Source organism: Megascapheus bottae, chromosome 25, assembly GCF_031878675.1.
Source record: "Megascapheus bottae isolate mThoBot1 chromosome 25, mThoBot2.hap1, whole genome shotgun sequence".
NCBI classification, from domain to species: Eukaryota; Metazoa; Chordata; class Mammalia; order Rodentia; family Geomyidae; genus Megascapheus; species Megascapheus bottae.
In genome coordinates, this window is record NC_143533.1 from 23,811,914 (window position 1) to 23,951,556 (window position 139,643).

Genomic DNA, 139,643 nt, shown 5'->3' on the forward strand with positions numbered 1-139,643 from the left:
AAGTGTTGGAGCCCTACCCTTGAGAAAGCCCAAGGACAGTGCTCAGGCCCCGAGTTCAAGCCTCGGGGCTGCCGAAAAAACAAACAAACAAAAAAAAAGAAAACCAAAGCAAAACAATTCACACCACAGAAACAGAAAGGTTCATGTGGAGGTTGTTATGAACTATTGCACTCTTAATGAAATTGATAACGTAGAAAAATTAAATTCCTGGGTAAATCTTGAAGAAACAGAATACCTAAGCACACCAGTTATGAGTATTCAGGGGAAATCAGTCTCCACAAAATCACCTACTACAGGACAGGACAGACTTATCTGCTTCTTATGGGCTTCCTGTCAGCTCCTCAGAGCCCTCTGTCTGTACTGGTAACTCTGTTTAGCCCAGGAATTATGAATATCCAAATATCCCTTGGCAGGAAAAAAAAATGTTCCCCTATCCTCTCTAGGTAAGGATAATATGATGCTTTTAACAAATGATACACGAAAGGATTCTGAATCCTTTCTCAAGATAAAAAATGATAAAATTTGAGTATTATACAAGGGATACTTGTCTCAAAACGTCGCATTGCACCCCACATACATGGACAGCTTTCACACTGAAACACTTTTTGAATGTCTGTAGAAGTTGGCAAACGGACCTCCACAAGCTGAGCCCCGGCCCACGGCTCTAAATGAGCCTCGTGCAGATAGGATTGTGTCATCTGTAAGTTGCGGTATTCACTGACCTTCAGCTACAACTCCAGTTTGGTGCACAGCCCCGGACCTCTGTGCCAGGCAGGCCCGTCTGCAGGGTTTATTCCTCTTGGACAATTCTCTGTAAGGGAGACACTAACCACCCACGGCACCATCAGAACAAGTATCTGGAAGCCATTTAAGACTGAGGGACTTCACGGAACACGCAGGCCTAGGAGACAGACTTGGATGGGAGAGAAGGGAGATAAGGAGAGGGTGCAAGAAAATGGTTGTACCATATTGGAAAGGCTGACATTTCGAGAGGAAATAGATTTTTCTGTATGTTCTTCCAGAATTAGAAGTCGTGGGTGGAAATTACTGGGAGGCATTTCCAGCTGTCTTTGAAGAAAAAAAAAAAGGGAACATCTTTCAGCAGCGGGTTCTGGGGTACCTTCAATGAGAGCTTAACACAGGGGCTGAGCAGAACAGTTTCTAGCTGTTTGCTGTGGAGCCCATCATCCTCCAGGACACAGTAACTTTCAACTGAGACAAAACCAGGGGGCCTCTCCACATTACAGGAGTGTCAAGGTGGGTTTCGTTGTTTTGGATTTGTGCCAGAACCAGGACTTGAACTCAGGGTTTCACACTCTCACTTGGAGTTTTTGCTCATGGCTGACATCCTACCACTGGAGCCAATCTCCACTTCTGGCTTTTTTTTTTTTTGGCATTTAACTGGAGATAAGAGTTTCACAGGCTTTCCTGCCCATCGTGGCTTTGAACCAGGGGCCTCAGATCTCAGCCTCCTGAACACCTATGATTAAAAGTGTGAGCCTCCAGGGCTGCGCTCCATGCGGATTTTCAATCGTGTATTTCTGCAAGGAAGTCTTGTCATTTTCACTCCACACAGCTTACAACCAGTCACGCCCACGGACACTTCCTCAGCCCCCACAGTTGAGGTTTGGGAAGGGTTCATCATTCTTACTTTAAGCACTTCCTACAGGAAGCTATCTTTCCCGGCTCTCGTTTCTGAGGTCCCCGCGTGCCGTCCAGAATGGCACAAACGCCAACAGTACATCCACCAAAGCAGACCCCACTGGGCCTCTTCCGGACCCAGGCTCCACTCAGAGCCACCGTCTTCAGAAGAAAATGTAGAAGAGGGGAGTTGGCCTCTAGGGAGAAGGCTGTGAGCTTCCCATCCTCACTGCGGCCCCAGGTTGTCGGGTGAGAAACCACACCTGCCGGGCTGGTGGGAGGGGAGATGGTGTCTCCACAAGCAAGGAGGACAACGAGGGTCTCGCTCCTGCCCACTGCATCTGGCACCAGGCTCTGCCAAGCCAGGCCTCCCTGGAGAACTAAGGGCACGAGTACCCAGTGGGCAAGAAAAACAGCTAATGAGGGGCCAGGAGTTTGGCCTAGTAGTAGAATGCTTGCCTAGCATGCACAAAGTACCTCATACATAGAAAAAGCCAGAAATGGTGCTGTGGCTCAAGTGGTAGAACTCCAGCCTTGAGGAAAAAAGCCCAAGGACAGTGCTCAGGCCCTGAGTTCAAGGCGCAGGACTGGCCAAAAAAAATAAAGAAAATAAAGAAAGGTCTTCTCCTATACGTGGAAGCTAAATCTAAATTATGGATTTGGAAACATATGCAAGAGTCATAGAATGAGCCCTCACCTACTGTGGGAGTTATATTCCAGAGATGCCTGGCACAAGGGAAAATCCACCAAGTAGCAGTGTTCTTTTATTATTTATGTATTGTTAAGGCTTTATAAACCCTTCGCATTCGCCTATACACCTTTCTCGCTTCTTATTAACTTTTCCCACACTCATATCCACACTTCCCATGCTCCACGTTTCTAGAACGCAAGATCCTGCCATAATAGTGAAAACTTCAGGGCGCAGGATTAGAATTGCGTTAGAATTTGGTTATGGAATTTTTAAATACAGTGAAGTCACAGTAAGTGCATCACAATCTAGAGAAGGATGGCTGTATGCATTCACACACACACACACATCAAGTACAGTCGACGCAGCGGAGGGCTCCATGGTGTAACGCCTTCAAACAGCTGACTTACAGAATGAACACCAACAAGCTGGACCATGGGTGGCTGGGAGGAGGAGGGCGAGGTCAAGAAGGGGAAACAGCGACAGAATGCTCAGCACACACTCGTGACAAAGGAACCAGAGAGCTTGGAGGGGTGGCTGGGGGGAAAGACGGAGGAAGGACGATGAAGGGATAACGCTGATCAAGATGCATCCCGCTCATCAACTGACATGGTGAATTTTTCAGTGCAACTCAACTTTTCAACACAACTAAAGACAATATAGTGACTGGACCATGGGAAGCAAGCGTTCACACACACATACACTTGCACGTAGATACACCCTAGAATTCCCCAAGTCTCCATTTTCTTGCTTATGGATTTGGATACTAATAACTGAAAGGTTTCCAAAACTTAAAGGATAGTAGCAATAACGTAAAGGGATATTCATAAGTAAAAGGTTTCCGAAAGGAAAGACCTCGGGAATGGAGCTGGCTTGTCACAGAGTGTCCTACACCATGACTTCCTTCTCGAGTCTCACAATTCCGTCAACCGCTGGCATTCACGTCCGTGCTAAATGAAATAAAGCTTGTCTCAAGCATCGCACACATCACCTTAGGTGTATCTACATGCACCATGAAAGCCCTACGCTTTCCGAATGAACTTCTTCAAAGTTACTTTTCTAGATTGTGTGGGCTCGAGTCAGAGGGAGGGGAAGTTTTTAGAAGAAAACATTTTGGAGAACATATTGCCTTTTAAATTTACTTCCAAAGCCTCAAGTACATGCACACATTGGCTACGATCATAAAAATGACAATAAATCCCCCTGGAACCATCTTTTCTCTGAGAATCTCTTGCTTTAATTTCAAATATTCTGGCAGAATGTAAAGGCCACGCCAGCATTGGCAAGGGGGTGCAGAGAGGAGGCGGGGGGGGGGGGGGGGGGCCTTGGCTCTTTGTGGGAGGTGGAACTGGTGGGAGTGGCCTGTGGGCTGGGTGATGGGCCCAGAGCCTTGCCCAAGCTCTGGGACATTCCCGCTGGTGACTCAGAAGAGCAGGAGGCAGGAGGAGGAGCCGAGGCCCTCAGCTCAAGGCCTACTGAGCCAGCAGGCAAGACAAGTAGGTGGGCCTGCTGTTCCTCAATGAGCAAGCAGCACACACGCACGCCCCAAGCCTCGCCTGTCCTCCCAGGGGCCCTCTCCCTGAGCCCCAACCTTCTCTTCAGGTTGCAGAGAAAGAAACATATCAAAGCCTCTGCCTGCCTGGCTCTCCCACACCACCTGTCACGTGGTTCCAGCTAAACCTGCGACTGTCAGGCCTCCCCCCTCTCCCACCACACCTGTGGAAACGCCCAGGCTTCCCCCACCCTCCAGGAGCTGGATGGAGAGCCCGGCGGGGCTCTAATCACTAGAAAACCAGAAGTGGCACCGTGGCTCCAGGGACAGAGCTGAAGAGCTCAGGGACAATGCCCAGACCCAGAATTCAAGTCCCATGACTAATCAAAAAAAAAAGAACGAACGAACCAGGGCCTGGCTTAGTGGTGGAGCGCTTGCCTAGCATGCATGAAGCCCTGGGTTCCATTCCTCAGTACCATATGCACAGAAAAAGCCAGAAGTGGCACTGTGGTTCAAGTGGTAGCGCTCTAGCCTTGAGTAAAAGAAGCTCAGGGACCGTGCTCAGGCCCCGAGTTCAAGCCCCAGGACTGGCAAAAAAAAAAAAAAAAAAAAAAAAAGGAAAGAAAGAACCAAAGCAGGGGATTGGGCCAACAAGGAAGATGAAGGTGGCTGAACATCGTCAAAATAGGTTGTTTGCAACCATGAAATAAGAGAACAATGAGACTTGATGGAAGTGTTTTGGGAAGGGAAAAAGGAGGCAGAGAAAGAGATAAGTACAAACATGTGGAAATGTAACAATGAGATCCCCTGTGTAACTAACGTAAGATGTAGGCAAAGAAAGGAGGAGGAGGCAGGGAGAGAGAACAGAAGACAGAAGGATCCAGTGAATGGAAGGAGGAAAGGGGAGAGAGAGAAGAGGCTGAAGGAGAGGAAAGAGGGTGGACCTAGCACAGACCTGGTTCTTCCTCTCACGAACATGCTCTTCCTATGTACATGCGTGCACGCGCACACACGCGCGCACACACAGAGTCACAGGCATCTCCTAACTACCTTGTCTCGCTGTGTCTGGCCTGGCAGGACTGCAACATTTGTTCAAACATTTGACTCATAAAAAGCCAAATAGGAATTAACCACACTAGTTTCTTCTAAGCTGAAATGGACATTTTGAACTAAATTTATTTTAACTAGGGATTTATGGCAGGAAAGGAATCGTTCTAATTAAATAAGTATTAGTCTCAAACTGTGTGAATAATGAGCCCTTGAAGGCGTCCAAGTCCCTTAATAGCTAATTAACAACACATAACTGGGCTCCCTTTGTGTCCCAAGGCAAGTGTGAAAAGGAGCCTGGACTGATTAACGAGCTGGACCAACAGGATTAAACATGAAAATTGGCTTTGCAGAGTGCAGACACACACCCCCCACCCCTTCAGCTTGGACAATTACTGTAGGTGCAGATTGCTGGCAGCTGGAGGCATTGATTTGTGACACTTCTCAGCAGCGAGGACACAGGAAGGGACAGCCAGCAGTGAGGGAAATGGACTCCTACCGGGCTCAAGGCAAAGGGCTTTCATTATGTCTAGCTCTTACGACTTCTTCACGTCTGGATATAGAGACAGACACGAATGTATCTCGGGATGTCTCCTCTCCCCTAGCCAAGGCAGGCCTGGCGTGTCACTCCTGAAAAGACTGTACCATACCAACTCCAGTACATACTTTCTTGGCACAGAAAGCAGAAGCGATTTTGAACAAGCAACACAGACAGGGAAAATGGCCTTCTCGGCTGAAGACCAGCACATCTCTTTTAAGTAGCTCCTAGCTGTGGCCTCATCTTTTTTTTCTTTCCCCCAGTACTGGGAACTCGGGGCCTGAGCACTGTCCTTACCACAGGAACCACAGCACCACTTCTGGCTTTTTCTATGTATATGGTACCAAGGGATCGAACCCAGGTCTTCATTCATGCTAGGCAAGCACTCTACCACTAGGCTAATCTCCCAGCCATGGTCTCACTCTTTTCATCTGTCCCCTGCCCTGCAGGGGACACTCTGAGTACTACATAGAACTCATGTTTATTTGCCCAAAATTTCACCCTGTGTCTTAGAATTGCTTTCGCTCCTGGTGGAGAAGGAAGGGAAAAAGAGAAGCAGAGCTGTGGTTCAAGTGGTAGAGCACTACCTTTAATCAAAAAAGCCAGGCAAGAACACCAGGCCTTGAATTCAAGCCCAAGTACTAACATGTGCACACAAATACATAGAGAGAAGAGACAGAGGGCTAGATCATCCTTGAAGAGATCTACGGCATCATATAGGTGAAAGAAAAAAAAAACTGTTTTCACTTACAAACTAACCAAGAGAAAAGTGAAAAACAAAATCAATATGTGACTAATCTTAATCTTCACCTGACACAGGCTGGGCTACAGCAAAGAAACACACAGCGAAACACCAGCCTAGGGTTGGTTCGAGAGGGGGTCACTGAGCAGCTCCCATCCAACAGAGAGCAGAAGGAAGGAGTCAAGTACAAACGGTTGTCTACTCATCTGAATTTTTTTCTCCTGACTCCTACTGTATTATATTGACATTTTATCTTGATGTTCTGCTAGACGGTGATTGCCTGGTGTTCCCAGAGTCTTTAAAACATCTGCTTAACGCATTTCAGTGCTGACCTGGTAGGCAGATTTCATATAGCTGGAAAAAATAATCCTTCAAAATCCAGAACCTAACAAGCGTGGAGAGGTGTTCTCTGCCTGTTGTGTATGGCAAGTCGCATAAGGCCAGTCTCGTCACAGCCAGCACGTTCTGGTTTTGTGTCTGTGCCAGTACTGTGGCACAAACTCTGGCTTCAAGTCAAGGCCTGGGCAGTGTCCCTTAGCTTTTTTTGCTCAAGGCTGATACTCTACCACTTGAACCACAGCTCCACTTCTAGCTTTTTAATGGTTAATTAGACATCAAAGTCGCATGAATTTTTCCTCCTCAGGCTGGCTTTGAACCCCGATCCTCAGATTTTTGCCTCCTGAGAAGCGAGGATTACAGGTGTAAACCACCAGTACCCGGTAGCTGACTGACCTTGAATTCTAGATCCTCCTCCGTCTGCCTCCTGAGTTTCTGTGCCATTTTAAAGGACCACTAATGGTAGCCAGATAGTTAAACAGGGCACTTTCAGTTTGGGGAGGGGAAAAAAAGCAGTATTTCCGAGGAATTTGAAAGTATTGCCTTTCTGAGTATTAAAATCACAGGGTTTTTTTTTCATATAAAGGTACACAAACAATAAACACTTCAATATTTGGTCTCAAATCATTTCCTTAACATTGTATTCTATTTTAGGTAATCAGGTTCTAACACTTCAACTTGGGATTTTGAAAATTCAGTAATGTACCTTCTTCACGGGGTTTCTGATACCTGCAGTTCTCTCCCTGTGACTTCCCCCAGCCCTGTGAAAGCCACAGCAGAAAGTTCTTCAGAACTGTTCAAAAAAAATAATTACCTTTTACCACAACGAAGAGATGAGTCACGCAGGAAAATTTTATTCCTACCCATCACTTCTTAAGCCCTTCTTATAAAAGCATCATTTCTATTCTCTGAAGGAAAAACAGCCCAAAGGGTTGAATATTCTTAATTCAGTCACTGTGGGAAGGGGGAGGCAAAGAGGAGAATTGCGAAGAGAACAAAGGCTTCTCCAAATTATGCAACACATTATAATTATGCTATAAAATTGCTCTTCAGCTGGAGTGTCAGCGGAGGGGAGCATTTTCAGTGCAGTGTCTGTAGGGACTCCACGAACGGACATGTGAGATGTTTATGGATTTGTACATGTATTTGTGCAAACTATGGAGCCATAGGCATTTGTCTCGAATTCTAGGACTTGCCCCACAACTGAAAAATCTCAGGGAAAACGAAATGAACAATCTCCCTTTTATGTAGGAAGATTCTGGCGTGGTCTTTATCACACAATCCTTGAGGAAAAGATCTGTAGCTTATGAACCAACACATGTGAGATGCCCTGGCCTTCTCCAAGTTGTGTGTTGAGAGTTCTCTACACTCTCGGTCCACCTGCAGAGGAAGCTGCGAGCAGCAGGTGGCAGAGGGTGTTCTAGAAGTACATACAAAAGAAGAAACTGCACTGGTCATCACGCCTCTACTCCCAGGGACACCCACGGCTGAGATCTGAAGACCATGGTTCCAAGCCACCCTGGGAAGGCAAGTCTACGAGACTCGTCTCCAGTTCACCACAGAACAGCCAGAAGAAGAGCTGTGGTGAAGTAGAAGGGCAGTAGCCTTGAACACAGCAGCTCAGTAACTGTGCCAAGCCCTGAGTTCAAGCCCGTCTGGCCTCACATCAGAATCAACTGAAAATACAAGACTCACTCGTAAGGTCTTGACGTCTGGACCTGACATTGACAAAGGCAGCTTAGATATTTCTAATACACGGTTGCCGGCTGATGTATGAACCCAACAGTACCATTTTTAAGAGTGAATAGTAAAAGTTCTGTGAACAGGTCCCATAAGAGACGTGAAACCAACAATGCCAAGGCCTGCAGATGACCGCGTACGACTTAGAACGTCTGCAGAATGTTCTAGAATTTAATTGCTTAGAGGTGCTGTTTTATTGTTGTTTTATTTTGTTTCATCCAACTTAACACAACGCCATCTATAGCAAGTACTAGATTTCCACCACTTTCTGTGGCTTCTCCCAGAGAGTGATAGGGAGGAGAGTTCAGACAAACTCCATTCCTCCTGTATGCTCTTCTCAATTCACCGGACACAGGATACTTCTGTGGTCCCAATGTCCAGAGACTTCTGCCCACCAGCAAGCTCTGCAGCAGGGAGCAACCATGTGTCCTAGAATCCAGTTCGATTCTCTCAGTACAAGTCTAGGGCTCAGCGGTACAACCTCTGCCCCCTCAGTCACCAGCCCCCCACTCTAGGACTCGGGACCTACCAGTTCGTGGAGGCTGCAGGGCAGAACTCTGGCACTCACCAGCTCTTGTAAGTACATCCCTCCTTTATGTTCAATTAGGTTAAATCCAATTACCAACAAGCAAAAATGGCAGAGCCAATATTTCTACCTGCCATCCGCTTCAATCAACACAAGGTAACCTTTTCAGATTTGGTGGGACGCTAACAAGTTTCTGAAAATTTCAAATCTAACTTTATACCTTCCAATATTAACAACAAACTAGTAAAACTTCCTCCTTGAAAAATAAGCTAAGGCTACCACATGGACATTAGAATTAGCATGACATTAAAATATACATTTCCCTTTCAAAATTTCTCATTCCTACATGTCTGAGAGCAGTTGTAGAGGTGTATTTTAAAGAATCCATGGATCAGCCTGATCTTGCTACTGATAGGAAACAAGGCCATGAGAAACAAGGCAGCAAAATTTCAGGCCCGCCTCGGGCTTTCTTAGTGGTTAACTGGAGATAAGAGTCTCAAGGACTTTCCTGCCTGGGCTTCAAACCAGAATCCAGATCTCAGCCTCTTGAGTAGCCAGGATTACAGGCGTGAGCGAGCAGCTTCGGACGCCCTAGCTTTGTTTTTATCTCCAGAGGCATATGTTAGGGGCTGCTTCAGGCTTGCTCTAACGATGATCACGTCTCTCTCCATCTAACAAGACTTTAAATCAGACAATCAGGAAAGAAAAGAACAACAGACACAGAGACCACAGGGCTGAGAGGTTGGCCTAGTGGAAGAGCGCCTGTCTAGCATGCATGAAGCCCTGGGTTCGATTCCTTGGTACCACATACACAGAAAAAGCTGAAAGTGGTGCTGTGGCTCAAGTGGTAGAGCTCTAGCCTTGAGAAAGCTCAAGGACAACGCCAATGCCCAGAGTTCAAGACCCAGGACTTGGCAAAAACAAAACAAGACAGGAAACAGTGAAGAGCCCATTTCAACTAGCATGGAAATGAATTTATCAGAGCTCAGCAAACAGCAGCGTGAAAACTGCAATGCTCACCGCCACCCGGGACACTCACTGACAATGTGCTGTCTCAGGCAAGCATCTAAGGTCTCTTGCTAAGTGTTCTATTCTGTAAAATGAGGTGAAGACTTCCTGCTACCAAAAAAAAAAAATGCTTTGATTCAAAAATAAACATGGCAACATTTTCCATCCTCATCTCCTTTTCGGTTATTAATCTTCTCGCACTGAGTTTCCTGAAGACCTGTTTGTCTTGGTTATTTTCTACATAGTGGCAAGCTTAGGGTGAGTTTCTCTCTCAAACGCAGCAGACAAGTCCTTCGCTTTCTTTCTCTTCACAGAGCCCAGAGTCTGGGGGAAATTTCCTGTCCCCAGACCACTGAGAAACTGCACCCCGACTCTTGCCAGAACAAGAAATAACACGTGGTTCCCATGTCATTTTCTTGCTTTGCCCTTAATTATCTGGAAAATTTGTCTTTCTTCTCCTTCCCTGGCCCCTCCCCAACAACAACATAAATCCACCATGTCCTAGAGCCAGACATAATGGTTCATGCCTGCAGCCCCAGATAGTCAAGAGCAGAGGTCAGGAGGGTCACCGCTGAAGGATGGCCCAGGCAAAAAATTCATAGACCCCCCCCACGTCAACCGTAAAAACTGGATGTGGGGGCCCACGCCTGTTATCCTGCCTACACATGAAGCCTAAAATAGGAGGACCGCTGTCCAGGCCAGCAAGAGTATTCAATCAATCCCAATAACCGCCACAACATAAAGGGCTGGAGGCGTGGCTGGAGTGGTACAGCACCTCTGAGCAAGCGTGAAGCTCTGAGTTCAAATTCCAGTGCCACCAAAAAAAAAAAAACCCACCAACCATCCCAAACAGACAGGGCCCAGCTGTGCTCTCAGCTGTCGGGAAGCAGGCATGCCAGACCTTCCAGAGCCTGGGAAAGCAGGTGCAAGCCTCCTCTGCTCGGCGCGGTGGGTGGCCTGTGGCACTGTCCCTCTGAGTGTCAGACAGGTACCTGGTCCCACATTCTCAAAAGGCAGGTAAAGCGTTTTTCCCCCACTGCGGCCTCTGCCCTATCAAGAGCACTGCCAGAATCATTTCAAAGCCTGCAAAGATCGAACAAGGTATTCAGACAGCCTCAGAAAACTCCACCCCTCCCCAGCTCACTTCCTGACCCCAAAACCCAGAGCTAATCATCACAGGGCCAATGGTTTTCAGTTTGGGGTTTTGACACCTACAGAAAGCTAGGCTTCTTTTGCAGGAAGAAACAAATAGCCACGCCGGGCGCCCGGGCCTCACGCCTGTAATCCTAGCTACGCGGGAGGCTGAGATCTGAGCATCGCAGTTTGAAGCCAGACCAGACAGGTAAGTCCATCAGACTCTTATCTCCAATGAGTCGCCAGAAAACCCAAAGTACTGCTGTAGCTCGAAGTGGTTGAGTGCTGGCAAAAACATGGTTTTAGCATTCAGAACACACATCTACCCACACTCCCTCCATTCCTGAATCACCGCAGCCCGATGCGCCTAAGACCCTCCACACATTGGGCACAGAGTAAGAACTTACCCAGATGAGGTACCCCATTCAAGCTCCTTCCCTAGGTGAATTACTGAAATTCTATAGTGTCTCATACCACGGCACAGATATGTCTTGTCAACCCCTTTTCGGGAGAGCCAGTTTGTGAGAGGGAAAAAAAAAAAAGGAGAAAGGCCTACATACCCCCAAGAGATGTTTGAGAGGAAAAAAAAAATCCCATTCACACTGTGTGCTAAAGAAAGAATCAGAGATGTGGGGTGGGCAAACACACACGGCCGCTGGGTCATTCTTTCCTTCCTGCCTGCTTGTTCCTGGAAGCAGCAGCCAGGTCTGGGTTCTGGTTTTCTGTCACCTGGAGGGAAAGGGGGTGTTATATCACCCAGCTTCCTTCGCTACCTGGGTGCAGCTCTGAGAAGCATTAACTTGCTCTGTTGCTTGGGCTGAGGCGTTGTTATCTGAACCCGTCCTCTTTCGACAGAAAGAAGAAAGCATCTTTTTTGAAGGGGAGGTAGGTGAGAAACAAAGCCACATTAAAAAGGCAGCCGCTGGTAAATTGGGGCTGGTTCCTATCTGTAAGAGGTTTAAAAATACCCTAGGCCATTTCTCGTGTTTTGCATTTGAATTTAGCAACTTGTCCCATTTCCAGCAGTCTTCGACAAGGTGTTGCTCTCTGCCTGCTCCTGTCGGTCCTCTGAGGACGCACGGGTCTCGGATCTCCTGGAACCAGCTGGAGAAGAGGCTCTGAATTCAAGCCTGGCAAACCATACCCCAGCCACCCCCCCCCCAAGCATGCCAACCCACTCCCATGCTTCTGGGCGTGCCTCCCGTGGGCTGCCCGTCTAGTGTTAGGGTGTGCAAGGTTGGGGGGTGAGCGTATTTGGTGCAGGCTGGACCAACCATCACTGGAGGAGAGAGACAGTGCTCAAGAGTGCAAGGTAGTGGAGTGTCGCTGGGTGTGAAAAACTGTATGGTTGCAAAAACAGGAGGAGGAAGAGGAAGCTGTGCAGTGACCCAAAACCATTACCGAGAGAGACTGGGCAACAAAAGCAAGAGCAGGCTGGCTACGAGGTGCAGGCAGAGCTGTTAGTAAAGGGCTCCTGGAGCCTCCTCCATTTCACACACGCATGCGCGCGTGCACACATGCACACACACACACACTCAGGGCATAGTATATTTTACACTGTCTCCCAGTACCCCAGAATGTGTGAGTCTAGATACTACCAGGACCAGCCTTCCCAATGACAAATGACAGTCTTCTGAATGGCTGTCACCTCTGTCCCCACCCCTCTCTCTCCCTTCCCCAGCTCTCTCCTGACTGGCTCTCCTCCCTCCCCCATCTCTCTTCTCATTCCCCCATCACACTGACTGCCTCTCAGGAGAGAAACTGAGGAACAGAAATAAGGATATTTCATTATCTCCATTTTTGTATTCCATGCATTTCAGATATAAGTGTATTGTCTGTTGACAAAATAATAAGGTAGTAAAAAAAATTAAAACAAAGCAATTTTATGCAGGAGCCAGTGGCTCACGCCTGCCTAGATTCCTAGCTACTCAGGAGGCTGAGACCTGAGGATCATGGTTCAAAGCCAGCCCGGGCACAGAAAGTCTGTCAGACTCTTATGCCCAATTAACCACCAGAAAACTGGAAGTGATGCTGTGGCTCAGTGGCAGAGTGCAGCCTTGAGCTGAAGCGCTCAGGGACAGCATCTGGGCTCTGGGTTCAAGTCCCATGCCCCACCCACTGTGGGGCACTGTCCCTACCAGGGGTGCATCATCCAGTTTCCCTGTCTGGAGACAGAGGCCTTCAAGTCTCTTCTGCCCTAGCTGGCCGGGAACCACAACCCTCCCAATCTCAGCCTTCCACAGAGCTTCGGGTGGCACACACAGGCCACCGTGTGCAGGCAGAGCTGGGCTCTCATGACCTATCTGCCAGGCTGTCCTCAGACCACAAGCTTCCTGTTCTCAGCCTGCCAAACAGCTAGGATTCCAGGTGTGAGCCAAGCGGGTCTGGCTGAAAGTCCAACTTGCCTCTCTAGCCTTCTTCAGTCTTACTGCTTTAGGTCAACAACCTTCCTCAAAACTCCTACCGCCCGTCCTCAGGTGAATTCTGCACGGGGCTCGCTCCGTTGCAGTATCCAGCGATCGCCTTTTATGTACAGGCGCGTGGCATTCCACTCTGTGGACCTTCCACAGACTCCAGGACTGTCATCCAGCCTTTGCCAGCACGAACCATGGGATCCCAGAGCTGTGCATGAAGCCTTTCTAGTGCTCTTAGAATATAATGGTGGATGGAGTCTGCCCTGGAGTCTGGGGATTGGATCTGAAGGCAAATGCAACTGGAGTAGACATGACCACCTCCCCACCCCCGTGGCACTGCAGCCGCCCTCGTCTCTGCAGGCATGGCACACCAATGAGGTGCATAAGCCCCTGGCGCCTAGTGTGCTTTAGTCTCTTTTCCGGATGTAAAGCCTCATACTCCGCCCGAGGCTGCCTCCTAAACAGCTGGGCTACGGGCATGTACCACCCTTCCTTGTTGTTCTTTGAGATACAACCTCACTCACGTTTGTGCCCGAGCTGGCTTCTGCGTCTACGAAGGTCACTTATCCCCACCAACGTTTCTAGACCCTCCCCTAGAAGTGCACAGTGTCTCCACGTCACAGAGTGACCACTGGGTGGAATGAGGAGGAGAGAGGAGGTAGAGAAGAGAGGGAAGGGGGTAGGAGGTAGAAGCAGGGTGGTGGGGAGGGGGGTGTTATTTCTGGGCAAAGGGCGCACACCCCATGCTAAGCTCCCACCCCCGAAAGGGAAGCCTGAAGTGTTTCCAGGGCAGGTGACACGGACTGTCCCGGAAGGCTGAGGCCTGGGGTTTTAACTCACTTCTGTCTTGCCTCTGGCTGAGGTGGGTTTTGTATTTGTTGGCTTGTTTCCCTGGTGACTTACTGAACACTGGCTCTGCCCCCCTCCATGCACTGCAGGGATGGGGATCTGAGCCCCTGAGACTTGGGACATGGCTCCTGCTCTCCTGGGATCTGGCAGTTCTCCTTCCTAGAGCAGAAAAGCAGTGGGACTGTTCCACTGCTCACAGCCTCCTCGAGTGCTTTATCTAGGACACTTACACAACAGGCAAGTCATTTTCCACCCAGGCACAGCCTGACACACACACAACTGGCCCAGCCCCGACAGTTACGACGGGTCCATTTGCAAGCTTCTTCTCTTTGTTTTATGTGGATGGGGGTCTCACGATCGCGTGACCCCAGGCTTGGCTCCAGTTCCTGGGGTCACGCCATCTTCCCACCTCAGCAACCCCAGTGGCAGGTGAGAGAAGCTTATCCCCGACACTTCCTAAGTCCCTGGTGGGCAATTACACTTGTCTTTTGCACCCTTCCTAAATTCTTGAAATAACATTACATGACTACTCAATAAAACTGTTCTGAGCTTTGCTATTAGGAGACCTGACTTTAGCTTCTATGGCAGACAGCGGCAACAACCGGAGACATCATCTGTTGAAGAATCAGTGTTTCCTGTGCCTCCCTCGGCCACCCCACCCCTGGGGAGAGTAAAGCGGGGGCTTCCCTGCCTCAGGACCACCTAGGAAAGCAGGACATGCAATGCCAGTCGCACAGCTCCTGAGGGCAGAGGAAGTGTCAGGATTGCAGGCACTGTTTCATGGGACGCTCAGCCCTTGAGATACAGCCCAATATTCTGGTTTTCTGGGCTATAAATGATAGTCCTCTTTTTGAGTAACCATTTCATTTTCATTACAAAATGCTTCTTCCTCACGTACAATGGAACTGTACGTTTTTAAAGGAGACCTGAAATTCAGGTGCTCTCCTCGGGTTCCAGTTCATAGTAAATGAATCAGCAATGCTCGGTAGGAATCTGCTATTACCAAGGTCTCATTCCGGGTTCTAGATTCCTGGACCACACAGGTGATTTTTTTTAAAGAGTTCAATGTGAAGTCTGTGCAAGGCAGAAGACGAGGTTTTCGTTTTCTTCATCAGAGAGTTCTACTTTCTGTACCTGTGGACACTGTTTAATTTTTGTTTTCCTTTCATCTCTCTTTCCTTCCCTTTCCTCTGTCAGTGAGGGCACAGCCTCTGCCTCTGAACACCTTGGCCTCTGCAGACTGTACACACATCCACGGCACACGTGCTCCACTCCTTATTTTACACACCACAGCCCTTGAAAGCCCACGCCCTAGAGAGACCGGACCCCATCACCCCCGCCCTGCTTCAGCCACAGGCGCCATCTGCCTTCCAGTTCCCTCTTCGTGTCTGGATCTAGGCATTTCTCTCTTTTTTTTTCTTGTAGGCTCAGCTACTTATTTCACAGAATTCAGACTCTCATAGCTGGCTTTTCTCCAAAGGGGAGTGAAACAAGTTTAAGTTATCTGAGTTTTCTCTTTTATCAGAAACTACCTAGTTTCTTTACATAGGAGTTGTGTGTATATGCATATAGTGTTCTAGGTCTACATGAAATACACATACAATGTAAGCATGTGTACAAGTGCCAGTACGCATGCCAGGACTGACAAGCCCCCCACACCAGTCCAAGACACCACAACCACTAACTCCTCAGAGAAATTCTTTATCATAAGATGACATTACATCTCATTCTCTGACTGAACCCCAACGAGTCCAAAAATCAATCCTGGAAGTCACTTGTTAGCTATGTAGAATGTGCCTGAGAACTTGGAGAACACAAGTGATAAGCTCGGAGCTTTGAATTTCCTGCCCCAGGTCTTCAGAAGCAGCTGAAAATATATGAAGACCTTACAGAAATGTTCATCTCCTAAAACCCGAGGACCACTTGTCGAGCCACACCCAAACCTAAGCACGATGGAGGATAGGTGACAACGCAAGTTGCCTTACTTGCCTCCTTGGTCTGGTGAATCAAAGTCAGGCATGGTGGAGGGGGATAGGATCTCCAGGTAACCTGGCGACGGGGAGCTCAACCTCTCCTTGTCTAAAGAGCCTACCACAGCCTCTGCCCCTGGTAAAAAACCTGCTGATCTTCTCCTGGAATCAGGTGCCCAAAGACTCTAGCGGCCAAAACACAAAGTGGGATTCTAAGAGGAAGCCAGCAAACACCAAATATACTCAATGCCAGTCTACAAAGACAGAAATCTAAGGAACCATCAGGTCACAGACGTCAGCCAGCTCACAGATCGAGACTAGGTCCCCTGAGAAAGGACGACAACAATGAAGAACAATGAAGAAGAAGAAGAGGAGGAAGAGGAGGAGGAGGAAGAAGAGGAAGAGGAGGAAGAGGAAGAGGAGGAAGAGGAGGAGGAGGAAGAGGAGGAGGAGGAGGAGGAGGGGGAGGAGGAGGAGGGGGAGGAGGAGGAGGGGGAAGGAGGGGGAGGAGGGGGAGGAGGAGGAAGAGGAGGAGGAAGAGGAGGGGGAAGAGGAGGAGGAGGGGGAAGAGGAGGAGGAGGAGGAAGAGGAGGAGGAGGAGGAGGAAGAGGAAGAGGAGGAGGAGAAGGAAGAGGAGGAGGAGAAGGAAGAGGAGGAGGAGAAGGAAGAGGATCATTGTCAATTTTCCTCTTAGCTTTCCCTGAGGGAAGTGTGACCACTTATTCGGGTGCTTAGGAATTGGGGACAGAAAACGCAATCAAACTTTTCAAAACCTACTAGACCTTTGTTCATTTCCGCAGCACCACCGTGGCTCACCATGGGCTGAGGTAAACCAAGGGGTGGGTATCCTCTCCCCCAAGTCAGCGCGTACGTCACCGAGGCTTGCAGCTGGCTGCTAGGCAATGTTATTATGGAAGCTGTTGATGGATATAGTCAAGCACCATTTTAACGGCTATTGCCGAGGAGAAAACAAGTGTTGGTGAGGATGTGGAGACAAGGGGACCTTGGCTGTTGGTGACAACGCGGGTTAGTGCAGCCGTTACGGAAAACTGTGTGGAGCCTCCTCATAAATGCGCAAACACAACTAATGCGTGATCCAGCAATCCTGCTGCGGGGCATATAGCTAAGGGAAATGAAATTCCAAGTATCAGAGACATAGACGAACTTACTTCCCTGTTTACCGTTGCACTGTTCACAAGAACCAAAGTACAAAAAAAAAATCAACCAAGGAAATCCCCAAGTGGATGGAGAAAACATGGCACATTTGCCCAATGGAATAACACTCCTACACAAAAAGATGCAGCTCTGCCGTGTGCAATGGCATGGTTGAAATCAGAGGGCATCATGTTAAGTGACACAGATAGCACAGAAAAACCAGCTTGTGAAAGCTACATGTTATCAGGTGAAGATAACGGATCTCATACCAATCAAAAGTAGAACAGTGCCCGCAAAAGGCTGGAGACTATTGGGGGAATATGTTTAAACGTTAGAAAATTTCAAGCGGATAGCAGGAATAAATCAAAAGACAACCTAAGTGCTATATAGTTAGCAGTTATTACACTCTTGAAAAATACTCAGGGATTAGATGTAAACTGTTCTCTCCAGAAAATGATAACTACACAAAGTCTTGTCTGTGTTAATAAGATGTAGTCATTCAATGACATACAGGTATAAAATACATATGCCACAAACGCATACAATTTTGCTTGTAAATTTTTAAAAGAATTTAAAGGAATACTCAGTGGGTTTCATGTGAAGGTTTTGATTTGTAGAAGTGATTTGGGACGTGACCCTGTTTATAGACAGTGCCACACAGTGGGTCACCAAACACAGTGCATTCATCCAAGGCCACAAAGGAGGGTGTCAAAAACACCCAGAGAGTCTCTGTCACGACTACCTACGAAGGAAGGGGTGCTTGCGTGGCAGAGAAGATATTTTCCCTATTCAACTCGTGGAAATTTGCCAAATAGGAGACCAAATATTACAACTCACGGCTCACACATGTTTTGCTGGAGGCTCACAACCACTTTGCCATGCATTCTCTCTCCAGTTCTCCAGAACGGCCACGAATGGTCCTTCTAGGGTATATTATTCAGCTCATACCCAAAACTGGGCCACCAAGACAAGCTGGGCAGACAAGGCAGCAGCCAGCTGCAAGGTGTGATTTCTCAGGAGTCTAAGAAAAAAACTGCCTGCTCCAACTGCCACCCGAAGCACCTGCTGCTTTAAAAACAGCGTGCATAGTTGGGGAGCTGGTTGGCTCACTCACTCACTCAGGAGGCCGAGACCTGAGGATCGCAGTTTGAAGCCAGCTGGAGCAGTGAAATCCGTGTTGCTCTTATCTCCAGTTTTCCACCGAGCAGCTACAAGTAGAGCTGTGGCTCAAGCAGAGCCATAGTCTTGAGCAAAAAAGTACCCAGGCCCCAACTAGCATGTACACGTGCCCATGCACGCACACACGCACGTGCGTGTGAAGACACACACACACAGTACTTTTTTGCAGCTGGGTGCTAGTGGCTCACACCTGAAATCCTCACTTCTCAGGAGGTTCAGATCTGAGGATCACAATTTGACACCAACCTGAGCGGTCAAGTGGGTGGGTGGGGGACAGGCAGATGGGTGGATGGCCAAGCAGAGGGACGGCTGTGTGCCTTGAATCAGGGCAAGGACAGGAAGTGAGCAGGAGGAGGCGCGTCTGCTTCCTTGCAGGAGACAGTGTGAAGGCTCCGGAATTATTCACAGGAATAACTCACAGGCTGGCTTTGGGAAGACATCAAGTGGCTGGATGACAGGAGAGCCGCTTCTCCTCCTGGCTCTGAATCCAGACAAGAAACACAGCAGAGAAAAGGTCTAAGTGCCAACAAATCCCACCACTTATGTGTGGTCGGAGTCTCAATGACCCCAGCCCTCCGTAACAGACTCTGACCTCTTATCACAAAGGCTATGGAGGTGTGGGGGTGTCGTCCACCCCTGGCTGGCAGCCCCTGTTCACTTAACGGCTCTGTTTCCAAGGCAAGAGCCTGCAGCAGCGCCATCTCCCCTGCCAAGTTCAAGGTCGCAGGTGGCTGTGGTTTCACGGTGGGCCTCTAGATTTAAACTCTTGTTTACTCAGCTTACTGAAGTCATATCAGATGACAGAAGCCCGAATCTCACCACCAGTTGTTAAGATCTGCCATATCACTGCAACTCGCACGCATGTGTGTGGGGAGGGTACATGAACACACAAATATTCTTCTGAACCTGTTTGGTCTCAGGCTTCAAAACTCATTCACCCAAGACCCTAACTATGCCACATGCCGGAAGTTGGAAGAAATAGCTCTAACTGTGCCTTTTAGCTGGTCTGCAGCTTTCAGAGACTGCAGTGGGTGCTCATATAAGGCGAATGCTCTTAACAGAGCATAGGGTTTTCCTACAGGGAAGTTCACAGGGGACAGACCGGAGACACCCTTTCACAGCCTGCCATCCAGCACACCTAGGCCCCGTGCCGAGACTACAAGAAATCATCTGACATGACACTCTCCCCCACTCTAAGTCTCTCCATGTGGAACTCTCTGATCCCGCCGCCGATTTCCCAGATGCCATCTTCACAGCTGAGTATGTGTCCCTACAGTTCTGCCAGACAGATACAGGCTAACCAAACAGTGACAATACTCTATCACTCAATGGCACCTCCCATTCTTAAGACACATCTCAAAATTCTTTCTTGCTAAAAAAAAGTTCATGTGCAGAAATACTACATGGAGCCGAACACTTGATAGCAGAATAGGAGAATCCCAGCCCTGTCCAGCCTGGAACATGAATCCGAATTCACTGATCCCTATAGACAGCTTTCCAAGAATCACCGGGAAATTCCCAATTTACTTCCCAGAGAAGCCCTGGGCTTCTCAAAACTCCTCGCCGTGCAGGAAATGGGGTCAGTGGCCGAGGAGAGTCGGGCAAATCCTTTGCAGATATGCCGGGTACACTCTGGCACACTCTGGGCGCCTGATTTGCTCAGCACCCTGGGCTAAGTTGCAGTTGCTGTACAGGTCCCAGGAGAGGGAATGACGTCTGCCGACAGTTCAATGTCACAGCCCAGCTCTTCCAGCCTGTACTTCCAGGCTTGATGCAGATGGAAGTCTGGAAGTTTTCTTAGTGTGTTTGCTACTAGTGGGACCTGAACTCAGAGTCCTGTCCTCTCCGTTCTCTATTTCACGCAACATTTGTGCTCTACCACCTACATTTGGCTTATTGCTGGTTAAGTGAAGATAAGAACAAATCCCACAGAGTTTCCTGCCCCGGCTGGCTTCAAGCTGCCATCCTCAGATCTCAGCCCCATTGGGTAGCTAGGACTGCAGGCGTGAGCCACCGCGCCCAACCAGAGGAAGTCATTATTTCTCATGCTGCCTCCAGACAGTCTGAAAATGGCTCCCCTCTCCTTGTCCCCTCCTATGCTCCCCACTCAGTGATTCGAAACCAACACTCGTCTAGTCTCAGTCTGGCACAGTGGCTCTGTTAGATCGTTAACACATGAACGATCAGGGAAGCTGCTGCCAGTTCTTCCTCATTGCAGGCAGAAACTTCCAGAAAGCTCCACAGGACCAACTTTTGCCGACAGTGACTCAACAACTGAAACAACAACAACAAAAAAATCAGAGGGTACCCGGAAAAAATGGAGAGAGCAAAGCCAAACCCCAGGCCTGCACCTTAGCCCTCCTCTGTACGTGCTGCTTCACCTCCTTCCCCGGCGCCAAGCACACACGAGCTGTATGTAGAGCTGGCATTTTGTTCATTCCCACAATGCTCTGGGGGGAAATAAAGAATTATCTGGAGAGGATTCAGTTCGCATGTTTGGAGATATTAAATGACACCAAAGTCACATCCTGAAGGCTCATATTCCAAAGCCTTGACCTTTCTGTCAGTGCAGACAATTTCCGTACCATTAGCATGGCGATTGGAGCAATGTCACCCGCTTATCAGAACGAATCCTCTCTGCATGCTCTCCCCGTGTCCTAAAGCCGGTCCCCAGCGTTTTCCAGGACCAATGGCTCCTTTCCCTTGTGTTTTATCAGGGTTCCAGAACGTGTAGCCAGGCACCTCATCCTTAATTTGAGTACGCTGTGAGTTCATCCTAATCTTCTCTCTACCCTGGAAAGCCAGGGCTGTGGCCTCAGCTGTCTGTGACGTGGACCTGGTTTCTACCCTGAGACTGTTCCCTGGTCTTTTCCACTGTTCTCATTTTTTTTTTTTTGCTCTGCTTCTATGACAATGCCATGCTGTCAGTAAATCGAAGAATCAACCTTTCTCTCCCCATGGGGAGAGGAGAGCACAGGCCACAGGGCTGACAGAAACATCAGCATCCTTAGAACCACGTGACACCCAACAGCCACGTCCTTCTCTCTCCCAGTCACAATCGTTCCAAACCCAGTACCCCATTCCATGCTCAAGGGTGTGGAAAGCACAGCCTTACTACAGGCTTTCTGTCACCCTCGAGAACTGAGGAGCCCACAAGCGAGACCAACCTCAACATGCCAGCTCTGGGTATTGACCACAGCAAGTTCCTGCAGTGCTCAAGTTACTCTAACCCTCTTGGCAACATCCCTGAACACTCAATAGTGCTGGGGGGTCCGCCACCTTCCCTGCACACTCAGATCGTCAGGGGCAGTTCTGGGACTTCTGCACTGCAGAAGGGGAAGGTGTTCTGCGCATGGTAGACATTTTAGTAGCAACCTCGGCTTCCCCGCATCCGATGTCAACAGCATCCCCCCTTCCCAGCTGTGACACGCAGGAGCATCTACAAACATACAAACATCGCCACATGGCTCCTAGCTGGGGGTGGGGGGCGTTCCAACCCCCTGTAGACAACCACTGCCCGAGGCTCTGCCTGGAACACACCGCTGACGACCGCCTCTGCAGCAAGCCACGCATCTCCAAGTCACTGCCTAGACATGGAAGCATCTGCCTCTTGTCATTTTCCCTTTGGAACTTATCTGGAACGGCTTCTTTCCTCTGTTCCAAGATGTCCCTTAATCCATATGGCTGGCTTTTCAGGGTTGGCAGCCACCCAGGCCTCTTGGGAAGAGATCCTGACAGTGAATTCTGCGCACACCGCCGGGGAGGTCAGTCGCACCACATGATTTATGTTCGGCTAAAAGGGTGGGCTCATTCCTTATCCTCCCTGCTGGTCTATCCCTCAGCATGGAGCGACAGGTCCTTGGGCTCCTATTGATGATGGGGATAAAATAGGTGCTGTTTTCAGAATTACAATTTTCAAAAGGAAATGAGATTTCCCCAGAGCAGTCTTGACGTTGCCGTCTGGCTGATGACATCCCAGCAAACAACCTACAAACAAGCTCTCTCGAAAGAAAGAACTATGTATAGATAAGCAATGATTTTTCAGTGGGTAGGTCAAGGGGAAAAAACCAACCAAAAAGTCAGTCAGGAAATTCCCACTTGGCCAGGAGGCACCTTGATGGAGGACCGTTTGCCAGAATGGAAAGTCTGTGTCACTAGGACAGATGGAGGAATGAGCTTTTGATGAGTTTTTCACTTGGGGCAGATGCCAGTCCGTTTTCTATGACGCAAACACAGACTCAATTTAAGACAGAAAACTAAGAGACACATCCTTAGGACTAAGAAACGACCAGATTTCAATAGAGATCCTGGAAATGCCCCTCAAAGCACGTGTATCTTAGCAACAGGGACGGAGCTAAAAGGCTATCTGCTGACACTGGAAGGGCGTCCCCGAGGCTGTGCCACACAGTTGTACGTGGCGAGGTCATCTCACTATTCGGAAAGGCTGTCATGGCACTGCTATTCCCATTTTTGCACTAAGGAAAATGTATAAGAAGTGAATCGTCTTTAGATGTGAGCCCGTCCTGAAAGGCTCCAGAAGAGGCTGGGCTAAGCAGGCCTTGGCTAGAAACCCGAGGCTGTCTCCAGGCTTCCTTCCATGACTGCTGAGGGCCAGGACTCCCACAGGGTCCTAACTGAACTGGCGATGGGAAAAGCCCCAGAGTCCGTGGAGGGGGGCCACGCTCTACTGTCTCTGACCTATAGGCGTGACACCTAGGTAGCACTCATCTTGATTGGAGATGAGCAAATGGTTTTCCAGTAATGATCGAGGCAGGAGATAGAGCTGCTGTGGCCTCCAGAGCCTACGCTATCACACGTATTTAACTCTACCAAGGCAGCCATAAACAATACATGAAAGAGTGAAGGTGCATTTTTCCCAATCAATTTGAATTGACAAAGAAACAATGGGCCACACTTGGTCCAGGGGTCCACTGTCCACCAGTGCCTGATCCTGACGGGTGACATCAGACACGACCCCACCCCACGCTCTCTGGCTCCTGCTCGGTGTCTGTTCCTGTGCCTCTTCCCAATCCGTCTTTCCTTCCAACAAATACCTTCTACGTGTGACCTCTTAGACACATTATGAACCCACCAGGCTCCCCACTGGTTTGAGTAAAACACTCCAAATCTCTTGATCCACCATTCAAACCCCTCCCTGGCCCTCTATGCCTTGCTCAGACTCAACCCAGTATGCACAAAGCAACCGACTCTCTCCAGACTCTGGCTGGACTTGTGTACCTACCTGTCAGTCCTTCTAAGGCTTACACTGTCTCACTTTAAAATCACCGTGCAATGAAGACTTTCACTCTTGTGATTTTTTTTTTAATAAAAGCCAGAGACCATGGCTCATGACTGTAATCCCAGCTATTCACAAGGCTGAGATCTGAGGACTGGAATTCAAAATCAGTCCAGGCAAGAATGTCTATGAGACAATTAATCGCCTCCAATTAATCAGAAAAAAAAAAAACAACAGTGGGAAGTAGAGCTGTGACTTAAGTGGCAGAGTGTTAGATTTGAGGGGAGAAAAAAAAAGCTGGGGCCGAGAGTGTAACCTACTGGTAGAGTGCTTGCCTAACATGCACGAAGACCCGGGTTCCATACATAGAAAAAGTTGGAAGTGGTGCTATGGATGAAGTGGTAGAGCTGTAGCCTTGAGAAAGCCAAGGACAGTGCCCAGGCCCTGAGTTCAAGCCCCAGAACTGGCAAAAAAAAAATGTTCAGAGGCAGCACCCATGCTCTGAGTTCAAGGCCCAGTAACTGCACACAAAAACAAACATACATTTACTTCCTTCAATGACCTCCTGTAGAACTGATGTCATTGTTCTCCTTAAGCAGAGCCTGCCTTGAAGTCACCTGATGTCCACTGAACAAAGCACAGGCTGCCTTGCCAACTCTGGATTCCCTGTGTACAGGCCACAAGCTTATGACATATGTCTAATTCAATCATTCGGTCATTGGTCCATAAGCAATATATGTTTGCAATGTTTTTCTGGGGGTAGAGAGAGAGACTCATGAAGTAGATAGGCTCCCTTCCCTTAGCCAGAAAAGAATCACAAATATTAACAAATAAAGCAAATCAACATGTAAGCATCTCAGGTAGAAATGAAAATGAGGTAGGAAACCTAAAAAAAAAACAAACATATCTAAGTGAAAGCAAAAGCAGCTTGCAGACGCATAGAAAATACGTTTTCAGCTTTGAAATGTAAAACACACATCTTTAGATGGGTACCACTGGCTCGTGCCCGACATCCTCGCTCCTCAGGAGGCTAAGATTTAAGGATCCAGATTCAAAGCCAGTCTGGGACAACAAAGTCTGTGAGACTCTTATCTCTGGTTAAGCACCACAAAGCCAGAAGTAGAGCTGTTGTTCAAGTGATAGAGTGCTAGCTTTGAGCCAAAACGCTCAGGGACAAAACTCAGTAGTGGCACTAAATAAATACTCATCTCTTGGTAAAGTTGCCCCTGCATGTGAAAGCTGCAGAAGCAGACCCACGTTAGGGGTGCAGCTGGGACTGGGGTATAGCATAGCTCAGTGGCAGAGCACATGCCAGTGTGCTCAAGACCCTGTGTTCAACCCCAGCAACAAGAAAAAGGAAGAAAAATACAATTAAGGACAGCTTCCAGAGGCGACAACGTGGGGTTGTGACACTTTTGCCATTTTGCCCTTTTCTTTACATCGGTACATTATCTTTTCGTATCATCTCACCACCCTAAAATCCAATTCATTATGGAAAATAAAATTTCCCCTGACACACAGTAAGTAGAATCACCTAGGAAACGTTTCAGACACACTGACACGCAGACTCTCAGCCCCTGGTAACCTAACCCGGAAGCTGAGCAGTGGGGCCTCGCGGTCGTGTGCCCCTCTCCAGGTGATCAGAGGGGGCAGCCAGCATGGTTCATGTGAGATTCACACCAGGATTCCCCGCACAAGGCCCACCTCTCCCAAGATGCGCTTGCGAGCTCGCTCGCTCGCTCTCTCTCTCTCTCTCTCTCTCACACACACACACACACACACACACACACCTGAGCTACAGGTGGGGAACACTGACTCCACAGGCCTTGATGGACCTGCAAGTCTAACCACCTCCCGTGACGTGAATCAGCAGCGGCAAGCCATTTGAAAAAGAGGGAGAGAGTGCAGACGACCCTAAAGCCAAAGTTCTTGCCACTTTTTAGCTGTGTCATGTATACAACAGGGAAAATAAACCTCATGAAGAGATTGCTCGTTCAACACATTTTTTTTTGGCCAGTCCTGGGGCTTGAACTCAGGGTCTGAGCACCGTCCTTGGACTTTCTCAAGGCTAGAGCTCTACCACTTGAGCAACAGCACCACTTCCAGTTTTCTGGTGGTTAATTGGAACTAAAAGTCTCACGGACTTTAGTGCCCCAGATGGCTTTTTTTTTTTTTTTTTTTTGCCAGTTCCAGGGCTTGAACTCAGACACTGGGCACTGTCCTTGGGCTTTCTCAAGGTTAGAGCTCTACCACTTGAGCCTCAGCACCACTTCCGACTTTTTCTACGTATGTGGTACCGAGCAATCGAACCCAGGTTCTCACGCATGCTACACTCCTGGGTGCTAATCCAAAACTTTGACTCCACTGGTTCTAAGACGAGCACCATCTGTACCTGCCCGCTTCAGGAGGCAATTTCTCTGGATCTGTTTCCTACCCGTGGGAAGCTTAACAGAACATAACAGGGCCTTGTGTTTCAGCAGACAGATTTTTTTTGTTGTTTTTCAGATGAGAACAGAAAGAAAACTAAAAGCTGAGATTTCCTGCCTCAGGGTCATAAAATCCCACCAAGATTTGCCAGACTTGGCTTGTAGAAGAAGTTATTCAAAATAGAAACAGGAAGAGTGTCTTAGTGGACAGCCTACAAAGGGCAGCCATAAAGACAGGGAAAGACTTCACCCGGCCCTGCACCCGCTGGGCCTGTGACTGAGCACTGCCACCTAGAATGACATGAGCTGCCTTCCTAAGCAACATCTCTATGTCACCGGCAGAAGCTCCCTGGTTCAGCTTTCCACCTCTCCTCTCCCATCATGCAGCAGCTCTGTGACCTCACACAACTTCTGTCACGTTTTTCTAACCCTTCAACCCCTCGGTCCCATCTGCAGAAAAAATCGTGGCTCCCTGCGTGGAGGATTTAGAACCTTACATTTCAGTCACACCAAGTCTCAGCTGCTCTCTTTAGCAGCTCTCCAACATCATTAAGCAAAACAGGAACAGCAATCTCTTATCACTTACCAAGAAAAGCTGAAGAATCAGCCCGGCCCCAGAGGCCCCGCCTACTCGGGAGGCTGAGATCTGAGGATCTCCCTTCAAAGCCAGCCTGGCAGGAAACTCAGAGAGTCTTCTCTCCGATTCATCACTAAAAAGCCCAAAGTGGAGATGTGTCTCAAGTAGTAAAAGGCCATCTTTGAGCTAAAAAATCTCAGGTCTTGAGTTCAAGTCCTAGTACTGGCATACCGGCACATACACGTGCATGTGTACACACGTACACACACACACACGCACACAAACACCAAGTCCTGCTCCCTCCAGCTGCCTTTTAACTCTAGTCTGGTGAAAAGAGCAATAGGGGTGCACTAAGAATTGCAATAAGAACCAGGCAAGCTCAGCCCAGGGGAAGAAAAAAATGGTCAGGCTTGAAGTCCAGCAAAGAACAGCAGATTTTCTTCCAAGCCCTGGAGAGGGAAGTTTGTCTTGTGACCACAACTCCTTCTTTCCGAGGCCAGGGAAACGAGAACTAAGGACAGGCTGAGTTCCCCGTGACCCCTCTGGGTCCAGGACCCTTGGTGAGATGCATGAAGACTAGGAAAGCAGAGCTGGTGAGGGAAAAGGTCTTGTTAAGTTTTCAAGATAGAGAAGCCGCTGCCTGCTTTCTCCCAGGCAAATGTGGAATGAGAGACACAGTGAGCTCAAGATGGTTTGCAGGTGGTCTGCAGCTCGAGGAGTAGGCAGCTGAGGAGACTTGAGAGGGTTCTGCACCATGCTCTCCTGCCTAAGGTACCAGGATTGTCTGCCTTCTGTAACACGAGGCGGTCAAGATGTAAAGAAATAGCAGGTAACCCCTTGAATTACCAGTGTCAGCCCCCAAGAACTGCTTCCAAAGATGAAGAGTGGGTGGACTCCCAGAAACACAGATTCGGGTTGCTAACTTTAGCTTGAACTTTCTGAAGCTTCTCCGCAGTGCCAGGAAAGCGATTGGGTGTGAAGTAGTCTAAGAATAGCACCCCGCTCACACTGTGGAATCAGATGAGTTTCTATCAGCGATACATCCTCCCCCCGCCCACCCCACCACCCTGCTGGCCCCTCACTGGAGCCAGAGCAGCCTCAGAGCAACGTCAAACAACTGACATATGGAGAGTGATCGAGAGACTCGCTGTCTGACACGGAGCTCTTTTCCCAGTTGGATTCATCTAATCTTTTATTCCAATACCAGGAGTGCCTCTATTTCACAAGCAGATGATAGAAATCATACCTGGAGACTCCGGCGGAGATCAGTGCAGGAGCTACCAGGGCAAGGAGATGTTGGTAAATAGGAAGAAAACAGACCTAGAATGCTAAGGACCCTGACAAAGAGGGGAGCTCTTCAAGCACAGGCAGGTCTGCGGGGAGAAGGGGGTGGCACTCCACCCCTGCTAGAAACGAGCAGAGATTTGTCCCATGGTAAGTGGAAAAGAATGACGTAGGAATAACAAAGAAAAGCTTCGGAATGGCAAAACTGCAGGCTAGGGGCCTAACGTGCACGAAACCCTGGGTTCGAATCCTCGGTACCACATACACAGAAAAAGCCAAAAGTGGTGCTGTGGCTCACGCGGTAGAGCGCTAGCCTTGAGAAAGGCTAGTGCCCAAAGGACAGTGCCCAGGTCCTGAGTTTAAGACCCAGGACTGTCATTAAAAAAAAAAACTGCATGCCAGAAGTAGTCATTATTAAGAGATGACAAGAACTTGCAAAGTTAATTTAAAAGATAGAATGTGAGTTTTGAACGATAGCAGAAATGGTTTTAACCAAATACGTTTGGCAAAAACTGCTAAACAGATCTACACAGACACAGGTTTCTTTACTTGAGGAGCTCTAAGAACTCGTGCGTGCGTGCGTGTGTGCGTGCGTGCGTGTGTGCGTGCGTGCGTGCGTGCGTGCGTGTGTGTGTGTGTGTGTGTGCATGCACAGAGTTAGAAATGGAACCCATTTACACACTGGGGATATAGTCCAGTGCTCTATTTGTCAAATCCTGTCTCCAATTTTGTTTTTCTAAAACATACTCTCTATATCATCTCTGTATCTGAGAAAGTTTGAGTAGGAGTAAATTTGCACAGCTCTGACTGAAGCATACCAAACACACAAGAGGTCCACAATTGTGTAGTTATATATTAAAAAAAAAATCACACAATTACCATCTTGATCATGATACTACAATCAACTGAGAGCATGAGAAATTACCTTTGTTCGTTATAATAATAAGAAATCCAGATAAACTATAGGACAAAGAGAGGGGCCAGGAGGACAGAAAATCCAACAACAAAACTTAACTTCCCTTTGCTCATTTCCTCAGTTCTCCACCCGCCCTGCTGTAGAGTCCACAGTGTCTATAGCTCAGTGAGTTTGAGGTTTCAGCACTAAGCCAACATCTTCATGCCCCTGGCATGAAAAATGAACTCAAGCTATTTTTTCCATCTATCAAGGGAAATCAAGGACTCACCAATCAAAGAAAAGAACATGTTTTCCTTATTCCTGAGATGTTTGTCTAGCAGTCATATGGGGGGGGGGGCACTGTGCTTCACAGCTCTTACCCGTGAGCAAAGACAGCAGGGTCTGTGGAAAGCGGGGCTAAGAGAGAGAAAGAAGAGAGAAAAAAGGAGAGTAGGAAAGGTCAGGGAGAGAAAATGACCCACAAAAATGGAGAGACGCCTCCGAAATTTCAAGAAAGAAAGCCAGGACAGTCAAAGAATCCCTGTAGGAATAGGAAGTATCTCTTCAAACCAAACGAGACAGAGGTAATGTGGCCGAGGTGAGACCATCCCTGGCTCTTTGATTCCCAGAGCCATTCCCTTACATTGTCATTTACGTGCTAAGCGAGGATAGTACAGTCCCCTCCCCCGTGAGCACTGGTAAGTGTCCAGTCGATCTAGCAGGACTGGGGACAGAATGTCCCATCAGTGCAGACACTCCCTCAGGCCCCTGGTAAGTTCTTAATAGGCCAGCGTCAGACCCGGGGTAGCGCTCTCACCTGTAATCCTGGTTCGCTCAGGAGACTGAAATCTGAAGATCAAGGTTGTGAAAGCCAGGCTGGGCAAAAAATAAAAAGTCCGTGAGCGTCTCATCGCCAACCAAAAAAGCCAGAAGTGGACAAGTGGACCTGGTGGTAGAGCTCTGGCCCTGAGCACACCCAGGTTCTGAGCTCCAGCTCTGGCAACAACACGCAAACGCGCACGTGTCTGCACGTGGGCTGCCTGTAATTGAGGCTCACCTGGGAAGTAGTTAAGCACTCAGGCAGGTGAAAAGTGAGACCCAAGGCAAGCCAAAGACAAGGCGCCTCTGTGTCTCCAAGTGGCCTCTAGGTGGTCACACCTGAAGACTGCTGAGAAGGGATGGCACTTTGATTGCACTTCTGGGTGAAGAAAGGAAAAGAATAAACACGGGACCAGTCCCACCCAAACACCCAGGAATTGTGAGTTGACCGTGTCAGTGCCGCAGACTGTAATAAATAACCTGGCAGGCTTAGCTGCCAAACTGTTTTTTTATAATAAAAAAAAAAAATGACTTAACCTGGGCCGGAAGCGTGGCCTAGTGCTTGCCTAGCATGCATAAAGACCCCGGTTCGATTCCTTGGGACCACATACATAGAAAAAGCCAGAAATGGTTCTATGGCTCACGTGGTAACACGCTAGCCTTGAGAAAGCCCAAGGACGCTGCCCAGGCACTGAGTTCATGCCCCAGGGCTAGCACAAAACCAAAACAAAAAACAACCTGCTCCACCACCTGCATGTGGTTTCATACTTATGGTTACCGGCGATGGGCATGGTAAGGTGATGTCCTACGGTGATACCACCTGCCTCTGAAGGTCGGGGCTGCTATCAGCCCAAAGGTGGAGAGTAGCCACTGCACTGCTTTTAAACTGACTTCCAGCTCCGTTCACTGAATTTTGGTGACTCTATTGCAGGGGAGTTCGGGGGCCCCCAAAATGGCTGGGATAGGACACCGACAAGTTCACGGGGCTGAAAAAGAGCCATTCTCCTCCGAGTATGGTCCTAGAAAACCCCTTCTACCCCAAGGGCGTGTCTTCTCTTCCTCTGTCCCTCACAAAGCAAGACAGTCTCTGGTGGGACCCCTCCCGAGGTAAGGGGGGAATAGTTTGTGTCAGCCCTGGGCCCTGAAAGTTTCAGGGAACAACCAGAGCCCTGAAAACTATAGGGTTTGCTACACCTTGCTTTTGCTCTCAGGGCTGTCGTCCGTCAAAGGTCTGTGGCTGACCACAGAGGCTGGCCCTGGGGGAGGTCTGACAAAGGGAAAGCTGAGGGCCAGGCCTACATCTGGAGCTGTCACTGAGAAACACAGACCTCAGAGGGGAGCGGCTGGGACAGGAAGCCAGCCCCAGGGGTCTATGCAGTGCCTCCAACAAGGAGATCAATCCAGAGGCTGCAGGTGGCTGCGAGGAGAAAGCCAACATCCTTGTTTAGCATGGAGGAGGCGAAGCTGCAAGGTTTTCTGTTCAACTGTTCAGAGTTTCCGGGAAGCCGTCCTAGCCTGAGACCCCTTCCTCTCTCCTCAGCCGACCTAGCCTGTAAAAAGCAGGGTGTCAGTACCACAATGGGAGCTGTGACTGGCTGCCCCGATGACTTCCGGAGGCAGCACCCGGGGGGGGGGGGGCAGAGTGGCCTACTTCTCTGGGCAGCCTGTGGGCATGGAGACATCGGTCCCTGCCCCCGCCCCCCTCTTTCCCTTCTTCCCTCTCCTTTTTTATAACTCCATTTTACCTTCAGGCCCTGACAGTGGAGTCTAGCAATGGAAAATGGATATTGGGCTTTTTTTTTCCCTCCCCTGTCAAGTGTGGGATTGGGGGGTGGCAGGGAAGGACAGGAGAGTGGGAGGGGAAAGGCAGGGGGATGTAAGAGGTGATTCGGAGGGAGTGAAGGTGATCTCAGGGGTAAGGTGTGTGGTTAAGGAGGTGACGATCCCAGATTCTTGGCTTCTCCAACAATAGGACTGAACAAAGACACACACATTCGAAAAGTGGCCAAGCAAGAAGCTTCATGGAGAGAAAGGCAGCATGCCATTAGGCAACACGTGGCTAAGGATTTCCGCTTTCTAGGGTTTGGAGCGTGCGACTGGGCGTTGAGGCTCCTGAGCTGACAGATGTTGACAGATGTTGGGAAGGGAGCTGCGGTGCTATGGCTTTACGCATTTGTGTGAGATACTATCATGTGCCCGAAGCCTTGAGACAGGAAAAGGTCAGGCTAAGAGCACGCACCCTCCAGGAGCCCCTGCTCGGGTGGAAGTGTCGGAAATGACAGACACCGTATTCCCAAGGCAGGCCGGTCACCCCGCACACATCATCCCTTCCGTGGGGTCCCAGGGGCTTTCTTGCCACTGCCTCCCTCACCCACCCCAGGGCTTCCTCGTCCGCTTGCCCCAGTCCACAATGGCGGCTGGAGAATCTGCGTGGTATCAGGTGCCCCCCCCCCCCCCCGTGCCAGGCCCCCCTTACAGGCTGCGAAGCAGGCAGCGGAGGCTTGCTCTCCTCCGCACGTGTGGATCGGGGATAACAACCACACCCCCCACAGCGCTATTTTGGAATTGTAAGGGAGGTAATGTGTCTGGTGAGCCTCCACAGACACCCACGGAAGTACCCTGCGTGGCTTCACACCACCCGCAGACAGGCAGGGAGGCGTGACCCCAGGGTGACATGGGGCAGTCCTTTTAAAGCCACCCGAACTTGGGCTCTTCCTCTGTCTTTGGGGAAGTAGTTACAAGACCCACATCTTGGGCAAGAAAGTTAGGTCTGGGGCCAAGAGTTTGGCCTAGTGGTCGAGTGCTTGCCTAACCTGCACGAAGACCCGGGTTCAATTCCTCGGTACCACATACGTAGAAAAAAGAAAGTTAGGTCTGCAGGAGTGCTGGGAAGAAGCCCGTGCCCCACAGACACGGCTCATGAAGACGAGGGCAGTGGCCCACCAGGCCAAGCTCACGCCACGAGCCCACACGCCCCACGCAAAGCCACCACAAGCAATCTCTGAAGGTGGTTCATCTTTCCAGAGGATTGTTCTGAGTCTCGGCATCATTCTTCCAGAATCAACCAGTGTCTTGTCCCAAAAAATCAAAGAACTGCTGTGACTGAAAGTCACTATTGTACTGTGGCCCCCGGAGAGAAATCTCAGAAACTTCTCGGATGCCTGAAAGGCGCTCAGGAAAGGTGTGCAACTCATACTAACTCTTCACACGTATTTGACCATCAACCTTTTGCATAGGCATTCATGTGGCACGTAGGAATATTCTTGAACATATTTTAGACTGCATCGAAAATACACAGCGACATAAACGAAGTAAAAAATAGATGTACCTGTCCTGCGTCATCTCCAGTTTCTTAGACCCAAAGCAATTTCTAGAAAGTCCTAGAGATGTAGTATGCCAGTGGGAAAGTTGCAAGGAGAGGCGAGCTTTTAACAAATGGAGGCAGGCTTCCCCTGGTGGCCTCCAGACGTCGGGAAATTCTCTCCCTCCGCCTACGAGGCTCTGTCAGTGGCTTGAGGAGTAAGATCATTGTGTGTCCGGTGGCTTTCCTCACAGGACATCTCCTTAAGTTCTCCTGTGCCCATGGAGAAAGAAGGTCACCCTGAGGCTGAGCAATCGGCCTTCAGGGACTCTATACCTTCCAGGAGCCTTTATCAAACCTCAGTTGACTCACTGATTACAAACCACTGTGCCAACAGAGTGAGCCTTTCTTGAGCAAATGACCTTTTAAAGCTCTCCTTCCTATCCCTCCTAGGAAAACAGCTGCCCGAGCGCTGGGTCATGGTGCACTGTGCGCATCTACTCTTCTCCCCGTCTTGCTCAGACACAGACAGACAAACTTTACTCGGGGAAGGAGTCTTTGTGGAGGACTTTAACCAGGCAGGGAAGAAGAGGCGCACTCCGCCGAACTTATCCTTGACAGAGGGGGTCTCGTACAAGCTGAGGAGGAGGAGGAACAGGTCAAGTCTATCTAGATTCTCTGTGTCCTTGTGTCCTCCAGGATAAGGGAGAATCTTTCTTTTGGCCTCAGGAGATCCCTCTGGCTTGCTCTGGGGAGAAAAGCTTAGGGTTTTTTGGTCCACCTCGGGGAAGAAGTTCCGATAAATATCAAAGCTACGGTGTAATGGTTTAGGATAGTGTGCTCTGAATTTGCACAATTTCATCCTTTCTTAAAAAAAAAAACAAAACCAACCAAAACAGAAGTATTCTCCAGATGTAGGGATGTCACAATTTGATAGCTAAAATTAAAATCCTTTCTCATTCCTGGACTCCTAGCTGTGGCCCTAAAAGGAGCCCACATCCCAGATTCTATTTGCTCTCAAAGAGACATCATTTAAAAATAAACTTGTGAAGTTATAACACTTCCTTGCAGGGGCCAAAGGCTCGGCTAAACTGTCTCTGAAGAGTAGGAAGGGATTTTCTAGGGCGCCCGAACCTGGGAAGGCTAAAGGAAAAGCTCCAGTGGAGATACTGAAAGAAGAGGAGGGGCTTCCTACACGCGAGATGTGAGCTGGCTGTTGGATGACCAGGGGGAGATAGCTTAAGAATTCTGAACTCGCTGGGTGCCTGTGGCGCACACTGTAATCCTAGCTACTCAGGAAGCTGAGATCTGAGCACATGGGTTCAGGCAGACGCGTCTATGAGACTCTTATTTCCAGTTAACCAGAAATGGTGTGGCTCAAGTGGTAGAGCGCCGGGCTTGAGCTAAAATAAAAGCCAAGCTCTCACCGCCCTCAGCAAAACCAGGCAGGGCACAAGGCCGGGTGACTTCTAGGAGGTGCAAATGTTCCACAAGTCATTTTTAATGAAATTTTGTGGCTTTCTGACCTTTTTTTTAATGAAGTGAAATAATTCAGCACAGAGACAAGGTGTGAAAACTCCAATTATAATGGTGGCTCAATTAGAGAAGGTGACTGAGACTTGGCAGATAGTACCTGTTGGGAGGCAGGAAGGAGGTAAGGAAAGGCAGCGATGACTGCATCCCTATGGTGACATGGTCTCCTCAGGTGCTGCTCCACCCCCTCCTGCTCAGAAAGCAGACAACGTGGCTCTGAATGCGTTGCCACTGCTCTGCACGGCGCTCGTCTGTCGCAGGGAAGACGCTGGCGAGTAAATGAAGGAAAGAGAGGGATGAGAAGTCCATCCTCAGGGCCCAAAGAGGAAGCTGGCTACTCAGATCTCCAGAGGAAGTTAGGAAAGGCTTGGGGTTCCCCATCCCTGGACCCCGAAAGTCCCCAGAGGACCTAGTCCCTGGCCCCCACTTTATCAGGTTCAGTCTGACATAATTCCAGAGGTCTCGACCCCAAATCTCCTCCGATACCCAGGAAACTGCTTTGCCTTACACGGGTTTTTTTCGGGGGGAGGGAGGGTCTGTGTAGCTTCAGTTGTGTCCAGTATGTGAGTCACTTTGGGGGCTCCAACCATGAAGCCAGCACCAACAGGTATGTGAGTTTAACCTCACCGAGAAACCCCTGGATCTGTAAAGATTTCTGACAGACTAATAAGACGGCCCTGTCCGCCCCGAGCTCTCTTTCCTGTTGAAACATTACTTCTCTGGGATATGTACATAAGTGGTCCGTGAGAACTACCACAGATAAGAGAGGAAAGGCCAGTTTCTTTCTTCCCCTTCCTGATGGACTCTTTGCCCAACAGGACGAGGCAGGGCTTCAGTCGGGTTGACTGGCCATCAGAAGGCCGTCCTGCCTGGCTTCCAGGAGGTCCAGTTTCAGGGGCGTCCCACCTGCCAAACAGACGACTTCGGTTCACTTTAGGGAAGACATTCAGAAAGATACCCACTAAAAGGGCTTTTTGTTTTGGTTGATCCTTTGAAACCTCAGTTTTCCCTAGCTCCGGTCGAATTTGTGTCAGGAGACAAAAATGAACAGTGTTCAGAGAGAAAGCTACGGCTGCCAAGAACATGGGGCATAAGAGTCTGATTCCAAAGCCACCCCTGTCTCCCAGGAATCTGTCCTAGTTTTCAGATAACCGCACGCTTATCAAAATTACAGCAGACAAGCCCGGGGAGATGTCTCATGCCAGAAATCCTAGCTACTTGGGAGGCAAAGATCAAGAGGACTGAGGTTTGAGGACAGCCTAGAAGGAAAAATATTCTTGACACCTCCTGCTCAGTCAACAGAAAGGGGGTGTAGTGGTAGCATCTGCCATCCCAGCCATCTAAGAAGAATATATAGGTGGATCACAGTCCAGACTGGCGTAGGCAAAAAGCAGGACCCTATTTGGTTTTGCTTTAATGTAGTTTCAGGGCTCTCAGGAGAGAATTATTTGCCAGTACCAGAGGCTGAAATCAGAGCTTTCCACTTGCTGTGTTTGCTTGCTCAGCTGGCACTCTAAACCATTTCAGCTAAAAACCCTTTTGGAAGCATAACTCAATAAATAATACTTCTTAGTTTGCAGTTGGAAAGACCAAAGGAATAATGTTTCAATCGCTAGATCTAATAATTGTCCTATTCTTGAAAGACTCTCAAAAAAAATAATAAGCTAGGCGTGACTGGCTCACACCTGTAATCCTGGCTACTCAAAGGCTGAGATCTGAGAATTGAAATTTGAAGCCCGCTTGGGCAAAAAGCTCTGTGAGAGGCCTCTCTCCAACTAACCATCGAAAAGCAGGAAGCGGTGGTGTGGCTCAAGTGGTAGAGCACTAGCCTTGAGCAAAAAAAAAAGCCAAGTTAGAATGTAAGGCCCTGAGTGTAAGACCCAGGACCTACACACACACCAGATTGTAGGAAGAAACCGTTTTCCATTCACACACACACACATTACACAGTATCCACGCGCCTGTCCTGGGAGACGTGATGCTAAGCTAGAATGGCACGGTGACATGGTGACAGCACACTGGCTGCCTTCTACTTTCACTTTTCAAATCATTTGAAAGTGAAAACTTGGGGCAGGGCCAGAAGAAGTGTTGAGTTCATAACTTCCCCATTTTTTTTTTTTAGGGAGACTTCTAGCTTGAGCCAGGCTAAAGAATAGCGGCTTAGAACTGGGCCTGAGTCCTGGTGGTGGGTGGGGAGCTTGTGGCTGGTACGTCAACTCAGAGGCTGGCATTCCTTTGAGGCCCTCAACCCTGTGGCCCAACCTGGTTCCTCGGCCTCTGTAACCCCCTCAGCCCTTCCGACTGCGAATCCCCCCCAAGCTCAACCCTCTTGGGTGCAAACTCTAATATGATTTGGGGAAGCAGCTCAAGCCCCAGCTTCCCTAGTTAAGATTCCTGAGTGTCTTGGCCCGTTTTAAGCCTTAACTTTCTCATTTACAAAGCAGGGACAATGAGAAATCATGATAAAGTGTTTTGGTGCCGTTGCTGATTTACAGGAGGACACATGACACACCAAGAAAAACTGAGGGGAAACAGAAACTACAGGAAACACAGAGACTACAACACAGTCTAAGAGCCAGGCACTGAGGGCTCAATGCCTGTAATCCTAGCCCCTCAGGAGGCTGAGATCTGAGGATCACAGTTCAAAGCCAGCCTGGGCACTAAAATCCGTGAGACTCTTATCTTCAATTAACCATCAGAAAACCAGAAGTAGTGCTGTGGCTCAAGGGGTAGGCCAGGCCCAGAGCTCAAGTCCCACCGCCGACACGTGTGTGTGTGTGTGTGTGTGTGTGTGTGTGTGTGTGTGTGTGTGCAACTGGAGCCTTAGTTCAAGATATTTCCCAAGCCCTGAATTCAAGCTCCCGTACTAGCAAAAACCAAACAAAGCAATACCTAAGAAAAGCAGGCAAAGAAAAAAAAGAAGAAAAAAAGAAAAGAAAAGCAGGCAAGCCTTCCCTTTCCAGCCCATTTCCTACTATCTCCACGCAGTCATCTTCCTCCTTCCTCCAGGTCCCGAAGGCCAAGGCTCTCCCACACCAAGCTGTGAACTCTCCTGAAATGAGGAGAGCTCTGTCCTTCAGGAGAGAGCGATCTCCACTCCAGGGACAGCTGAGCCAGGACAGACCCTGCTCAGGACCCACAAAAATCTTTCCATTCAAACCCCGACAAAAATGAAAGTAATAGTGATGAATACATAGTAATGCATACAACCCAGCTTCCATTCCTCTCTATGCTAATGTGGTCATAGAATACATTTTTGATATCTGTATGTGGATACCTGTGCCAGTAGTAGAGTTTGAATTCAGGGCCTCACACTTTTTTGCTTGGCTCTCTCTCAAGGGTCGTGTTCTACCACTTGAGCTACGGTTCCACTGCTGGCTTCGGGAGACAGAGTCTCTTGGATTTGTCTGCCCAGGAGTCTGCTTTGAACTACAATCCTCGAGGTCACCTCCTGAGGAGCTGTATTTGTTTAATTCCGTGGAGGAAGAAGCAGGCAAATATCAAAATGTGGCCTCCTGCTGAGTTGAGATAGGTCTTAGGAAGTGGGGTCTCACAAAGTGAATGGAGAGGACACACACACACACACACACACACGCCTGTGTACTTTCTCCTGCTGGCACAGGGCAAGAGTCACAGCAACTCTGATTAGAAGAGGATTTTTTTTTAATGCACCATCAACATCGAATTATATATAACTTGTTTGTTTCTCGCATACATCATAAATCTGATTTCTTCACACCCCCCCCCCCCCCCCCGAATACAAGCTAACAATCTCAAAAACAACTCCTGGCACAGCGGGTTCACACCTGCCTGGGCCAAATTAAGATTGGGCAGGAATCAGTCTCCTTGGGGAGCACTCTGTCACTTCCGGGGCACCTGCATGCCACCCAGGTCACACTGTCACATGTGCCAGCGCCTCTCCCCGACGAACCTGAGACTGCCAAGGCGAGTACGCTAGAGCGGGTGTTTGCCCACTCGGGTATTTTCTGTGTACACGCCAAGTGCAGGAGGAAGCAGAAATGGGACACAACAGTAAATGGGCCTTGCTGGCTTTTACAGAACAGACATGCTAGCAGTCTTGATTCATATTTGCGGCACATTTAAGCTTTGGGTTGTGGGTTTTTGCTTTTTTTTTTTTTTGTCACTCATGGGGCTTGAACTCTGGGCCTGGGCGCTGTCCCTGGGCTCTTCAGCTCTACCACTTGAGCCGCAACACCACGTCTTCTGGTTTTCTAGTGATTAACTGGAGATAAAGACTCTCACAGTCTTTAGTGCCCAGGTTGGCTTTGAACTGTGATCCTCAGATCTCAGCCTCCGGAGTAGCTAGGATTATAGGTGTGAGCCAACAGCACCCAGCTGTGTTATATATACATTATATATATATATATATATATTTAAAATCAATGCATCTCTTATTCTGCACTCTTTTTTTTCTTATGGTTCTGGGGTTTGAACTCAGGGCCGGCTCGCTGTCCTTGGACACTTTTTGCCCAAGGCTAGAGCTCTGCCACTTGAGCCACAACGCCACTTCCAGCTTTTTTCTATGTATGTGGTACTGAGGAATTGAACCCAGGGCTTCGTGCATGCTAGGCAAGCACTCTACCACTAGGCCAAACTCCCAGCCCCACTTCCATGACGATGAGCTCCTGCATGTGACTTTGTGACATGTGAAACTCAAACCCGCTGTGACAGACCTTGGCGCCTTGGTGGAGCCAGGCTGTGTGAAGACTGATTCCCCTGGGCTCTGACTAGACAGCCTGGGCTGGGGCAAAAACGAAGACGAAAAGCATACACCCAACTGCTTGCGCAGTCCACGTGACGGCGGTGAAAGCTCTGTCCTTGGAGCAGGCACACAGTTAAATTGGGGCGGGGGGGGGGGTTGGAGGCGTGGCTCAGGTGTTAGAACACCAGCCAGTGAGTGCAAGCATCAGAGGCTGAGTTTGAGTCCTGGTCCACATGTATACACAGATATCTAGATATGTGTGTATCTAGATACACAGATATCTAGATATCTGTGTAGCTATGAAACAAATGCCTCCTGGAGTGACTTTAACCACCTCTCCAGCTCCCCACGCCTCTCCCTGTCTGCTCACTGCCCATAAACAAGAGAAAAACAGAACAAATGGTAGTGAGACGCTGAGAGACCTCTGTCTCAACCAGCAGGTACCCATTTCCTTTGCCGTTCTCCGGGGAAGTCACACTCAGCCCAGCACGCACGAATGAGAGAGCTGGAGAGGGCACAGACGAAGAGAACACCTTACACTCACGATTCACCCCCAAGTTATACTTTCCCTGGACTACTTTCTGCCCAGGAGAATTGCACCCTCACAGGGTATCAGTCGCTACTCGGGAGGCTGAGATCTGAAGACGGTGGTTTGAAGCCAACTCCAGTGGGAAAGTCCATGAATCTCCTATCTTCAATGGACCACCGGAAAATCGGAAGGGACGCTGTGGCTCAAAGTGGTAGAATGCTAGCCTTGAGCAAAAGAGCTCAGGGACAGCGTCCAGGCCCTGTGTTCAAGCCCCACGACTGATAGAGTGTCAGATATTTACTCTCTAGTCCCAAAATAATGCAGCCATCGTACCAGACCTGCACTCATCACGCTCCTGTCTAAGTGCACATTAAACCAAACAGCTCTTTACCCTCCACCCACCGAAAAACAAACCCACATCCTTCGGCCGATCATCTGGATCTTTCTAAGAACTGTTTCTGGGTTTTTCCAGCTTTTACCTGTGTCCCTTCAGAGGTATTAAATGATGACGCAGGCGGCAGTCGGAGGGAGGACAGGTGTTTGGAAAGCAGGGGCTGTGTGAGAAAAGTGCTTCTTTTTTAAATGACTGCTGCTCAGCTGGCCATGGTGGCCTTCTGCAAAGAGGCCCGGGATGGTTTTCATTCAGTTGGCCCCTCTTGGTCCGAATCCCCTCGTCTCAAGCACTCTTCTCAAGTGGAGTGGTTACTCATTGAATCTCAGCCTGCACGGAGAGGGACGCGAACAGCTCACAGAGGCCTCGTGTCTTGGCAAAGGCAGGAAGACTGTCAGACCCCAGAACCTTGTTTGTCCCGGAGGCAGGGGCTGGGGCCTGGGGACGGGGGCTGATGCTCAGGACTGTGGCAGCACTGGTCCCAATCCAGTGTTTTCTGCCCCCCCCCCCACTTTGCTGTCACCTCTGCATGCCAGCCCAACATCACTTCCTGCAAGCAGCTTGGCTCTTCAACCAAACCAGGAGCCGGGGGGGAGTGAGGGGGACAAATGACGTGGTACCTGCCGGGTGCCTCACAGCCTGGCACAGAGGGCACATCTTCCACACTAGCATGTCCTCTGTGCTTACTGTGGGACACATTCTGCCATGTGACTTCCCCAGAGTGAGTGGACCCGTGTGACACTGGGTTAAGAAGAGCGGCTCACTTGGTAGAGTCACAGTTAGGACGGAATTTCAGATTGGGGAACTCCAGAGCTCACACTTTAAACCGTGCTGTTACCCAAGCATTTGCAAAGAGTGACTTTGCTGGAAAAAAAAAATTAATTTAAATAAATAGAATTATTCAACGTACTTGAGCCCACTGAGGTCTCCAGATGCTTCCCTGTTCTCTAGGCACGGGTTTTGTTTTGTGATCTGGTCCTGGGGCTTGAACTCAGGGCCTGGGTGCTGCCCCTGGGCCTGTCCAGCACCGGCTTGCTTGTTTCACAGGTTCTGAAGGCCTGTGGGCCATCTGAGCTTACTTGAGGGGTGAACACAAGGATGTGGACAGGCAGGGGGGTGGCTGGTGGTCCAGAGGCCTGGGGGGAGGCCTGGGGCTGCGTGGAGGCCTGGGGGGAGACCTGGGGCTGGGGGGGGGCCTAGGGGGAGACCTGGGGTTTGGTGGGGGAGGCCTGGGGGGAGGCCTGGGGCTGGGGGGGGAGGCCTGGGGGGAGACCTGGGGCTGGGGGGGGGCCTAGGGGGAGACCTGGGGTTTGGTGGGGGAGGCCTGGGGGGAGGCCTGGGGCTGGGGGGGGGAGGCCTGGGGGGAGACCTGGGGCTGGGGAGGGGAGGCCTGGGCTGGGGGGAGGCCTGGGCTGGGGGGGAGGCCTGGGGCTGGGGGAGGCCTGGGGGGAGGCCTGGGCTGGGGGGGGGAGGCCTGGGGGGAGACCTGGGGCTGGGGGAGGCCTGGGGGGAGGCCTGGGCTGGGGGGGAGGCCTGGGCTGGGGGAGGCCTGGGGCTGGGGGGAGGGCTGGGGCTGCAGGGAGGCCTGGGGCTGGGGGAGGCCTGGGGCTGGGGGAGGCCTGGGCTGGGGGGGAGGCCTGGGGCTGGGGGGAGGGCTGGGGCTGCGGGGAGGCCTGGGGCTGGGGGAGGCCTGGGCTGGAGCCAGGCTTGGCCCGGGGGTCTGGGGCGGATTCCCGGAGGGAGCCCGGTGGCCCAGCCCCTGGCCCGCAGCCTCCACACCACCCAGGAGGCGGGGCGCGGCCCACGCGACCCCTCGGGGCCGCCCGTCGTGCCCGGCGGCCGGGGCCCCGGTGATCACCGCCCCGCCCGGCCCCGCTCGCGCCCGGCGCCCTCCAGGCCCGGCCCCGCCCGAGGGCGCCTCCCGGCCGGGCGCCGCGGGGAGCGAACCCGTCCCGACGGCGGCGGGCGCTGTTCCGGGGAGGGGAGGGCGGAGCGGGGGGGCGGCGCCGGCGGGGAGGAGCCCGCCCCGCGCTCCCACCCCCCTCCCCCTCCGCCCGTGCGCAGGGCGCCGGCGCGCGCAGGTGCGGGGCGCGCACGAGCCGGGGCCGCGCGCAAACTTTGCGCCTGGCTCCTCGGGGCGCCGCTCGGGTGCGCGGGCGCCGGTGCCCGCGGGGCGCGGGGCGGGGAGGAGGCGGCAGGGCCGGGCGATGCGCGGCGCTCGGTGAGGCGGCGCGGCCATGGGCACCCTGGGCAAGGCGCGCGAGGCTCCGCGGTGAGTGCGGGGCCGGGGCCGGGGCCGGGGTCGGGGTCGGGATTCGGATCCGGGGCCGGGGTCGGGATCCGGGGTCGGGGCCGGGGTCGGGATCCGGGGTCGGGGCCGGGGTCGGGATTCGGGGTCGGGGTCGGGGCCGGGATCCGGGGTCGGGGCCGGGGTCCCCACGCCTGGGAACCGGGCGCGGGGCTCGCGCGGCCGCACGTCGGCGCCGGGGTCCCCGACCCCCGCGGACCCCGCGCCCCCCCCGCGGCTGCGCCGCCTGGCGGCCGCCCCGAACCTCCGGAGAGAAGGGGGACCCGCACCCGTCCTCCCCCTCCGTCCTCCCCCGTCCTCCCCGTCCTCCCTCGTCCTCCCCCGTCCTCCCCTCTCCTCTCTCCTGTTCCTCCCCCTGTCCTCCCCTCTCTCCTCTCCCTCCGTCCTCCCCCGCCCTCTCCTGTCCTCTCTCCTGTTCCTCCCCCTGTCCTCCTCTCTCTCCTCTTCCTCCGTCCTCCCCCGTCCTCCCCATCCTCCCTCGTCCTCCCCCGTCCTCCCCTGTCCTCTCTCCTGTTCCTCCCCCTGTCCTCCCCTCTCTCCTCTCCCTCCGTCCTCCCCCGCCCTCTCCTGTCCTCTCTCCTGTTCCTCCCCCTGTCCTCCTCTCTCTGCCCTCCCCCGTCCTCCCCCCCCCCCGTCCTCCCCTGTCCTCTCTCCTGTTCCTCCCTCTGTCCTCCCCTCTCTCCTCTCCCTCCGTCCTCCCCCGCCCTCCCTGCCCTCCCCCGTCCTCCTCTGTCCTCTCTCCTGTTCCCCCCCCCCCCGTCCTCCCCTCTCTCCTCTCCCCCGTCCTCCCCCATCCTCCCCTCTGCCCTCTCCTCCCCCTGCCCTCCTGGCCCTCCCCCTCTCCACGGGACTCTGGGGAGGGGCACAGGTGGCAGTGAGGAAGCCGCTCCAGGCAGGAGCAGGTGTGGGAGGTGTGGGGCCTGGGGTTCGGCCGGGACCCGCAGAGGAGCCTGGCGCACAGACGGCCGGGCCTCCCGGCATGGCCAGGCCCCTGGGCAGGCAGGCCTAGAGCTGGCTCCCCGCCTGCTCCGAGCATCCCCGCCACCCCTGGCTGGCAGAGGGGGACCCAGGGCGGCAGCCCTCAGCGCCCGTCTCCTGAGCCTGAGGCTGGGGTTACAGACCCCGGGCCTGGCGGCGGAGCTTGGCGTCCCTGCTCTCTTTTTCTATCCTAAATTCTCCTTCTAGATCTTTATTTATTTATTTTTTTCTGAATTTGCCTTCAGTCGTTCTTAATTCTGCTAAAAGCATCTTCCTCTGAGAAATGCCATGTGAACCCCAGCGGGAGCCCAGTGGGGACTGCTGGGACCCAGGCTGGGGTGGGGGAAAGGGTCCTGGGTGGTCGATGCCACCAGCCATCGCTGTCACCTCCCCAGATCCTGCAGGAGAAGCTCTGGCCCCAGACAGACCCCCACCCCAGAGCCTGCTGCCAGCTCCCCTGTGTGGAGAGGCCCGCGTGCTGCCAGGCGGAACTTGTGTCTTGAATCCACCATTGGTGTTAGTCTTAAAGGAGGCGAAAGTGGAAAGCGAATGCCAACGCAGGCGCAGGTTTAGCGTTGTCCTCACTTGTAGGGAGGGAAGGAAGCCAGGCTGGTGAGAGTGGCACGGGGTGTGGGAGGCTGGCTGCCAGCCTGTGGGCACCCCCCCTCCCCGCCAGCCAGCCGGCACCCCCACCTCTACACATGAGTACTTTGCAAAACAATGGCAAACCATGCATCCTGAGCTGGGGGGCCCAAGGACAGCTCCAGGGACTGCTCGCCCCTGCTATTTTGTTGTGGGGCTGTGTTCTCAGGTTCTGATCGGATTCTGAGTCCATCCGAGGGTCTGGGTGGACGTCAGTCAAGGCCAAGCTTGATCACTCAGCCTTGGGCCCCAGAGGCCAGGCAGGTGCAGGTTCCGTTTTATTGGCCTCATGCTGGGTGAGGATGGAGCCAGCGGGCACCTGCAGAGCGGCCCCCAGCCTGCGTCCAGTGGACCCACTGTGGGGCCACGTCCGGTCCAGTACGTGGTCTTGTACCACAGCGCCTGGAGCACTGTGCCAGCCCCCTCTCCGAACCCAGGGCCCCGCCCCAGAGGGAGGACACATACCCAGCTGCCCAGTCCTTGCCTTCTCTTCTCTCAGGCTTACTACCCAAGCAGAAGTTCGGTTTTTTATTTTGTATCAAGGAACTTCTAGACTGCTTTCACGCAAGAACAGCTGAGATCTGAGGATCAGGGTTCAAAGCCAGCCCGGGCACTAAAGAACGTGAGACTCTTCTCTTCAATGAACCAGCACAAAAGCTAAAGAAAAAGAATGGAAATGGGGCTGTGGCTCAAGTGGTGGAGGCAAGCCTTGAGCTGAGAAGGCTGAGGAAAGCAGACACTCAGGCTGTCCGTTCAAGCTTCATTCGGCACTGACACAGCTGACAGCAGGCCGTGTCCTGTGCGAACTTGTCCTCTTCCATCCAGTTCTACATCATGACCTTTTCAGAGTCCAGCTTGGACTCTGAAGACCCAAGTGAGGACTCGAGAGGGTGATGTTCAGAGATGGACGCTGTCTTGGGGACCTCCTCTTGTGTGATTGGTAGCAGCATGGGATCTCTTAAGACCAAGCTAGATTTGTAAGAGAGGCAGGACTAAGGTAAAACCTCCCCGCCGCCCTCTTCTGTCTACGTGGTTCAGTGGCTGCTGACCTTCTGCCTTCTGCTCTTCAGGCCTGTGTCCTTGGCTTAGCAGCTGAAGTAAAAGCGAGGCCAGGGCCTGATGGCGGCAGAGGGACCGCCCCCCCCTTCCAGGGACCTCGTACCTGGTGGTTAAAGGGAAGATGGCCCTTTAACAGCCAACCAGTCGGTTCAGTGCCTTTGCCAGGAGGGAGGGCTGGGCCTTCTTGGCTCTTCCCCACCCCTTTCCCCTCCCCAGCTGCCTTCAGAGCCCTGCTTTCCCAGGGTGGCCTCCTCCAGCTCTTCCTCCTCCCTCACTGCCTCCTCTCCTCCCCCAGGAAACCTCTCCATGGCTCCCGAGCTGCCCCCAAGGCTCGACTAGAGGCGAAGCCGGCCCCCCTGCCTGGGCCCCTCAGCCTGGCCCAGGTTCCCCAGCTGGGGGTGATGCTGCCCCCGGCCCGCGCTGCCAGCCTGGAGGACCTCCTGGACGGCTGCATCCAGGCCTTTGGTAAGCCGACCGTGGAGGAGAGGCCTCCCTGCCTCACTTGGTTCTGTGTTCTAGAAGAGCAGCCTGGCTTGGATTGGAGCGGGGGGGGGGGGGAGGGGGGGGAGGAGTGCTTTAAATATAGCTCTGAGCCCTGGAAATGTTGGCGGGCCTGGTGCAAGGCGTGTGATGGCGTGGGCTTTGCAGGTCGTGAGGAGGGGAGAGGAGAGATGCTGCTTAAAGTGCGAAAAGCGAGAAGAGTGATGGAGCAGGTTCTCCTCCGTGTCTGTCTGGTGGGGAGGGGGGGAGGCAGGGTGCACCTGGCACTCTCTGCCTCTACCATCTGGGGACAGAAAGCCTCTGTGCTGCATGAGCTCTTGTTGGGGGGCAGACAGGGGAGAGAAACCCTTCGGGTGGAAGGAGCCTGCGGCCAGCAGTCCCTGTCTTTCTTGTGATGGTGGCGTGGGAAGCAGTGATTTCTCTGCTCCCAGATGCAGGGGTGGACTTTGAATTTCGGGGTTTCCAGCACCCCGTTCTTCTGTGTTGGATTTTTATTTGTATTTCTTCATTTCCTACTGGGATGTGCATGAGTCTGTGGGGTTCCCCTGAAAAGCACAAGAGTATTAGAGGTTCCCCTCGCCTCACTAGAGGGCAGGGAGTCAGCGGGAGGCCTAACCATCCCCCATGGTGGGGCTTAGTGGTGACCCCAACCTCGTCTGCGCCCTGGATGCAACTGCGAATACCTATGTCATTTCAACACCGCTCTGGAGCCTCGGGCTGGGCCGAAGGACCCGCCACGGAGTCACGTGGAGGTTGTTTTCCAGTCTTGCAGAAGTCTGAGCCCCACCCTCCCTCTCCACTGGAGTAGGCTCGGCCAGGGTGGGGCCCAGAAATTTGCATATCTGACAAGTTCCCAGCCACCTGCTGCCTCGCTCCTCCCTGAACCTCCCTTTGAGAATCACAGCTTCACTGTGTTGTTGGAGTCTTAATTTGGAAAAGAGAGAGAGCCGGGCACAGCTCAAAGGTCTAGGACTTGCCTGGTATGCGCACGCCCTGGGTTCACCCCAAAACACATGCAGACAGACAGACAGACAGACTGAGAGGAAGGAAGGAAGGAAGGTCGGCTGGGGCCAGCGGTGCATCTCTAGGGACAGTCTACCCTGGTGGCTCTCCTTAGCATTCTCAGCCGTGAAGATGACCCACACCATTCGGAGAGGAAGGCTGCATTTGACGGCTGTTGTCTACATCTCTTATTTAAGTAGTTGTGCAAAGGCCTTCACCTCAGCATAGCCACCTGCAAGTTCAAGGCATCGTGAAAAATGTCACCCCTTCTGTGGGTCTCCCGTCTCTCCTGACCGCACCCACCCCTCCCCGAAAGTTCCCGCATGCCCACCTGCTCTGATTTCGGCATTCACCCCGTTTCCTCCCCCACTTTACACCCTGCTGCAGACTGGCTGTCAGCCAGGGCCACCCACCTCCCCCTCCCCCTGCAGGAGGGCAGCTCTGCCACACCCTGCGCAAGGCCCCTTGGTTTCAGGGTCCCTGGATGGAGGGGTTCTCGCACCCAGATAGGAGTCCAAGCCCACCCACTGCCAACCACCTCTCCAAGCATCTCATGAGCCCGGCCCTTGAAGAGACACCGGAAGCCTCAAGCAGTCCTGTCCATAATCGACTGAGACAGCAGTGACTGGGCCCAAGGGCATCTCAAGGGCACTTCCTGCCCCAGGCTCCCATCCTGTCACCTTCTGTCTGCAGTACTGGTTCCCCCAGAGAGGCTCACAGTGTGGGCTTGGTGTGATGTCCTCGCTGTCCTGAAATCCTTAGCCGCTCTGTTGAGCGAGAGGTCCTGTTCTCATTATCACCGGGCTCTCGTCCCCATATAGTCACATGCTTAAGGGTCCCAGGATCAGAGGGAGAAAGAACTGGCCATACGCAGACGACAGAACGATTCTGATTTCTGTCCTCTTTTCTCTTTTCTGGGGGCGATAGCACTGGGATGCCGGGCTGTCCTGAACTGGCTCCAGAGAAATTGCTAGCTCTTCCACAGTTTTGCAAACCAATTGTTAAGCACAGCCATGTTAGAAATTCATTTATAACTGGTGCTAATAGCTCATCCCCTCCCCCCTCTCTCCTCCTCCTCCTCCATTTCTGGCTTTTTGCTGGTTAACTGGAAATGAGGATCTCTTAGCTTTCTCTTCTCAGGCTGGTTTGAATCATAATCCTCAGATCTCAGCTTCCTGAGTAGCTAGGATTACAGGTGTGAGCCACCAGTGCCTCTGTGTGTGTGGGGGGGGGTCTGTATAAAAGCTTGTAAGTCTTTAATGTCATTTGCTCTAGGCATTTCTGCTTTTTTGTTTGGTTGGTTTTTGGTCAGTTGTGTTTGAACCCAGGATTTGGGTACGCTGTTCCTGAGCTCTTGTAACTCAAGGCTAGTGCTCTACCACTGTGAGACAGCCCCATTTCTGGTTTTCTGGTGGTTAATTGGGGAGAAGAGTCTCATGGTCTTTTCTGCCCAAGCAGCCTTCAGATGGCAGCTTCCTGAGTAATTAGGATTACAGGTGTCAGCCAGCGGCCAGCTCTGCCTTTCCCTTTTTGGTCCTGGGGATTAAACTCAGGATACTGCATTTTCTAGACACGCGCTTTGCCACTGAGGTGCATCTCAGTCTGCATTGCTAGTTTCATAACACAGAGAAATGGTGCATTTTAACGACTTCCAGTTGGTCCTTGTTTCTTTCATCTTCATTCTAAACTCAGAAATCCATATTCACAGACGTGGCAAACGTTCCGTTGACACTCTGCCTTCACACCCTTCCAGGCGTGAGTGGGCAGAGTTCCTGTGCTGCTGGAGAAAAGGTAGCTTTGGGTGCCAGTTCTGAGATGGGCTTGCAGCCAGCCTGGTTCGGGCTGAAGCCCAGAGCACTGGGGCCAGGTCAGTCACAGGCTTGGAGCTTCCATTTCTCGCGCTGGGCCTGGGGAAGGGGACTGAGACGTGGACACGTCTAGAAGGAGGTGTGTGGAGCTCCTGCAGGATGGGGACTTGGAGAAAATCCTGCAGAATTCCTGCACTTCGTGTTGTTTGACCCCCTGGAGGGCAGGGCGCTCCCTCCGGTGAAGACTTAGGAACCCCAGCATTTAAATCCATGACTTTTCAATTGCTAGCCCAAGCGAAGTCTGTTTGCTCTTATGTGAGCTTTGTTTTTCATGGTGGCAAGATGTAAATAAGATAAGAGCAACCACTTCCCTAGACATTTTTAAAAGACGTAGAAACTTACCTTAGTAACGGCTCACTTTTGAGCTGCACTGCCCCACACAATGTTTGTCACACATATGCTAAATTCTCCTGATTTTGTAAGTTCTTGCATTTACAAACATCCGTCTAGAATTCAGCTCTCATAAATAACTTCTTTAGATACAGAAAGCACAGGCTAGACAAAAGAGGGAAATTAGATTTAATCCACTGGGAGGGGATGGGGGCAGGAACATTTCCCCCCCGTCTGTGGACAGTTACAGGCTGTAATTAGACACAGGGTTTGATGATGGATTCTGTGTAACTCTTCACCTTTCCTCGGTTCACATCTTTGCCGAGCAGCTTTGGTAGAGGGACGCAAACACCCAAGACCCGCTGTTCCAGTTAACGCTGGTTTTAAAAAACACCGTTCTAGCATAATTCCCATCAAATACAGGACATGAAAGTAAGGGTTGCTTAGCAACGAGAGCAAAGCTAATGAGGAGTGAAGGCCCGACAGCAGAGGAGCGGGCTCGCTCTTTCCAGGGCCCACGGCTGGTTTTAGATGTCATACACAAAGGAGACCACGTACCTCCTCTGTTCTGTGTGGGCAAAAAGATCTTGTTTGTTTGTTTGTTTAAATTTTGCCTTTTTTTTGGGGGGGGGGAGTCAGTCTCTGGTCTTGAACTCAAGGCCCGAGCACTGTTCCTGAGCATTTTTCCTTTACTCAAGGTTGGTGCTTTACCACTTGATCCACACCTCCACTCCACTTTTTCAGTAGTCGCTTGGAGATGAGAGGGTCGTGGATTTTCCTGGATTACAGGCAGGAGCCGCCATGCTTGGCCTGTTTTCATGAACCTTCTACGGGAATCCTCAGAAGCCCACAAGCCACAGGGTAGACTCAGGAAGCAGAGGCAGTGCTGCAGGGAGAGGCTGGGCTGCTTTCGGGAGGAACGGCAGCCTCTGCTTGGTTTGTTGTTTCGTGAAAGGCTCCAGGGAGGGGCCGAGGTTCCTGCTAGAATGTTCTAGCAGGAGGATTTCTAAGCATGGATGCAGGGACTACGAGAGAGGAGAGGCACGCGAGAGACTGACAGTTGTGTGCCAGGGAGAGGAAGAGACTCAGAAATATGGCAGCTGGGATGAAGTCCTTTGAGAAGTTAGGGAGGGAAGAGCCTTTCATCAGAAAGAGAATTTCTGGAGGGAGGAGCCAGGTCTGCCTCCCTTGACAGATCTGAGTCAGTGGAGGACTTCATTTACAACCAGGAATGCTCAGGAGTTACATCAACATCATCATCATCAACATCATCACATCATCATCACATCATCATCATCACCATCATCACCATCATCATCACATCACCATCACCATCATCATCATCATCACCATCATCACCATCATCATCATCACCATCATCATCATCATCATCATCATCAACATCATCATCATCAACATCATCACATCATCATCACATCATCATCATCACCATCATCATCACCATCATCATCATCATCACCATCATCATCATCACCACCATCATCACCATCATCATCATCATCACCATCATCATCATCATCATCACCATCATCATCATCATCATCACATCACCATCATCACCATCATCATCATCACCACCATCATCATCACCACCATCATCATCATCACATCATCATCACATCATCATCACATCACCATCATCACCATCATCACCATCATCATCATCACCATCATCATCATCACCATCATCATCATCACCATCACGTCATCATCATCACGTCATCATCACCATCATCATCATCACATCATCATCATCATGTCATCATCATCATCATCACCATCATCACCATCATCATCACCATCATCACCATCATCATCATCACCATCATCACCATCATCACCATCATCATCACCATCATCATCATCATCATCATCATCATCACCATCATCACCATCATCACCATCATCATCATCACCATCACGTCATCATCATCACATCATCATCATCACGTCATCATCGTCACCATCACCATCATCATCAATTGTTGCTGAATGGACTGAAAAGGTCACCTCCCCTCGTGACCTCTCAGGCCCCTGCTTCGTCAGAGAGGACAGGCCCAGACGGAGGAAGGTGGCAGTGCCTTGGAAAGATGGCTGCCCTGCTCAGAGCCGAGAGCTCTTCCTCACCGCAGGCAGTCCCTGCCCCTGGCTGGGCATTTAGAGATGGCAGTCGCTCACCCAAGAAATCTGGGTCGCCCTTGGCGTACAGCTTCGTGCCCAGGCAGGAAAGCCTGACCAGGGAGGAGCGAGCCCGGCCGGCCTGCCCTCCCTCGTGTCTGTGCATGCTCCCTGCACGAGCCCAGCCACCCGGCCCCTTGTGGCGGCACACCTGTGACTTTCCTGGCCCAGAGATCGCCATGGAAACCAGCGGGCCGAGGAGAAGAGGTTTCTGAGTGGCTCCCTGGCACTGGGCCAGCTCGATGGCACACGCTGTGTTGTTGTCTCTGCACGGAGCATCACCCCACATCCCAGCCGCCAGGCGCCGGCTCTGCAACTCAACCCTGGGCCGGTTTCCCTCCTTCACCGGCCTTCACCTCGCACCAAGGACCTGATCTACAGGGGTTGTGTTCCCTACCTAGACGGGGACAGGGTGGGGGACGGCAGAGCTTCTCCACAGCTTTTCAGGTCCCTCAGAACCCCCAAAACAGAGCTTTCCATGGGGTAGCTTCCCAGATCAAGAAGAGAGTGTTGGGATTGAACCCTTGGCCTCTCCCACGCCGGCGGAGAACTCGACTGCTGCCTTGTACTATGGGACTCTCCCAGAATTTTAAAATTGCGATAGAATGAAGCGCTGCTTCTCCCCTTCCCCGGCGTGGGGGTGATGGCTTTCTGGGCCCCACGGCGTTCTCATCCTGAAAGTGTCTGGAGAAGCAGATGGGAATGACAAATCCTGCCCGCATGCGCCCATGGCCCACGTCTTGCTTAGGATTTTGGCTGCCACCCTGCATTTTGAAAAGCCAGGGGACGACAACAAAGTGGAATTCTTCATCGACATGGTTCAATCCACAGCATTGTGTCAAACTATCAAAATCCAACCGAGCGCCGGCAGCTCACGCCTGCAATCCTAGCGGTTGAGGAGATTGAGAGTTGAACATTGCAGTTCGAAGCCAGCCAGGGCAGAAAATTCCATGAGACTCTTGTCTCCAGTTAACCAGCCATGAGCTGGAAATGGAGTTGTGGCTCACATGGTAGAGCACACACAGAATCAAAATCCAGCAGCTTAGAAGACCCAACCCTCTGTAGGGGAGCGTGCCCGGGGGGGGGGACAGTGGATGCGGCATCTTTCTGCCCAGGGCTGGCGTGTGCCATTGCCTGGGCATGGGAGTGGACACGGCCGTCCCAGCCCGACGTGGTCCCCAGAGGCCAACCACCTCGTCTAAGCTCCCTGGCCAGCGGGGGGCCCAGGGGGCCGTGGCTAATGACACTTGGGGCGGAGACTGGCAGGGGGACCCAGGAAGCCAGGGCGGGATGCACGGGCCCTGCGGGCATCAACGCTGCCTCTAAACGCCCCCCTCCCACCGCAGATGCCGACGGGAACCTGTGCCGGGGTCACCAGCTGGTGCCCGTTCTCCTGGCCATGCATCGGGTCCTCATCTCCTCGGCCGAGCTGCTGCAGAAGGTCATGGTCCTATATCCTCGAGCCCCGCGGGCCTGGGGGCCCCGTCCACGTCGTCCTGGAGGTGGATGTGACGAGGACGGGGTCTCCCGCCATCACTGCAAAGCCCTTCTGCACGGACAGTGCACCCCCCCACCCCCCAGGGGCTGGGCTGAGTCCTGACCTCTGGCCTCACACCCCCCCCCTCCCGTTTTATCCCATGGCACACAGAAAAAAATCCCTCGGCTCCGCTGCGTGCGTCTTGCACCCTGGCCTGCCGGCTTCCCACACCCAAGTGCACGCCCACCGCACCCTGCGCCAACCTCCACAGGACCCCCCTCCATGGAGGACCCCTCTGCAGGACCCTCCCCACCCGCCAGCCCTCCTTCCTTTCCCAGTGCCTCTAGGTTTCCGCCAGGTGCCAGTCACGCCTGTTATCTAGCCACTCTGGAAGCTGAGCTCTGAGGATCATGGTTCAAAGCCAGCCCAGGCAGGAAAGTCCATGAGACTCCTCTCCATTTAACCACCAGACAACCAGAAGCAGAGCTGTGGCTCAAGGGGTAGAGCGCTAGTCTGGCGTGGAAAGGCCACTCAACCCCCCCCCCGTCCCCCCCCCACACACCCACCCACACCCACCCACACACCCACACACACCCACACACACCCCCACCCCCCCCACACACACACTCTCCACAGAGGCTGCTGCTGCGCCCAGGACCTCAGGTGGATGCCACAGAAATGCTGGGAACCCTCACTGCAGCTCTGTGTCCAGACTTAGAAGCCAAGGAGGAGAGGCCTGGCAGGGAGAGTCCTGCAGCCAGGACAGGAGTCTGTCATCAGAGGAACCATGGCCCCGCCTGCCCACGGGCACAGGGCCGGACTTCTCATTTCTCCAGCTGGCACATGAAAACCCCTTTCCTCTGGCCTGCCAGCCCTGCCCACGTGGCCGCCTGTGTCTGTCTGTCTGGTCAGCACTGAGGCTTGAACTCAAAAAGGTGTGAGCATTCTTCCTTAGCTGTTGTTCTGCTCCCTCTGATGCTCCCTCTTGGGCCACGCCCCACGTCTGTCTTCTTGGTTAATTGGAGATGAGTCCCCCAGACCCAGCTGATTGGATGGGATGTGAACCCCGAGCCTCAGGTCTCAAATCCTCCCTTAGTAGCTGCCAGAGCCTGCCTGGTAGAAGCAGTCTTTCTAATGACCGTTTCTTCTTGGAGTTTGCTACAGAAACTGCTGCTGTGTAGCTCGGTTACCAGACACACAGGAAAGGGAAGGAGGCTCTATGGACACAGGCACAGGGCCCTTCCCCGGGTTTGGCTCTGTTGTGGCCAACACACGTGGAGCTGGAGGCTCTTTGGTTTCTTCCATTTCTCCTTAACCACAGCTCTACCTACAAAGAGGCCCTGGCAAAGGGGTCCCCAGAGCTCTGCCTGAAGATCTGCTACTTCGTAAGGTATGTATCGGCACGCACCAGTGTCCCCGTGTGGAGAGAGGGAGGGAGGGAGGGAGGGAGGGAGGGCTGCACCTCTTCTACTTTTCCCTGCCCCCGGCCCCCCATCGCTGCACAGGCAGGAAAGGACAAACCTTAATTCTGGCCATTTCCCAACACAGCCCAGTGGGTTTCTTCTGTGGCCCTGAGCTTACTTTTCATACCACTGGAATTGTGATTGTCTTCAGTTTTATAGCATTTTATGTCCACTGACACAGGAATTTAGAGATCTTTTTGATGCTTGTATCCTTGTAGTCGCTCTTATCCAACTGCCTATTTTTGTTTCCTTTGTTTTTCTCCCGATTGTTTTAATGTAGTTGAGATCAGAATATTCATAATTGCCCATATCCTGTCATTTTCACTTAGATTTGTAGCCATGCATCCTCAGAGTCTTCTGTAAATACTACTTTCCATGTGTGCATACTGTGCCGCTGGGTGGGGAAGTTTGGGTTGTCTACTGTTCTCTCCTACTTAGTTAATGCAGATACATGGCACCTGAAACCATCCTTGTTTTTATTCCTGGTGGGTTGTGGGGCTTGAACTCTGGGCCTGGGCCCTGCCCCCGAGCTCTTCAGCTCAAGGCTATCCTGCTCTACTGCTTTGAACCACAGCACCACTTCCAGTTTTCTGGTGGTTAACTGGAGATCCGTGTTGCCCGGCTTTTGTGCCCGGGCTGGCTTTGAACCTCGATCCTCAGATCTGTCTCCTGAGTAGCTCTGATTACAGGCGTGAGCCATCGGTGCCTGGCTGTCCTTTCGTGTCTTTTCATGTTCTTGTGCCTTGTTCTACCAGAGGCTTGGCCTTTCCTCCTTGGCTTCCTCTGTACAGCTTCAGTGTCCCGTGGGCCCCACCGGGTGTGTCGGGGCCGGACTGTGGGTCTTCAACCCCGCCTTATAGGTACTGGATCACCGAATTCTGGACCATGTTCAAGACGGACGCCAGCCTGACAGACACCATGGAGAAGTTCCAGGAGCTGGCGAAAGCCGCGGGTGAGGAGTCACACTGCCGTCTCATCGACACCACTCAAATGTGAGTGCCACGGCCTCCACCTGCAGAGACCACCCCGCCCCTGCCCGGCCAGCGCTGCCCTCACAGGCGGCCACCCGGAGCCCCCGCCCCCCCAAGCAGGCACCATCTTCTCACAGCCCAGCCAAGCTCGGCCACGGCCAGGCCCGGTCCACATTGCCTAAGTGACCCAGGCTGCGAGAGACCAGTTCAGTGATTCCAAATACACCCTGAGCTTGGATGGGGGACAAGGGCTAAAAACTGTGCCCTGCAGGTGAAGCTTGAAAAGTGGGCAGTGCTGGGAGGAGGGGCAGGGGTGTCACTGGGTCCCCCAGAAAATGTCTTCCCTACTTGAGGGAAGGGAGCCCCAGTTTTCACCACAGAGCTGCTCCTTTTGCGGGAACTTAGCCCCCTGACGATAGGGGATTCTAGAGCGAGAACCTGTGGCTGAGATCAAGCAGAACTCTCGATATCTGCTCCACTGTCGCTCTTCCCTGGGGCCTGGGCTCGAGTCCTGGGCCTGCTCTTCCCTGCGTTGGCGTCGCCCGGCTGGTTGAGCCAGTCCAGGGTGGATTTCAAAATTCCTCCTGGAGCCCGCGGTGTAACCAGCTGAGTTCTCCCTGCGCCTGTGGCTTAAGGCTGGAGCAAGATTTGTGCCAGGCGACAAGCCAGGGCGGCCGCCACCTGGTCTCCCGCCTGGCTTTCCTAGCTGGCCGGGCCCCGCAGACCTTACAGGATAGTCTCCATACCCCTTTACCAAACTGGGAACCCCAGTTTGGGAAACAGCTGTGCCACCCGCTGCTCCTCTCTGCTTCCCCAGTGCTGGAAATCCAGACGGGAGCCACATGGGTTCACTTCGCAGAGACCCTGGGGGGCGGCCGAGGTCACCAGGCCTCCCTGGGCACTTCAGTAGACGGGGGGCCGTGTGTTCTCGTGGGCACGGAGGGTCCAGCCTGTGAACCGCTGCCGTTGTTTACTTCCCTTTCCCTGCCCACGACAGCAACGCGCGGGACTGGTCCAGGAAGCTCACGCAGAGGATCAAGTCCAACACCAGCAAGAAGCGCAAGGTCTCGCTGCTCTTCGACCACCTGGAGCCCGAAGAGCTGTCAGAGCATCTCACCTACCTTGAGTTCAAGTCTTTCCGGAGGATTTCCGTATGTACCCAACCGCACGGGTGTCGACAGCCTGGGCCCCCCCCCCCGACCCCCTCAGCGTGGGCTCCACCAGGGGACTCCCTCCTGGGCCTCCCCACCCACTCACCAAAAGGTTTTGGGTGTACAGGGGGGCGGGGGCTCACGCGCCCTCCCCCCATGCACTAGTTATCCTGTAATGGTTAATTTCCAGAAAGTTCCTGTTGGTCTTTCTCAACCAAAGGAGATGATGGGATATGTGCGCGTAGAGCTTGAACTCACTCTCGGGGAGGCTCTGAATGGCTCTGGGAAGTCCCTAAGTTAAACAGAGGCCAGAGCCCCAGCAAAGCCCCACTCTGGGCTGCCCACATGTAGAGGCCACCAAGCAGAGCAGAATGGCCGGCGGTGGGGAGGAGAGGCAGGCTAGAGTTTACTGTCAGGGTGAGGGAGAGCGCTGAGGACAGACTGTCCTCACTGCACCCCAAAGGGTCTGCTTCCCTACAAGAGACCTTACTGCATCAGGTGCCAGCGTGTCCTCGTACCTTCTCCACAACTGACCCTGGGTTGCTCCCCCGCCCCAGGCCAGCAGGTGCAGTGCGGCCTTGAACCTAGAGTCTGTGTGAGGCTCTGGTAGGGTGCACGGAGGCAGGGAACCAGGGCACTGCAGAAATCTGGCCACCTCCTGAGGGCCCACAGTGCCCTGTCTGCCAGTGGGGAGGACGCCGGACGCTGGCACCTGTGTCCACCCCCCTTCCGGAGATCGGGTCCGGGGGAAACTGTTGGTTTGCTTTCCTTACGCGGTTCTAAGTCGATTTCCTACGCAACATGTGGCATCAGGGAAGTTCAGCTCTGCTGGGCACTGAAGGGCATTTGATGACTTCGGCTCTGTTAGGGGAGGTGGTGAGATGAGGAGGACGGGTTTGCCATTTTCATTTTTGAACTCCGAGGTCTGGTCCGTCCCTGAGCTTTTGTGCTCTGCCACTTGAGCCACGGCTGTACGACCAGCTTTTTTCCTTTTTTTTTTTTTTTTTTGGCACTTTATCGGAGATAAGCGTCACAGACTTTTCTGCCCAGGGCTGACCTTGAAGTGCAATCACCAGGTCCCAGCGCCCTGAGTAGCTCGGGCTGCAGGCGCGAGGCGGCAGCGTCAAGTGAGGACTTATCCCAACGTTCCCTTCTCTTCGTGAATTCCTGTGTCCCCTCCCCAGTTCTCTGATTACCAGAACTACCTTGTAAACAGCTGCGTGAAGGAGAACCCCACCATGGAGCGTTCTGTGGCCCTGTGCAACGGCATCTCCCAGTGGGTGCAGCTGATGGTGCTGAGCCGCCCCACCCCGCAGCTGCGGGCCCAGGTCTTCGTCAAGTTCATCCGGGTGGCGCAGGTGAGCGGCGCCAGCCACGTCCACGCAGGCTCCTCGGGCTGCGGGAGGCCACGGGGTGCAGCTAGGTGGGCCGTCTGTGGGAATCCACAGATCTGCCCCGGGGCCCTGGACTCCACTGAGTTAGGTGAGGGCCGCTCGCTTGCTTTTATAGCCATGGCAGAGACAAGCAGGGCCTCCAGGCAGCGGTGCGGCCCGGCCCGTGCCCTGACGCCGCCGTCTCTCTCCCCATTGCAGAAGCTGCACCAGCTGCAGAACTTTAACACCCTGATGGCCGTGATCGGGGGGCTGTGTCACAGCTCCATCTCCAGGCTCAAGGAGACCAGCTCACACGTCCCCCATGAGATCAATAAGGTCAGCGTCCCCCCCCCCCCCACCTCTCGTCCCCTACCAGCCAGGGAAGGGCAGGGTGAGCAGAGGAGACCCATGATGGGGGGAGAGGGGCTGTGACACGTGGCCTCGCTTCTTCCTGCTGGCTCACCTCAGTCCCCAACGGTCCTGAGAGCAGACAGCACAGCTCTGAGGAACCGAGCACAGCCATTGGGCTCAAGGTTTCCTACAGTGGGGGTTTGCCAGTAGCTGCGTGACCCCGGGAGAACTCGTCAGCCAGGGCAGAGTCGAGTTCCTCTCCTGGGGAGGAGGCCCGGGCGTCATAAGGCCCCATAGCCGAGGCTGTCTGGCAGAGCAGCAGAGCAGGGAAGGGCGAAGGTTCCTTGCTTTTGAAAAGACGTGCAGTGCAAACATGAGAGAAGCCGTGGGAGTTGGGCTGGGTAGTCCGAGTGGCCTCGGCGACCGCTCTGTACCTCTGCCTCGCAGGTCCTGGGTGAGATGACGGAGCTGCTGTCCTCCTGCAGAAACTACGACAACTACCGGCGCGCCTACGGCGAGTGCTCCCGCTTCAAGATCCCCATCCTGGGGGTTCACCTGAAGGACCTCGTCTCCCTGCACGAGGCCATGCCCGACTACCTGGAGGACGGCAAGGTGAACCTGCCTAAGCTGCTGGCTTTGTATAACCACATCAACGAGCTGGTCCAGCTGCAGGAGGCCGCCCCGCCGCTCGAGGCCAACAAGGACCTGGTGCACCTGCTCACGGTGGGCGTCCCCCTCCTAGACGGCCGGGCATGCATGCACACGCACGCACGCACGCACGCACACCGCCAGAGGGTCCCGCACCAGGGGGGCGCACAGCCTAGAAAGCCACGAGGACTCCAGGAGCTTCCTCGTGGCAGGGGTCCGTGCACATGGGGAGGCGTGTACACCTTCACAGTATGTCAGCAGGAATTGCTCGATGGCCACAGCGGCTGTTTTACCAGGCAGACTTGGTGGCTGGGAGCTTAAGGCCCCTGTGCTGTTCCTCTCTGCAGCTGTCCCTGGACCTCTACTACACGGAAGACGAAATCTATGAGCTTTCCTACGCCCGCGAACCAAGGAACCACAGGGCGCCGGTGAGTTTCTCAGCTCCACTGTTCACGTCAAGAGCGAGCATCTTCTTTCCACCGTAGCCAGTCATGTGCTAGAAGAGAAAGACAAGCAAGGTGGCATAGAGTTCCGGAGCCTTTCCAGCCCCGCCCCCCCCCCCCCCCGAAAAGAAACATGGGTGCTCCAGGGAGGAAACCCTGCTCCTGTTCTGGCACCGTGAAAACCACTCACTGCAGGTCAAGGCAGGTTTCATGGCCAAGGTGTTGGCATTTCGATGGAAAGGTTCACTTGCCTGTTTTTGAATTTTAATCTGGCTTTCAAGGATTTGGAAATGGATTTCATCCCAGCCCACACAGGCTTCAGATTCCTCTGTGTCTTAGGTTTGATTTTTAACTCATCATCACCCACCTCTGTACTAGATAGTGACTAGAGAATAAAAAAGGAAATAGAAATGGTCCATTTTATTCTACACTTCAGCCCCAACCCCCCCTTTTTTATACTTTTTTTCCCTTCTTCATAGGATCTCACTTCTTTTGCCCAGGCTGGCTTGTTTGTTGAGACGCGTCTTGCTCTTTGCCTTGAACCTTGGTTCCGATCCTTGCTTCCCAGTACCCGAGATTACAGGCAAGAGCTTCCATGCCCAGCCTTGAGTTCTCACTTCTGGTTAATTTTTCTGGTGGCTGGTTACTGGTTACTTATAAGCTTTGGAGATAAATCTGCTCAGATCATCGACCCACTTCATTTTCAGTTTGTTTTGACAGTGCTTTGGTTTGAACTCGGGGCCTTGAGCTTGCTAGGAAGGAAACACTTAAGGTACCTCCCGTCTCTGTTATTTTTTTTAAGAAAGTATTCATTCTCGTCCAGGGCTTGCCTTGAACCTTGGTCCTACCTAGACCCCCCCAGGTAGCTAGGCTTCTAGGTTTTCACATCAGACTCTTAAGACGGGGTCTTTCTTGACAGCGTTTGACCAGAATGGCCTCAGAATGGTCTCTGATTTGTCTTCCTCGTCTCCTGTGTGCTGTCAAACCTAGCCTTAGATCTTCATCCTGAGCCCCTCTTACGGCACTTTCCCCCGTTCTGAGCAGTCTCTGGTTTGATGTCATTCCGCTGGTCAGTGTTTTTGCTTCCTGTGTGAGCACAGGGCTCCCCATGGGGGAAGTCTGTCTGTCCTGGTTTCTTGGATTGCTTCTTCCCTGTACTTCCTCCTGTGGCTGGTTTGCCCTCCGTGCCCGGAGGTCAGTAGAGGTCGGCGTCCCGGGGCCTACAGCGGCTGGGTGGAGAAGGACCCGGAAGCCGGCACCCTGGGGTCTGCCGCCTGGCGGGACGCACAGGCGGATGTCTGGCCGCGGAAGTGCGGCCTGCTCATGGCGCTTCTCGGCTGCCCGTAGCCTCTGACGCCTTCGAAGCCTCCAGTAGTAGTGGACTGGGCCTCTGGCGTGGCTCCCAAGCCGGACCCCAAGACCATCAGCAAGCACGTGCAGAGGATGGTGGATGTAAGTGTGCTCGGGACGGCACCGGGTGTGCGTGGTCTCCAGGCTCCTGCCTGGGGAGCCCCCCCCCCGCCCCCGTCACTGTGCTCACCGGGCCTCTCCTCTGCAGTCTGTCTTCAAGAACTATGACCACGACCAGGACGGCTACATCTCCCAGGAAGACTTTGAGAAGATTGCCGCCAGCTTCCCCTTCTCCTTCTGTGTGATGGATGGCGACCGGTGAGGAGGGGTGTGGAGGGTGGGGCTGGGGACGGAGAGCAGGGGTGTGGAGGGCGGGTGGGCGCTCACCCCGCCTGCCCCGCAGGGAAGGCCTCATCAGCAGGGCGGAGATCACGGCCTACTTCATGAGGGCCAGCTCCATCTACGCCAAGCTAGGCCTGGGCTTCCCTCACAACTTCCAGGAGACCACCTACCTGAAGCCCACCTTCTGCGACAACTGTGCGGGATTTGTAAGTGGCTCCCCAGGGCACCCCAGCTCAGGGTCCCAGCGAGCCCCGCGCGCGTCGGGGTGGCCTGCCGTGTCTGGTCATATGTCTCCCCTGGTGCACAAGCTACAGGAGGCTGGGTTTGGCATTGTATTTACGTAACATGCCTCAAGCATTAGGGAAAAACACCACAGCCCCCTTTCCCCGAGTGCTCGGGGGTGGGGGCCTGGAGGACTGCATGCGACCCAGTCCAGCCAGCACGGCCGCCCCAGGACGCTTGGGTGGACTGGTCAGCACCCAGGCCCCTTATGCTCGGTGTAAGGCAGAGGGCAGTGAGGCGGGGGGCCGGCGCCCTGCCCTTCCACCAGGGCGGCACGAGGGGCAGGAAGGCATGAGCCCCCAGGGGAGTGACGGGGGTTGTGTTGTCTCTTCCTCCGCAGCTCTGGGGTGTCATCAAGCAGGGGTACCGATGTAAAGGTAAGGCCCAGCCCTCTGGGGGGCTTTCCTCACCCTGTGATCCTCCACCAGGCCCCCTGCCTCCCGGTCCTGAGGAGACTTCCGGGGTCTCAGGACCTGTGTGCCCTGCCTTGTGGCTTGCACACTTCGCTTCAGGCAGAGGGTGCCGCGTCCAGGAAGGGCTCCCACAGGGGCCTTGAAAAGCAGCCGCCAGCTCAAGGCCTGGAAGCCTAGCTGCTCAGGAGACTGAGGTCTGAGGATCATGGTTTGAATCTAGCGCAGGGCAGGAACCCTGAGCCCCTCATCCCCAGTTCACCACCAGAAAACCAGAAGTGGAGCTGTAGCTCCAACTGGCTGAGCTCCGGCCTCCGCAAGAGCTGAGGCCAGAGAAAGACTGGGCGGACGGTGGGCCGTGGGACGGCAGGACGTGACCGCGGGCCTGAGCCACGTGCCTCGCCCACAGACTGCGGAATGAACTGCCACAAGCAATGCAAGGACCTGGTGGTGTTCGAGTGCAAGAAACGAGCCAAGACCCCAGCCGCTCCTGCCGAGAGCAGCACCTGGGCAGGGCCCGTGCCCAGCCTTTACCCGCTCGGAGCCAAACACCTGCTGCAAGGTAGGCAGGCAGGCGGGGCCGCGTCTGGGGGCACAGCAGTGTTCCTCCTCACCTCCACTTCACCTCCGCCCCCGTGCTGGGCCAGGCCTGTCTCTCAGACCTTGGGGGTCTGAAGGACAGATCCCCCCCCCCCCCACAGAACATACTAATGAGCTACTGATCTGACGGTCTGCTTTTAATCCAAATGGACGACTGTCACCGGGACAGATGGCCTGTGACACCGCACCCGCATGTTAAGAGCTAGGCATTCCGTTAGGCTATCACAGGTCTCCGCCTTCCCCGAGGGGAAGCCCTCCCGGGGCTTAGAGCTCCTTGTCTGCTGCTTCCAGAAGCTCGGCTATTTGAGGTACACTAGTGCTTGCATCAGAAGCCATGATTTGGGAGGCTCCAAGAGAACAGAACTGAAGTGGCCCTACAAGCTCATGTGGCGTCCCAGCCGCTTGGGAAGCTGAGATCCAGGAATCTGCTGTCCAGCACAAGCAGACCTTATCCAAAAAATCCAAAGAGCTGGAGGCCTGGCTCAGGTGGTGGAGCCCTGGGCTAGCAGGCCCGTCAGACCCCAGCAGCAGTGAGGCCCCTTTATGAATGAGCATCCTGGGGGCTGCCTGGGCAGGGTCTCCCACTTAGGGCTGCAGGCCCCGCCCTTGGCCTCTGAGGTCACCGCAGTTGAAGGAGGTACAGGAGTCTTGGCCCTGCACCAGCTCCCTGGTCCAGGGAGAGAAGCCCAGCGTAGCCCATCCCCAGACAGACAAGGAGTCCAGGGGCCCTGGGCTTTCCCCGGCACATGCATGTCTGCGGCAACAGCCCTGCTGCCACTGCACCTGTCATGGTCACCACTGGCCTTCTGGGCATGGCCACTGGAGAGGCCACTGCCCATCCACATGAGGCCCTGAGAACACAGGTTCTCAGGGCTTCAAGGCTCCACAGTGCTATGGGGCAGCCAGCACCGGGAGGCCTGGCAGTGGCCCTGCGCTCGAGTGGGGACGGCTCTGTCCTGCACCATGCCACCCCATGCCAGGTGTCCGTGCACCAGTAGGCTTCTGAGACAGGACCCAGAGAAGAGTCCCACGCACGCACTGAGGGTAGACCCGATGAAATACTCCACGGGCCGGAGTGTGGCCTAGTGGTAGAGCGCTTGCCTAGCTTCGTGAAGCCATGGGTTCAGTTCCTTGGTACCACGTACCAGAAGTGGTGCTGAGGCTCAAGTGGTAGAGCTCTAGCCTTGAGAAAGCCCAACGACAGTGCTCAGGCCCTGAGCTCAAGCCCAGGACTGGCAAAAGAAAAAAATAAGGAAGTACTCCACAATGTGCCATGAAGACACTGGGTAGACAAGGCCACCGCAGTGGTGGCCTGCAGAGGTCGTGTCCACTCCGCGGGGAGAGCTGGACATGCCCTGCGCTCCCCTCATGTGCCAGCACCGTTCTTCAAGCAGAAAGGAGGTCAGATGAGCTGTGCTCAGGGCCACCCCTGTTTTCTCCACCCCCTGCGCTCCAGACCTGGTGAGTCTGCAGCACGAGGCAGGGAGGGCAGAAGCCCACGCCACCGTGTCCTCGGGGCTGGCGCAGCCCGACCCCAGGCCGGCCTTGTGCTCCCACAGGTCCCGAGGAAGGCACGCTGACCTTCCACGGCGGTGAGCCCGGGGAAGCCCGCAAGGGCAGGACCATCATGCTGGTGGGCGCGTCCTCCCAGAAGATCTCCGTCCGCCTCCAGAGGGCCGTGGCCCACAAGACCACCCAGACGGAAGCCCTGCCTTGGCCAGGCAGCGAGGGCCCTCCCGGGCACGTGGGGCTCTCACCCCCGAGGAAGGCGGCCCAGGACACCCTCTCCGTGCCTCCCAGCCCCCCATCTCCATGCCCCAGCCCCGTCCTGGTCAGAAAGAGGGCTTTCGTCAAGTGGGAGAATAAGGAGTCCTTCCTGAAGTCAAAGGAGCTCCGTCACCTCCGACTCCCAACGTACCAAGACCTGGAAAAGGTACCTCTCTCCCCACGCCCCTCCTGCACGTGCCCACCCGACAGCTCAGGGGCAGAGCAGGTGACAAGCGGCAAACCGGGTTGAAGGAGAAGGGGGGTGGGGTGGGCAGGGGAGGCAGAAGAGAAGGGCAGTGTTCATTTTAATCGAAGCCTAGCCAGGCATACATCCACGGACACAAAACGATTCATGTTCAGCTGGCCTAAGGGGCGACACTCACTACATACCTTTGATTTTTTTTTTTTAGATTTTTGTGGGTCATGGGGCTTGAACTCTGGGCCTGGGCGCTGTCCCTGAGCTCTGCATCTCAAGGCTAGCACTCTACCACAGCCCCACTTCCGGTTTTCTGGTGGTTAACTGGAGAAAAGGGTCCCACAGATTTTTGTGCCCGGGCTGGCTTTGAACCACGATCCTCAGATCTCAGCCTCCAAGTAGCTAGGATTACAGGCGTGAGCGACCATGCACGGCTACATACATTTTAGAAGAGCAATTCTCTGTCTTCCTAGCACATGAAGTCTTGTCCCTAACTCCACGGTCCTATCCACAGTGAACTAGCCAAATGAAGCCAGTGTTCAAAATCAAGGGCTGTCTTACCAAAGGTTGTGTTATTTTAGCTTCTGTATACCTCTGACTCGGCACACGACAAAAGACAAGTGAAAGACTCAAATCTGAAAGGAGATGGGCAGTGTTTGCTCCCCCACAAAACTGGACCTGTCACCTGCTTCCAGGGGGCGAGGCAGCCGACATGACAACACTGGCCTCGCAACCAGAAGCCTAGAAGTCAGCCACTGCCTCTGTAATTAAGTGCCTACAAATTAGATAACTAATCTTAGTTTAGGGAGTGGGGCAAAATTGTTACCTTTATCCAAAGAGTACTTCAGCGTTCAGTGACTGGTGTGTGTGTGGGGGGGTAATTTAAATGAACTATTCCACCGCATGGTGAGGGCTGGGTTTTCTAGCCCTGCTTCCATGGCTCAGCTCAGTTAATAACTGCCACACAACATGCAGAGGCGGTGCCCCGAGTGGGTCCCTAGGGTAGCGAGGTACCCCAGTGGCACTGTGTCCCGGCAGTGAACGGGAGGGGCCCGTGCTGCAGCACTGACAGCCCCACCCTCCTTTTCCCGTAGGAGATAAATACCCTGAAAGCAGACAACGAGGCCCTCAAGATTCAACTGAAATACGCGCAGAAGAAAATAGAATCCCTCCGGTTGGAAAAGAGCAACCATGTCTTGGCACAAATGGAGCAGGGAGACTGCTCTTAGCCCCTACAACAGCACGGAGGAGCACCCCGACATCCTGGCTCCCGGACTCATCCGCAGACCCAGGCGGTGATTTCTACAGAAGCTGAAGAAGGCAGAGCTTGTGGCACTCACAGTGCAACTCTTTTCTAGAATGGACACCACGTGCTGAGCCATGCCGATGGTTTTCTGGGAAGGGAACATCTCAGGTGGCCTGACTTCCTTAGACCGGCAACCTCTGGCATTGGGTCTGCTTTGTTTCTTGGGTCTTCTGAAAACGGAGGGGTTTACTCTGTTCCAACCACAGGCCTGCTTACATTGAAAAACCACCACCCCTAACCCCCAGAATGACCTCTACAGGCCAGCATTCTTTGTGAATCTGGTTCTGACCTCACTACCTCAGTTCTAACCAGTCCGCCTCTCCTCCCCCACCTCTCCTCCCCCACGCCTCCCTTCTCTCAGGCTCTTACAAGAGCACATGCGGCCAGAAGGGAGCTTCTAGAATTCCGCAGAGCTTAACTAGGTGAGGTGGCTCACGCCTGTAATCCTAGCTACTCAGGAGGCTGGGAACAAGGTTCAGAGCCAGCCAGGCACAAAAGGATGTGAGACTCTTTATCTCCAGTTAACCTCTGGAAGTGGGGTTTGGCTCGAGTAGGACGGTAGCCTTGAGCTGCAGAGCTCAGGGACAGCGCCCAAGCCTAGCTCAAGCCCCACGACCCACAAAAACAAACTGCAGAGCTGTGGCAGAGCTTCTGCAGCATGCTCACGGTGAGGTGGCCCCACTGCAGGTCCACTCATACTTCTGGCCTTAAAGTCCTCCCCAAATAACACGCTCACTGCCACAAACAGCTACCACGTGTCACACGTGATGGCCTAGGCTGGCTAAAACAGACACAGCATAAGCACGCTGTCCTGGGCGTTCTGCACTAGAAATTACAGACATACAGCTTTTTTTTTTTTTTTTAAATAAGTTATTTTAAAGTTTTCTTTGAACTGGAGTTGTGCGAAAACTTTTCACTGTTACTTAGAAATAAGCTAATTGGATCAGTCTTAATAGCTGGCGGCATGTACATATGTGTATGACGTGTATATACGAAAACAGGCATGCATGTGGCTTGTGAACAACTTTTAGTCACCTGCACAAGTTACCTTGGAGTGGAGTTTGTGGTGAGATGGAGATTTACTTACGATGTAGATGATACTCTTCTGCAAAGTAGCAAGTGCCGTGCTGTGACCCTTCTGTTAGGAGAGTGGGTGACAGATGAGTGGATGGGTTCACTTCTCCACCTGGCCTCTTCTCAGTTCTCTCCAGAACCCTCTCTATGACTGTCGGGGGAAGAGGTTTTGCTCTCTGGCTTTCAAGCTCCGGTAGCACACTGACTCACACAAGCTGACTGACTACTAACGTCAGAATCACAACCAAGTCCAGACCTGAAGCCAGCAGCGCAGGCTGGCCTGCGTGAAGGATTCAGGGTACACAGGTGGTTTCTTAGCTCAAACCTCACCCCAAATTTGCGTGTGTGTTCGAGTTGCACACTGGCAACAGAGAGGTAGCCTGTGGCTAATGGTTGAGTTTTCAAAGTCACTTTACACAGACTCATCCTTTTCCCAAACCCACGCTCGGAAGTCCTCCCCCCGAAGCAGGGCTGCTGAGGTCCCCAGCCTGCGACTGCTCAGAGCAGCTCCGTTCCTTCTCATCCATGGAGGAGTATGGAATGACTTGCCTTCAGTTTCTAGCGTGAGCGGTGGGGCCTGGCACAGTGCTTTTAAGCAGTCATGGAGCAAAATTCTTTTTCTTCGCCTGGAATACAGGTGGCAGGTCAGCTGTATTGTAAATAATCTGCACCACACAGGAGGTGGTTGGGTTCTCGTGGCACTGAGAAAAACAGCATGCCTGGGCCACAGAAACGTGAGTGTGAGTGAAGCTCGTTGCCTGCAGCGTCAGGAGCCACAAGAATAGGAACAGCTGGTCGCCCGTGGCTCCTGCCTGTGATCCTGCATGCTCAGGCCGCTGAGACCTAAGGATCATGGTTCAAAGCCAGCCCAAGCAGGAAAAACTTGTAAAGTGGTAGAGTGCTAGCCTTGAACAAGAAATGCTCAGAGACAGCATCTAGGCCCTGAGTTCATCAAGCCTCACAACTGACCCCCCCCCCCAAAAAATCTAAAACATGGTAATGTCTAACTGAGCCTAGGATGTGAATCCAGTTTCCCCCATACCTGAGCCAGGGACAGACTGGGTCTCTCAGTACCAAGGCACCCAGGCTCTCTGCAGACTCCCCCTCTTACAGGCCATTGTTGAATTTGTCTGAAGGTGTGTAATATAAAAGAACTGCAAGGAAAATGCCAATGTATAGATTGTAAAGGGTTTTTTAAACACTCAAATGTAAGCTTTATGTACTATTTATATGATAAAGGATGTTAAGATCCCTGCCATGCAACTGTCCTTTCTTCTACTCTACACTTACACACAAACTTCAGCCCAACTCTTACTACAGCTACGGTGATTCTATATTCCCGTTTCATTAAACTGAGTTACAGTGATAAAGCAAAGTGACCAGCATTCGATTCAAAATTTTCCAAGTCCTTTGTTTATCATGAAGAAATAACAGTACAAAACAGCTCATCATCCCAGCTTATTCACGGCAACTTCCAGTGATCCCCAAGTCTGTAAACGCTTGGCACCAGGGACAAGTCGGAAGTAATGGTGCAGTCTGCAACCCCAGAGCTTAGACATTGGCAGGAGGATGGGTTCTCGTCAGTCTGGGCATTTAGTTAGACACTATCAGAGTCAGAGAAGTCATCAGCCTTTCCACACTGGCAACTGGTGCTGGAAAACACTCAGCAGAGCCTTCTCACCTGTAATTCCAGCTACTCGGGGCTGAGCTCAGAGGGTCACAGTTCAAAGCCAGCCAGGCAAGAAAGCCCACGAAAATGTCTCCAACTTACCACAAAAAAAAAGCCACAAGCGGAGCTGTGGCTGGAGATAAGAGTGTCAGCCTTGGACCAGAAAGCTCAGGGACAGCACCTAAAGCCGTGAGTTCAAACCCCAGGATGAGCACACACACGCACACACACGCGCACACACACACACACACACACAAATGTAAAGCAAGTAAGCAATTCACTGGTTCTAAAATGTTTTACTCAATTGCATTTCTACTTTATAGACTTTCTAATGTTTTTTAAATTTTTTGCAATTCATAGCTACTGATAAAGCTGTTTTCCTAAAACTGTTTCCAATAATCAGAAATGAAATGAAGTCTTCATTAAATTCAACACACACACACAAAGTAAGCTTACAAATAATCATTGTTTTTCTGTCCTTTGCCTAAAAACTGCCCTGTCCAAGACTGGAGCATATGTGCCATGTGGCCTTACTGTAATGTTACTTTAGATCTCACTGCTCACTGTGAAGGTAAAACCACCAGGCCCAGGCACCACTCACCCACCGTGTCAGCCCGTGCACCTGGCCGAGTGGTCAGATGGCACGAAGCTGGCTGGCAGAGGCCCTGGGCCCAGGGCCTCTGCCATCACTCACAACCTTTGACCCCGGAGCCTTCATCTCCAATCACCACCCACACACGGCCACTGACTGACTCAGTGGTGCCCCTTGTTCTGCGAGCCCACGGCCAGGGGAGGCTTCCACCACAGCCTGCCTGCCACACCAGAGTGCCGCCCAGGGGCTGCGGGACGCGGCTCGGCCTGCCTCTTCTCGCAGGCTATCTGCAGGGAGGGTAGCACGGGAGGGGGGCCCGCTCCACACCAGCACCTCTCCGCACCTCTCCACCCCACGCCTGACTGGGACGCACACGGGCCTCCTGTGACAAAAATCACATAGGTTTCAAATCCACGTGAAAAGTAAATCGAACCCTCAGAGCAATAAAGATGACCTGGTGTCAGTCAGCAAGTGGCAATCTTAGAACAGTCAGCCAAGACAAAGCGACCCCAGGAGCACGGAGAGAGGCAATAGACTCTGTTACAGCCACGTCCTTTATGTGTTGGAACCCTGAACAAAATATAGGCCACCCGTCCAAATTCATCCATGACAATAAAATACTTTTTGATGGTAATAAATATTTACATTTTTAAAAATAATTTTTGTGGGTTTTTTGTTTGTTAAAAAGACACTGCATGCACCAGAGCGAGGACTACAGAGCAAGGACTGCCAGCATAAACCCCACGTGGACTGGCACGCGGGGAGCCCCTGGGTGAGGTCTACCTGCACACCAGCCTCGGGATTCTCAGTACCTCCTATACCCTCCTCCTCCGCCGCCCCCACCGCCATAGGGGTCCCCGTAGCCTCGTCCCCCATAGCCCCCTCTCCCGCCATACTCTCCCCTGCCCTGGAAGCCTCCTCTTCCCCCGCCACCCCCACCCCATCCCCCTCCCCCACCCCGGCCTCCTCCTCCTCCCCAGCCACCTCTTCCCCCCCCACCCCCTCTCCCACCACCTCCACCTCCCCAGCCACCCCTTCCGCCGCCGCCACCGCCTTCTTGTCTCTTTTGCCAAGGGGGCATCTCGGGGGGTGGGGGCTCGATTTCATTGGGTCTTCCGCCCCTGTCAGGCACCCTTCCCATCAGCACCTGTGGGGAGAAACATCTCCTTTCAGTTTCCAGTGTTTTGAAAGTTAAAATGTACGTACAGGTCCCAACTGATACTGAAGCCACTGATGCCATAAAGAATCATTTGCCAGGTATTTCACAGGGACGAAGACTGAGAATGGCTCACACAGCTCCAGATCGGATGCTATTTTCAAACAATCCGGGAGGCTCTCTGAGACTTAAGGACTTGTTCATTTCCTCTCATTTCAATTTAGCAAATTCTATAACATAGTGGTCACACACCAAGACATTCAGATGAGGGCCACTTGATTTGAGGATGGGTTGGGCTGGGGCAAGATCCCACCTCATTGCCTGGCAACGAGTCCTGACTGTAATACCAGCTATAGAACAGGAAGTAGTGCTCCAGGGAGCCAGGACAAAAGCAAAGCTCTGACCCCCAAAGAACAGAAGCACCAAAGGCCATGGGCAGGGCTCACGGGGCCGAGGGCCTGTCTGGCAGATGTGAAGCCTTGAGTTCAACCCCAAGTCCCACAAAGCACAGCAGAGGAAGAATCCACCCACACAACACCACAGGGTATCGGGAGGGAGCTCAAGTTCCCAAGCCTGTGCACAGGGCTCTGGAAAGGTACAGGAGCCAGCCCCGTGCCTTCTAGACCTCTGCCAAACCTACATGCAGCAGGCCCCGCTGCGGGTCCTCGAGCCGCATGGCTTCATGGATGTGAGCACCAACCTTGGCTCACAGTATGGTGCTCTCTTCGTGTCCTCAATACAAAGCACACAGAAGGTTGTGTAGGTGGGGCTGAGAGAAGCTCTGAGGACTGACCTAAGATTGCCTCCAAGAGTCAGATGATGAACAGAACTCAAAGACAAAACCTGACCTGGCAATACAATTTAGGTTCTAATCCAGTGCATGACATTAAGTAACTCCAGGAAAGAAAGAGCACTCAGCAAGGCGGAGCTGGCAGGGAAGTGGGGCTGGCTGACTGGCTGAGCAACTACAGCAACAAAAATTAACATGGTGAACTGAAACCTCTTTAAAGCTAATTTCTTAAAAATAAAAAAAAGAAAACCACTTAAAAATTAAATACAAAACACAACTTGAAACAAAACAAAAACAAATAAAAGGGCCCAAACATTCCAGAGGCAAGAAATAAAGTAGACAGGGCAAGAAAAGTAACTATTTTAAAAAAGCGGTCTCCTTCACTTTGGAGTTTCTGGCTCCCGGGCCTGTGGCCTCATGGCTGATACTCTTGGGACGTGGTCCCCACCCTGAATGCCAGGGCCAGAAACTCAGAGTGGCCACGCTGCAACCACCCCGCTCATTCTCACCCACCCAACACCACTTCACGGTGGAAAACAGCCAACCATGCTTCACCGCAGCTACTGGTAAAGACAGTCCTGAATCCCACCATAACGGAGGCGGAACGTCACCTTAACTTATGAGCACAGGAGCTCACACGTAGACACACACACACGCACACACGCACGCACGCGCGCACACAACTCAGCCAGGACAGCCTTCAGCCTCTGCCCCTTTGGCAGGCTTTGGCCAGGACACAAGAGAAACAGGTAAGCACGCGTGCAAGCGCCCCGCAGAGGCACGGACCTTGTTGACGGCGCACGCCGTCTTCTCCCGGGTGCGGCCGCTGCTGGTCCTGATGATCTTGGACAGGTCCTCCCTCGCCGCGAGCAGGTGCGCCACCGTCACCGTCGTCTTGGGTGACAAGGCATACCGCTTAGGCTGGTAAACCCGGGCTATGTGATCTGTCTTTACCTAGACGACAAAGGGGAGGGGAGGAAAAGAAAGTGAATTGAAGAAGCAACAGCAACCCTACTATTCAGAAGAAGAAAACACTGGAAAGCACCCGCAAAGAGAGAGAAAAGAGCAAAGGCACCAAGTATCTCACGAAAGTTTGCGTGCGGAAGGAAGAACAGACCCAGAGAAAACCACCTCCAGTAAGTCAGGGGACAACACAGAAATTCGGTTCCTATCAACAAGAGACAAAAATACCTAGAAACAGTTACCAAAAGCAGATGCAGGGCTTTGGAAAGCATCGCTCAATACTGGGAAAAGGAAAGCCTGCCTGGCATGAAAGGTGAAAAGCCAGTGGACCCTGGAGAAAGTGCCCCCGCCCTGCAACCCTGATGGAATGGTTTGGGGAGGGTGGGAAGCTAATCCAGCCAGGAGATCTGCTCAGGAGACGGAGGGACTGGCAGAGTCCCCCCGGCAGAGTCCCCCCGGCATGGGTAAGCAGCAGGGAACTGCCATCTCTGTCCTAGAGGCTGCTTCCTGAGTCCTGACTGCTCCAGGTGCTGTGGACTTAGACTTTCTCACAGGAGGCCCCGATGGCGCTCCCTAGTGGAGGGGAGAGGCTGGCCAACGGGCACGGCCAGGCCACGGGGAAGGGGATGCAGGCTGCGCCCGTAAGATGAGCAACAGCTCTCCTCACCTCCCCACCGCCTTGTGCTTGAGCAATTCCGCCTACTCTCACACTGAGAAAACCTAGGGCATGGCCCCAGTGGTACCGCAGGAGTTGCCTATCAACCATGAGGCCCCGAGTCCAATTCCCCAGTACTGGGGGAAAAAAGAACTTGAGGAAAATCTGTTCAGAGCCAGGTATGGTGATACATACACGTAATTTCAGCTACAGGGAAGAGAGACAGAAGGATCTCAAGTTCAAAGCCAGGCCAGGCAAAGTTAGCGAGATCCTATCTAAAAACTAGAAAATAAGTAAAAATAAAAAACAAAAGGGCAGGAGGCCACAGCTCAAGTGGTAGAGTACCTGCAGCGAGCGGGCGTGTGGTCCTAGGTTCAAGCCCCCAAACCACCGAACAACAGCATGGAGAGCCTTTCAGCGGTCAGCACGCCTGTGCCTGCCCTGTGCTGTGCTTCCGCTCTGCCATCTCCTAGCCAGCCCTCTCTCCTCAGGTGCTCTGGCCTAGGCGGGACCATGGAGGAAGGCTACGTGCATGTGACAAGACGGGGTGAGGGGGCGTCTGGGCTGCACAGACACTGGCAGGCACAACGGGACGCCAGGGAAGCAGGCTCACCTTGGCCCGCTCCGACCACCCGAAGGACTGCACCGTCACGTCCAATCGCTTCACCAGCATCCGCCGGCGGCATTCGTACTCACAGGACAGGGCGTCGTTAATTCTCTCCAGCTTTTCCTAAAGAAATGGGACGAAGCCCACACATCTGAGCCCAACTGGCTCACCGTGCACCGAAACTGAAAATCACAGTGAGTGCTGCTGGCTGCAAAGGCACTGCACTTAACAGCCACGTTCTCATCCCACGACCCCGAGCAGTACACCATGTAATCACGTACCGGGTAAGCATGATATTCAGGAGTATTAAACAAGCCGGTCTCATCTTCAGTCACACACATTAGCTTAAGTCTACTAACTACTTGCTAAGTAGCCTGCACCAGTAAGGAGAGAAAGCACCAGGAATTTCTCATCGTGTTGGCCCTCTCTAAAGCAGCTCCGCAGACACACCAGGCCCCTGTGCGTTTATTCTAACAGTTTGATGGCATACACACTGGGCTCCGGCAGTCTCGGCATGCCAGCCAGTGCCTGTGGGAGCCTGTCAGGAGGGCAAAGGCGCCCAGGGCTGTGGAGGCGCCGTCTGCAGGGGGGCTGGCGTGCGGGTGGCAGGGACTTCTCTTAGAAGGGCTGGTGGGCCCCCACCTCCGCTTGGCGAGGTGACAGTGCCCGCCCTCACGTGCCTCCCGTCACACAGCCAGCCGCCTCACAGCCACGGCCACCCAGTGAGGTCACACACCATCCCACACCCCACTGCCTGTGCCTGTCTCTGGCGTTTCATTACAGTAGCAACCGGAGAGGACGAAGGGAGACTTACTGCTTGCTCTGGACTTAAGTCAACTTTCAGAAGAGGTTTCCCCACGTGATTCTTCTGTACTTTAGAAAGAACATCCTTCACCTGAAAGTAAAAGTAAGAAGCTCTGAGAACATACATACGGAATGTGAAGCACTCTTACTCTTATTTGATGTGTTGCTTGAAATAGTCAACACTAAATAACTGCTGAAGCAAAGGAGAGAAAGTAAACCTTTCTAATACTCATTCCCTCTATGATAAAGTCACTCAACGCCCCGACAAACCGTTTCTGCATACTGTCACAGGAGCCACACTGCAGGATCCCGATAGAAGGGTAGCGAGCCTTAAGTTGGTGGGCAAACGCCACTCAATTCCATGTGCTATGTTGCGACTCTGGTCAGAGGAGCAATCATAAAGCTGCAGAGCGATTTCTCTCATGGAAAAGCTCATTACAGTCTTATTCTTGAATACTGGGTACAGCCAAGACAGACTCCTTGCATATGGCTACATCCGAGACGAGAGCACAGTTCCCAAAAGACGAGCGAGCGTGTGCACCGGGTGTGGTGCTGGGGAAGGAAGCCAGCCTCTCCCCCGGCATTACACTCCCAGAAGGGCAAACCTGTCCTACACTGCCCTGTGCACACCGCTTCTATGGGAAAATGTTCGCTTTTACTACAACACTGACATCTCATTTTCAGCTGAATTTTGAGGAAAACAGAAGTAAAGCAAACGTGATACCTTTGACTCCACCTGGTTTAGCAGATGAGGAAGGTCAGCAGCAGACGAGGGCACATCCAGGACGTTGCACAGGGCCTGAACCTCTTGGTAAACGTCACTGCTCCGATCCGGCTGAGAGGTCTTAGGTTTCTTGTTCTGTAGGATCTGTAAAGCCTGAAGCTCTGTACTTAAAAATACTACAAAAACGTTAAAAATGAATAGTTAATACACGTGAGACAATTTAAAATATTTTGCTGAAATAATTTACATAAAATAAGTGTCAACAGTAGCAACAGCCATAGAACGCAGTAAACTTAAAATAAGTAGCTGGGCACGGGGGCTCGCTCCTCAGGAGGCTGAGATCTGAGGATCGTAGCTCAAAGCCAGCCCGGGCGCAAAAGTCTGTGAGACTCTTATCTCAATTAACCACCAGGAAACTGGAAGAGGCGCTGTGGACCAAGTGGTAGAGGACCAGCCTTCAGCTGAAGAGCTCAGGATAGCGCCCAGGCCCAGAGTTCAAGCCTCATGGTCAACCCCCCAAAAAAAGCAAAATTAAAATGAGGGAAAGATTGCCCGAGTGACAGAATGTGGCTCTGCCACCCCCTCCTGGGGACAGCTGCTCTCACACCGCAGAGGCCAGCAGCTGACTCAGGCCCTGCAATCCAGGCCGCAGCACTGCCGGCAGGACCGCTTTCCTCTACCTGCACAGGGTGGTCTAAAGATTATTCTCAAACAGTTGAATGAGGGAAGCAGAATTAAAAGGCTAAAATAATGATGTCCAGGCACTAGTGGCTCACACCTGTAATCCTAGCTACTCAGGAGGCTGAGATCTGAGGACCCTGGTTCACAGCCAGTCCAAGCAGGAAAGTCTGTGATACTGAGACACTCTGGCTCAAAGTGGTAGAGTGCTAGCCTTGAGCAAAAGAGCTCAGGGACAGAGCCCAGGCCCTGAGCTCAAGCAAGCCCCAGGTGCCCACCCCCCTCCCCGCTCCACAAGAAAATCAAATGACCACCGTCTATAAAACTTCTTTAAAAACAGCATAAAATTAAAGTAACAACTCTTTGAAAGAAATCAGTACCAACAAGCAAATCAAACATGTGCCACGTCTATGTGAAAACTGGGTACTTATGAGCTCTAGGGCAGGAATTTTACCCTTTAAAAATTCCTAGTGCCAGAACAGTTTTTCTGATACAAGAGCAGGTGATTATAAGGCATTTTCGAGAAAAACATCATTCAGAGCCTATCACTACAAACAAGACCTAGTACTCTGCTTAGCAGCCCGGTCCTCAGAGTCCTTGAACATCAATCAGGACTTTGGAGGTCACCAACTTTATTTACATAGTCAAATGTGTAAAGATATGAGTTAGGCGAAGGAAAAACCATCAAAATACAAATCACATACAAGTGTTAGAGGGTTCACGGTGAAATCTAGACAATTCATACAGCTTGATATTCTTAACTCAAAATATTAAGCCTTTATGTATACATAAACTTGAATAGAAGAAAACCCAGACACTGACAGAAGGAAGGAAAGAAAACTCACACAGAAGTTTCAAACAGTCATCCTTCTTCTTTAAGCGGTCTTTGATGTCTCCCGATACCAGGACAGAATACGGACAGGCCATTTCCTTTAAGAAACCACTTATCTCAAGCTGGAAGCTCTCTAGGTCGTCTCTCCCTTTAAAAGTGAAAGAGCATACAACATTTTGTGACAAATTTCAGGCCAGGAGTTTGACCTAGTGGTAGAGTGCTTGTCTAGCATGCACGAAGACCTGGGTTCAATTCCTTGGTACCACATACATAGAAAAAAGCCAGAAGTGGTGCTGTGGCTCAAGTGGTAGAGTGCTAGCCTTGAGAAAACCCAAAGACAGTGCTCAGGCCCTGAGTCTAAGAACTGGACTGGCAGAAAACAACAACAAAAAAATAAAACAGTTTAGTTTTCATCTTATTATGTATCTAAACTTCTATCAAAGATCCACAAACTTGATAACCAAAGTGTGGGCTGGGAGTTTGGCCAAGTGGTAGAGTGCTTGCCTAGCATGCACGAAGACCTGGGTTCGATTCTTCAGTACCACATGCATAGAAAAAAGCTGGAAGCAGGACTGTGGCTCAAGTGATAGAGCTCTAGCTTTGAGAAAAGCTCAAAGGCTCAGGCCTTGAGCCAAGTGCAGGATTGGCAAAAAAAGAATTAACTAAGTGTTTAAGAGCAAGTAGGAACTATAAAAGTATCTCTTTAAGGGTGTGTTTGTGTACACCTGTCCTGGGGCTTGAACTCAGAGCCTGGCCACTGTCCCTGAACCTCTTTTGCTCAAGGCTAAGCACTTTACCACATGAGCCACAGTATGACTTCTGGTTTTTTTCTGTTTATGTGGTACAAGGAATCAAACACAGGGCTTCATGAATGCTAGGCAAGTGTTCTACCACTGAGCCATGTTTCTGCCCTATAAAATTATTTCTAGGACTGGGAGTTTGCATAGTGGTAGAGGGTTTGCCTGGAGGAAACCCAAGGATAGTGCTCAGGCCCTGAGTTCAAGCCCAAGACTAGCAAAAATTAATAAATAATTATTAATAATTAAAATTATTTCTACAAGAATACATGTCCTGAGCTAAAGGCTTGAGAATATCATTTAAAATAGGATCGCAGGGATGTTAATAAAATAAAAAGCTGGGTGCAGTGGCTCACGCCTGTAATCCTAGCTACTCAGGAGGCTGAGATATGAGATCAAGTTCAAAGCCAGTCCAGGCACAAAAGGACAACCTAAGACTCTTTATCACCAATTAACCTCTAAAAAAAAAAAAAAAAAAAACGGGAAGTGGGGCTTGGCTCAAGGGTAGGGTGGTAGCCTTGACCTGAAGAGCTCAAGGTCAGCGCCCAGGTGGAGTTCAAGCTCCATGAACCCCCCCCACCAAAATAAATAAATAAATAAATAATAAAATAAAATAAAATAAAATAAAAATGAGTCCCATTCAGGACTGAAGATGCAACCTGAGCTAGAGCAGGTACCCAGCATGCCAAAAGGTACGAGCCCTGAGTCTGACCCCCATTACAGAGGGGGGGGCAGGGAGGGGGAGTGTAATGAAACATTAAACATAAAATAACCAAGTCGCTCTTTTCCTAAGAATAAGACAGCAGATAAAACTATTAACTGCGAAAAATCTTACGGCAAATCTAGGGATCCATGTTGGCTTTGTGTAAAACGGGAGGAAAGTTCCCCCCCCTTTGGTCTTTTTTTTTTTTTAATTTTTTATTGTAATTAATAAAAGGGTTACATGATATTTGCCAGATAGAAGGTGCATTAATTCACATACATTGATACCCTTCCACATGTCTTGGTACTCATTACCCACTCCCCCCCCCCCCCCCCCCCGAGGAAAGTTTTTAAGGTCTCACAGTAGAGCTTTTCTTCATCTCAGGGTTATTCCTCTGTGCAGTGGTTGCATTACCGATAAAACTACAAATTAATAATTACCAGCTAGTCTCTGGACCGAAGGAAGACAAAACAGTGACTGTACCGGCAGAGGTGATGCTTTCTTCCAAGTTGCACAAGGACTTGATCTGAGAGCCTAGCCACACACAAAGCTCTGAGAACTCAGGTGATAGCAGGCCCTGCTCGGCTGCCTTGCTAAGGGCCTGCTCTTCCAGCAGTGGTCCCTTGTACCTAGAAAAGAAACGCAAGGAACTGTAGAGAAGAAAAATAACTTTCTAGCGCCTTGTGCCTGGACCCTACCAACACCTCCCTGGATGTCTAGACAGTTCTGTAAACAGACATTTCCCCAAGAACCCCACAACTGCACCATGCCCGCAGCACTTTATGGTTTGCTGAGAGGAACTACATCATGAATCCACACTGCGACTTTAACTTGAATTTAGAAAAATATCCATTTTATTTTTAAATGAGAATTCTAAAGCCAATCCTATCATAGAAAACCACAGATATAAATTACTCAGCTTCGGAATTAAAAATCCAGCACTATTAGTAATGACAAAATTACTGAAAATAGCTAGTATTTGGATCACAGGTTAAGCAACCTGTCCATGTGGGTCAAATTCAGATTTTTTAGAGGGCTTTCCCCCCCTTCTATTTACCATCATCTTTAAGTCATTGGACAAAGGAATCCCCATTTAACAAAGCAGCTTATGAATACCCTCTATCTTGATCCGTATCAGTCCTTTCAACATTCCCACTCAACCCCGACCCCCTCCTCCCTCACTCTCAATTTTGTAGGATATACATCGATGCTTGACTGCATTTCCCCTTTTCCTCTTCCCCCTCCTCTCCTCTTCATTCATCTCCCCCTTCCCACTGGACCCACCCCCACCCTTCTGCCTGGGGTTTTATCTTGCTGAACTCTGGTTTTGCCTTTCTATGGAATTGCACTATTTGAATCTCTTGTACGTCAGGTAATACAACTGTGCATGCTTGCACATGGTCCGTGCCAGGTGCAGTGGCCAGCACGGTTAAAGGAGCTGGACATAGCACCGAGGACCACAACTCGGGGTGCCTTCCATGTCCTCAGGGACGAGGCGCTTCTCAGATGCCCTGCCTTCAACTCGTCCGCATTAAACGCAGGAAACCCCATTTCTTGGAGATGAGGGCACCAGAAGACCTGGACTCGGCCCAGGGTAAGGCCTGTGGAAAACAGGCTCCAGGGTCCCTGAGGGCCACTGGTACAAGCAACAGGCTGTGTACACTGCGGGAGGCCGCTGCGTGCCGCCAGCGCACACCAGGTCCCCAACACCCAACTGGCTGCACAGTAGGCTCCACTCAGAGAACACTTTCATCTCAACTCTCCACTGGCAGGGATTTGGTGCAAGATACACTGTTACTGCGAGGCTGTGCTATCAAAGATCCTAGCAACCAGCTGGGTGCCAGTAGCTCAGGCCTGTAATCCAGCTACCCAGGAGGCTAAATTCTGAGAACCGAGATTCAAAACCAATCTGAGCAGGAAAGTCCATGGGACGCTTATGTCCAATTAACCACCAAAAGCTGGAAGCAGAAGTGGCTCAAGTGGTAGAATACTAGCTTTGAACAAAAACACTGAGGGACAAGATCCAGGTCCTGAGTTCAAGGCCCAGGACAATAAAGGTATAAAATAGAGACATAATATACATAACATATAACGTATAATAAATAGTATATGAATATATATTTATATATACATGTAAATTTAACTTTATTTTATAATGACATAAAATATTTATGTGACTTTAAAGTATAATTTGCAAAACAAAGTTCATTTACACAGACTTAGTTTGTGGTCTTAATCATATCTTACTCTCTGCAGTCTGTCTCTGCCATGTAGGTAACCAGACTTGGATGTCTGAGGCTATTTTGCCATAATTATAGTTAACGTAAATAACCACATTTTTCTTCACTATGGTAAATGCCTGAAACACAAGATCAGACACCTATACATCTGCATATACTAGAGATCAGTAGTTAGATATGATTCCTTTTTGACGGTGGTGTCATATTCAAATATCTGGGAAAATTTTTCAGGAGATGGATGGATGGATAGACAGATGTATTTGCTCACAAATGATGGCACATGTTTAAAGGCCATTTACATTTCCTTTTCTCTGAATTCTCCAGGGGTATCTCGTGAAGAGTTTTCACAAATTCTCCCCTTGCCCTCAGTTACAGGAAAATACATGTATATATTTAACAACCGCCCAAAGCTTCAAAGCTGGTACGACCCTAAGTCTGTGGAATAGAAAGGCAAGTAATGACATGATGGTCCCAGATATAAATCTATGACCCCAACGGTTTACGGGAACTTCTCCCTGACTCCAGACACTTTGGGTCAACCTGGTGAGACTGAACCTCAAACCCGCCCAAATGACCCAAGCACAGAAGGCAGTCCGGGGCTGTCTCCTGTGCCTCTCACTGGGACTTAATAGCAAACGCTTTCTGCTTTCGTTACTGCAGTAAAACAATACTCCCATATTATTAATCGTATCAGTGACCACTGCAGGCCAGGCCAGGGCTGAGTGCTGTGCAAACCTTACTTACAATGTAAAAATACCCTCACGTTAGCTGCTCTCTGTAGATGAGGAGACCAAAGAACAGAAATAACTGGCCCAGGATGACAACAACCGGCGAGGAGCTAGTCAATCCAACATGGTGCTCTTAAATCCTACTGGTGTACCTCCGTCTAACTGCTGTAGGCAACAGGCAAACATTCTGCTCACAACAATGTACCACTAGCGTGAGGCAAACCAGCTGACCCAGGCAGCGCATCTGAGCTACGCACGTGCACATGAATCTCCTGGGAGCCTTGTGGAGGTGGACCGCAACTCAGCAGGGCTGCAATGAGCTCCAAAGCACTCCATTCCCGCTCCCTGCACGTTGCCAGGACTGCTGGCCCAGACCTGGCACGGCACAGCACGGCACAGCACCAGAGGACTTGTCTGTCATCAAAGCATCTGTCAATATGCCCCTTCACCTTCCATCCTCCCTCTGCAGTACTAGTAACAGTCTACCTCTGCAACCTTTAACAACCGTTCCCGGCCCATCGACTTCCACTGCCTTGTTTCATGCCTGCTTTTGCCTCCAGTGAAGTTGCGCTGTTGCTGAGCAGTCAGAATCCTGGCTCTGTGTTATATGTTCTAGCTGAATTAGGAAGTGCTCCCTGGCCCCTTACTGGAAGCGTGGTCGCCGTAGATACCACCTTTAACCTCTTTCGTCCAGAAGTGGACAAGCCACCCTCCTCGCGCACACTGGGGCTCCTCTGGGTTCCACTTTCATCAGGCAGCTTATGCAAAGCGCAGCCTTTCCCCTCCATTGGCCCAGCCTGCTGCTCTCCAGTGCTCCTCACCCTGACCACGCTGTCCACCCACCACCAACTCTCCCACATCGCCACCTCTTCTCAGGGAGGCTTTCGTCTCACCATGACGGCCCCCATGGGTCCTGCCCGTGGCCTGTCAGATTTCAGCCACCAATCTCTTGGGTATTCCCAACATTCTTGTGGATCAGTCCGCCGGCCACCTGAGGTTTTCCAGAGCATCTCAGAACACCTCCATGCCCTGACCACGACCTACTACGCGTCCTGCTTGGTTCTCTGGCCACTCGGGATGAGTACCCGGGTCTGGGCCTTCCGCCTTGTTTGCCAGCGGCCTCCCCTGTCAACTTCTTGGTAGGTACACAAAATACAACTTAGGACCGAGACTCCAGCCTCCACCCGGCTGTCCCTTGCACACGGGCCTCCTTTCCCACCCCGTCCCCGGCTAACTTCAGTTACCTCGCTGATCCCTACCGAATCCGCACACCTCTGCCTCCTCAGACCGCCACAGGACTTTGACATCAACTTCCTCCCAACGCGCCCGGGAAGAGGCTGATCCCGCCTGGGCTCCCCCCGCCCCCCCGCCTGCTGCCCCCCCGGGGCCGCCCTCCCCAGGTGGGCTCTGAGGGCTCCCGCACGCCGGCCCCGGGGCTCCCCTCCGCCCTCACACCTCACCGCCCGCCGGCGAGCCCCGCGCCCCGGGGACACCGGAAAGAAAGCGACGGCCAACAGCGTCTCCCGGCCCCGCCGACGACAACCCGGGAGGAGCAGCCACCCGCCCCGCGGGCTTGAGGAAGGCGGCCCCGCTCCTCGCCCTGCTCCTCACCGGGCCCGGCCCCGCCCCGGCAGGCGCTCACCCCAGGGCCTCCAGCGTGTCCAGCACGTCGCCCTCCATGCCCGCCGCCGCCTCCGGACCCGGCTCCGGCTCCGGGCCTCTCATGGTGCGCGGCCGGGACTACAAAGACCCCGCCGGAAACCGCCGCCACCACCGCGCCCGGGATCCGGCCGGGGCCACGGCGACTCCTCCCCCGGCACCGCGCGCCGAGCACTGAGGTTCCGGTCGGGGTCACACCGACTCCTCCCCCCCGGCACCGCGCGCCGAGCACTGAGGTTCCGGTCGGGGTCACACCGACTCCTCCCCCCCGGCACCGCGCGCCGAGCACTGAGGTTCCGGTCGGGGTCACACCGACTCCTCCCCCCCGGCACCGCGCGCCGAGCACTGAGGTTCCGGTCGGGGTCACACCGACTCCTCCCCCCCGGCACCGCGCGCCGAGCACTGAGGTTCCGGCCGGGCCGGGGCCACAGCGACTCCTCCCCGCCGTCCGCCGGTTCGCGGGAGGCCAGCGCTCCGCCCCTTGGGTCCGCCGGCCGGGGAGCCCCGGGGTCCTTCCGGCCCGGGCGGCGGCTCAGTGATTTTTCTCCTTTTGGTGAAGCGTCCTGTGAAGCCTGCTCGAGCCGGGGCGGAGGCCTCCACGGCGGAGCCTCCCCGCAGCCTGGACCCCAGCGGGGGCCCGGCCCGCGTCCTCCCCGCGGCGCCGGGGCCCCAGCAGGACGCAGCCAGGGCCAAGATGAACCCTCCGAGGCCAGATCAGCGCCTACAGCGCCCTGCCGTGCGGGCGCTGGGCGGGGAGGAGGCCGGGGCCCCTGCACGGGACGCGGCGTCCAGGACCTCCGGCGTGCGGGCACTGCCCGGGGCGCCGGGGCCCGGCGGGGTCTCCCGGGAGCGGGGCCCTGCGCCCTGGCACCGCCGAGCCCGCCCGGGTCAGCGGCTTGCGAGGCGAAGCCGAGTCTCCGCGGGGGGTGACGGTGACCGCCCAGGCGGCGGCCAGCGCGGCGGCCCTGCGGGGATGACACGGAGGCCGCGTCCCCTCCGGGCAGGCGCAGGGCCCGCGCGCCACCCGCGCCTTGCCCTGTCCTCAGCGGAACAAGGCGCCTTCGGGAAGCAGTTGGGTGGGATGGAGGGGGCCGCGGGGAGCCGAGGGCCGAGCCTGCGCCACCAGGACTGGGTGGGAGGTGACCCCCACTGACCTCCCGTGGAGTGGAGCCGCGCCTGCAACCCCAGCCACGCGGTCGGAGTCAACAGGCAAACAAGCAAACAAAGCTGCCACCAGACATCAGGCCCTGCGTCTGCAACCCCGACTCCTGCAGAGGCAGAGGTAAGAGGATTGTCGTCGAGGCCGCCTGGGCAGAGCCCCTCTGGAAAGCCAACCTTCCTCCGCTGGGAGCCCGGAGGCAGGAGCTGCCAGAGCCTTGTGCTCGCCCTGCGGAGGATTCAGGGGCAGCGCTTCATTCAGCAACTCAGTCCACCAGCGCGCACACACACACACACACACACACACACACACACACACACACACACACACACACACACACACACACACACACACACACACACACACACACACACACACACACACACACACACACACACACTGGTTGGATAAACCCACCAAGAACAGTGGTAAGTTGAAAGAAGGGAAGATAGGGTGGACCATACCTAATGCCTGTGGCTTACACGAGCCAAGGTCCTGTGGTAGAAGGAAGGTGGAAAGGCTGAAAGAAGGCTGCAGTGGGGTGGGATCTGGGCCCAAGAACGAAAAGCCACAAGAGGATAGGGAGTGGGGACAAACAGGCGGACTGGATGCCCACAGATGAAGGTGGAAGACCGATTCAGAAGTCTGGCACAAGCTGGAGGCGGCTTGGACTGAAGCAGTGACACCAAGCAGAGGTTCAGGACTGGAAATGTAAGATGCGGTGGGTCTTTAAAACTTTGAGCTTGTTTGGTGGGCCACGGGGATGGTAACGGCGATTGCACTAATAAGGAGTGGGCAGGAGCCGGGACGTGTGCCAGGACGTCTGTGCCAACCCTCCACGGACCTGCATGCAGCTGCTTCCCAGAGCGCCTTGGCATGCGACAATGCCAGTCTCCTCTACGACCAACCCGCCACCCAGACCACAGGAAGGTTGAGTGTGTCCAGTCTCCACCCCAGCATGGTGTGAATTTCTGGGTACAGCCTCAAAGCCCCACAGCTGCTAAGTCCATCATGAAATCTTAGCCCTCCAGGACTCGGTGACTAGTGAACCACTTGCTGTGCTAAGCCATCGAGCTTCTAGAGGACCGGGTGGTATTTCCTTATGGGTGCGTGCCTGTATGCACCCAGGCCCAGACTTGAAGTGCCATGACAGACAAAAAACAGAAGTTAAGACCTTTGATTCTGTACTTCGTTGTATTCGTTGATTAATTGTCCTGAACCCACTCCAAGGAGCTCTTAAGAGCAATGAGAGAAAACGACTCCACCTTTCACACTAGGTCAGGCAATTGAGGTCATTTCCTCAAAAACACTCTAGGCGTAGCTAGCAGACCATTCTGAAGGTCAAGCAGAACTTACCTGGATGAATTAACATGATGTAACAGCAAACAACTCTCTGAAAACCTGCAAATAAAGTGGCTATGTCTCAGAACTCGGCAATTTCTTAATGCATGGTCACAGTGTTAAGTATTCAATTTTCCAAATGAATGCAAGCGTGATATACTAATCCAAGGAATTCTGGTATCGGAATCCTCTGATTTTTGCCCTGTCCTATTATGTTTATAAATGTCATGAGTGCTTATTTATAAGCAGCATGCACACACACACGTGCACACACACACCCCTGGGGTGGAATATTCGCCACATGTGTAAGAGGGCAAATGAATCTAGACTTACCCATATTGACAAACTGAAATTTGTTACTAAGTTACAAATGAAAAGCTTATCTGGAACCAAAAGGATGAGTGGAAATAAGGAATTTTTTATTTTATTTTTTTGGTGGGTCATGGGGCTTGAACTCTGGACCTGGCTGTTGTCCCTGAGCTCTTCAGCTCAAGGCCTACCCCTTGAGCCACAGTGCCACTTCCAGTTTCCTAGAGGTTAATTGGAGATAAAGAGTCTCCTGGTCGGTCGTTAGTGCCATGGATTTGAACTGCAAGCCTCAGATCTCAGCCTCCTGAGTAGCTAGGATTACAGGTGTGAGCCACCACACCCTGCTGGAATTTTTGTTTTAAAAATGGCCTTTTAGGGGCCAGGAGTTTGGCCTAGTGGTACAGTGCTTGCCTAGCATGCACAAAGACCCAGGTTTGATTCCTCGGTACCACATACATAGAAAAAAGCTGGAAATGGTGCTGAGGCTCAAGTGGTAGAGCTCTAACTTTGAGAAAGTCCAAGGACAGTGCTCAGACACTGAGCTCAAGCCCAGGACTGGCCAAAAAAAAAAAAAAATTAAAGAACTCCTGGAGAAAGCTTCCATTTTCACTGCTCTGTCCCCCCCTCCCCCGGGGACTATCTTCATGCAATCACTGGATGTGTTCTAAAAGAGTAAGAGAAAGTCCTTTTATGTTTCATGATAGGTTTAATCAGGTAATTCCAGGGCAGTAAAATCATTAAAACAAATTCTTATGATACCGTCTGATATGTCCAATTACATGGGTATGATGTAACAAAAACAGTTACAAACTTCTATATGCGTATTTACATTATATACTCGGCACTATCAAGCTGGTTAACTAGAGGATACATGACATAAGTTAAACAATTTCTCACTGCGCATTAGAAAGCAAGCATCAGGCTTTTCACCGAGTGACGTACAAACGAGGCACTTTCGAGGTGGAGGGGACGGAAAGCGGACACGATGCACACCGTGGTGTGCACATCGGAACACAAAGGCTTCCCGAGCTCTTGAAAAACCTCCAGACTCACAACTTATGCAATGTAAGCTCCTGGGAACATGAACACTATCTTCAGCGTACCAAAGCATACGTGAGTTTTTACAACACCTGGCTGCTAGGAAAACAGTATGCTAAAGCACTCCCCCTCCCCCTTTTGGTTTATATAAATCACTTCCCGTAGTGTTTCTTTAAAAAAAAAAAAACCACACAACTTTCTAAAATGATTCACCACAAAACACCGCATGGTGATTTACAGAGTTTTTAAAATACAGCAAATTTCTATGCAAATTTCTAGTGTTTTCCCTTATAGTTAGAAGAATAAGTGAAATAAGCTGTTTTTTTTTTCGGGTAACTCAAGTTTTCACCATTTTTTATGTAGGAAACTTCCATCGTGTGCAGGATAGTGTACTTTTGCAAGAATTGAAAACTAATCCGAAACACATTTTTTAAGTAACACATTCAACGTGTACTCAGAAAACCTAAATTTCAACAAGAGAAACACATCCCTAAAATCCTTTCCATTGTTTATGCAGAGGCAGGCACACTCTCCCCTGCACATTAGAGACAGGACACTCAGATGTCTGTCACTCATCAAGGAGGAAACACAAGATTTACCCAAAATGGAACTGAACGCGCGTTTGTGTTATTAGAAAAGCTCATCAGAGGCACTGCTGAACAACCAATGAAAATAGGTAGTTTCAAGTTTTCCCCTTTAAGTCTCAAGTTCCTATCCCACCATCTCAGAAACTTACACAACTCTATAAAGTTTTTGTGATGACACAAGTGTCTGCATGCTTAATTTAAAAAAAAAAAATCTCCCTATCTGGCAATGGGAGAAAAAGTATACCATTTTGGTAATGGCTTTTGCTCTATTAAAAAAAAAAATGTCTCAGTATACTCAATTTGATTGCCAGTTCCAAGTATCAATAAATGTTTTAAAACAGGATATGTAAGAAAAAAGTGCTTAAAATCACCAAGGAGACACCTCAGCGGAAAGCATGGGTGTGCATTTGCTCCAAGCACCCCAGCAGGGAGAGGAGCTGCTGTCTCCTGGCCACCTCTGGACGCTGTTCCTCAAACCGTCCAGTAGGTGGTGCTGAAGCCTCGTGAATGACGCCTCAACGGGTGCCCTGGAAAGCCAGGCAGAGCCTCACGCGAGAACTATCAATGCCCAGCAAAACCCCTGGCTTAACTCTTCTGGGTCATGCCAGTGAGATGGCTTCATTTTCAATGTGCGCTTGTATTTTAACGGCTTTGTTTTTTGATCCCTTTGCTTACAAGTATTCAGACATAGGAAGAGAAAAGTCTTGGAGACACCAAATGGCAGCGCCAAATTTGTACAAAGGAGAAAATGTTCCTGAATCTAGTAGACACAGGTTCCTGATGCGGAGATTTCAGCTTTCCACCTATCTCCCCCTAGGAGTTCTCTTTTACTCAAGAGAGAAGTTACACTGTCAGTTAGTTTCCTAGGCTGGTGTGAAAACCAGGAAGGTACACGTTAATGATCAAGGTCCAAGGTGAAATAAAAACCATTTTCATCACCATACTTTTTAATGAAAAAAAAACAAACAACACAAAAAACCTCATTTTAAATTGTAAAGGAAAAAATAATGGGAATGGGACAGCAGAAATCTTAGCAGCACAGTGGTTAAACAACTTGAAAGTATTAATGCACAAACATTAAAATATTAAAGCATATATGTTGCATATAAAGTACAGTACAGAACCAGGAGTGCACTATATTGATTAGTGCTTGATAGAAGAAACGATTAGCTTTGTTCTCCTCAAAGTGTCTACACAGTTCCACTCGCATGGCATTTGCCCCACACAGCCAGCAAGCTTTTTTCTTCAGTTATTCACACCTTGGTCAAATCTGAATCATAAACTTCCACTTCCAAATACGAATATTCATTCACAAGGAAAACCAGTATTTCTGTCTCACCACTGAAGAGGAATTTTGAAAGTTTACAGTCTATTCTAGGACACAAGTTTAGTTGAAAACTTCAGGAATGAAGACCAGTGGTATAGCAGCGTTCAAATATATAAACCGTAAAAATAAGACATAAAACTGCTGCTACGGTGTGTGTCCTGTTTGGGATTTAGTTCATCCAATTGATTTTTAGTACAAAACTAGAAATAACCTCTTCTTCATAACATCTATAGTTATCAATATATTTTTCTTCTTTTCAATGTGAAATAATACTCCAAGATGATCTATATACACAATGTCAGTTCAAGCTGTCATATAAATATAAATGCTTTCTTTTTTTAAAAAAAAAAGTATTTTACAGACAGATAGTGTTATATACATTGCTCTTCGTGAACGGGACAAAGGGAGGAAACAGACACAAGCATAAGTGTGGCAAAGACGCTGAATGGTATGGTATCTAAATGACATTTAAAAAGCTGCATAGAAAATGAGCTTCCAATTGGTAGTGTGATTTTCATTCCTATCACCTCTGAAACTTTAAGCCATTAAAAGAAAAGGCACACCTCTCAACTTTCTCTCTCTAAGGCGATATTCTGAAAGAATATTTGCTTGGGACTTGGGTAGAGTTTCAATGTAACAATTTGAAAAACAAACAAAAACAAAAAACAAACACCAAAAAAACAGGCGATTTGACCCGAAGGTGTTTGAAATGGTTTGTTGGACTTCGTATTCTATCTACTTGCAAATTAAATACTCAGTAACACAAATGCTCTGCCAAAGAAATAAAATTTATACGTACAGGCGATTCCATTCACCATGTTGGATTAAATACTTTCTTGGGATAGTTTAGCACACATTTAAATACAAATTAAATTTGCTTTTGGCCAGTTTAAATAAAAATAAAATGCAGTTGACATCACTGAGAAAACTTCGTACAGTGAGCTGTGAGGGTGGAGCGGGCGCGGGCGCCTGCCGGGCCAAACAGCCACAGGCGCTCCACGGGCGTTACGTCCATCCACCCACTTCACCTTGTCTAACATGCGACACTGCAACAGCATTTCCTGAAGGAGGAAACCGAGACTGCAACTGGATGGTGGAATACCACACAAAAAACACACGACTAAAAAACAAAAACAGAAAAAACCCTCACCTTCTTCTATGTTTATTTAGTCTCTTTATATAAAAATAAGTGTTATGTTGCATCAGAACATTAGACAATTACATCTGTGCTTTAAAAAAAAAAAGTTGGTCACTCAAGGCGATTAGAATATCTTTAAGAATTTTAGATTACCAGAATGTACAGATATAACTCAATATAAATTGTAGTCAAAGAGAAATGATGAAAATATCTAATCCTAAACATGGACTAAAAATGTTACTAACTAAAGGAGTTAAATATTCAAAATATATGGAATGTGACAGGAGATACTTATCTAGTCCAGAACCAGGAAGGGCAAGAAAAGTTTAATATGTAATCATTCGTACCTTACATTTAGTTAAATATAAACATTTGTTATTTATACATAAAACTGCTCTCAAAAAAACAACCAACAAATGATTTAGTTGCACTTGTTTAACTTCTTGTAATTCCCAAGTGTTAACTTTTGTTAACTTTTCTTAGCCTGAAATCAACTGTCCCTAGTGCACTGTTTAGTTTGTGTCCTAATGAATTCAGACCTTTAGAAGTTCTGTCACCTAATGCATAAATATACAAAAACGCCAAAAAGCGATCCCTTTCGGTTGGATCCTATTTTATGCTGACTTTTTAATAGCCAATAACCAGAAATGTTTTCCGTCAGCAAATACTCTCCCCACCTGTACCAAGACAAGCCACGAGCCCAAGGGAGAAGTCAGGCATGGCTGGCATTTGGAAAATGCCGAGAGCTGCGAGTCCGGCTCTCTCTCCACTGGTGGCCCCGAGGACACCAGGCAGGTCTGCGCAGTGCTTGCCGGAAGCTCCCGCAAATCCAAGTAAGCTAATTCCTGGAAACAAAGATCTTACGCTCAGCCTGCTTCACCCAGCAGCCTTGTGCTTCCCGCCACAGCAGCCACACGCCTCACCGCAGCGATGGCACATTCTCAAAGGGACATAGCAGCACATACAGGGGACAAGGAAAGACAGCGCCACCAGGGCGAGCCATCGCAAGCAGAACTTGTCATCGCTAGTGTCACACGAGCAGGGGTCAGAAAAATCTCCCTCCGAGTCTGACATGCAGTGGTAGAGCATGCTCTCCGCACAGAGCATGCAGCTAACTTGGTGGATGCACTTCCGGACGGGGTCGGGAGCGTCCGGGCACCTCCCCAGGCCGTTCTCCTCACGACTAAACCTCTCCTGGCAGTAGACGCAGCGCGAGCGCTCACCATCCTCTTTCCTTGGCTTTGACTTCTTAAACGTTAATGAGGAGGGCTGTGTCTTAAATACCACAGAGTCCTTGAGGGGATTTAGCTTAGTCTCATCCCCACAAGGGTAGAGATAGTCTGGTTTTTTACTGTCTGGTTTAGAAAACTGGACAGTGGCGTCAGCCTCATCTCTCTCCAAGTCACTTTTCCACATGTCTGGGTGCCTATAGTCGGCATAGCGACGGATGAGGATATCTCGAGGGTTTATTCTGACAATCTCATCCTCATCTTGAAAGCTGACGTGTCTGATTGATTTCAAAGGAACCTAAAAAGTAAAGCAATGAGACTCCAGTAAATATCCACACAGTACAACCATGACGGTGAGTTTGACGTGTCTGGCAGAACGACATTGCTCAGGTTATTATTATTATCGTTTATTTATTTTTCTTTTTGGCCAGTCCTGGGCTTGGGCTCAGGGCCTGAGCACTGTCCTTGGGCTTTCTCAAGGCTAGAGCTCTACCACTTGAGCCTCAGCACCACTTCCAGCTTTTTTCTACATATGTGGTCCCGAGGAATTGAACCTGGGTCTTCGTGCATGCTAGGCAAGCTCTCTAGTACTAGGCCACACTCACAGCCCTGCTGGGAGCCTTTGGGCTGACTCTGTGTCTGGGGCTAACGTTTCAGCTGGTGGACTGCGAGCCTTCTCCCCAGATGAAGGCAGAGCTCTGCACATGGCAGCCTCCACTGGCCTTTGGACTCGCTTGCCCTGTAGAGCTGGACTCCTGCCTCCAGCCAGCTCCTCAGAAGAACCACCTTGCTGCGCGTGGCTCAGGTCCAGGTGGAGGAGAGCTGCTTCCCCCCGAAGGCTGTGTGCCAGGAGAATCCCTTTCCCCGACCTCTGCACAGGGTGGCTCACAATTCCTTCCGTGCACAAAGCCGCCTGGTGCTTCTGCAGTTCCCACCCTGCCTCACTCTCCCCAGAGACATGACACTTCCCAATTCTCCCCGAAGACCCTTCATCCTGTCACCAGTCTTTTTCTGTTTCACTTTGTTGGCCTATTTACAGACTTCAAGGCTTACAGTCTACTATACATTTTGGTGCCTAAATCCTGCTCCTCAGAATTAAAATAAGCCCATGCCTGTAATCCTCGCTATTCAGGAGGCTAAGACCTGAGCATGACAGTTCAAAGCCAGCCAGGGCAGGAACGTCTGTGAGACGCTTATGTCCACTTAATCACAGAAAAAGCAGGAAGTGGTGTCGTGGCTTCAATGCTGTGATGCTGTTCAACTACGCTCTGGACCTCAGAGGCTCTGGAAGTACTCACCTTGGTGTCTGTGCCCTGACTCCCCATCAGAAGACAAATGAGAACGACTCACCCTGTTCTGGGACTTCAGACTTCCACATTCCTTAGAGAGTTGCCGCTGGACATACTCCATACTTTTGCTCTGAAGGTCTAAGCCTGGATGGCCAAACATTATCTAAAATATAAACAATTTCTATGTTCAGTGACACACAATGAATTTCTTCTTTTTAATGAAATCATTCAAAGTACACATTCCTAAACTTCCCGAGCTACGTATTGCTTTTAAAATGTAGTCACTACCTTATGAGCGTAACTGTATGCCCTCTATACATCACCTTGACAATTAAAAAAAAAAAAAAGGTTGGATTCCTCGGTACCTCACACACAGAAAAAGCCAGAAGTGGTGCTGTGGACGAGAAAACCCAAGGACAGTCCCCAGGCCCTGAGTTCAAGCCCCAAGACTGGCTAAAAAAAAAAAAAAAAGAAAGGAAAAAAGGATTTTATAAAAAGCACTCAGTGGCTACGAATGTGGCTTCGTGGTACAGTGCTTGCCTAGCACGCATGAAGCCCTGGGCTCAATTCCTCAGTACCACATATGCAGAAAAAGCTAGAAGTGGAGCTTTGGCTCAAGTGGTAGAGTGCTAGAACACAGAAACTCAGGGAAAGAGCCCAGGACCTAAATTCAAAACCCAGGATGGGCAAAATTAATTAATTAACAAAAATAAAAAGCACTGAGTTCTTTACTCATTTTATTTTTTGAGGACAAATCATTTAAGTCTTTTCCTTAAACATTTAAGAAAAAAATTAAACATAGTATTAATATCAATTACTAATAATGTTTTTGTTTTTTGCTGGTCCTGGGGCTTGACCTCAGGACCTGAGCACTGTCCTTGGGCTTTCCTGAAGGCTAGCATTCTACCACTTAAGCCACAGCACCACTTCTGGATTTTCTATGTATGTGGTACTGAGGAATCGAGCCCAGGTCTTCATGCATGCTAGGGAAGCACTCTACCACTAGGCCAAACTCCCAGCTCCACTAATAATGGTCAATAGTATTAAACATAATTCCAAGTATTATGCAGCCAAGACAGTAGAAACAATTCAGACATGTCTGATTCTTGTAAATGAGATGTTGTGATCAGGAGGTTTGAAACACCTTCCATGCACAGGTGACAGAATATTCTTCGATCACAAAGAGGAGCCAGCCTGGGGGTGGGGCTCAGTGGCTGCAGGGGGGGTGGGCACAGAGGCCACTTGGCAGTCTTCAGGTGTGAAGACGATACACTGCAGCAGCGCAACAGTGACCACAGTTGCACAATCCCCAAACCAGTGTTCAGAAGGTGATCCCAGAGCCACGAGGTGATACATTCATCCCCCCCGGACTCCAGGATCGGAGGCACCTGACCGGGCTACACACAAATCCCTAGATGATAAGAATGAAAAGACCCGCAGGGAACTATAAGGCACAGTAAACTATTCATTACTTTTGTCTTCTGACAAGACCAAGGAGAAAAAAGCAGAGAGGGAGGTAGCTGAGTGTCCTGGAAAATTTCTACCACTCGTAGAAATGCAAACTGGAAGACTTGGACTTGGACTTTCTTTGTCACTGCTGCTGTTAGCCTATGGCTGTTGTTTCTTGCATCATCTGACATGCGAATTAGATAAAATCAGGTGTTTTGCACAACCTAAATTCTAACAACCACATCCCAGTCCTCGCTGTAACCCCGTTTGTCTTCCTAGAGGTCAAGCCCACTAATACTTTGCTCAGTGTTTCCTGTGAGGGCCTAGATGGCTCTCTCTTCTTCCGTTCAGATGTTAGAGGTCTGACAGCCCAAGGTAAAGGCTCTTCAGAAACGGGCTTCTGGGCCACCATGACACCGGAGGCAGAAGCCTGGGGCGGGTGGGAGTAGTGTCTACATGAGAAGATGCCCCGAGAGTCTGCTTTCTGTCTTCCCCTACTAAGGACGGACACGGCCGTCTGTACGCCATGGCCTGGAAAGGGCCCTCTTCCTGGCTTGGCCTCACGGCCACCAATACCCCCAGTTATCACAGGTCAAGGGGCTCAGGTAGAATAATGAAAATTGTAGTATATGCATTTCCCTCAATGAAATGTGAGGCCTACGCGATGTGGACACACGGGAGGAGCTCATGGCCCCTTTGCTGCTACACTCAATTCCTGACAAGCGTACTCGTCCCCTTCCTGGTCATGTATCTGATCTGGCAAAAGGAAGGGGGCTCGATGTCCTTCCCTAACACATCCAATCACACACGTGCTATGCATAGAAACACCGTCTTCTCACTTGACTGGCCTGGTTCTGCAAGTACACTCTCCTGGTGCTCAGGTCTTCAAGGGGGGACGGTCTCCCGCCGGAGCTTCTGCAGGGGCCACTGGTAACGACCGTCTCTTGTGGAAAAAGGTGATCTTTCACCAGAGAAGTAGGAGCGTCTTCTTCAGCTGCCTAATGGGAAACAACCATCAACTTCTAACTTGTCAGACAAAAAGTCCAGCAACAGAAAAGACTTAGTTAGGTATCAATGACTCTCACTTGTAATCCAAACTACTTTGGAGGCTGAGATCTGAGGATCACGGTTCAAACCTAACCTAGATAGCAGTCTGTGAGACTCTTATCTCAAAAAAAAAAAAAGGAAGTACAACTGTGGCTGAACTGGTAAAGCACTAGCCTTGAGCAAAAGGCTCAGAAACTGCCTTGGCCCTGAGTTTAAACCCCAGGATTGGGGAGCCTTTCCCCCCACATCCCTGGAAGCGATTTCAATAGTTAGCAGAGTGTAAATGACAAAGGAGCCATGCAAACAGGAGACAGCAGGGAAGATAGAAAACCAACTTTATGGGCAGAATTGCACATTGAAAGTAACTTAGGAAGAAATAGAAGGTCAGCACACCATGTATATACCTCAATAAACAATTCAGGAGTGTTGGTATGCCCCTGTAATCCTAGCAACAAGGAGATGGAGGAAGGAGGATCTCTGCACAAGGCCAGCCCAACAACACAATAAACCCACTCTGAAAGGTAACCATGACAGAAAGAGATGGGGCAGAGCGAAAGTGGTGCAGCCCCTGCCTGGGGTATGAGCCCTCATTCAAACCTCAGAGATGACTTCCCCCCAAACACTGCTTTTAAATGTTTAAAATGGTGAACCATCATGGCAATGTTTTGAAAGCTTTGGGTGCATTTTATTGACTGTTTTAGCACTACTGATTCTTTTTTTGGCCAGTCCTGGGGTTTGAACTCAGGGCCTGGCCTCTGTTCTGAAGCATCTTTTGCTCAAACTAAGCACTCTAAGCCACCGTGCCACTTCTAGATTTTTCTGTATATGTGGTGCTGGGGAATGGAACCCAGGGGTTCATGTATGTGAGGCAAGCACTCTACCATCAAGCCACATTCCCAGCCCAACTCTTAAAGTAGACAGTGTTATGTTGAATTTACCTACTGTGACTAGAATAACGCAAGTCATTATAATAAAAGACTGGTTCCATCATTAGGCTATGTTTTCTTAGGTATTTTTTTCTCCCTGTTTTGTTTTTTGGAGACGGAATCCAGGCTATGTATGTAGTTCAGGACCTTAACTAACAGGAAGCAGGGCTGGAGGACTGGCAGAAGGGGTGGAACATCAGTCTACCTAGAAATGGAGGAGAACCGAGTTCAGACCCCAGCACCACACAAAAACAAAACAAATGTACCAAGGCAAGAAGGAATTAAGAGTATAGAAAATACGGTTAGATATTTATGTGTGTGTGTGGGGGGGGGGGAGGAATATGGCTATGTATGTACCTGGCGGGGGGGATGGACAGGTTATAAGGATACCACATCTGTTTCATGAGTACTGTTCAGTATATAGCAGGAACATTTGTAAACACTGCGTTTTTCAGTGGGTACGCCTAACAGAGATGTCTTAAAACCACCCCCCTTATCCTGCTCCTAGCTATTTTCTGTAGTCCCTTTTTAATCCAGCAACATATACAAGCCTAAACATATACTAAATCCACACATAAATCTTCTCAGCATCTCTTCTCTGATATACACTACTACAAAGCCACAGCTCGACAGGCAGTGACTATTTCCATAAATATGTGGTGACAAATGCTTTGTGGAGAATAATACACTAATCTCTCTTTTCTTAGCAAGCCATCACCTGTCATTTTCACAGACACAGCATGGACAAGAAGCATGTTTGAAATCTCTGATCATGTGGTTACCAAAACTACTAATTCACCTTAACTTATACTGCCTGCAGCTCACAGTGAGCTGAATGCAAAGGCGTCCGCAGCGCTTATTATTAGCACGCTGTGCTTCCTCCTGTGTGACCTCGCCCTCTCTTCCCGCTGGAGACAGGGCCCCAGGCTAATTGGGTGGTGTGGCACCATCAACGCCCCTCCAGCAGTGGGTAGTGGCGGAGTTGTGGTTCAGCTGTGCTCACATTTACTGCAGCAGACACTGAATGAAGGAGACTTCCCTCAGGCCTTCAGAGCAAGGCTGAGGTCTGCTGGAATCGAAGGCAATGTTCTCTGCCTGTCCTGCAGATTTCAGCTCCACCGCCGCCATGAATCCCCTCGTTTACGCATTGTTTATTTGTGAAGCCTAATGACTTCCCGAGATGCGTCCCGTTTAGAAATTCCTTTCAAGGCACACTACTTACTTGTAAGTCATCTTCTGCTCCTTCAGTTTCGTTTTTCGACGGTGGGCACCCTAGGAAACAGATCAAAATTCAGGCCTTCGATTTTCATATTCATCACCATCTCGTGAACACAAGGCACAGGGCGTCAGATGCCAAGTTTTCCTCTACCACAACCACTGCTCAAGAATCTTAGGATTCCGACCAGGCGCTAGTAGCTTACATCTATAATCCTACTCAGAAGGCTGAGATCTGAGGATCGTGGCTCAAAGCAGACAAATGAGAGACAATCTCCAAGTAGCTACAGTGAAGTGACAGAGTACCAGTCTTGAATGAAAAGCCAAGCAAGAGCACAGGCCTTGCTGCTGAGTTAAGCACTTCCCTGGAGCTTGTGGGACTCATGGGATGCCTGGTGTGGAGTGGGGGCAGCCCCCCTACTTCCAAAGACCCCGGGTGACACAGATGAGAAGCCAGGCTGAGAACGCTCACTCATCTATGGAGATTGTGTTTCCTCTCCTATCACTCCACGACGAATCTCCCAAGTTAAAACCCAGAGACTGCTTATTTACCAAATGCTACTCTTATCAAGGGGAACGAAATCATCATTCAGCAGTTTCATGTACTGTCAAAACACATTTGCACTAAGCATTTCCACACTCCTGGCTATGGTTCAAACCATTTTACAAGTAGCTCCATTTCTTAATTTTCCTATAAAATGCGATCTGAAAAAATAAAGTGTAGTACATCTCACTGGACTTTGTCTCCTTCCTCCTTCCCTTCTTTCTCACAGTGTCCTATGGAGCCTGAGCAGACCTCAAGCTCACAACCTATCTGCCTTAGCCTCCCAAATACAATAGCGCTGTCCTTAGACAGCAGCTCCCGGCCTGGTAACAAAGCTGCAGTTACTTTATATAGAAAGTTAGTCTTATTTATAAAGATATTCTTCTTCATTAGAGAGAAATAAAAGCTCAGCTGTTTCCCCCTTTACAGAAATAACATGATTTCTTTTTGCTGAAATAAGCATTGAGCCAGTCTCACCCGAAAATAAACTTCCTCCACTCAGACTCTAGATGCTTTAGGATTGGTCACATATAAAAAGGAATGGGTTTGTTTGTGGACAGCTAGCGTGCCTGACTCTGTGTGTTCTACGTCTCTGTCTAGTCACCGAGGGGAGGCGTGCTTGAAAAAACAGCACACACCTCTCTGGGACGCCATGACTGCCGCCTTGGCGCTCCCTCTGCTTCAAACTGAGACATTCAGTTGTGGGATGCTGAGAGAAAGGAGTTCCACGCTCACACGTGCAAGTCGTGTAGACTGTGATTTAACAAATATAAAACAAGCTAAGAACCCACAACTTTACTTTCAAAGTAGGGCCACCAACACAAAAGTTGACTTGTTTAAAGTGCTTTGGGGCTGTCACCCTAGCTATTAAGGAGGCTGAGAACTGAGGATCATGGGCAAGAAGGTCCATGAGACCTTTACCTCCAAATAACCATCAGAAAACCGGAGTGGCACTGTGACTCAAGTGGTAGAGCACTAGCCTTGAGCTGAAGAGCTCAGGGACAGCGCCCAAGCCCAGAGTTTAAGCCCCACAACACAAGCACACATACACACACACAGAGTACTTTGGGTTAACATTTAAGTAAGATAGCTTTTAATATACATATATAAATGTATCATATATATCTGTATATGTTGGGGCCTGACCTCCATCTCTGAGGCCTGGCTCAGAGGCAATTAAAGGGCTTTGACCAGGCATTCGGTCCTTTGCATACCTCTCTTAAGGCATCTCTATATACGTGACTTGATTGAACCCCCCGCAGCTTCGCGAGTCTCGCAGCAGCTCAGGTCTCGAGCGCTTTCCTGCACCTGTCCTGCCCAGTACCTGAAAGCCCCACCCAGACCCTTAGTGGTAGCACAGAGGCCCTCTTCCTATTAGCTAGCTTTCCAGTTCCCACCTTCTCCTACCCCAACAGTATATAACTAATTGTCTGACGCAATAAAGAGAGAACATGAGAGAATAGCAGATCAGATCAGCAGAGAGATCTGATGCGCTTTCATGGTTAACACTGCTTCTGGCTTAGCGTGGTTCTCTTCCCCGGTAATTGGGGGAGGGCTGGGTCATCAATACTTACCACCTCGCTCGGCTCCCGGGGGACTACAGGCTGGCCCTGTGTGTCCCTCCCCGTTCCCGTGTTGCTGCCCCAGAGAGAAGCAACATGTATAGTAATCCTATTAAAAAATATTTTTAAAAACGCCTACCTTGAGAAATATCCTCTATAGCTCTTCGAATGCCTCTATCGAAAGCCCTAGCATCAGCAGGACTTTGAAAGGTAAGGCCGAACTTCTTGTCACCGATCTTCCAGTGGTGAAAGGTGGGAGTGACCTTATTATAAACGAGGTCTTTTTTAAGCATACATTCCAAAACCACCTGCCAAAAGCCAAATGCCAAAGTTAACATACATAAATCAAAATCATCTAATAAATAAAAAATAGAAAGGAGTATTTAAAAAATAAACTTATTCATACAGGGATCTTAATCTATTTCACAACGCCACACAATAAAAAGACCTAAGATGTGGTCACATGCAGTTGCGAAATAATGTTTTCACACTGTCATTTCAAGAATGCACACGTCTACTGCACACAAAACTTCCAAGAGGGGGGAATCAGGCAATACGTATTTTATTTCTCCACTCTCAAGTGGAGCAGATTTTTTTTTTTTTAAATAAAAAGCATGAATCTTCTCAGACTCCTCCCTGCTGCAATGTCTTCAGTGTTTTTAGTGCTCAAGATTAAGAACAAAATTCTGACCATGACCTCCCAGGTCCTGCAAAGGTGGTTTGAGTTTATTCTCGTGGCCTTTTCATTTTTGTACTCTCCTTGCTCTACTGAAGGCACACTCACTTTTCACACAGCCTTCAGCACGTGAGCAGCGCAGTCCTTCCCTTCTCACGAGTATCACTGACACATTCAGAAGATTTAGCCACATACACCCTCCTCAGACAGCCTTTCCTGAGGAGATGCTGTCTTAGAATGGATACATTAGCATTATCAGTTACAGTTATTGTTCTTGTATCAGTATTGGGGCTGAAACTCAGGCCTGTCCCTTTGCTTACCCTCTGCCTCGGGGTTGTTGCTCCATTATCTGAACCACAGCTCCATTTCTGGTGCTAACTGCTGATCCTCACATCTCAGCTTTCTGAATAATGAACACTGTCTCCTGTCTCTCCCCCACAGTTAGGGGGGATCTGAGCAAGGACAGAATACTACACGTGACTGTGTCACACCCTCACAGCACAGTGGCAATCACACAGCCTGTCCGTGGATTGTGGGCTGGAAACCACGGAGTTACTACAAACCCCTGGTTTGGCTGAAGTTCAGCACAAACACTTAGAATGCTTGGCCTAGTTCTGGAGAGCCTGATGTCTTATATTTAGGAATTTTTGTAAGCAATTTATTAAAAGCTAAATTATATAACGCAATGACACACAACAGAACAAGTAATACTCAAAACTTATCACTTCTAGATTATGTTGCTGCATTTTACATGTTATCTTTTTCTTTTCTTTTCTTTTTTGCTAGGACAGGTTTAAATTCAAGGCCTCATTTTTATTCATGCTTTAGGGACCATGCATTCAAACCTGAATACTGTTTTGTTTTTAAAGCTATATAACACTAAGAATTAAAAAGAATTAAGCAAGAAATTCTACTGAAATTCTCATAGCACTTAAAATATTAAAGAAACTGCTGGGCACTCATGCCTTTAATATTAGCTGTTCTTGATGTTGGGATCTGAGGACAGTGGTTCAAATCAGCCAAGGCAGAGACCGTGAGACTCTTATCAAACCCAGGACTGACACAGAAGAGAAGATAGGTAATAGATAGATGGGATGGATAGACACAGACAGAAGCAGAGGCACACTAGTCTGACCACAGACTTGCAATCTCTGGTCCTCGAGGGAACTGGGGAAGGGACGTGTTGGGCCTGGTGTGGAGGGACCGTGGATACACATTTCCCCATCACTCACACGAGTACACGGAGGAAAACTGTCCTATGTCACTGTCTCCAACAGCCGCCAAAACCTAACTACTGGGTCACAGGCCAAAACAATTCCCACCACCAATTCAGGAAGGCGGCTTTCAGGCCCATTACCATTTTGTCCCTGAGTCGCTCTCCGCGGACGAACAGGTCGGCGCAGCCGGTCTCCTCCGGGCGAGGGGCTCTGAAGACGGTGACACTGCTCAGCCCGCTGCCTCCGAGTGGCAGCCACCCGCCGCTCGAGTCGTCTCGGGTCATCACCACGGCGCGCACTCGTGCGTAACTATTACTGGAGCAGAGCACAGCGTGGAGTGAGCCTTCCACAGACAGACAGACAGACAGACAGACAGACAGACAGACAGACAGACCCGGCCCAGCGCCCAGGCCCCCGACCCCTCCCTGGGAGCATGCGTGCGGCCCTTGAGGCCCTGGCGAAGGCCTAAACCAGTCTGCACGTCCACTGCAGGCGGCAGCACCTGTATTTCTGCATTTAATTTTCTCTTAAGGCTACAAAAGCTCTGGGGGTAACACTGTAAGTAAAATGCTGAAGCAAACATGCTACGCTTATATTCCACACTTTTTATTTCTTGTACCAACTGGACGCCTAAATTATTCATCCAAAATATATAAAAACAAATGTTATTTATTTACCCAGCAAATTGGCCTACAGAATCTTTCCATGACTTCTTTAGGCAGCTCAAGGCTACCACCCTATCCCTGGGCCAGGGTGCTGTCCCTGAGCTCTTCAGCTCAAGGCTACCATACCACTCTACCCTTGAGCCACAGCACCACTTCCCATTTTCTAGTGGTTCATTGAGATAAGTCTCACAGCTTTGTAGTGCCTGGGCTGGCTTTGAACCCTGATCCTCAGATCTCAGTCTCCTGCGTAGCTAGGATTACAGGTGTTAGCCATCGCGCCTGCTGAGCTAATAGAGTAAATTTTTAAATGTCAGTCCTGGGGCTTGAACTCAACGCCTGGGCACTGTTCTTGGGCTTTCTCAAGGCTCTACCACTTGAGCCTCAGCACCACTTCTGGCTTTTTTCTATGTAAGTGGTACCGAGGAATTGAACCTGAGTCTTCGTGCATGCTAGGCAAGCAATTTACCACTAGGCCACATTCCCGGCCCCCAAACGTGAGTTTTTTAAGCTACAAATATACTATCTTCTGTGAAGAGAAAGCACAGCTTTAATTAAATTTAATACCACCAATGATTAATTTCCCAGAACCACCAGCTTACACGAAACAGACAAGCTGATTTCACTGGTAGGCTCTTCCTCAGATCTGTTTCCTAGATCTGGATATATTTCCAATTCACTGCTAGCCACCTACAACACTTCTGTTGAACTGTTAAGTTTAGCCAACACCCTGATTTTACTCAGGAGACTAATCTAGATTGGTGGCCTCAAAAGTTATTAATGCAAATTTCTATTTTTTAAGGCACTAAATTGGTAGTGATTTATTCCACCAATGACAGCAAACTAATAGAAAACATAAAAGAAAACCCTGAAGCTGTGAAATCCATCTATGAAAAAGATGACAAAGGTAACAACTACTACCTGCTTTCCAGTTCTAGTTACAACAGACAAAAATACCTCCCCCACAAAAGATCCTTAAATCCAGAAAGAGGGGTTCCGTACTATTTCACAAGGCCTGAGTTCCCTGAAGGCTGTTCACAATGGAGAACTATCCTTTCCTATCTTATTCATCTAGTCACTTATCTAGTGGGCATTAATTGATAAGCCTATATATAAACAAAAGGGAAAGGTTCTGATCTCCTTTTTGTGGAGAGACTCTTTATAGTGTGGGCAAAGAAGTAACACTGCATGGGACTACTGGAGACCATTGATGTTGGTTTTGTTTAGACAGCCCAGGTTGACCCAGAAGCTGGGGTCGCAAGCACGAGCTGGCCCACCTGGCTTGATGTTCTTGAGGTAAGTTTTGGCAGAACTCGCTCTGCCCCATGGAGGACGCATGACACAAGGATGCTGTACTTAAGGAGCAACATCAAGCTCCAAAGGCAATGGCGCAACAGCAGAAGAGGAAAGACACACAGCCACAGCTGGCTTCCCGAGCAGGCCTTGCCATCGGCACGGACTTCAGGGAGAACACCTTGCCTGATCAACCCCCGTAAAGCAGGCATTTGTCTTACCGGTAAGGAAAGGTAGGACTGAGTCTGACTGCCAAGACAAAAGTCTAGTCACAGCCAGTGGTTCTTGCCTGTAACAGCAGCCCATGCCTACAATCAGAGCTGAGAGGCAGAGAGCTGAGGATCAAGGTTGGAAACCAGCAAGCAAGACCAATCTGAGGCTCTTACCTCCAATTAGCCAGCAAGAAAAGCTGGAAAAGAGTGGCTCAAGCAGTAGGGCGCCAGCCTTGAGGGGGGATAAAAAGCTAAGCAATGGCACAGGCCTGAGTTCAAGCCCCAGTGCACGTGTGTACATGTACACACACACATCTAAATTGCTCTGCTAACCATTAGTAACTTTAAATGCTAGCATGAATATTTTCCGCATAGTAATCACCAATTCAAAGCAATACACAATAGTCTCTATATTAACAAGGCAGATCTCCAAGATTCCTAAGGCAATCCCTCTAATTAAGTGTTATGATTAACCTCTCCCCACCTCATTTTTCTAGTCTACAAAATGGGCGTAATACCTACATTACACAGTGTCATGAAAAATAAATGGATATTCACATAAAGTGGTCAGTGTTGTAATTAACTCAAGTACCCAATAAATGCTATTACAATTTTGAAGCTAAATCATTTGTGTAGCAAACTCAGGGGACAACCACTCTGTCATACCTTTACAAATGATTAGCCACAGCTAAGAATCGGGTTGAGCCTGTAATCCCAGCTACTCAGGAGGCTGAGACTGAGGAATGCGGTTCAAAGCCAGCTCAGGCACTAAAGTCCATGAAACTCTTATCTACAATTAACCACCAGAAAACCAGAAGGTGGTGCTGTGGCTCTAGGGTAGGTTGGCAGCCTTGAGCTGAACAGCTCTGGGACAGCGCCCAGACCCAGAGTTCAAGCTCCACGACGGAACCCAGAGTTCAAGCTCCACGACGGAGATACATACACACACACACACACACACACACACACACACACACACACACACACACACACACACACACACACACACAGTGAAAGCACTCAAATCCAGCCGATGAGGTGTAACAATCCTTTTCCAAAATGCCATTCTAAGCGACAGTATCACCAGCCTGTGACAGATCTGGAATGGACCTTGCCCTCCGGCACCAGGGCTGCCTCCGCCTCATGACCCGTCAGCAGTCACGCCATGGTTCCTTCATCATGAAGCTTCCTGGATCTAGCTCAGAAAAACAGCTTATCATGGAGTATCCACTGTCAGCTGGGTGCCTGTGACTCACCCTTGTAATACTGCTACTTAGACCTGGAGAATCACAGTTCAAAGTCAGCCCAAGCAGGAAGTCAGGGAGACTCTATCTCTAATTAAGTAGCAAAAAAGCCAGACTGCAGAAATGGCTCAAAGTGGTAGACTGACAGCCACGAGCCTTGAGCAAGCCAGCTGAGCAAGGGTGAGGGGCCCTGTGAGCTCACACTCTAGGCAAGAATTTAAGGTCAAGAACAACACATGAAAGAAAATAATTTTAAAAAAAAAAAAAAGGTAAAATATGGACATTAATTTAAAGAACAACCTTACAAGAGGAAACCCCTAAGATCGAGGAGCCCAAGGGCTACGCTAAAATCTAACTTCAACTACACACTAAATGCCCTTACAGGCACACACCATGAACAAAGTACAGACAAGCAGGAAATGGAGTAGGAGAGCACAGCACATCTTGGTTTTCTGTTATTGCTAGAACAAACAGTCACTTAGCAGCTGAAGACACAAAAGCTCTGAGAGTAGGGGTCCACAGAATTCCACCCGCCTAATATTAAAGGTGCTGGTGGCCGTGCTGCTCTCAGAGCTCCGGATCCCATGGTCTCTGAGCAGGCACCACTGCCTCCTCATTCCTTCAGAGCCAGGATCACCGACTCTTCCCAGGCTTCTGGAGTCAATTCTCCGGGCCCACAGTCCCACCGGTCAGGAAAGGTTCACTCAACCAGCCTCAAACACTCTTGTCATTAGGTATGGATCACTGCTCCACATCAAAGCTTGTAACTACAGTCACACTTGTAAAAACCCTACAGTATTTACAAGTTCTGAGGGGGCAGAGGGATGGGGGTCTTTGGGAAGAATAAAAAGGAGGGCACACTAGCCGGGCCCGAGCGAGCAGGGCCGGAGCGAGCGGGGCCGGAGCGAGCGGGGCCTGAGCTAGAAAGGGGGCCTAGCCGGGCCGGAGCGAGCAGGGCCAGAGCGAGCAGGGCCAGAAAGAGAAAGGGGCCAAAAAAAAAAAAAATAAAAAATAAAGGAGGACACATTATTCTCACACACACGCACACGCACGCGTGCACACACTTATCCCACACACAAAGCAATAACAAAAATGGACATTCTCTTAATTCTAAAACTAGTAAAGGGAGAGGGGGTAAAAGGAGATAAAGAACCCAGAGCAAACACTGGCAGTTTATGCACAAAATTCAAAGAAAAAGATAAATGCTATAAAAATATATAAAGCACACAACTATTTACAATAAAAGAAATGCAATCTGGACAGGTGACCACATGCTGGGACATTTATTAACACGGTAGCCAGATCAAGATCAACCGGAAATACCCATAGCCACTTACAAGGCATGTATCAGGACCTGGCAAAATCAATTCCCACTCATTTTCTTTCCACATGCGGAACTCCTCTGTGATCCCAGTGTAAAGGGAAGTACTATGTAAGCGGTCAAACAGTAAAAGCAGCCTAAGTAAGAATTAATAAGTGGGAACCACCTACTCAACAAGACAACTGGAGTCAGGAGAGAAATAAGAAAGTCTTTCCATCGTTGAATGAGCCAATCTCCAATAGTCATTCATTCTCTCAGGGTCACAGACTGTGCTGGAGAGAACATGCACAAATGCTAGTCTACAACACCGTTGCTTCACAATAAAACTGGTAACTGGACTGCTGGTAAATTTAACATTTTTCATGTTCTTCTACAAAATAGTCCACAAATCACATCAGTTTCTTTCTAAAGATGTTGAGCAATGTGGAAATTATAGAGTACAGACAGAGTAAATAAAGTTTTGTCTGAAAAAAAGCTGGATGTTCTCATGTCGGATAACTAAAAAACAGACATGCCCTTAGAGAGATGTGAACTCACCCAGAGAGCAGGCAGGTAGGAGAGGGGGTTGCAGCAGGGTCTTCTGTGCCTAGACCTCCATCTCAAGGATATCCTTGAGAAGGGCCCCTTGCTAGTACAAAGAAGTGTAATTTTCACCCTTTTATTTAATTTTTTTAAATTTTCATCCTTTTACAGGAAGCAAAGTTTATTAGAGATTTCTACAGACTCTGGAGTGAAAATGAATAAACCTGTATTTGAAACTCATTATACAATTTCATTTTTGTACTCTTTAGGAAGCCCTGTAACTGGACTAGGTAATTTATAAATGTTTCCATCATAGAAGACTCAGGTAATTGATACTTTATGGCTAACAATGGCTAGTTAATTCTAATTTAAGGCACAGCAATTTTTCTGATGCATGTTAAATACATGCTATCTTCAAGCATGTTGATATGTAATTATACTGGAAATCCTCTGTAGCAAGCTAGAAAGAAAGCACAGGAGTCCACTAATTCTTGTTTCTCAGTGTCTTTAGTAAAATTCTATGGTTGTGGACTTATCTTCACTAGCACTGAGTGACAAATGTGCGTTTAGGAGTTAGATGAAGTGAAAGAAGCCTCTCCATTCTAGAGGAAGCAGATGACTCTCTTGAGAAGGGAATATAGAGTCAACATTAGGAAAGGGCTCTCAATAAAGCAGTCAGCACTTCCGTATATTTTCAACTCACATAGAGACAAGTATTTAGCTTTACTTGAATCACAATATATATTGTGACAACACAACATTAGGAAATGGCTCTCAATAAAGCAGTCAGCACTTCCGTATATTTTCAACTCACACAGAGACAAGTATTTAGCTTTACTTGAATCACAATATATATTGTGACAACACTGGCAGAAGACTGAGGAACAAGAGGGGTTGGGGAGGATGTCAATTCCTCAAGGATCATGCAACAAACCTGAGGACACAATAAAGGTATGAAGAGCGTAGAAGGGACCAATGAACAACAGACTATCTTCCCAAGAAAAGGGACACAGCCATATAGATAGGAATAAAACCCACCAACATCAATATTCTGAATATGGCCTTCAGTATTCCAAATAGAGCTCTTGGCTATCTCAGCAGTGTCTCCACACCACAGGAGCTCAGTAGCTACTTGACATAGTGAAAGCTTCTCAGAAATACCACGAGGGTGGCTCTGAAGAGCAGTAACAACCAAGAATAATTCAAGGAGTCACTATTCAGGATTCTTTTCTTTTTACCAGTCTGGGCTTGAGCTCAGGGCCAGAGCAACTATCCTTGGACTTTTTCTCAAGGCTAGAGTTCTACCACTTCAGCCTCAGTACCACTTCTGCCTTTTTTCTATATATGTGGTACCGAGGAATCGAACCCTGGTCTTCATGCATGGTAGGCAAACACTCTACCACTAGGCTAAACTCTCGGCAATTCTTTTCTTTTCTGTGAGTCCTGGGGCTTGAACTCAGGGCCTGGGCACTGTCCTTGAGCTTTCTCAGGGCTAATGCTCTACCACTTGAGCCACAGCACCACTTCCAACTTTTTCTGTGTATGCTGTACTGAGGAATTGAACCCAGGGCTTCATGCATGCTAGGCAGAGTGCTCTACCACTAGGACACACTCCTGGCCCAACATTTAGAATTTTCTAGGGGTCTACACAACACAGTCACACAGTTAACAGTTGATCATCCTGTAGAAGGCAATTTACAGCCATCCTCTGAAAGGGCCACACTAGTTTAGAAGACTACAAGGCAAACTAATAGTTAATCTTTGCATTTTCAACATAAATTGATTCAATTTTCATTGAAAATTTAATACCATCCAACAGAAACCCAAAACAGGCCACATACGTAGTTTAGAAGTTTTTAGTAATGACATTAAGTACAAAAAGATAGCAGACCAAGTATGAAACAGACAGCTCCAAAGGGCTATTCCCTTCCAACTGTCATGGGAAGGACAAGTACAATCAGAATCTGCTTCCTTAGCACTCTGGAGCCCTGGGAGGGCCAGGGAGGGCCTACTGTGAGCACGTATGCCCTAAGTCAGGAGAAGCCTGTGGCCTGAATGCACATACTCTCTTTGGTCTTTTCTCTGTAAGATGGGCTCTCCATGTGCAAGGAGGAGTCCTAGTCTTGGGTCCAAGGAAGCAAAAGACATTCAAAAACCTTGTTGGGTCTGTCCTCACTTCTCTGGGAGGAACCATAAGGACTAGTATAAAGTATGTACCTTTCTCAAACATACCTTAAGGCAAACAAAGCAGCTATTGAGCAGTGCTGGAGCTGGAGGTGGGCATGTTAAGCATGGAAGGCCAGGGAGGAAAGCTGGGAGAAAGGATTTCCAGGACTTAGGAAGAGCACACCAACAGCACACAGTAGAATGTTTGGAAGGCTATAGGCCTACACAGAATGCATGCTCGTTCAGAAGACCCAAGGTCCCTTCCCTCCCTGTCTGCTCTCAAGATTCTACAGGCAAGAGGCAGAGGGTATAAGGCAGAACTGTAAATGGCCTAGCTGTAAGCTGAAGCAGTGCCACTACAGTAGAGAGATAATTGGCAAAGACTGTGACAGCGTTTCTTTCTTTTCTGTTTCTAAAGTTCCTGGTGTTCAAGGAAACACCTATGACAATCGCAGTGTGATCACATGGTAAAGGACTGAGAACACTGAGATTCACATGTCTGGATTCAAACAACCAAACACTGAGGTAGGCAAGAACAGGTACATGTGAAAAACAACTCCGTAACCATGGATCTTTGATTATTTTTGTGACAAGGCATTTGCAAGGCCAACCCTGAACAACATTCTCGCAAGTGGAGATTACAGGCAGGAAAGCACTACTCCGAACAGATTCACTGACTGACCTGATTTTTTTTTTTTTTTTGCAAGGCACTGCTGCTCTCTTACATGCATGTGAGTGTGTGTGTGTGTACGCGCGCATGCATGGGTCCTTAGGCTTGAACTGAGAGCCTAGGTATGATCCCAGTGCTTTCTCACTCAAGACTCGAGACACAGCACCATTTCTGGGTTTCTGGTGGTGACTGGAGATAAAAGTCGGCCTGGGCTGGCTTTGAATTGTCATTTCATGTGGGAGCTACCAGCACCCAGCTCAGCAATCCTGTTCATAATAAATAAGACTGTCCCTGGTAACACTTCCTTAGAATGCTCCTCACACGCAGCAGTGCTATTCACTGGACACTATGCTAAAAATGAACTGTACAATTTGTGGGTGGGGACAGGAAGGAACAAATGGGAGAGGAAGGGAAGGGACGACAGTCTCCAAAAAGACACTAAGTACCTGTCTTATGTAACTGTTACCACACTCTGTGTATCACCTTTATAATAATTTTTTTTTAAATTTAAAGAATATTACTGACTGGTAAAAAAATAAAATAAAATGGATTGTAAGCTGGCGTGGTGGCTGACACCTGTAATCCTGGCTACTCAGGAGGCTGAGATCTGAGGATCACGGTTCAAAGCCAGCCTGGGCACAAGAGACCATTGAGACGCTTATCTCTAGTTAACTACTACAAAACCAGAAGTAGTGCTGTGGCTCCAGGGGTAGGGCGGTAGCACTGAGCGTAAGAGCTCAGGGACAATGTCCAGGCCCAGAGTTCAAGCCACGACTGAAAAAAAATGCATACTGGTTTGGAGAACAAAAAGCAGACAGAAAAAACAATAGATCTGCCAGCCAATGTGTCATGGCACAGAGCGGCTTTAAGAATGGGAGCCCTGAGGGGTCAGGAGTGTGGCCTAATGGGAGAGTGCTTGCCTACCATGGAGGAAGACCAGGGTTTGATTCCTCGGTCGCACATAGACAGAAAAAGCCAGACCATAAGTAGTGCTGTGGCTCAAGTAGTAGAGTGCTAGCCTTGAGAAAAGCCCAAGGACAGTGCTCAGGCACTAAGTCCAAACCCCAGGACTGGCAAAAAGAAAAAAAAAAGAATGGGAGCCCTGAGTTAAGCCTTGAAAAGGACAATCTGGCAGTAGCTAATGAGCAGAAAGCATAGGATTCCTCTGGGAATGCAAACAAAGACACTCCATCCCAATAACATCTCTCCAGTTAGCCTAAAATAACAGAGCTTTGGAGCTAGTTTTTCTTTTCCTTTTTTTTTTTTTTTTTTTTTGCCAGTCCTGGGCCTTGAACTCAGTGACTAAGCACTGTCCTTGGACTTTCTCAAAGTTAGAGCTCTACCACTTGAGCCACAGTACCATTTCTGGCATTTTGCTATGTATGTGGTACTGAGGAATCGAAACCGGGTCTTTGTGCATGCTAGGCAAGCACTCTACCACTAGGCTAACCTCCCAGCCCTGGAGCTAGTTTTTCTTACAGCAACATATCCATAACCTCTTCATTTTTCCATACCCAATTACACAGATACTACGTCACAGAGTTAAGGATTCAAATAAAAATCTGAGGTAGAAAGCCTCGTACCAGGGCTGGGTGTAGTTTTGGGGTAAAGCAATTGCTTAATGTGCATGATTCCATACTCAGCACCACATAAAAACAAAAACAAAAACAAAACAAAACAAAAGCCATGCTCTTTCAACTTTGTCACTGGCATAATCAAACAAATACATGGCTAGTAAGCCAATATAAATATAGCATCTTCCTTCAAGTATTCAGTCCGTCAGAAGTAAGTTCTCTTATCCCAAGCTGTAGGATTTCTCCAGTATAAGCTGTGAGGGAATTTCCCTGGCTCTCCACAACTCCTGCACGGGTGCACGAACACATGCCTGACTGCAGATGGACAGTGTCCACGGGTGAGGCCCATAGCGACCCTTCCATCAACCTGCCTCAAGTGTGCTCACAGGGCTACACACCAAAATGACCTGCTCAATAAATCCAATCTCATTCTAAAACTGTCTGTGTCTAAGGGCTCCTCACGGCTCAGGAACGCCCCAGAACTTGTACATCGTGAAATCCTTACAGTCCCAGAACACGGCCTCCTCTCAGCCTCAAACTTCCTAGAACCGAGTTTCTTGATTTGTCTGGGGACTTACTTGCTATTCTCTGAGCCAAACAAATCTAAACAGCTAATCCACTCAATAAAAAGGTCTGAAAGTGAAGAAGGGATGGTTCCCCAAAGAAAAAAGTAGGGCGAAGTCAAGACCAAAGGAACAAAAGGCGCATGGTATCCTTAATATGTGACTATTAGATCCAAACAGTATAAGAGCGAGGACACAATATTTGCATACCCAATGCAACATGGTATTGGAAATATAAACACAACTACACAGACATAAAAACTTCTGACTCTATAGACATGTTTTATTACATAGATTAATATGTATGTATGACATACCAACCCTCAGCCTAATTTTGATTATGTTCTAAAATCTAAGTGCCAGTGATTGTATATAGATTCCCTTCTTGTGTTTGTTAAACACGCCATTTGAAATAAGATGTAAAAATCAATGTTAATAAATTAATTTTAAAAAAGAAAGAAAAAAGTAGGGTGACCTTAACAAAGTCATCATGGTTTGCTTGACAAGGTCAAGCTACAGATAAGTCATTACCTTAGTTAATGTAGATATCAGCTTCCTTTTAGCACCTAAAAACAGCTAACACTGCAAAACAGGATCAGGAAAGCTTGGGATCTCTGGAAGCAGACAGAAAGGCAGCTAGGAAGAGACTATCTAATCCATGTCCTCTGTTAATAACAAAGCTGGCAACGCAGCAGTGTCTTCATAGACAAAGCAAGAATATGGAATCCTAATCTATTTTTTGAACAAAATTCATACAGAACAAATAATATAAAAGGTAGAGGGTATACAGAAAAAGGCAGGCGTTAAAGATAACCAAGACTATAATGCTGAAAATGAGTCTGGTGGACCGGCAGGATGCTGAAAAGCAGCAGCTGTCCAGAGTAAGCAGTCAACAGGCCTAGGTGTGTGCTGGGGTCTTAAAATGTTCTCCACAGGACATGTAACTAAAGGTGTGGTGGCAGGCCTGCGATGTCACTGGGAGACGGGGGCATCCAGGAAGTGGGGGCTAATGGGAGGAAGTGAGGTCACTGGAGATGTGCCCCTGAAGGGGACATGGAGCCCACAGTGCCTTCCCCTCTTCACCTCCCGGCCCCGTGACCGCTCCACACTGTGGTTCCCCACCTCGAGGCTCTCCTTTGCAGGCCCACACAATCACAAAGTGGAACTCCTGAGACTCTAAGACAAATGACAACTCTTTCCTTCTTCATAAGTTGTTTTTAGGTGGCTCACACCTGTCATCCTAGCTACTCAGGAGGCTGAGATCGGAGGACCCAGGTTCAAAGCCAGCCTGGGCACTAAACAATGTGACTCTTATCTCCAATTAATCACTAGAAAATGGGAAGTGGGGCTGAAGAGCTCAGGGACAGTGCCTAGGCCCAGAGTTCAAGTCCCATGACCCATCCCCCTTATCATCTCCCCCCCCCCCAAAAGTTGTTTTTTAATGGATTCTAGGTCTGGAATAAAGGTGGTTTTTATTCTTGTTTTTGTTTTCTGTGCCAGTCCTGGGACTTGAACCTAGGTTCTGGGCGTTGTTTCTGAGCTTTTGTGTTCAAGGGCAACGCTCCACCACAAGAGCCGTATGCTGTCACTGCTCCCAACATTTTTGGTACCCATTTGGAGATAAGAGGCTCAGACTTTCCTGTTCAAGGCTGGCTTTGAACCATGTTCCTAAGATCTCAGCCTTCTGAGTAGCTAGGATCACAGACACGAGCCACCAGTGCCTCCAAAAGGCTTTCTTACACATCTTAAAGAAGGAATGGCTGGGCACCAGTGCCCCACGCCTGTCATCCTTACTACTGAGGAGGCTGACGTCTCAAGATTGTGATTCAAAGCCGGCCTGGGCACCAAAGTCCATGAGACTCTTATCTCCAATTAATCACTAGAAACCAGAAGTGGGGCTGTGGTAACGAGCTAGCTTGAGCTGAAGAGCTCAGGGACAGGGCCCAGGCCCAGAGTTCAAGTCCCACAACCGCCCCTCCCCCCCAAAAAGTAATGCAATCACCTCTACTCCTTCCCAGACAGCCAGCGCTGCCACAGCAGATAGATAGGGTGCTATCCTTCACTGTCTTCCCTGTTAACTCCACAGCAAGCCCTATGTAAGCTCAAACATCTTTGTTCTGTTTGTTAAATAACACCCTTAAACAAAAGGAGTGCAAGGCAGCAAATAACCACTAAAGAAACATGCATGGATAAGCATTTCAGTAGGGGTGCTTTTCCAGTAGGTACCATAGTATGTGGTACAGTCTTTGAAGGAGGGGGAGCGCAGTGGCTGATGCTGGGATGGAGAGGGAATATGGAGCATGGAGAGCAGAACACGACAGTGTTGAAGACAGTGCAGCACCCACAGCAGGCAGGTTGCACAGGCTCCTTCAGTGTGTGGGTGGTGAGACACGAGTCTTAACACATGGCAATCAGATGTGTTTATTACACAACTAATTCCTAGGTCCCACACCAGTGTCTCCATCCACATTTGGGAAGGCAAAGTCCAAGACGTTCAAAAAAGAAACTCAGTATGACGTGAAACTGAGGGCTCAGGCCCTGAGTTCAAGCCCCAGCACTGGAAACAAACAAACAAAGAGAGGGAGAGAAAGAAAGAGAGAGAGAGAAGAGGGAGGGAGAGAGGGAGGGAAGGAAGGAAAAACAGAGAGAAGAGGGAAGGGGAGAGAGGGGGGGAGGGAGAGAGGGAAGGAGGGAAGGCAGGCAGGCAGGCTATCCCACCCCACTAGTAATCAGTGAATTCCAATTACAGTAATGAGATACTTCCCTCCTTCCTACCTCATAAGGACTTAAAACTGTAATAGTATTACAACAGCTGTGGCCTCTGCAGTGCTGATGGAAATATGAACTGCTACAATGTGTCTGGACCACAGTTTGCCACTAACTATCCATGTAACAGTTAATGCTTTTTCTTTCTTTTTTTTTTTTTCATTTCCAACCTGGAGACTCTTGGCAAATAAATGACACTTTCGCTCATTTAGCATTCTATCATTTGAGCCACACCTCCACCAGTCTTGGGGCTTGAACTTAGGGTGTGGGCACTGCCCCTGAGCTTCTCTTGCTCAAGGCTAGTGTTTTACCCTTGAGCCACAGCGCCACTTCCTGCTTTTTCTGTGTATATGGTACGGAAGAATCACACATGCTAGGCAAGCCCTCTACACTAGGCCACCTAAAAAGAGGCACTACCACAAACACGGATGCTCAGGGATGTGCCACCTGTGCTGGATGTGCCTGCGTGCTGAGGAGAGTGCGTGCTTGTTCGGGTAAGAGCCTCCTGCCTCACCGCTTTGGACACGATCCCCGACTCACCAAACCCCAGATGTCTCTCCAGCCTCACAAGCACCATGAGCTGAGCTCACTGCTCTGTCACCAGTTTACAGTCTACATAGTTCTTTTTCTTGCGAGACACTTAATTAGTACGGATCCCTTTTCTACCATCTGGCTTTGTAAACAAATGTGTTTGATTGTAAAATACAGCTTGTTGGTTCACTCTCGTTACCTTTGGGTCCATTGCTTAATCAAATGCCCTGAATTGCAGAACTTAACTGAACTACAGAACTGCAACCTCCATCAACTATGACCTCCAGCCACACACTGAAAACCTGATCTAGAAAGAAAGAAATCCACCCTTATTCAAAGTACAAGAATTTATTTTCACTTTTGAGGTGGTGGGGTACTTAATCACTTACCAACATACAAAGCACTACCTGACAGGGACAACAAGCCCACTTTGTGAGTATGCATCCATCTAATGCGGACAGACACAGGAAGCAGTTCTCATTTCTAAGAGTTCTAATTTTTGTCTTCAGATCTGCTTTCATTAATACTAATGACTACACACGGTTCTACCTCATTCCATTTCATAGAGGTTTTCAGTTTTACATATGCTATCATGTATCTATGATGTAGTTCCATATTCTTGCCATTGATAACAACACAAGAGCAGTCACTCCATCTATTCAGATGGTAACAGCAGAAGGCCTGGGAATTCCAGGCCAGCTCAAGACAAAGTTCAAGTTAGCAAGACTCCACCTCAAACATAAGATACAGAGTGTGTCCCAGCCCTTTATCACTCTAGTGGTAGACCCCTGTCTACTATGGATCAAGAGCCCTGGGTCAGTGTCTGTCAAGTACCATTAAAAAAAAGAGAGAAATCAAAACCTCAACGCAGAAGCACAAGTACAAGTCTTGTCAACAGTATTATACATGACGACGACCACTACCACAGAAACCTGTGCTCCACAAGAAAGACAGCCGGTCTCTGTATTTGTACATGCTGGTCAATACAAGACTTCACAGAAGACTGCCTCATTAAAAACATATAAAATAGCCACAGTGGCTCACTCTGTAATCCTAGCTACTCAGGAGGCTGAGATCTGAGGATCATGGTTCAAAGCTAGCCAGGCATGAGACTCTTATCTCCAATTAACCACCAGAAAACTGTAAGTGGGGTTGTGGCTCCAGGGATGGGTTGGTAGCCTTGAGCTGAAAGAGCTCAAGGACTGTGCCCAGGCCCAGAGTTTAAGCCCCATGGCCACAAAAACAAAAAATAACAACAAAAAGTATAAAATGACTCCAAAATAAGATTGTTTAAAAACAGACAACACCAAGTTCTATGAATCAGATATGCTGAAAAGAAGGATCAAAACATACAGGCCAGATGGGTACTAATGGCTCAAGCTTAAGAAGGCTGAGATCTGAGGATCTTGGTTAGAAGCCAGCCTGGGCAGTAAGACTATTACCTCCAATTAACCACAGAAAGCTGGAAGTAGAGCTGTGGCTCAAGTGGTAGAGTGCTAGCCTTCCACAGAAAAGCTCATGGACAATGCTCAGGCCCTGAGTTCAAACCCCAAGACAGGCACCAAAAAAAAAAAAAAAGGCCAAACAGGAATAGAAAGCTCAATACTCATACAAAGTTTGAGACCAGCCTGGGTTAAATAGCAAAACTTTATCTCCAAATAACAAAACAAAATGTGCTTTGTAACATCGAAATTAAAACAAATGCTTCTAACAGGTTAATAATCCTTACAAAAAAAAAAAAAAGGAATCCCACCTTTAGAAATGAGCACTGATTATTTCATGAACATACCCCTGTTCTTCTGAAGAACTAGAAGTTCTTTTTAACATTCCCTTATCGTTAGTCAAAGCTGAAGAGGAGGGAGGTGACATTTACGTAACAGCCTCTGAAGCAGGGACATATTATCCTAGCTTTACACATGGAGAATCAAACACAAAGACAAGTTATGCAACGTGTCCAGGTCTTTGGCTTGTGTTTGTGGGGTTTCGTTTTTTGAGACAGGCTAGGCACTCCAGGCTATCCTGGAATTCCTTATATAGTCCAGGCTGTCCTTGAACTCATTATTCTCCTTCCTGCCTCGTCTCTATAGTGCTCTACTCTGCCCAGCAGTGCGGTTCTTTCTAAACACACGCCATCTACTAACTAATGGGTTTAACAGCTATAATTTCAAGGCATGATAACTATAAATACTATCTTTCTGCTGTAACGCCTGAGCAGCAACTATGCCAAGAGAGAAGATAGGCACTTCTCTATTGATATGATGGAATGAGCTGTGCCCCTTGAAAGGAACATTTCGAAGTTCCAACCCCAAGGACCTTAGCATGTAACTGTACCTGGCAAGCTGGCCCTGCCAACACTTGACTAGTTATCAAACACTTGACTTGCTATCAAATGCCGTGGGGACCTCACTCTGTAGCTCTGAGGACTGAGTACAGGCACTGTCCCAGATCCACCTAAAATCGCCTTCTACCATAAGACTAACACAGCACACATTATACGAATAGAATGTCACGTCTTCCCACCGAAGTTAACGAAACCCTATCTATCTACAGTCACCTAACACCTTGACTGAAGCTCCTTTAAGAACTATTTTAAGAAAAAATTCATTGTTTTTACATTTTAAGTATTATAAGAAAAGAACTTCACAGATTTATATAAATAATTTTAGTTCTATACTCGAGATGCAGCTATGAGAAATCTGTCATTAAACAGTGAAACAGTGAACTGAATCTAAATATTAAAGGATAATGAAACCGTGTAACCTTCTCACAGGGATTAAATGTGTTAGATTAATGTGGTGTAGATAAACAACCGAGCGAGACTTACTTATATGGTATTTCTTGGTCATTTGTTAAGCGTAGCATGAAGTCTAGTATGGTGTTAGTATGTTCCCTAAAGAAATACTCGGCATGGTGGCTAATGGACAGAAGCCATACTCAAATTTTTTCATCTTCAATAATCCTCACAGCTACACGCAGGATGAACTCTACCACTTGAGCCTAAGTACCAACTTCTGGCTTGTTCTATGTATGTGGTACCGAGGAATTGAACCCAGGTCTTCGTGCATGCCAGGCAAGCACTCTACCACCAGGCCACACTCCCGGCCCTATGTTCATCTTTTTTTTTTTTTTGTAATTACATTGCTATAATTGTCTCAAGGAAAAACAGGTTTGACTTTTTTTTTTTAAAAAAAGCAACCACAGGATCAAATGCAGGATTCAATGTGCAAACCTCAGTATCCAATGTTCACAAACAATAGAAATGCATGGGCCAGAAGTGTGGCCTAGTGATAGAGTGCTTGCCTACCATGCACAAAGCCCTGGGTTCAATTCCTCTGTACTACTGTACTATATACACAGAATAAACCAGAAGTGGTGCTGTGACTCAAGTGGTAGAGTGCTAGCCTTCAGCAAGAAGTGTCCAAGGACAGTGCCGAGGCCCTGAGTTCAGAGCTGGCACTAATACTAATACTAATAATAGAAATATAAAAGTATACTAATAAAATTGATTCTATCATACAGTAAAAATAATCACTATCAAATTATGTTTTAGAATAATTAATGACATCAAAATATTCACAACATATCACCATAGTACTTAATGTTATTCTATTCTAATGGAAGTGCAAATGCATCTATACTTACAACTATGTAATTCACGTTCAAGTAAATTAGTACAAAGTGAGCATCTAACAAAGGAATATGCTGTGTCATCTACATCAAAAAGACAGGCAAGACTAGGTACTGAAATGTCTTTTTTTCTGTTCATATTGCAATGTCTTTTTCTTATAAACCAGAAGTAGCAATACAAATCATGGTTCAGTTCAGAAACAATTTTCTATATGAACTACTCTTGCATAGGGTAAAGCACTTTGATTTATTTACTTACTTAATTTATTTATTCATGCCAGTCCTGGGACTTGAACTCAGGGCCTGAGAACCATCCCTAAAGCTTCTTTTTGCTCAAGGCTAGCAGTCTACCACAGGAACCACAGTGCCACTTCTGGCTTTGTCTGTTTATGTGGTACTGAGGACTCCAAGCTGGGGTTTTCATCATGCTAGGCAAGCACTCTACCAGGGAGTCACACTCCCAACCCAGGTAAAGTACTTTCAGATCAGTAGCATTACTTGAATGCGGTTCCGGTTTCTACTGAAAACTGGAGAAGTGGACTTTTTCAACTCAAGGCTACGTCTCTACCCCTTGAGCCACAGTACCACTTCCAGTTTTCTGGTGGTTAACTGGAGATGAGTCCCGGGCAGGCTGGCTTGAGCCAGAATCCTCAGATCTCAGCCTCCTGAGTAGCTAGGATGACAGGCATGAAAAGCGGGGCCTTTTCTTTGACAAAGCCTTTCCTCTGCATGGTAAGACTTAGTCAAATCTCCTTAGAACCGGCCAGACGTTCACCCTTTCCATGCAGGCGCTTCTCAGTCACCAGCCGCAGCATGAAATAATGGATCCTGTGCCTTTTACCCTTTCCTGATTAGTCTGGCCAGTCTCTCATAACAGGCTTTGCCTACAGAAAATCTGTGAAAGACCAAAAGGACTTAAAATAATAAACCACCAGAGATACAAACTGCTGAGTTCTGAACTTTCTGTGTCAACACACACACACTCATCTTTTCTTTCTTTTTTAAAATTTTTGCCAGGCCTTGGGCTTGGACTCGGGGGCCTGAGCACTGTCCTTGGGCATTCCTCAAGGCTAGTGTTCTACTACCTGAGCCACAGCACCACTCTGGCTTTTTCTGTGTATGTGGTATCAAGGAATGGAACCTGGGTCTTTGTGCATGCTAGGCAAGCACTCTACCACTAGGCCAAGCTCCCGGCCTGACACACATGACTTCTTGATAACAGGGTTCTTCTACTGCACAGCTCAGAGGCTAAACCCTGGCAGGTATTTGTGTCTACCACAGTACTTGGCATTGTAAAGATAAAGCACAGTGGGTTTACAGTTACAGAAGTCAGGTTTGAGTACATTTCCTCTGGAAGTGTCACTCCCTCTATGATAGTTTTAGACGGGAAATAAATTATTTCTCAGACTTACAGAAGCACATTTCAAAAACGAGGCCGATTTTGGCCTTAAAGCCTTCAAAGCTCAATAATTTACATTTCTCAACCTACAGCACAGCTAATAATTTCAAATGCACATCAAAACCATTTAGAATACACATACACACACACACACAAAGCCTTTAAAAGGAGGCAGTGTAAACTCATATTTACTAATCTATCACCAACCACTGTGCAAGATCAAATAGGAGATTTAGAGAGAAAACCAGAAGTAAACAAACTGTTACGATAATAGATGCCTTATATATATATAAACCCTCTAATGGAAGCTAAGTAAAGCAAAGACACACGGGAAGGATGGAAGAATGGGGTGGAGTATAGATACTCCAGTGTAAATAAGAAAGAGACAGGAGAGGCACGGATTGCTGGCAGGGAAGCTGTTTGGGGACAGAGATCATTTCAGGCAGGCTAGCATACTGTGTTTCAAAACACAATTCAAGACTGTCAAGGTTTAAGCCAGAAAGAAGATGGAAATGAAGCTGAAGCAGGCAAACAGCGAGATAGACTGAATTCTAAACAGTTTTTGTGCACCTGCATCTACATAAACAATACTTAATGTGACACAGCTTTCTATTTCCCATTCATTTCTAGAATACTTTCCAACTACACACCCACCCACCCACACACACTTATAACGTACAGAAGTAAACAAATAGTCATCTACATCCTTAGATTAACCCACCACAGGTTACACTTTCAAGGAGGTACTAAATGATATAACTACAAAAATTGGCTTTTGATTTAGTTCTAACCTGGATTACACCCTAACAAGTTTATCACAGTTGACCTAAGTACCTCTAATGGACCTACTTCCAAAGCCTCGTATTATCCCAGCTTGCTGAGAAAGGCTAGTACTGACACAGCAGACATGTTTCTGGCTCATGTCAGCTAGGAAGTAAAATGCTTACTATTTCAGCTATTTCCTTTCTCCGAGTGCTTCGGTCCCGCTGGCTGAGGACCTGTGCTGCTATAGCCATTCAGTAACGAGGCACGGAGACATTTCCTCATTACATAATACCTTCCCGTAGTTTAAGTTCTAGTTAACAGTGTGCTCCTAATCCTATTTGAAACGAAACATCTTTGTTCAGCTGCTTAAGAGACACCGCAGCGTGCGTCACCAACACGGTGGAGATTTATCCCAGGGAACCCTCCGGCCCGCGAAACGAGGTCTGCATCTGCAGGAGCATCGTCCACACCTGCCGCCGGGCAGGAGGAGGGGAGGCTCCCCTCGGCCGGTGTGTCTCCGGTGTCAGGTGCAGCTCTGCGCACACCGGCTCCGGGGATTGAAGCCTCCACTCAAGGGAGGGGCCCTCAAACCACCACCGTCTTCCCCGCCGCGCAGGGCCCACCACCTCGGCTCCCTACCAACTGCGGCTGGAAAGAAGAGGCTCGGAGCCCACACCGCGGGGAGGGGGGCCCGCGTCCCGGGGTACGGGCCGGCCGGGAGGGGTGCGCTCCGCCGCCCCTCAGGCAGGCGCGGGGCGGGGCGGGCCCGGTGCAGGAGGCGGCCCGGCGTCCCCGCGCCTCACCCCGCAGAGGACACCTCCTGCACCGCACCGCACGGCACCTGCTGGACGGGGCCCTGCCGTCACGACCGCGGCCTGCGGGGCTCCTGGGGACGGGGGGGGGGGGTGAGGGGTGAAGGAGGAGGGAGGGTGCACTCCCGCCGCCCCGGCCTCTCCTTCCCGCCTCGGCGTCTGCAGCGCTGGCCAGTCAACCAGCCCCGACCCAGGACCCGACCCCGGACCCCGACCCTGGCTCCCGACCCCGAACCCGGCTCCCGACCCCAACCCCGATCCCGGCTCCCGACCCCGATCCCCGCTCCCGACCCCGACCCCGGCTCCCGACCCCGATCCCCGCTCCCGCTCCCGACCCCGGCTCCCGACCCCGATCCCCGCTCCCGACCCCGACCCCGGCTCCGGCTCCCGACCCCGACCCCGGCTCCCGACCCCGGCTCCCGACCCCGATCCCGGTTCCCGACCCCGACTCCGGACCCCGATCCCGGCTCCCGACCCGGCTCCCGGGCCCGCCTGGCCGCCCAGGGCCCGGGCCGCGCGCGGCGCTGTGAATGGACAGCCAGGTATTTTGTGAATGGAGGCGGCCACGTGACGCCGGCCCCTCCCCGGGCGGCATTTCCCACGTCCCCGCGTCCCCGCGCGGCCGGGGCCGGGGCCGGGGGGCCGGGGGCCGGGGCCGGGCGGGGCGCGGGCCGAGCCAGGCGGCCGGGCGGCGGCGGCGGGCGCCGCGCTAGGTTTTTATGAATGGAGAGGGTGCTATGCAAATGAGGGCGATTCACAAAAAGGAGAACATGGCGGCCGCCGCGGCTCCCCGCGGGGCCCCCAGCCGCCCGGGGCCCCGGGAGCCCGGCCGGGCCCGGCCTGCGGAGGCTCCGCGCGGCCAGGACGCCGGGCCCGGGCGCCGGGCGGCCGCGCTCGCCGCCGCCCGCAGGCCGCCGACCCCGCGCCCGCCGCCCCCCGCCCGCGGCAGAGCCCGGGCCCCCGCGCCCGGCGGCGCGCGCCCGCTCCTTACTCGCTGTCAGCCGTCGCCGTCTCCTCGCTCATCTTTCCCTCACCGTGCGGCGGTCTGGCGACGGACGGGCAACGGCAGGCGGGGCGGCGGCGGCGCCGGGGGGCGGCGGGCGGCGGCCGGGGGGGCGCGGGGGCAGCGGCCCGGCGCCGTCACCATGTTGGACGCCTCGCCCGCAGCGACGCCCCCCGCGCCGGGGACCCCGGCCACCCCCGCAGGGGGGCGACGGCGGCCACCGCGGCCGTGGCGACCCCGGCGGCCCTCGCTCGTGCGGCCCGGCCGGCGGCGGGAGGGGGCGGATCGGGCCCCGGGCCCGCGCGGGGCGGCGGGCGGCGCGGCCTCAGGGGCGCGGCGGGCGGGCGGCGGGGGCCGCCGGGCGGGCGCCGAGCCCGGGCTGCGGGCGGCGGGGGGCGCAGCCCGCCATCCCCGGGTCGCTCGGCCCTGAGGCCCCGCGGAGTCGTCCGGACGCGCTCGGGCCGCGCGGGGCTCGGCGGCGGGCGGGCGGGGGCCTCGGGGGGGCTCGGGGGTCCGGGCGGCCGCGCGGCGGAGCGGAGCGGAGCGTCGGGAGCGGCCGCGGGCCCCGCCAGCCGAGCGCAGCCGCAGCTCCGAGGGCAGCGCCTGCCGCCGCCGAGGGGAGCCGCGAGGGGGGCGGCGGAAGCGCTCGCGCCGCCCGCTCCTTCCGCCGCGCGCGCCGGGGGCGCCGGGGAGCGGGACGCGAAGTAGTCCCCGCGCCGCCCGGGGGACGCGGGCCGGGCCTCCGGGGCGCGCGGGCCGGGCGCGGGGACGGCGTGGAGGACGGGCTCGGAGCCGCGGCGCCGCCTTTCCCGACGGACCCCGGCCGGGCGAAGTCGTGGGCTGCACCGCAAGTTTCGGGAAAGTAGTCCCCTCCTCCTCCTCTCCTCCTCCTCGTCCTCCTCCTCCTCCTCCTCCTCCCCCGCTTCCCAGGCCCTCGGCGGCCGGGGCGGAGGGATACGAGGCGCGCTCGCGCGTGTGAGCGTGCGCGCGCAGCCGCCCGGGCCGGCCGCCAGGGGGCGTGGCGGGGGCGTGGCGGGGGCGTGGCCGCGGGCGCCGCGCGGGGCCGCATTGTTGCCGCGCGCCGCTCGGCGTGGAGGCTCCGGGCCGTCCGGACCCGCGGGCCGCGGCGGGGAGGCTGTGCTGCGCGTGCGCGTGCGTGTGCGCGGGCGCGTGCTGCTCGCCCGGACGTCGTGGGGACGGCGCTGGACCGGGGCCGCCGAGCCGTCCCGTTCCCCCAGCTCCCGGCCCCGGCCCTCACGGCGGGGAGCCGCGGGGCCGGTGGACGGGGAGCGGCTTCGCGGGCGCCGCGGCTGCGGTTGCGTAACCCCCGCGCGGTCCCCGGGCCGGGCGCGCCCCGGCTGCCGGGCACGCAGGTGCCGGGCCCCGCGGGTCGTCGCCCGGCCCGGGGCGGACTCCGCGCGGGCTCGGTGTGATCCGGGTTCGGGGCCCCGGCCGGGCCCTGGGGTGGAGGCCAGCCGGCTCCGGTGAGCCCCGCGGCTGCGTCGCCTCCACCCTCCCCTCCCCAGCACGCACAGGCCGGCCGAACACAGAAGGAGCGGAAGAAAGCCGCCCGGGGCCCCGGAGCGCCCGCAGCCCGGGGTGTGCCGGGCCAGCTCCCGCACAGATGTCCAGGCACAGCAGAGTCCACCGCGGGGGCGCAGGCCGGCCGCCCGCGTCGGCGGGCCACGCCCAGGGGACCTAGCGTGCGACACCTGCCCTGCACCGTGTGTGGCGGTCACCCGCACCCCTTGCACACGCAGTGCCTTGCACCAGCTCTCAGCAGATAGCTGTACACTTAGGAAGCCAGACAGGAGGCGGCCAGGCCAGCATGTGAAGGCTCTTAAAATACATAAAACACAAGTGCGCGTTTCCACTTTTAAAGTCACCCCCAGCGCTATGCCTTAGCACACGCTAGGAAATTGGCCTTTTTTTTTTTTTTTTTTTTTTTTTTTTTGCCAGTCCTGGGCTTGAGCTCAGGGCCTGAGCACTCTCCTTGGACTTTCTCAAGGCTAGAGCTCTACCACTTGAGCCTCAGCACCACTTCTGGTTTTTTTCTATGTGGTACCAAGGAATCGAACCCGGGTCTTTGTGCATGCTAGGCAAGCACTCTACCACTAGGCCAAACTCCCAGCCCGAAATTTGTGCCTTTAAGCTAGTTGTTAAAGGATTCTTCATGTTGTACTGTACTTTTTGTTTAATACGTTTTCTGTGTGTGTAAGTGTGTGGAAAACCACTTTCCTGGTTAATGAACCCTGCCTCTCCGTGGAATTTCTAAAAGGTAACCGTGTTTTAAAATAGTTTCCTGGCCTCTGGCATCGCTCTGTTTCTCCATCCCCCCTTTCCATGTTCTTCCAAACTAATACAAAGTATAAAGGATAAGTATGCTGTTTTCCTTTTCCCCCCAAGGAATGCAATTGTTGGTCTGGTAGTATCCGGTGAGTGTGAAATCCGTTTACTTTTAAGACTATAACTGCCTTCAACAGGAAGTTTCCACAAGATTACCATGAGTCTGTGATTTCCTCTATGCCCAGTGTAATGTTCATTGGAAAAGTGCTTATCAGGGGCTCGATACTAAATAAAGCACCCCTCCCTCGCCAGCAGGCTCCCAAATTGCTTTCCCATGCTCTCTTTAAACATTACGTCCCCATTACAACAAGCGTGAAGGGTTGAGCTATGCATCGCACCAGATTTCTGTATTTACAATACAAATGCAGTAAACAAAAGATCCCATAGTTCCTGGATTTTGCTTTATGGCATTGGTTTCCTTTTATGAGTAATAATTAACCAAGCATAAGACTTTAATGAAGTCAGGGGCTTCACCTTCCTCCTGAACACTCTTGCTCCACAGTTATTGTTTCCCATGCCCAACTGACAGATCAAGAAGTGGAGTCCAGAAAGATTAGATTATTGCTAGGGGGTTCCACGGTAGGAAAGTGTAACTAGAGCTGAACCCTAAAGTATCATCATCTTCAGAAGCCTATGTGCGTGTGTGTGTCAGTATTTTACATCATATTCCAAACATAGTGTTACAGGTGAGACATTCTTCTTCCTTTTCTTTCTCCTGTCTGTCCTGTCCTCCTCCTTTCGTTGGTTATAGGGCATGAAGGCTTGAAGTCAGGATCGGGGCACTATCCCTAAGCTGGGGCTTGAACTCTGGGTCTGAGCACCGTCCTCAGGCTTTCTCAAGGCTGGTGCTCTACCTCTTGAGCCACAACACCACTTTTTTCTATCTATGTGATACCAAGTAATCCAACCCAGGGCTTCCTGTGTGCTAGGCGAGCGCTTTACCACTAGGCCAAACTCCCAGCCCCAGTGTTCTGCCACTTTGAGCCGCTGCTCCACTTCTGGTTTTCTGGTGGTTAATTGGAGATATGATTCTGGCAGACTTTCCTGGCTTCAAACCTCAGCCCTGGGATCTCAGCCTCCTGAGTAGCTAGGCTGACGGGAGTGAGCCACGAGACCCTTAGCTACGTTGAGACATTATTTCCTTCTGCTGGTGATGAGCAAGAACACCCTCCTTTTAGGTGAAGACTGGGTTAAATATTTTGGTTGTCACCACTACCTTCCAGGGGCTCCCTTGTGCCATCCTGTGTTCTCGCAGTGGGGTCTGCAGAGGTCTGGAACATGAATCTAGGGCCTCGACTACAGGACTCCCCTCAGAAGGCAAGCAGCACGTGGCTGGATTCAGGGACCACAGTGGTCACTGCCACCAACCGTGTGGCTGGCTGTCCCTGCTCAAGAACTGCAGACGGCTGGTGGTTGCCACGTGTGGATGTCTGTGTTATCACCGGAAGCACTTCCTGGACTCGGCCACGTGCACATGTGCTGCTGTGAATAATTCAGGTAGTTATCTTGTTATTGTGCGGCCATGCAACAATGATTACACGCTCAAACATGTTATTATTGGCGTGAGCCAGGGCCCTAGGATTCTCTCTTTTGCTCTCTGATTATCTGTTCACTGTCACCCACCAAAGGTAAAAAGAGAGGATAGCTTCATAATTAAAGTCTTTGATGACCCCACAGGAGATGCCTCGCTTGGGAAGCACCAATTCATTGATTTGTTCTATTAAAAGTACTTCAGGTGCTCTTGGTTAGTGTTGGAACTCCTCACTACTCAGGGTGACGGAGCCTCTTCCCAGAAACGTATTGTCAAGGTGGGCTCTTGGCTGGAGGTGTTATCCATTGGTAGAGCCTGCCTCGCTCATTATTATTATGAATTTTGTTTTATTATTTCTTCTGGGTAAACATGTTATCTTTCTGGTTTTGATGGGTCTGTAGCTATATTATAAGACATTGTAGACTAAAGAAAAGGCCATTGCTGGCCCAGGATATGGCTCTTACGTGGGAGAGTGCTGACTTAGCAAGCTGAAGATTCTGAGTTCAAACTCCAGCATTGCTAAGAGAACAAAAGCAAGCACGCTGTTACAGTTGTCTACATAGGAGAGAAAAATGACAGACGTACGGCTCATAAGGTTAGAGAGAAGATCCTTATGAATAAATGTATGTGGTAGAACCCATGTGTGTGTGTATGCGTGTGTGTGTGTGCATGCACACCTGTGTGCAGGCCAGTACTGGGGCTGGAACTAAGGGCCTGAGTGCTGTCCTTGAGATTTTTTTCACTCAAGGTTGGAATGCCACCACTTGAGCCACTCCAGACTTGGTTGTTAACTAGAGATAAGAATCTCACCTTTTTCTGCCTGGGCTGGCTTTGAACTGCAAACCTCAGATTTCAGTCTCTTAAGGAGCTAGGATTATAGGCATGAGCCACCAGCACTCAGCTTAACATCCACTTTAGATGCAAGGAGGAATCCTGCTGGTATCTTCAAACGTGTCTGTGTTAGTATCTTGGAGTATTATCATATAATTATATACATTTGTGTGATAAAGTTGAAAATGCCTACCAAAAAGAAAGAAATCCCATGTTTAAGTCTGAAGACTTCAGATGTCACTTCTACTGACCTCTGACTTCTAGTGAAATCGCACCAGTGATTTCCTCACCAGAAACAGGGGTCTTTGTTCTCTTAAAGTTTGAAACTCTGAGCAGACACTAGCTTTCCTTCACACCAGAGAATGTCATGCCACCTTCAGCTGTAAAGCTCCTTATCAGAAGGCTCAGGAGCACTTCACACTCCTAGTGCCTCCTGGATTGCAGCCAATCTTTGTTTATTTCAAGTCTCCTTCCTCTATTGAATGTCACAGGCCTCCTTCTGGGTCTCTTGCCAAATCATGCCATGTTCTTTTGAACAGTCTCTTTCCCCTTCTTCCTGAACTTGCCTATTTTAAACACATCTCCTGATTGTCTACACGAGGCATTTTAGAGCAAGTTGCTTTCTGCAACCTTACATTTTTAAAATTCAGTATCTGTCTCAGAAATAGAGCTATTCTTCTGTGTGCATGTGTATGAGCGTGTGTGTGTGTGTGTGTGTGTGTGTATGTGTGTGTATGTGTATGTGTATGTGTGTATGTGTGTGTATGTGTATGTGTATGTGTGTATGTGTGTGTATGTGTATGTGTATGTGTGTGTGTGTATGCTGGTTCTGCTCCTGGTCATGGGGTTTGAACTCAGGGCCTAGGTGCTGTCCCTGAGCTTTTATGCTTAAGGCTAGCGCTCTAACCGTTTGAGCCACAGAATGGAACTGTTCTTAATATATTCCATGATACTGCTATTCCTAACTGCATTTGATTAATATCTATATCTACCCACCCTTCCCAATCCTGTATAGCATTTCAGCAATCATAAGCATCAAAATGTTTTGTGTGTAACAACCTATAAAATGAGATATCTGGGGCCGGGAGTTTGGCCTAGTGGTTAAAGTGCTTACCTAGCATGCATGAAGACCCGGGTTCGATTCCTCGGTACCACATACATAGAAAAAAGCTGGAAGTGGTGCTGAGGCTCAAGTGGTAGAGCTCTAGCCTTGAGAAAGTCCAAGGACAGTGCTCAGACCCTGAGCTCAAGCCCAGGACTGGCAAAAAAAACAAAACAAAAAAAACAAAACAAAAAAAAATGAGATATCTGGGGTCTCACCATGGTCATTGCAATTTGCCACTTGAACAGGACAAGATCAGTTCATAGATGTCATTTCTCTTTAGTTACATTTCATTCCAATGGAAACGTAGAGCTGGGAATTTTGATCTGCTTTCATCCAAACTCAACAACTACTGTATTCCTCTGTGGCCTTTCTTTGTTTGTTTGACAGTACTGGGGTTTGAACCCAGGACACAACAACTCTAGCTGTCCTTTTAATTTTCAATTTCCTTGACAATCTCTAGAAATGTACCTCCTTTCTTTCTGAGGTACTCCTTTCTTAGAGTTGTCTTTTCTCTATTCTTTTCCACACTTTTTTTTTCTGGTAGTTTTAAAAATCAAAGACTTTTCTCAGTCAAAAGACTGAGAACAGGGGCCGGGAGTTTGGCCTAGTGGTTAAAGTGCTTGCCTGGCATGCATGAAGACCTGGGTTCGATTCCTTGGTACCACATACATAGAAAAAAAGCCGGAAGTGGTGCTGAGGCTCAAGTGGTAGAGCTCTAGCCTTGAGAAAGTCCAAGGACAGTGCTCAGGCCCTGAGCTCAAGCCCAGGACTGGCAAAAAAAAGAAAAAAAAAAAGACTGAGAACATTCTAGACTTTATTAGTGAGTAGTATTTGGTTTCATCTCTCGAAGGATCAATAAATGTGCAGAAGATATCTGTATTGGGAGAATTAATTCATTGCGATAGTCTTCATGTTTAATTCCAGATCCAGCGATGGAGATGAAGTGGAAGCTGTTGATTTCTGGAAGCCAGTGGGCTTCCATTGTGGGGTAGGTGCAGTGACCCGCTGCGATGGCTGATTTCACTTCACCTGTAACCAGGAACGAACAGTAAGTCATTGCTGAGCATCATTATAAAACACAAAGAAGAACAAGGAAGTGAACAGGAAATCCCTGAAACCGATCAAGGAGAATGTGCTAGAAATGTGTAGATGGCTTATGTGCATAGCCTCACCCTTCCAAGGGCCAGATGGAGATAAGAGAGATTGACAAACGACTTCTTGTACACTTTCAACCAACAATGGGGTCAGATCACTCAGGATGAAACCCGCCGTGTGTAAATGTAACCCCTCTGTACATAACCTGTATAATAACCATAAATTCTAAAAAGAAAAAAAGAAACCCCACTAGAGTAGGGCTCCCCCAGCACATACACCCCCCTCAGTGGGGAGGGGCACAGGTGTGGGAGAACATCTGTTTGGTATCACGTAGTGAGAGGACGGGTGTTGGTATAGCACACATGGATGTTTTCAATTATATTTTCTGGCAGTAAATTATTGTAGGGATCCTTTTGGGCTTAGCTCAGCAGTTCCCTAATCAAGTCTCGAAATGCTCTGAGAAAATAACCTCTTACATCGTGGACTTGGGTGTGATTCCCAGCTCCAGGGCTGACAGCGATGGTCTCAGGTTCACACTAAATGTCTAAGGTCACCTGCCTTACCCTAGCTTATCCATCCCAGAGTCCTTCCCACTGGACCTTTCATCTCTCTCTTTTCTCTCCAAATGCATGTAAAAATTTTACTCTAGGTATATGTTTTTATGTCTTTTATTCTAAAAGCATTCTTAGTAGAAGTATTGGATAACTTTCTTCTGCTTGCCGGCCCTCCCTTCTTCCCTCCCTCCTTTGCCTTTTCCTCCCTTCCTCCCTCCTTCTTTTTTTTCCTCCCTCCCTCCCCCTCTTTCGTTTGAACTCAGGACCTTTCAAATCTCTCTGTTACCAAGGCAGCAGCCCCACTCCTTTCCCCTTCAGCTTATTTTCTTTACAGATAAAGATCTCCTGCACTTGCTTGGGTTAGCCTCCGGTCACAGTCCTTCTAGCTGGGATTACAGATGTGTTCTGTAGTACCCTGTCCCCTAGCCTATGTTGTAAAAATTGAATTAAGACACTAAGAGCCTTACCTTCTAAGATATCTTTTCATCTTGCCAAGGCACCTAAGGGAGAACCCTTCACAATGTCAAAGGAGAAATTGCCTACTGCCTCCCAGAAATTTTAAAGATTACTATATGTAATTCAAAACAAAAAATCTAAAAGACAGACCAATAATATCAAGTTGGAAATATGTTGAAGTTGATAGTTTGCATGATATTTGCATATATTATCCCAGAAATTCCTTAGAGAAAAAGTGAGAAAAATATATGCACACATACATATATACACATCCAAAGTAGTTTTATTGTTCATTTAAAAAAGTAAATGATTCTTGTCTCCAGAGTTAGAATTTAACTAGGTACTGGTAGCTCACACTGGTAATCATACCAGCTCAGTTTGCTGAGATCAGGAGGATCAAGGTTTGAGGACAGCCCAGGAAGAAAGTCTAAGAGACACTTCTCACCAATTAATTAACAAAATGCTACACTAGAGACATGGCTCAAGTGGTAGAGCATCAGCCTTGAGCTAGCAAGCTCAGTGAGAGCAAAAGGCCTAAAATTTAAGCCTCAGCATAAGCATACACACACACACACACACACACACACACACACCCCAACAACAACAACTTCATACCCTTTTCTGTATATTTATAGGCACATAATAAGGATACATTTTGCATAATACTCTGATACACTTTCTGTATTAGAATTCATTCTTTAAAGTAGTTATATGACACTTTGTCCTGTGAGTATATTATCTGCTTCTATTTATCTGCTTCTATCTATAAATGGATAGACATGAGTCATTGATTGTTTTTAGGTTTTATTTTTTTCTGTTAGAAATGATGCATCACGGACTGGGAATGTGTCTTAGTGCTTGCCTCACATGCATGAAGCCCTGGGTTCGATTCCTCAGTACTACATACACAGAAAAGGCTGGAAGTGGTACTGTGGCTCAAGTGGTAGAGTGCTAATCTTGAATAAAAGAAGCTCAGGGACAGTGCCCAGGCCCTGAGTTCAAGCCCCAAGACTAGCAAAAAAAAAAAAAATAGAAGAAGAAGAAAGAGGAGGAGGAGGAGGAAAGAAAGAAAAGAAAAAAGAAATGATGCATCCGTGAAGGTGTTTGTATATTCCTCTTGGAGCTTAATGGCAAAGATCTTTCTCAGAATGATTTATGTAAATGATATTATGAGGCTAAAGAAAATGAACATTTTAAATAATCCAAGATAATGCCCAACAACCCTCCAAGATCATTGCTGTTTTTTTCAAACGAGTTTCTTTATCACAGTAGTGTATGACTGCCACTTTCCTTTTTTTTTCTATGCTCTACAGAGAAGATATTAATAATCTTTTTAGTTGTCTTGTGGATGTGATACCCTGTAAAAATGACATCTAATTGTTTTATTATATCCTTCCCTCACTGGTAGCTTTCACGTCAAGGATGTTTCTTGCTTCAACAAATCCCCTAATTCGCCTCCTCCTCACTAATTTCTTTGCCTGTTTTTCTTTTTTTCTTTTTCTCTTTTGGTATCAATACTGAGGCTTGAACTCAGAGCCTTGCCTTCTTCACTCAAGCCTGGCACTCTTCCAGCCACAGCTCTGCTTTCAGCTTTTGGAAGGACTTTCTCTTGCCTGGGCTGGCTTTCAACTCTGGTGCTCGGATCTCAGCCTCCTGAGTAGCTAGGAGGACAGCTGTGAGCTGCCATATCTCAGCTTCTTAGCTCTACCTTTAGCTATTATGTAATCATTGTGATAAAAAAAATGCTTACTTTGATTTTATTTTAATTTATCTCCCCATCCTTGCAAACTTCTCCTGACCTTCTCATATTAACAGCTAAAGAATGTTGTTTACATTCAATGCCTATTACTCAGAGTCTCCACGTATTTTACTTCATGAAAATCTAAGAGGATGAGAAGAAAAGATGCATTTTTTCCACTTAGTAGATAATTCCAATATATCTATTTGATTAATTTCTTTAGGCCCACTTTAATTCCTTTATTGCCTGCGATTATACGTTAATGCGTATTTTTCTGATTATCAAAACCTTTTGGTTTCAGATTTATTTATTTATTTATTTTTAAAAAGATGTCAGGCTGGGCGTTTTTTGCACTGTCCAGAGCTCCCTTGACTACCAAAGTCAAGTATGCCTGATGGGTCCTGGAAGACACAGCATGTGAAAATGTGCCGCTTCCCAGAAACAGCATGCTGTCTCCCATGGCTGCCGTCTGGATGGACATTCCTGGAAACGAGCACTCAGGAGAGCTACTTTTAGCAATAAAACAGCTAAGATCTGATGTATGAGGCAGAGGCTGGCGCTGCGTCTTCTCTAAGTCTCTTGAGTGAGCTACTGCTGGAAGGTGTTGACTGAGTGCTCAAGACAGAACGCTGGCCTCCACAAACCGTGGGCCTGGTGTCTTCCCCTCAGGGAAGCGTGGAGTTCACCTAAAAAGTGGCCACAGTTCTGGGTACCGGTGGCTTACCCCTGTAATCCTAATCACTCAAGAGACTGAGGTAGAGTCTTCACTAGACTCCATCCCCCAAACAACTAGCAAAATAACTAGCAAGACGGGAGGTGTGGCTCAGCTGGTAGGTAGACTGCCAGCCTAGCAAATGGAGTTCAAATTTAGCACTAAGAAAACAGTGATAGTTATAAAATCCCATGTCCTTAACTTCCAGTGTTTTTAATCTTCCTGCTGGCTTATCTTGTTACTTTCTCTTGTGTTCCTTCTTCCTCCTCCTGGCTCATTTCCCTCACATTTTTTTTTTAGAAGAATCCTTACAGAAAAATTCTAGGTTTGACTGGGCTTCTTAAGAGGTGTTTCCATTAGGGACAAGAAATCAGAGGAAAACACAATGTCCTGGGCCCACCTCCCTCCAGGTACAGGGCAAGAGACAGATATAGGCTGCATGGGAAATGAGTGTCCTAGAAGGAGGAAGTGTGGGATGTCCCCAAAAAGCAGACTTGCGGCCTAGGACCTCCTTCCTGGGGTTTACAGAACTCTATTGGGCTCACACCGCAGTTGATTTCCTTCTTTTTACTTTTAATTTCTTCCAGTACTGGCGCATGAACTCAGGGCCTGGGCACTGTCCCTGAGCTTCTTTTGTTCGAAGCTAGTGCTCTACCCCTTGAGCCACAGTGTTACTTCTGGCCTTTTCTATGTATGTGGTACTGAGGAATAGAACCTGGGGATTCGTGCATGCTAGGCAAGCGCTGTGCCACTAGGCCACCTTCCCAGCCCTTGATTTCCTTCCTAAAGGGGGCTTTATACTTCTTTGCTTTGCATTCCACTTGCTTCTGTATTCCTTTAGAATCATTCACGTCGCTTCAGCTGGGAGAGCCGCAGTTACCTCCCAAATTACTGTTGAGAATTTAAGCACACATCTTCAGCTCTGTCTGTGTGTATGAGTAACAGAGACTTGTGCCTTAGGGCTACGAGCCCCGGTCAGTTCTGTTATTCATTAGACCTTAGACCTTAGACCTTAGCCACATTACTTAACCTCTTAACTTTCCTCTTCTGTGAACTGGGAGGAAGAGTAAGACCAACACTTAGATTCCCTGTGATAAAGAAATAGAGGCAGCTCTACATATTATTATTTGTCCACTTTTTGTTCAACCATATGTCATCAATGGTGACATAATGAAATAAAGATGTTTTGAGAAAATTATATAAATGACAAAAAATAGAGGCAAGAGACAAGGCAGAAGGTATGTTTCTTTTCAAAGGTTTTCATTTAATGTCTTAGGTTATGTTTTAATCCAAACCAACAAGGTATAGACATAAAAATAAGTACTGTTGGTCCAGTTACGATGCACCTAACACTTATGTACACATGTACTTTTTTAGTGTTAAGACACTAATATCATAGAATACAGTGTTAATAAGGCTTCATATATATATATATATATATATATATATATATATATATATATGACAGGCTCAGTTTCTGTGAAACTCAATGGATTAGTTGAAACCAAACAATTCCATTCCATTTGAACTAGTGAAAGCTGCTCAGGCATAACTCAAGAGGAAGAATGATTGCCTAGCCTGTGAAGGCCCTGGATTCAGATCCCTAGATAGAGAAAGAATGGAGGCAGGAAGGGAGGAACATATTAAAGTTTCCAGATTCCTCTGCTACACCCCAGATCCACAAGGTTTGGGGTGCATGGGTACCTCTTAGCAGGTAACTGTCTCTAGATGACTTAGTTACTCTTCATCTACTTCAGTTAAATAAATAGCATTTACATATACATGCCCCAAAGACTAGCTATCTGGGATTCAGAAATGTGCAAGTGACATTGTAACCCTGGCAAATAAAACCCAAGATTATGAATGTGTCGGTAGGTGGAAATTATGCTTCCAAGGAATGCCTCCTTATTAGAAGGCCAGGGTAGGAGAAGTTAGATACTCCTTATGTGGTCTTGCTTATAGAATTCTATGCTCATATCCATTTACCAGGTTGTTGGTTTGTTAGCTTAGGTGGACATTTATTTTCCATCTTGTGAATGGTGGCCAAAATTTATGCCCCAGAGGCAGGGGCTTGGGTGAGCCATTTGGTAGGGCCCTGAAAGCTACCTTTCTCTGTCACACAAGCAGTTGTTGTCATCAAATTGGCTCTGTGCCCCCAGTAGCCTGTGTGACTCAGTGACAGTTGCCATCAGAGCCTGGACTCAAGACAAAGAGGTCATAGATCAGGAAATTGCAGGAATGGTGGCCCATTGGGGTTGGAGGGTTTGATACGAGGAAACATTTCTTCTTGCTTTTAAAGATTTTTTTTTCTTTAAAGAGATTTTAGCAAAAACACACTTGGTCCTGTTACTTTTCCATGAGACCTTAAAATCAAGCCTGGAAAAACAAATCATTCTAGTGAAGAATAGGAGGAAAAAATAGGAATGAATGAGTAGTGTATGTTTTTTTTTGTTTTTTTTTTTTTTTTGTTTTTTTTTTTTGACTGTGGAACTGAGGCTCTGGGACCTTGTGAAGAGGCCTGGCTAAATTTAGATCTGATTCCTGCTTACGTAATTTTCCTTGTGCTTTCAATTATTTATATGAATATATTATTTATATATGTCTAGAACTTGTGCTTTTAGCACTCAATAAGTAGGAATAATTTATAGGATTATGGAGCCCTTCCTGTCACTACCTTTCAGTGTGTACTTTTGCATTGTTAATTAATTGTTCCATTTCAGTCTTTCCCAGCAAGCTTCTGAGACTGAACTGGCTAGAGAGTGTTGGGTTAGGATCAACCGTTAGCTTCACAGGGGTATTGCAAAACACGATCGGTAATCCTTCTAGATTCTTCTACCTGTGAGGGACTTGATGGTGCAGGTGAGCAGACCATGTTCCTAAGATACTGAGCCAAAGCAGGGGCCAATTTGCAGGCCTGAAATAGAACTTGTTTCCAGTTTCTTTATACTCGCCACCCCCCCACCTCATAGGACTTGAACTCAGTGCCTGGGCACTGTTCCTGAGGTTTTTGTTTTGTTTTGCTCAAGGCTAGTGCTCTACCATTTTGAACCACAGGGCCACAGTTTTCTGGTAGTTAACGCAAGGTTAAGAGTCTTGGGCACTTTCCTGCGGGCTAGCTTCAAACTACCATTTCAGATCTCAGCCTCCTGAGTAGCTACTCAGGGTTATAGGCATGAGCCACGGGCACCCAGCTTCTGGTTCCTTTTTGTGTCTACCTTTTGTGTCATCTCATGCCTGACCAGCTCTTTCCTCTGCCTTTCCTTCTCACCTTAATTCCTTTTGCTACTTCGGCCCCCACCTCAGGTGCCTGAGTCATCCCACAGCTGACTATTTGGGCTCTCACTGTGCTTTTGCCAGAACTGAAGTCTAATCCCTCCCCCCCCTTCTTTGTCTTCATGCATATTTCATCCCCGCAGCCCTTTCCTTCTTGATCCTGTGTTGCTGGGATTTTGTTCTGTAACCCACCAGACAGGCTTGAACTCAGGGTCTGCTTGAACACTGTCCCTTGATTTTTTTCCTGCTCAATGTTACTTCTCTACCACTTGTGCTGTACCTTCTCTTCTGGCATTTTTGGTGGTTAACAGGCGAGAGGACTCGCATGAACATTTCTGCCTGGGGTAGCTTTGAATTTCCAACTTCAGATCTTAGTCCCTGGAGTTCCTACGATTATAGGTGTGAGCCGTGCCCCCCCCCAGCCCCACCCTGACTGGATGTCACATAGATGTGAGTGACCAGGTGACAGCCTGTAACTCATCACCATGCCATCAGCTTGCCGAATGACACTCCCTCCCGTGTCCAGACAATCGACTATTACCGCGACAACTAGAAATACCACCCATTCCCAGAGAAACACGAAGAATCCTCAACTCTCCCTTCACTATCCTATCCCTCCCTCATTTCATTTACCCTATGTATCTCTAACCTCCTAACCTCCAGCAGGCCACAAGGTGGTTTGCAAATCGATCTCCACCTCTATTCTTGGCTTCCTTTCCTGCTCTTGTCAGCAGTGGGCTGACGTGACTCTGAGCAGAATAGAAGGCTTAGTTTGGGGTCAAAGATGGATAACCCTGGGAGGTGAGAGCCTGTCAGGGGACCCTGGGCCTGGCACCCGGGTCCCACCATTCTTGGGTTCCCTGGATGCACGAAGTTCCTGGGCCCTTTCTCCTGGCTGCGTAGCCAGCTCTCTTTGCTGTGGGAGACATTGACACAAATAAAGAGAAGGTGGAGACCCGCATGGTCATCTTCTTGGCTATTCTACCCCAAAGGCATCACGTCATTGGCTGCAATCGAGGCCTGAGAGCATGGCGTAAAAGAACTTCTTCTGTCTCTGACAGAACCGTTGAGTGAGTGAGCCACATTCCAGTCCATGGACTCAGAAGGCAAGAAAAGGACTACACCACAGTCCCCAGGGCTTCCAAGAATGTGGCTGGGGCGGTCCTTGTCTTGATGTGAAGGCTGTACAGGACTTAGCTACTCCTGAGACTCGAGTCCGAGGGTCAAGATTCAGATCCAGCCCAGGCAGATGGTTCCAGAGACTCGTATCTCCAGCTAACCAACAGAAAAGCCAGCAGTGGAGATGTGGCTCAAGGGGTACAGCATTGGCCTTCGGTGGAAAAAGGCAAAGGAACAGTGAGGACCTGAGTTCAAGTCCAGGACAGGTACTTATGTATAGCAGATGCCAGGACAGGAAGGTAAAGAACAGGCCCGAGGTCACGGAACAAATCAGGTGTTGAAATCTAAGGTTTGGAACCATTTTGCGCTGTTGCACACAGGTCAATGGACCCCATCACTGACCAGCCAGGCCCAGTTACATAATCCTCAGTACAAACGGCTAGAGGGCAGCGGACAGGAAGAAGCCCGACTCCTTGCAATGTGCAGATGCTCGAGGACCTGCTCACCCAGATCCTATACAATAATTGAGTGTGTGAGTCACACTTGGGCCTCATTCAAGATTAATCTTCTCCCCTTCACAAAATTGCGGGTTGTTTTGACTTGCTCCTCTCGGCCTGTTCCCAGCTGCCTGGCGGTGTGTTACAGAGACAGTCTTGTGGGTCTGAGGCTCCGTTCGCCAATGCTGAATTATGGAGTCCATTAAGAGGTTTAGAAGATCTGTTTGGAGAGGCAGGAATCCAATAAAGCTTCTAATTTTTCCACGATGACTGATGGATCTGGAACACGCTTAAGGGGTGGCTGTATAATGCTAAGTGTTTAGCGTGTGCCAGAGTTGTCACCTCACATGAACCCTCATATTCCCACTTCCTCATCCCAGAGGGCCCTGGAGGGCCAGGATGGGGGGTGGGGGAGATGTGAACTCCTCGGAAAGGGGAGAGCTGTGACCTTGGGAGTGAAAGAGGCCAGGGGTAAGGGAGTATGAGCAGGGCGCTAAGGTACAAAACAACAACAACAAAACCTGTCTGAGTCTCACTTACCTGGCAGATTCCTTGCATTGGTTTCATAGGTCATTGGATTTCTTCTCAAAATGTTGTTTTGCAAAGGGTGTGTAGAATAAAGTCAATCTGCTGGCCAACAGGCTATTTCTCTCCCCCCCCACCCCCGCCCCCCTCCACACAGGAGATGAGAGTTCAGCTCCAAAAACATCCCTCTCTCCAGACTGGTGAGGAGAAGTGGAAATGATGTCCGCCTGGATACACTTTGCACATGTTAATCTCAGATGCCCTAAGTTGTTTGCTTTGTCTGTGTTGTGCGGGGTTGGTGCTGACAGAAGCAGAGAAGTTGGCGTCTCGGCCGTGGTTGTGTTTGCCTACAAGATGGTTCATTCTTTGGTGTGCTGTCAAGGGCTGTGTCCCATAGATCCTGAAAAAAAAGCACCCTTCAGCCTTGCACTTAATTTATCAACATGGCTTGAAATACAGCCCCAAATGCATGTGTTGGCTAGCTACCCTGTTTGATTCCTTCTTGAAAGGCAAAGACTCTCCTGAATGTGGTGCACGCAAGAATCTATTAATTAAAAAAACTTACAGTGTCTCCCTATGTAATAAGGATCAAAAAAAGCGCATACGTTTCTACTCCAGAGTTTACTTGTTGGACAAAGTTTACTGCTCTTGCTTCTTGCAAAGAATTCACTAATCTGACCTCTCATTCGTCTCTTTCCTCCTCAGTGCTGTGTGTACAAAACTATTTATGTCAACAAGACTTATGAGTGCATGTCCGGTAGGATGGAGGCAGAGGACTAGACCTCAGGGCTGAGAGTCAACATGTTCCAGACACATTCCAAGATGAGATTGATCCAAGTCCTGTTACACGACGATGACTCAAAGAACACAAAGTTGAGCTTCAAGGCACAGGTTACAGATGCAACAGAAGGCCTTCCTTTTTTCTTCTTACGTACAACAGATCCTGAAACACTTCAAGCCAAACTTGTCCCCAGGTCGAACACAGTAGGGTTTTTGGAACTCACTTGGAAATAGAATTTCTAGGAAGTAATTTAAACTTCCAGAAAGCTGAAGGGGAAAAATGCAGCCACCCAGACAAAAGCCAGGTAGTAAAGGTTCTGAAATACACACCAGGGATATCATATCGTCAGCCAGCCCATGCAGAAAATCCAAGATTTTTTATCTCAGATTAACCAGCGAAAAGCCTGAAGCAGAAGTATGGTTTAAGGTATAGAGCGCCAGCCTCACACAAAAAAGCCACGTGAGTGAGGCTGTGTGTTCACCCCAGTACCAGCACACATACACACCCCATATCACACCATCTTCCCATTTCACGAAAACGGAGGCTTCTGCTTCCATGCAACTCAAGAACTTTAGATATAGTTATAAAACATCAAATCAACTGATTTTAATTGATCCCTACATCGCAATGCTAAAAATCCTGCCTTGGTTGACAAGCCGTAATCCCATTTCATTTTAGAAACACCACAGTTAGAAGAACTGTGCGTCCTCCATTGGGTAGCAGGTAATGAACAGATTGCTCACAGACCACTTGCTAGAAATGGAATCAGCACGGTCTTGTAGACCCACAGGGCAGCTTGGCAGCTGAGTCTCAAAGCCTTAGCAAACAAGGTTAGGTTAGAAGTGCTGCCACACGCTCAGGAGAGAGAATGGCTTCCCTCTGTGGCTATTCTAATTGGGAGAGAGAGAGAGTAAGTAGACCTGTTTCCCATTGACTTGGCACTCTTCTCATGAGGCCTACCTTATTCTAGATGGAAATACATCATGTATTTGTATTTTTGCTTTCCTGTCTATATCTGCAGGTCTACCCCAGCCAATCGGACCTGAATTTCCAGAGGACCAAATAAAATAAATATATGACTTCTGCTATTTAATTTTTGTGTGTGTGTGTGCTGGTACTGGGGATTAAACTTCAGAGCTTGGGTGGTATTCCGTCACCGTTTCTTTTCAAAGCAGCACTCCACTTCTGGCTTTGGTGGTTCGTTGGAGATAAGGAATCTCAGGAAACATTTCTGCCCAGGCAAGCTTTGCACTGTGTTCCTCAGCTCTCAGTCCCCTGAGGAAGATACAGGCACGAGCTACCAACACCCAGCTTTTGTGTGGTTTCTGAGTAGCTTTTCGAGCACTGGTATCTTCGCTAGGATGGAGGCCACCTGTCAAACACCCCTGCTAGCACTGTTTCACCACGAAAGGGGCCCTGGGCCCTGGGGGACAGTTCTGTAATGCACACACAGACTATGCAGTTAGGCAAACTCCGTGTTGAATCCCAGTTTTGCCAGGCCCTGGCTGGATGATGTTGGGCAGATTTCTCAATCTCTCTAAGGGAAATAGTCTAGACAAATTCCACAGGCAGTGCCCACAGCCCGGGGCACTTCCTATGCTCCTAGCCTTTGTGTAGGTGAGCACCAGGCTTTCAGGAAGGCAGCCTGAGAACGGCTGGAGACCATAACCTGGCTCTTGGAAACAGTAGGGAACCTGGAAGCCAGTGGACTTGGAATTTGGTCTGCGATTAGTAGATCACTGATCACCCGGTGGCTTGATGTGTAGATTGAGGGTTGATTGGCAATCTGGTGACCAGCCAGCTAGAGTCCCGGGACTGCGCTACAGAGGGCAGCTGGGGGAGTCAGCTGAGAATGTGGGTATGGAGCGCAGCCATACCCCTGAACTGTGGAAGAGCTGTGGAAAGCCCTGGATGCTGCTTCCTCCACACTCAACCCAGGGGGGAACTGACCATGGTAGGCCCTTCTGAGGCCTTTTCAGATTGGGGAAATGAAATGAAGCACCATTTCTTTCTTTTGTGTGTGTGTGTGTGTGTGT

The 139,643-nt window shown here is 50.1% G+C and overlaps 3 protein-coding genes and 1 long non-coding RNA gene across 6 annotated transcripts; 1 reads left to right on the top strand and 3 right to left on the bottom strand.

Annotated features, from left to right (window-relative positions):
• Nucleotides 1-34,530: 34,530 nt before the first annotated feature.
• Nucleotides 34,531-37,922, bottom strand: LOC150046661 (uncharacterized). Its single transcript, XR_016539628.1, has 3 exons — nt 37,808-37,922; nt 35,285-35,436; nt 34,531-34,798 (listed from the first exon to the last, which is right to left on the bottom strand). It is a non-coding gene; the product is annotated as an uncharacterized LOC150046661 (long non-coding RNA).
• A 4,438-nt stretch (nt 37,923-42,360) lies between these two features.
• Rasgrp1 (RAS guanyl releasing protein 1) lies at nt 42,361-66,999 on the top strand. 2 transcript variants are annotated; one of them, XM_090318623.1, is made up of 17 exons: nt 42,361-42,445; nt 45,456-45,625; nt 52,407-52,512; nt 53,865-53,927; nt 54,861-54,992; nt 55,969-56,122; nt 57,307-57,480; nt 57,715-57,831; nt 58,294-58,569; nt 58,842-58,922; nt 60,285-60,389; nt 60,496-60,605; nt 60,691-60,835; nt 61,252-61,288; nt 61,731-61,883; nt 63,481-63,854; nt 64,979-66,999. In XM_090318623.1, exons 1-17 carry the CDS (start codon nt 42,411-42,413, stop codon nt 65,111-65,113), a joined length of 2,367 nt encoding a protein of 788 aa, XP_090174749.1. In that variant the 5' UTR covers nt 42,361-42,410; the 3' UTR covers nt 65,114-66,999. The 2 variants fall into 2 exon arrangements, with proteins under 2 accessions (XP_090174749.1, XP_090174750.1); XM_090318624.1 differs by lacking the exons at nt 42,361-42,445; nt 45,456-45,625 and adding an exon at nt 51,440-52,070.
• Nucleotides 67,000-69,061: 2,062 nt separating this feature from the next.
• On the bottom strand, nt 69,062-82,077 carry Tslig3b (tRNA splicing ligase complex subunit 3B). Its single transcript, XM_090318626.1, has 8 exons — nt 81,845-82,077; nt 77,718-77,863; nt 75,748-75,882; nt 74,225-74,400; nt 73,511-73,591; nt 72,703-72,819; nt 71,258-71,425; nt 69,062-69,672 (listed from the first exon to the last, which is right to left on the bottom strand). The coding sequence occupies exons 1-8, from the start codon at nt 81,925-81,927 to the stop codon at nt 69,331-69,333; spliced, it is 1,248 nt and encodes a 415-aa protein (XP_090174752.1). The 5' UTR covers nt 81,928-82,077; the 3' UTR covers nt 69,062-69,330.
• Nucleotides 82,078-89,598: 7,521 nt separating this feature from the next.
• On the bottom strand, nt 89,599-121,136 carry Spred1 (sprouty related EVH1 domain containing 1). Of its 2 annotated transcripts, none has more exons than XM_090318628.1 (7): nt 121,033-121,136; nt 100,055-100,229; nt 98,161-98,329; nt 95,923-95,972; nt 93,576-93,725; nt 91,340-91,441; nt 89,599-90,287 (listed from the first exon to the last, which is right to left on the bottom strand). In XM_090318628.1, exons 1-7 carry the CDS (start codon nt 121,062-121,064, stop codon nt 89,637-89,639), a joined length of 1,329 nt encoding a protein of 442 aa, XP_090174754.1. In that variant the 5' UTR covers nt 121,065-121,136; the 3' UTR covers nt 89,599-89,636. The 2 variants fall into 2 exon arrangements, with proteins under 2 accessions (XP_090174754.1, XP_090174753.1); XM_090318627.1 differs by having other exon boundaries at nt 93,567-93,725.
• Between the last annotated feature and the right edge of the window lie 18,507 nt (nt 121,137-139,643).

What these genes read in the sequence shown, in the direction of transcription:
- Rasgrp1 (XM_090318623.1), top strand. Translation starts at nt 42,411, where the DNA reads ATGGGCACCCTGGGCAAGGCGCGCGAGGCTCCGCG. An exon ending in CTCATCGACACCACTCAAAT is followed by an intron (nt 54,993 to 55,968) that starts GTGAGTGCCACG and finishes TGCCCACGACAG; the next exon opens with CAACGCGCGGGACTGGTCCA. An exon ending in TGTGTGATGGATGGCGACCG is followed by an intron (nt 60,606 to 60,690) that starts GTGAGGAGGGGT and finishes CCTGCCCCGCAG; the next exon opens with GGAAGGCCTCATCAGCAGGG.
- Tslig3b (XM_090318626.1), bottom strand. Translation starts at nt 81,927, where the DNA reads ATGAGAGGCCCGGAGCCGGAGCCGGGTCCGGAGGCGGCGGCGGGCATG. An exon ending in GACACGCTGGAGGCCCTGGG is followed by an intron (nt 77,864 to 81,844) that starts GTGAGCGCCTGC and finishes TTTCTTTTCTAG; the next exon opens with GTACAAGGGACCACTGCTGG. An exon ending in ACTTAAGTCCAGAGCAAGCA is followed by an intron (nt 72,820 to 73,510) that starts GTAAGTCTCCCT and finishes CCATTTCTTTAG; the next exon opens with GAAAAGCTGGAGAGAATTAA.
- Spred1 (XM_090318627.1), bottom strand. Translation starts at nt 121,064, where the DNA reads ATGAGCGAGGAGACGGCGACGGCTGACAGCGA. An exon ending in AGCGACTCAGGGACAAAATG is followed by an intron (nt 98,330 to 100,054) that starts GTAATGGGCCTG and finishes GGCTTTTGGCAG; the next exon opens with GTGGTTTTGGAATGTATGCT. An exon ending in GTCTGAAGTCCCAGAACAGG is followed by an intron (nt 90,288 to 91,339) that starts GTGAGTCGTTCT and finishes TTTACTTTTTAG; the next exon opens with GTTCCTTTGAAATCAATCAG.